This window comes from Pongo abelii, chromosome 17 (assembly GCF_028885655.2).
Source record: "Pongo abelii isolate AG06213 chromosome 17, NHGRI_mPonAbe1-v2.0_pri, whole genome shotgun sequence".
NCBI classification, from domain to species: domain Eukaryota; kingdom Metazoa; phylum Chordata; class Mammalia; order Primates; family Hominidae; genus Pongo; species Pongo abelii.
Window position 1 is genome coordinate 89,149,320 of NC_072002.2, and position 144,179 is coordinate 89,293,498.

The following is a 144,179-nucleotide window of genomic DNA, read 5'->3' on the forward strand; positions in this document are numbered from 1 at the left end:
ACACAACTACATGGAAATTGAACAACTTGCTCCTGAATGACTACTGGGTAAATAACAAAATTAAGGCGGAAATAAATAAGTTCTTTGAAGCCAGTGAGAACAAAGACACAATGTACCAGAATCTCTGGGACACAGCTAAAGCAGTGTTTAGAGGGAAATTTATAGCACTAGATGCCCACAGGAGAAAGCAGGAAACATCTAAAATTGACACCCTAACATCACAATTAAGAGAATAGAGAAGCAAGAGCAAACAAATTCAAAAGCTAGCAGAAGACAAGAAATAACTAAGACCAGAGCAGAACTGAAGGAGACAGAGACGTGAAAAACCCTTCAAAAAAAATAAATGAATCCAGGAGCTGGTTTTTTGAAAAGATTAACAAAATAGATAGACTGCTAGCCAGATTAATAAAGAAGAAAAGAGAGAAGAATAAAATAGACACAATAAAAAATGATAAAGGGGATATCACCACTGATCCCACAGAAATACAAACTACCATCAGAGAATACTATAAACACCTCTATGCAAATAAACTAGAAAATCTAGAAGAAACTGATAAATTTCTGGACACATACACCCTCCCAAGACTAAACCAAGAAGAAGTCGAATCCCTGAATAGACCAATAACAAGTTCTGAAATTGAGGCAGTAATTAATAGCCTACCAACCAAAAAAGCCCAGGACCAGATGGATTCACAGCCGAATTCTGTCAAAGGTACAAAGAGGAGCTGGTACCATTCCTTCTGAAACTATTCCATACTATAGAAAAAGAGAGACTCTTCACTAACTCATTTTATGAGGCCAGCATCATCCTGATATCAAAACCTGGCAGAGACACAACAAAAAAAAGAAAATTTCAGGCCAATATCCCTGATGAACATCGATGTGAAAATCTTCAATAAAATACTGGCAAACCAAATTCAGCAGCACATCAAAAAGCTTATCCACCATGATCAAGTGGGCTTCATCTCTGAGATGCAAGGCTGGTTCAACATATGCAAATCAATAAACGTAATCCAGCATATAAACAGAACCAATGACAAAAACCACATGATTATCTCAAGAGATGCAGAAAAGGCCTTTGACAAAATTCAACAACCCTTCATGTTAAAAACTCTCAATAAATTAGGTATTGATGGGACGTATCTCAAAATAATAAGAGCTATCTATGACAAACCCACAGCCAATATCATACTGAATGGACAAAAACTGGAAGCTTTCCCTTTGAAAACTGGCACAAGACAGGGATGCCCTCTCTCACCACTCCTATTCAACATAGTGTTGGAAGTTCTGGCCACAGCAATCAGACAGGAGAAGGAAATAAAGGGTATTCAATTAGGAAAAGAGGAAGTCAAATTGTCCCTGTTTACAGATGACATGATTGCATATCTAGAAAACCCCAACATCTCAGCCCAAAATCTCTTTAAGCTGATAGGCAACTTCAGCAAAGTCTCAGGATACAAAATCAATGTGCAAAAATCACAAGCATTCTTATACACCAATAACAGACAAACAGACAGCCAAATCATGAGTGAACTCCCATTCACAATTGCTTCAAAGAGAATCAAATACCTAGGAATCCAACTTACAAGGGACATGAAGGACCTCTTCAAGGAGAACTACAAACCACTGCTCAAGGAAATAAAAGAGGATACAAACAAATGGAAGAACATTCCATGTTCATGGTAGGAAGAATCAATATCGTGAAAATGGCCATACTGCCCAAGGTAATTTATAGATTCAGTGCCATCACCATCAAGCTACCAATGACTTTCTTCACAGAACTGGAAAAAACTACTTTAAAGTTCATATGGAACCAAAAAAGAGCCAGCATTGCCAAGTCAATCCTAAGCCAAAAGAACAAAGCTGGAGGCATCATGCTACCTGACTTCAAACTATACTACAAGGCTACAGTAACCAAAACAGCATGGTACTGCTACCAAAACAGAGATATAGACCAATGGAACAGAACGAGCCCTCAGAAATAAGGCCGCATATCTGCAACTATCTGATCTTTGACAAACCTGACAAAAACAAGCAATGGGGAAAGGATTCCCTATTTAATAAATGGTGCTGGGAAAACTGGCTAGCCATATGTAGAAAGCTGAAACTGGATCCCTTCCTTACACCTTATACAAAAATTAATTCAAGATGGACTAAAGACTTACATGTTAGACCTAAAACCATAAAAACCCTAGAAGAAAACCTAGGCAATACCATTCAGGACATAGGCATGGGCAAGGACTTCATGTCTAAAACACCAAAAGCAATGGCAACAAAAGCCAAAATTGACTAATGGGATCTAATTAAACTAAAGAGCTTCTGCACAGCAAAAGAAACTACCATCAGAGTGAACAGGCAACCTACAGAACGAGAGAAAATTTTTGCAATCTACTCATCTGACAAAGGGCTAATATCCAGAATCTACAAAGAACTCAAACAAATTTACAAGAAAAAAACAAACAACCCCATCAAAAAGTGGGTGAAGGATATGAACAGACACTTCTCAAAAGAAGACATTTATGCAGCCAAAAGACACATGAAAAAATGCTCATCATCAATGGCCATCAGATAAATGCAAATCAAAACCACAATGAGATATCATCTCACACCAGTCAGAATGGCAATCATTAAAAAGTCAGGAAACAACAGGTGCTGGAGAGGATGTGGAGAAATAGGAACACTTTTAAACTGTTGGTGGGACTGTAAACTAGTTCAACCATTGTGGAAGTCAATGTGGCGATTCCTCAGGGATCTAGAACTAGAAATACCATTTGACCCAGCAATCCCATTACTGGGTCTATACCCAAAGGATTATAAATCATGCTGCTATAAAGACACATGCACACATATGTTTACTGAGGCACTATTCACAATAGCAAAGACTTGGAACCAACCCAAATGTCCAACAATGACAGACTGGATTAAGAAAATATGGCACATATACTATGTGGAATACTATGCAGCCATAAAAAATGATGAGTTCATGTCCTTTGTAGGGACATGGATGAAGTTGGAAACCATCATTCTCAGCAAACTATCACAAGGTCAAAAAACTAACCACCACATGTTCTCACTCATAGGTGGGAATTGAACAATCAGAACACATGGACACAGGAAGGGGAACATCACACACCCGGGCCTGTTGTGGGGTAGGGGGAGTGGGGAGGGATAGCATTAGGAGATATACCTAATGTTAAATGATGAGTTAATGGGTGCAGCACACCAGCATGGCACATGTATACATATGTAACAAACCTGCACATTGTGCACATGTACCCTAAAACTTAAAGTATAATAAAAAATAAAAATAAAAAAGGGAAAACCTGAAGGTTTGAGGTATTTGAAGTGTGAAATCAATTAAACTGGACATGGTCACATATTTATTTAGAAAAAGAAATTATAGCAAACTATATAAAATATTGAGTCTTTTAATATAGTTTCCCAAAATTGTGCTCCGGAAATGGTGGGCATGAACCTTTCTGCCTGTTGTATAGAACTCAGAAATGCGTCATTGCCTCTGGCAACATACACCAAGTATTTATGGCATCTATGAAAGTGTCCTAACTAAAGAGTGCCAGTAGCCAGGTGTGGTGGCACACGCATATAATCCTAGCACTATGGAAGATCAAGCAAGAGCATCGCTTGAGCCCAGGAGTTCAAAACCATCCTGGACAACACAGGGAGGCCCCCATCTCTACAAAAAATAGAAAAATTAGCTTAATGTGGTGACATCCACCTGTAGTCTCAGCTACTCAGGAAGCTGACATGGGAAGATCACTTGACCTGAGGAGGTCGAGGCTGCAGTGAGCCATGATCGAACCACTGCACTATGACAGAACAAGACTCTGTCTCAAAAAAAAAAAAAGAGTGCCAGTAGATAAGGTATAGGCTATGTAAGCAGCATGCATGGACTGAAAAAATAAAGAATCATACTGGGATTACTGACAAAGTTAAAATGTTATACCCATATCAATAATATCTATGAGTAAAAGACTTTGTAACAAGAATATTAAAATATTTGGATTATTTAGGCAAAGAAGAGGAAAACACTGGGCCTTGTGAGAAAGCAGCCTGCCCATTCCACTTTCCCCTGGGCCCTCCTCAGCTCCGGGCCACCTTGCCTGGTGTCTTTTTGGCCTCTACCCAAAGCCCAACCCCAGCTCTTTTTCTCCAGTTCTCATCCTACTTGTATCTCCCTTTGTCTACATCTCTCCCGGCCCTGTGATTTATCTCCTACCTCCTCCTTTCCACACACTTGTTGAGGACTTGCTGTGCTTTGAGATCAACTGTTATGCTCAATACTTAAAAAATTGGCTCTATCGAATACTGAAAAGGAAGCTGCATTTTCCCCAAATGTTCTTCCCTCTTCTTTCCTCTCTTTTTTCTTATGCTTTTCCCCCTACCTGGATAACCTCAGTTTTACAAAACAAAAAACCCGTATTTCAAAGTGAGGTAGGAGGCACAACTTGACTCCAGAGGTGGAGCTTGGACACCAGACCAAATTGAGGACTAGCTAAAACAGGGAAGAAGCAGATGCACCTCTCCTAAGACACACCCACCAGTGTGGATGTCAGTTTACCATTGCCATAGCAACATGCAGAAGCCACTGCCCCTTTCCATGGCAACAACCTGGTGACCCAGATGTTACCCCCCTTTTTCTAGAAACGTCTGCACAATCTGCTCCTTAGTTTGCGTGTAATTTAAAGTGAGTATAAATACAGCTGCAGAAGAGCCTTTGAGAAGCTACTCTCAGCGCACCACCTGTGGGTAGCCCTGCTCTGCAGATGCAGTCATGGAGCAGTAACTGCCACCTCAATAAAGCTGTTTTCTTCTACCACCAGCTTACCCTTGAATTCTTTCCTAGCTGAAGCCAAGAACCCTCCTGGGTTAAGCCCCAAGTTGGGGCTTACCTGCCCTGCATCAAAGGCCCATGGAGACTCTTTCATTCCCTCCTCAGTCCTCATCCCCCTTCTTCCCTGCACAGAGCACAGAACTGGGACAGGGCGCACGTCATGGTCTGCTTCTCTGGTCGTCCATGTCTTCTCCTCTTGGAATCCAAAGTAGCCAGGGTGTTGCCTTGTGCTGAAGCAGCACAAAATAAATGCCTGCTGGCTTTCCTTCTTAGGGTTCCTGGCTATTGTTAGGGGAAGAACAGTTGTCTTGCCTGTGTTTTAGAATGAGTGGCATGAAGTGTGAGCAAGAGCCTGCTACTTAAGTGTAAAGTATCAGCTGCAGCTAATAGAGAATGCATACATCTAAAACCCAGAGCTCATTCTGAAATCTGAAACAAAGGGCTTACGTTCGTCTGCTACACGATCCTCTCACCATTTTCATGGGGAGACTAGAGCATTTAAAATAATTGAAGGTAATCCTAAGTATTCTGTCCGAAAAGCCATATTTAACTCCTGATACAGGAACAAGTTTCAAACCCATATTCACAATTAAGGGAACAATTTTCTCACATCCACAGATAGGGACAGGGGAGATTCTGCACACAGAAGTAATATTCTCTGTTGCTATTAGGTTTTTCATAAATCATAGTGATTAAAATGCATGGTTATACTTCCTAATTTAATAACACCCTTGAGGAATAAAAGTGATGGGAACATAAACCATGAGACTATAATGCATTGTCTGCCTCCAGAATAAAACTTTTAACATTTTCCTAGTGCCAGTATGGCAGGTTTTCCGTTTTTTGCCCCTCCATGAAACAAAGTTTTACCATCTGGGGACTCGGGACTTTTTTATACAATATAGCTTCGAGAATCTCTTTTTACAACAGTTATAGATGTACCATAATTATCTCCTTGTGAAAGAGAAGAGCAAACGCCTACAATTTCAGGTCAGGCATCACGCAGGTCTATTTCAGCTGTCCATGGAGCCCTTACTAAATAGATACATCAGCATAGTCATTTTACAGGGCTGCCACAGAAATGCATTTCTCCAGCATGGCCATTCATTCCACTTAAGCAAAACCAGTAATAGGGCAAATTCGCAATTTAGCTGCAAAACAGTGGCCAACAGAATCTTATTATGGAAAGAAAGTATCTTGTTCTGGGAAAATGGGTAGATGGGGTCTATAAATCTGTAAGCAAGCAGACAGCCACTTAGTATCTTATTCCAAGACAACAGCAATTCTTGCCCTAATAGTGCAAGGATCAGTGTGTATTGCACAAACACAAGAATCAGGGGCAATATAAGACTGCTGGGATGTAGGTTGTATGTAAATAAAACATTGAATCATTTTTATTGCTGGCTCCAGAGTCTAGTTACATCAGAATTTAATAGTAGAATTAATGTAACCATGAACTAAATTTCTCATTTTAAAATATTTTATTATAGCAACATTAATAAAATTACAAATAAAATGTACTTAGAATCTCATGACTTCAACAAATCAAACTGCATTTATTTGTCCATTATTACTTCTAGTCTCTTATTAAAATATCTAACTTTTGCTTAGCTTAAAGAATGCTGCAGTTAAGAAGTACTTGATATTTTAAATCAATACAGAATGTTTAGAATGTTTTAACCTTACTATTTTAACCTTGAGGATGTTAGGCTCTATTTATCAATAAAATATTTTTCTCAGAATTATAGCAAGATGAAATGCCATTAAAGCAACTTGATCGTTTGAGTAATTACCAAGACTGCGTAAGTGAACTGTTTTCAGTTTTTCCTTTTCATTGGGACCAGTTCTCATCCATGTAAATTTCATACTATAAATTTGGTTCATTGATTTTTTTTGATCCCTATCAAATTTTACCAATCACCATGTCTCCCCCTGAGCATTTTCTAAAATGACCATTATTTCTTCCCAGGCTAATGTTCTTATGTGAAGTTTTAACTACTCTCAGTTTTACTTTAGATTGGTTATTTCCACCAAGTCTAGTTTTTTTTTAAATAATGCACCCAACAAACATCATTGTGGCTAAAATGGCAGAGTTAAATACCCTGCTCTCTTTATATATACATCATATAATAAGACTTTCCTTTTGTTTTTCACAGAGTTGATTGTAGATGACTAAGATGTCCCTTACAGCCCTAACTGAGAAGATAGGGCACTGTCTGCTTAGATGCAACATAGATTGTTCCTCCAGCTTTTTTAGTTGATACTTTGAGGACCATCTCCTCTTTCCCTTTAAAAACAACTGAGATGAGGCCAGGCCGGGTTAGACTTATTCTATGAACCCCCAGTGGGGGGAAATAAGACCAATGAGTCATATTTTTCTGAAACTTACTTATGGGCAGGTGTCGCCTCTGGGCTGATTCAACTTGGAGAGGAATATTCCAGCAAGAGTTATCAAAGGAGTATGTTTCCTAAGAAAAGTGAGAGTCCTATTTCTAAAAAAGTAAAAGAATGGTTCCCAACTTGAGTGCCCGTCAGAGATGACGGAACATGGAAATACTGCCCATATTGTCTTCCTGAAGCTTCCTTACTTTGCTTTCCACATTTAGGGCATGATATAAGTAGGTCCACTTTTCTTTCTTCCAGATGGCTATACAATTGTCCTGGCATCATTATGAAAATGTCCATTCTTCCCCCCACTGCTCTGAGATGCCACCTTTGCCATAAAACAGCTGTCCTTATGTGTGCGTCTGTTTCTGAGCTCTGTGTTCCGCCCCATTTGTCTATTTACTCTTTTCTTGCACCAAAGGGCACTCTAATTTCCTGTGGTGTTACAGAAAGCCTTCCCATGTGATAGAGCAAGCCCTGTCACCTTCCACTTCTTCAAAGTGACTTGGTTATTCTCAGTTCTTTGTGTTAGTATATACCAGTTCCATTGATTTAAGACACAGTTCTTTCAAATGGCCTTATCCCTGTTAGGCAGAATAAGCTTCACTGCATGTGTTTATTTATGCTCTGCTAAACCCCTACGTGATGACCTTGTGTGTCAAATGTTCATAATCCATCACCCACCATCCAGCACCACAGGTGCACAGGTGGAGATATGGGACAACAGGCCGTGGGCTTTAGAATCAGGTCAATCCTAGCTTTCTCCAGGCCAGTCCTAGCTTTGTCCAGTACTAGATGTGCACCTCTGGGCATTTAACCTCTCTGCTCAGTTCCTCATTTTAAATGCCATTTTCATACCAACTGCCCATAGTGTTTTGGGAGGATTTTTAAAAATATAGGTGAAGCTTGTTGCATAATGCCTGGCACACAATAAGGTTCCAACTTTTAAAAATGAAAGCTACTATTATTATTTCATGGTGAATTTTTCACTTTCTCCTTTACCAAGATTAAGTCCGTGAGAAATCACAGGTGTTTCATCTTGCATCTCTGGGCACTTTTCTGAACCAAACACCTAAAGATGAACGTATTTCTTACAGCCATTTCACTAACTCAATCATGTGACTGTATGTCAAGCAGTAAACATACATTTTCCTTAGGAGCACCTCTCGGAGTTCATTGTTATCATCACCAGGAAGCCAGAAGGTAAAGTGAGGGGGTTGGCACAGGCCAGCTGTCCAGGCTGAGGCAGGAGAAAGAAGCTGAGGACCTGTGTGCCACACCCCATGTGACTCTAAAACCTGACAAATCCCCAATGTTTACACATTTCTCAGGGCATGCGCTCATCTCTGCACGTCATATTCAGGAACAAACTGACGCCCACAACGTCCTGCACAGCTGCAGTAATGGATGTGTGAGCACGCATCCTGCATCCCTGCTGGAGCCTGCAATGTTGTGCTGGTGGCAGGAGACCTGACATGGTCTGTGGCTGCACCTTTAACCTGCTTTGCCCACAGCCCAGCCTTTTCTTCTAAGCTCTTCCCCAGGAGCCCGGTGGACCTCCTCGGCTACAGTGGGCAAAGGAGAGCTGCCATTCAGCTGCTCACGAACATGCATTTCATGTCCCCATAGCAGCCCTCATTTCTTTGGGTGTCCTACGTACTCCCCTCCTTTCTTGCCTTGTGTTTAATTCCCAGAGCAGTGCTTAGTGAGCCTGCTTCGCAGCCCCAGGGGCTTCTGCAGCTCGAGATGGACCCGGCAGTGATCTGGCTCATATTCCCCATAGCTCACAGGAACCTCGCGTTATTCCTTGCAGCCACAGAAGATCACAAAATACTCCCTAGCCTGCAGGTAAATGCCATGATATTCCATGCACCAAAGGTTCACAGGTGCCTGAAACCATCCAATGTGTTAAAGGCACAACCTCTTTCCATTACAAGTATTGGGAAAACAGTTTCCATGGATTTTCCCATGAGAACATTTTGTTTCTGAAGAAGTTATGATCATTAGACTCAGGTGGATGTTAATGAAAATAAGAGACAACTATGGAGTTACATACAAAAGTCAACTTTCCAAAGGATGGTCAGATCTTTGACCTAATTTTGAATCAGACAAGATTTTGCATCTGGAGTTTACTTGAAATAAAAAACATGTCCTTTTTTCTACACTAGTGACAGGTATGCTTTCTTGTAACTCCACTTGTTTTCTTTGCCAACTGCATGATTAACAGTTTGCACCTGCTACTTTTCTTGAATTGATTCAGCTCAATGAGCCCTGCCTCGTGATTTTTTCTTTGTAGTCAAGATACCCCAGCACAATAATTCCTCTTGCTTTGCAAACAAAAACCTTTATCTCTGACAAAGGAGTATGATTAGTAAATGCTTTCTTTTCATGTGTCTGACAACTGCATTTCAACACACACAATATTAAGATGGTCAGTCCCCGCAAAAAGCTAGTATTTCTACCGGGTATAATCTGTGAACACTGATGACACACAGAACTTACATGATGTTAGCATATTTAATCCTTGAGAAATATCTCCCCTTCACCCACTGTGGATTCCTAAAGCCATTAAGTGGAGCAGAGCAAGGCAGCACCTGCAGCTGGTGGACTAAGCGCTCCTTAAGGCCCAGGTGGAGTGATTGGGGTGCCTGGTAGAGGAGGCAGAGCTTAGAAGGAGTGGCTGGAAACTGGTTTGTTATTGTATCGTTTTCACATTGCTATAAAGAATTACCTGAGACTGGGTAATTTATGAAGAAAAGAGGTGTAATTGACTCACAGTTCTGTAGGCTTCACAGGAAGCATGACTGGGAGGCCTCCCAGAAGATGAAGGGGAGGCAGGGACCTTCTTCACAGGGTGGCTGGAGAGAGAAAGCGAGGGGGTTAAGTGCCATACACTTTTAAACCATCCAATCTCGTGAGAACTCACTCACTATCACGAGAACAGCATGGGGGAAACTGGCCCCATGATCCAATCACCTCCCATCAGACCCTTCCCCAGACATATGGGGATTACAATTTGAAAGGAGATTTGTGTGGGGACACAAATCCAAACCGTATCAGTTTTTTTTAATGCTGTACCCATTTAATGCTTGACCCGATTTTGAGGATAGAGGCTGGTCAGTTCCCTTCCTGAGCAGTTAATTAAGTCCACACCCCAACCAGTTCCCTTATCAGGCTCTCATTGTCAATGTCCACTATGTGCCAGCCTTAATGGCTCCGGGGCCAGGTACCAGACAACTAGGATATGCCCACAGAATTATTCAAGTTAGCCAATCCACAGGGAGGCTGCGAGACCTAGCTAGTCTCCCTCCACACCCAGCTCACCATTAATAGGCTGCCCCTGCAATGCCTGCTTGCTGTTACCCTGTCCCCAGGGGCAATCCCGAAGCGGCCTTATCTGGCAGCCTTCTCTCATTTGGAGCTGTAAGTAACCACGAGTTCTGCCCATCATCCATCCCAATGCCAGGATGTTGTGGGCATGAAAAAGAATCTTTAATCCTAGAGGTCAGTGGCTGAGTGTGACATTTCTGAGCCTGAGTGGATGCGAGGGCTGCACAAACAGGAGTGGGCACCCTGAGGCATGAGGGGTGGGGGCCCTGGCATAGTGCGGAGGGTCTCCTTTTGCCTGAGCCTCTCATCACAATCTGTCAGAGCCCAGGAGAGGAAGCGAGGCATCTACAGGAGAGGTGTGATGGGAGATGGGATGGGATGCCCCGAGGAGGAAAGAGATTCAGGATGATGGGAGTCAGGTGGGCATGCGAGCGCCAAGCATCCAAAGAAGAAAACAAGAATGAACTTGTGGTGCTGGGTTGAAACTGAAGATATAGGGGTGAATTCATGTTTTTCAATATCTGCGGATGTATTAAGTTCGTGCATAAGTAATTGCGGTTTTCGCCATTAAAAGTAATGGCGAAAACCGCAATTACTTTTGCAACAACCTAAAAAAAGGATGTAAGTGAATGTGTAGCATACATATGAGGGGGAATACTTACATTCCTGATGCTGTTCTTGGAGAGGAACTGAAGCAGTGACACCTCAGTAGGAATGAGCATGCCTGGCACCCAGATCTTTGTTTCCAAATACTCTCCACCAGAAGGAAGGCACGCTCTTTGAAGAAAGGCTGATTCCAGGGCTGTGGCAGGGAAAGTACAGGATGAGTCTGAACCACCTTATTCCAGAAAGGAAGTGTCCAGCAAGTGATGGGGGACATATCACTAGCCAGGGCTTCTGCCAGACAGACCTGAGAAAATTTGAGCACAGAAATAAATAATAATGGTAACTGATTACAACCCAGTGAGAAAAAAAGAAAACCATGATTCTATACTGATAGAAACAAATAAATATGTTAAAAGTTTGCCAATGAATAGGACTAGTTACCTAGTCTCAAAGTACCTCCCACAAAATAATCATCACAAAGGTGGGAAAAGTAACTAGAGAAGATGCCAGACACCATTGTCATCCAGGGCCTGCAAACAGTTTGGTAAGGGGACAAATTGAAATCCTATGACCCCGATAGGACACAGTGAGAACACAGAACCACTTCTGCAATATTTCTGACAAAGATGCTGTATTAGTCCGTTCTCGTGCTGCCATGAAGAAATACCTGAGACTGGGCAATTTATAAAGAAAAGAGGTTTAATTGACTCACTGTTCTGTATGGCTGGAGAGGCCTCAGGAAACTTACATTCATGATGGAAGGGGAAGCAAACATGTCCTTCTTCACATGGCAGCAGCAAGGAGAGTGCAGAACGAAGTGGGGGAGAAGCCCCTTATAAAACCATCAGATCTCATGAGAACTCACTATCATGAGAATAGCATGGAGGTAACTGCCCCTGTGATTCAATTACCTCCCATCAGGTCCCTCCCACAACACGTGGGGATTATGGAAACTACAATTCAATATGAGATGTGGTGGGAGCACAGCCAAACAATATCAAATACACAACACCAGACAAGCTCATATTGAGGGACATTCTATTAAATAACTGGCCTGTGACATTCAAAAGTATCAAGGTCGTAATAGTCAAGAAGCCTGGTGAGCCATTCCAGAGTGAAGGGGAGGAGAGCCATAGGCCAACCAAACACAGCACCTGATCCTGAACTGGACCTTCTGCTATGAGGTCATTATTGGGACAACTGGGGAAAAGTGAATGGGGGCGGTCTAAGCATGAGATCATTGTAATCAGTTGTGTTGATTTCCTGATTGTAGTGGTTGTGATTATGTTATTAGGAGACTATCCTTGTTTGTAGGAAATATACATTAAAGTATTGAGAGGTGATGGGGCAACCTGTTAGCAACTTACTCTCAAATGATTCAGTTATTTAAAAAAAAGTTATTTGAACTGCACTTGTAACAGTTCTGTAAGTTTGAGAGTGCTTCAAAAGAAAAAAACTAAAAATAATTATCAAACTGAACCCCTTGATTTAAAAAATATATATATTGTCTTGTCATTTAGGAACCTGGAGAAAGACATTTTTAAGTGTCTCCCAAAGTAGATTTACCAGTTGTTTTCAAATTGCTAACGTTTGGAAAGCTCTGGTCACCTAAATACTATTAAGGTAAATTATTTTCCCCTAAGATCTTTTGCTTCACGTCCTGGTCCACTTCCCTTTCTCACACCCTTAATCATAGGAGGCCAAGAGCACACAAATGTTACTTCTGCTCAGATTCCCACCACCACCTCCCACCTGTTATCCCTGCCTTCACATCCTCCTGCTCCAATCCATCCTTTCCCATCTGTATGGAAACCACATCCAACCAATGACAGTTCGCTTAGGCCAAATGGAGGTGGAGTAGTTTAGAAACAAAATTTTCATTTATATTCTGATTTATATCTTCCTATTATTTGAATGTATTACCTTTGTATATGAAAACAAAGCAAAACATTTAAGAACTTCCGATCATGTAAAGAATCAAGTCCAACTCTATCTGGACATGCTGTTCCTTTCTCAGCATGGCCCAAGCTGTGGCAGGTTTACCTTCCCCAGGCTGTAACCACAGCAAGCCCCTCTCCACACCCTTTACGCGGGGGACTCCTGCGCAACCCTGGGCTCTTGTGAAATGGGAGAATTCTCCTGTGAAGAAACTGGCAGCCCTAAAGAACAGACGTCCTAATACTCATATTTGGAGGTCCCAGTACCAAACGCAGTGCAGGGCCCAATTACTCCAGTGTAGCCATCAGTTGACAAGTGGGTCCCCTCGGCAGACCTCCTGCACAAGTGGGTTCCCTCAGCTGACCTCCTGCTGCACTTCTGAGGGCCGCAGTCTTAAATATGAGCAGACAGCAGACACTCCAACAGGCAAGCCTGAGAGCAAGGCAAATAGACTGACAGAGACAGCCTGAATTCCACAAAACAAAGGGCATGGGAAGATGTGAAAACTTTTATTTTTTTATGTTAACTTTTTACTTTGAAACAATTTCAGGTTTACAAAACAGTTGCAAAAATATGACAAAGCTTTCCCATATGCCCTTCATTCAGACTCAACAAATGTTGACGTCACATTTTGATATTAAAGTCAGGAAATGAACACTGACATGCTATAAACTACAGCCCCTCTTCACATTTCACCTGTAGTTCCATAAGTACCATCTTCTGACCAGGATCCCATCTGAGATCACATGTTGCTTTCATCTGCCCCCTCCAGTCGAGGAGACATTGCCTTTTATGACCCTGACACTTTTAAAGGGGAATGTAGACTACAAGTACAAATATAAGTGCAGAGTTCCCTCCAACCTGTATTTGTCTGATGTTTCCCCATGTTACCATCCTTGTTATACATTTTTGATAAAATGCCACAAAGTGATAAGGTGTCTTTCTCATGGCATGATCAGGAGGCAAACATCTGCCCATTGCTGACGCTGCTAAGCACTGGTTAAGGTGCTGTCCTAGGCTCCTTCACTGTGAACTTCCTATTTTTTCCTTTGTAACTAATATTATTTTGTGGCAAAATCTTTGAGACTATGTCAATATCTCCTTTCTCATCACACTTTTACCCACATATTTTGGTATCTACTGAAGAGTCTTGCCTAAGACTATTGTTACTACTACGGTTTTGCCAAATGGTTAAGATAAAAACTGTATTGAAAACCGAAATCAATAACCTAGAGATGTGTGCAGAACCTGGCAAATTACAGCCTGAAGGCCAAATTCAGCTGCTGTTTTTATAAATAAAGTCTTTTTGGAACACAACCATGCCCATTTGTGTACCATCTAAAGCTGACTTCACACTACAATGGCACAGTTGAGGAGTTGCAGCAGACACCATATGGCCCACAAAGCCTCAATTATTATCTGGCCCTGTGCAGAAAAAGTTTGCCAACACCTGCTTTAGAGAAAATATTACATTTATAAAACAGACACAAATGCTTTAGAAGGAACTAGAAAAACAGAGTTCTTACAAAGTAAAACCCTGATCATCAAAATAAAAAATAAAATACAGAAATGAAGCAATATTCCATAAAGCAGAACAAAAGACTAAAAGACAGACGATAAGATGGAAAAGATAAGGCATTTGAGAGAATCAATCCAGAAAGAATCACAGTTAACAAAACCGAAAGACAGCAAAGAAACTACTGTCCGATTTTTTTAAAATCCAAGACTTAAGTACACAAGTTCATAGATAAAAATGACCCATAATGAATGCAAAAAACCTATTCCAAGGCACATCATCTTGAGATTTTAAGATACCAGGAGAGAAGAGTAAATCCTAAAAGCCTTCAGCGACTAGAGAAAGAGAGAAGACCACATACAGAGGAAGAAAAGGCAAAGTGGCATTAGATACAGCAACAATGATAACAACTGTCTTCAAAGTTCCCAGTGAAAACATTTTTCTTCCTACAGTTTGGTACCCAATTAAACTATCCATCAGATATTTTTCATAAATTCATAGATTCAAAATATATCTTCCGTGTCATCTTTCTTAGAAAGCCACAGGAGAACGTGTACCACTGAAAAAAAGGATATGAACCAGTAAAGAGGAAGACAGGATTCCATAAAATGGAGGATGCATGCAGGGAACCCCAGAATAACAGCTGCCCAGCATGGCTAGAGAACAAGCAGTTCGCAGCGAAAAGAGATGGATCTCCAGGGCTGAAGTATCCTGGGAGAAACAAAAAGTAGAATTCATAATCTGATATGTTTAAAATTATTTAGAAATATGGAGGCAAATATAAGAGACAGCTTTAAAAGCTGAATATTAATATCTCAGACATGCGTAAGTTACATTGGGACAGGGCTGTCCGCTAGCATCTTTCGGTTGTGTGTGGCATGCACACCTGTTTTGATGAGACTCTTAAAAGCACCAAGGCTTTATGAGCACTGCCTCCCCGCCTCACCCTTCCCCATTGCTGCCCAGTAAACCTCCCTTCCAGGGTGAACTCAGATGTCACCTGAGATGTAAGGGACTCCCAGAATCATTGGTCAGAATTGCTCCCTGCTTCCTTCGTGCTCCCATAGCTGCTGGTATATCCCGATAACAGTTTCCATTGGTTTGACAAATCGTTATTGAGTATCGATTATGGAGCACCTGGCATGCTCCTAGGTGCTGGAGACGAAGCAGTGAACCAGAAGTCGCCACTGTCCCTGCTCACAGGACTAGCAGTCTGGCAGGGAAGGCAGACGTTCATGTCCACGGAGCTCCACTGTGCCATCCCTGGAGGTCCTTGCTTCCCTCCTCCATCCAAACATCATTAAACAGGAGGTAGAGAACAGGGCTTCTTCCCCCGCTCTACTATGTTTCCAGTATTATCAGGACATCTAGTCCCTCACAATTTAACCCAGGGGGTTCAGGGGGATCTCCACGCATTTTCTCGTGGTTGTATTCCAACGCAGCTCTGTAAGCGGCACTTGGCATCCCTGGCCTCTCCTGACTCCTGGTCCTCATCTGGGCTCAGTGCTCAGGCCAGCGCCTCCTTCCTCCCCTGACGCTCACTCAGCTGGGGAAGACACTCCACATTCCCTCACTGGTGACGCCATGAAATAACACAGCCCAATGCTCACAACATCTGACCGCATTTCAAATTCCTCTCTTCCCAAGGACTTTGGCCCAAGGTCGTGGAGGACAGGAGGGTGGAGGACGGTGTCAGCAGCAGAAATCCTTTTACTCTCACGTTTTTTGGGGCAAGAACATAATATCTGTCCCCCATCTTCACTTGATTGCTGTCTTCAGGCTCTTTATTCTGCACTCTCGCATGCTCACTATCCTACACATACCTCCAAAGAGAAAGTGGCCAGGTCACTAAACAGGAGAAGAATGAAACACAGGGAGGGGGCACGTGCTCACGCACGCCTGAGAAGGAGGAACATGGCAGGACGTCGAAAACCACCTCGGAGGGGAACTTTCAAGTAGGGGATAAAAATATAATCAAAACAACCAACACAATCTAAAACAAATGTAGAACTAAATGCCCTAAAATAACATAGGCTTAGATACTTATCACCCCTATTTGAATCCTGATCATCTGTCAATTTTCTTAAAATATTTCTGCAGAGGAAGTTTCGATAACTCATTCGTCTCTATCCCTACTCACACAGAGCTGGTGTCCCCACTGGACTTGTACTGTGCCTTGCTCTTTTAAGTTATAACTTCCTTATGATTTCAGATATATCTTTCCTTGTGAATGAGGCCACTGGTCTATTTAACTTTATTAAATACCAATATGGCTGCTGACTGTCATGAATGTAGCACTTTCTAATTCTAGTGAATATAACGAAGTTTATATTAATAATTAAGTACATTTTCTCATTTGAGCTTCTTACCAATAAAGAAAAAGAAAAACCGTTATCTGTAAGAACACACCCCTACACACACACACACACACACACACACACAGAGTGATCACATGATCATTTGCTTAAGTAAAAGTTCTTAGATTTTTAACGAAGGGCAGAAAAGAAGTAAATACCTTTTTTTCTTTTTATATGAAGTTTCACTGTTATTTTTGTTTTTAAAATATAACTGAATCCTTCAAACATTAACTTAAAAATGACCCATAAATCATAATTTCTAATGTGAGATGAAAGGCATCGCACAGCACTCTGCAGATTTGCTTTATTTTAACTTTCAACACCAAGAACAAAGCCAGTCAAAAATAAACAACTAAATAACAACAATAATTTGCCACCTACTGCTAATACTCAGTCCCAAACCAATGGTTGATTTTTGCGATACTAAGGTAAAGGACCAGGTTGACAATAAGGTATTCTTCGGTTTCTCTGATCCACACCAGCTCCACGTGCACTCTTCCTTCCGCATCAACGTAGTCCACGTTGTATGTCTGTCCCAAGAAGCTAGGGCTGTCAGAGGGTGTGGCAGGCGATCTCATGCACACCGGGGAACTGAAACACCAAAAGGGTTTCCCATGTTCATCCAAAAGAGTTATGTCCATCATGGAACAACTCTGCAAAATAAACACAGATTGACAGGGATAAAAAGGCCAATCAGACCTGATTTTCACAGAAAATCGTGACTCTGTAAAACTCGCTAGAAATGCTGTGTGTGGCATCAAAATCCAGAATACTATCATTGGTTTTTCATGGCCTACTTCATAACCTAGACTATACTTGGGCTTTTATGTGTCTCATCACTTAATATTCATTCTCAAATATACACAGGAGCTCTCACAGGGCTCAGTTTAGGACTTAGCACTGGGAGCTCAGAGAAATGTGTCACAAATATTGTCCCTCTCCTCATGGAACTTAAAGTATAGTGGCTACAGATGTGACACAAATCACACCAACAACCAGTCAGTGCTTCCGAGCGTGAGGCGCCGCATCACCCTGAGAAGCAGTGTGGCTGTGTTCCTGGGTTTTCACTGCCACCGCTAGGCCATCCCCTCCCGTCTTCTGAGAAACCTCCTGCTTCTCTGAGGCTCTGAACTTCAGCTCTGCACCCCTGCTCCATGCCCGTCTCTGACATGTGCCAGCCTCCTGTCCGCCCACTCTCATTTCCAGAACTCTGGCACCAGCCCTGCTGTCTGCCTCTCCCTCTCACTCTCTCCCAAGTCTTCCAAGTCTCACTGTCATCCCAAGTGATCCCAACATCCGTGGGGACCCTGGTGGAGCCTCCAGTATCCTGGACTCTCAGCTCCTGAGCTGGTCAACTCCATGACCTCCTCCTTGACTTGACCTCAGTTATTCACTCTCACAGTCACATGGCCGACACATCACTTCCCGGAAGTGGTCCACTTTCACTACCAACGCCTCAGGCACCCTGTCTTCTAACTGCCACCCTTCGTCTTCCAGCTGACTCACTGGATGACTTCCACTACAACTGTACATCAGATTCACCCAGGGTTTTCACCCTGCAAGCCACGACCTATTAATGCATCATCCTGAAGTAAATTTAGCAGGAAACAACTGTTTGTCAAAATAAAATAAAATGAAAGAGAACACAGTCGGCATGCATTGCACATAGTAAGCATAAACATCATTTCATGAACGCTGTTTTCATTGCACATGAATGTGTGGTCTGTATATGCCCACACCGCAGTGGATATGTAAAAAGGCCTGAAGAGCACTGCCCATGGACCTAGCCCACCCACCAGCCAGCCCTTCCTTCTCCCGCCTCTTCCTTTCCACTTTAGATTTCACTGGCCTTTGCTGGAATAACACTCTTGCCAATGCACATACCTCCCTCACTCCCCTTGCATCACACCTTAGGTCCAGGTCCAGCAAAATCCCAGCCCCAGAGAGCGCAGTTATTTTCTATCTGTCTGGACCTGAGCACCAAGCACAGCAGAAGGGCTGCACAGAGCTGCTGGGTGCCCATGCAGCTGCACCATCCTCAGCACGGCCCTGGCTCTCTGGGTGGCTCCCTCTCTGCCTCATGGAACAATGCCTCATCCCCTCCCTCAGCCCTCTGCATCCTGCTAGGAGGGTGCTCTCTGCAGAGGACCTCGGCCTTCACATAGAGGGGAGAAGGATGTTTTCCTCAACTTCCCACTGCAGATCCACAGCCCAGCTCCTCTGTGCCCACCTCTCCTCACATGTGTTTCTCATCTGCTCCTCCCGGGTGTGGCCCAGTAACCTCCTGCTGCAGCGTAGCCCATCTCGCAAAGGCACGATGTCCCTCTCTCAAGTGACTACTTCTGTCCTCCCGTCAGCTTTTAGTCTTCAACACATTCAAGTAACTCCCATCTTAGAGAGGCAGAGAGGGAAACGGGCTTCCTGGGACCCGCAGGCCCCTGCTCTTTCCTCACTTCCCAGACAGCCCTCTCCAAAGAGCTGTCTCTGCTGGATTTGCCCATTAATACCCATTCACTCATCAAACCACTCTGGCCTGGTATCCCTTCTCCATCATCTGACCGAACATCTCTTGATAAGGCCACTAAATCTAGTGACCATCTGTCAGTCTGCTTCTCAGCAGTGTTTAGTTTTTCAAGAAAACAGTGAAGAGTAATTCTACCTCTTCACATGCATCCAGAACCCACAAGCCCTGCAGCTCTCTACCCGCTCCCATTGCTGAGGTTCCTACAGCTTGGTTCTAGGCCCTATTTTCACTCTATGTAATCTCTTCCCGTAAATGGAACTCATCTACATTCACATCCTAAGTTATCACCAACATGCCTGTGATTCCCAAAAGTTTATCTCCAGGCTGAACTTCTTTTCTAAGTTTAAGACCTAAATATTCAAGTGCGTACTCTACTTCTAGATCTTTCAACGGTCCCTCAAGTCCAGCAGAACTACACTCAAACTCAGGACCCTCCCGGCAAAGCTCTCCTGGTGCTCCTCGTCCCAGGGATTGGTGGAACCATCATCAGTCATCTGGCTGTGCATGCCTGAAATGTGGGCGTCATTCTAGGGGCCTCCCTCCTAGCCCTGATGAGCCAACCATCACCCAATCCCGTTAGTTCTTACCTCTCTTTCGAATTGCTTTAATTTTGTCCATCTCCATTGCCACTGCCCTAGTCCAAGTGCTATGGTCTGAATGTTTGTGTGCCCCAAAACCCATGTCTTAAAATCTGATCACCAATGTGACTGTTTAGGCGGTGCGGCCTCTGGGAGGTGATTAGGTCATGGAAGCAGAGCTCTCATGAATAGGACTGAGGTCCTTATAAAAGAGGCCCATAGAGCTGTCTCACTCCTTCCACCAGGTGAGGACACTGCTAGAAGGTGCCTCTAGGAACTAGGAAGAGGGCCCTCACCAGACACCCATCTGCTGGTGCTTTGACCTTGGTGCTTCCAGCCTCCAGAACAGTAAGAAGTAAGTTTCTATAGCTTAAAAGCCACCCAGCTGATGGTGATATGTGATAGCATGCCAAGCAGACTAGGAAACCAAGTGACTGCTCTTCCTTTAAGGAGGCAGCCATCTAACTGATCTCCCCACTCATTCGCCATATTCAGAAGACAAACCTTTACAAAACATGAGTCTGAGCATATCACTCTGAGACAACTTTCCATGGTTCTCAAGAAAGAACCAAATTCCTTCCGGCTACCATTAAGGCCTGACCTGGCCTCACCTGCCCATCCCACCTCATTGCACACAATGCCACCTCTTGCCATCTGTGCTCCAGCCACACTGACCCTTCACCCTTGAACACACCATGCCCCCAGCTGACAAAGAGCCACCCAGGTTCCCCTGCTGAGAGCTCCTCTTCCCATCTTCTCTTTGTCCATCTCAGCATTCAGTTCAAATACCAGTCCCTTGGGGAAGTTTCCCTGATACTCTCATCTCAACTGACCATGTACCCAATGGGCAGAAACACCAGTGTGTTGAATGCAGAACCTGATGCAACTGCAGTGCTGAAACCGACTCGGCCCGGCCACTGCAGGCAGAGATGGACACTAAGCACCAACAGGGCAGGACTTAGGCCAGCTTGGCTCAGCATCGTGCCCCTGGCCACCTGCATATGCACACAGTCACTGAAGCTCAGCTACTATGTGCTGAATGAATGAATGAGTGTGATAAAATGAGAGGGAGGTGGTAAGAGTAGTGATAGAGGTGCTGGTTGTTATTAAGCACTAAAGTAGGACAGCAGGAGCCCTAATGCATCAGGGGCAGCAAACACCAGGAAAGAAGAGATGGGTGAAGAAGCAGCCAGCATGAAAACACTCTAATCCCTGATGGGAGAGTGCACGCCAGAGCCTAAGGCCCCTCACATCAGATGAGCTACACAGTGAGACCACCCAGGAACCCCTCAGACACCTGACCTTGCTCCCTGATGCCTTTCCCAGGCAATCGGCTACAGTGGTCCTGGAACAGCAGTGACCAGCCCCACACAGCCTGTTCCACAGCACCCACTGCTTCCTGCATGACAGGGACCACCACACATAGAGCCTGGGCTGCGAGGAGGACACCAGAGTGGGGAGCAGGTGGGGAAGAAGAAAAAACACCCTATACTGCAGCCTCACTGAGGCTGAGAATGGGGGAGTCGAAGGCAATACTGAGGGCCAGCAGATGGCTCTGTCTTTGGCAGGCAGCCGGAGCCCTCCTGGAATGGCCATTACCACTGTGGCCATTTTAGAGAGAAGGCTCTGAGGCCTAAGCACCTCTGAGATAATGCAGCAGGTGGGACTGCATGCTGCACCCATCTTCCACACCCCACCACCCTGCACGACCTTAGCCACTGGGCTAGCAGTCACTTGACTGTGTTACTTACAACATCACCAAACCCACCAGCATAGAGATGGTGGTTAGATCCTATGGGAGGAAGAAAGTGGAGCCCTGGGTCCCATCACCTGCGAGAAGGTTGAGGAGGAGAAACCCTGACAAAAGTCAGGAGGGAGCAGCCGGTGGGGCACAAGGGCTCCTTGGTGAGAACACTGCTCACAGCCCTAAGCCGTCAGTGGGTGTCTCAGTCTTTCTGCTCTCCCACCCACTCTGGGGCCAGATCAAGAGCTGGGAGCTGACTCTCTTCTGAAGCCCTCCTAGTTCTCAAAGTCCAGCATTCTCCAATTCCCTCCTAACCTAAAACATGGCCTAGCACATGATAGGCACATCAAACTCTTTAACAACATCCACAGATACACCAAAATCCAAATTCTTTCCTGAGGGTTTCAAGGCCCCTCCTGACCTGCCCCAGCAGCCTTTCCAATGCCCCCCAGTCACTGTCCCTCCTTTCCCCGGGTGCTAGCCCACCCCAAGCAGGACAGCCAGCTAGGAAGAGGTCCGTCTCAGCACCAGCCGCAGTGGCACAGTGGGTCTCGCACCCCTCCCCGGGCCAGCTGCCCCTCACCTCTAGAACCTCGCTCCTTATTTCCCATCCTGTCCGAAGCATCTCTTTCTCCACTGGGTTCCTTCTCCAGAATAAATCACTCCCAACCTTCTGGAGGGGGATGCATGTCAGAACCTCCCATGAGCCTTCCTCCCACTGCCTCTTTCCTCTTTCTCCTCACAGAGCTTGTTTACAATCATCCTCTCCTAAATCAGTCCCTCTCACCCTGAACGTCCAGGAGGCACACATCTGAGCAGTCGGTAGACCTCACCCTCCTTGCAGGAGGAAGTCTCTCCTCACCTGCGCCCCCATGGACCAGTGAACTACGCCAGGCTCAAAACTCAGCGTCTGGAGAGAGGGCAGCACTCGCACATGTGGGACTGTCCTGTTCTTCCTGCAGTGTTTGGTTGTATCAGCACCAGCAGCCTTAATCACCCATGCAGCGGCAGTCCTTGTCAAGCAAAGTGGCCAGGGTGCCTTTCTCATGGGCCACCGCCACCTGCAACATGCTGACCCATGATGTGCCCATAGCAGGCTCTACTGAACTCAACTCTTCTGACATAAAACAGAACCACAGAACTACACTGAAATATCTAGTCTAAATAAAAATTGATGCCAATCTCCATAAAGATTTAGAAGTAACATTAAAATAACATCAAAAATGCCAAGGAGTGAAAGAAAAACATAAAAGAAACATACAGGAAAAGCCTCACCAAAAGAAAATCCATCCATCTGAAATTCTGATAGGCACTGGGAGGAGACACAGCAGGAGAGTATTTCACTTTGATTACTTGACTTATACCGAAGACTGCAGCAAGGTTACCTTGAGAGGGTAGCCTAGCTGTTTCAACATGACTTTGTAAAATAGCATGGTAACCACTTAACAGAGCAAGCGTCTTGCATGGATTCAGTACTAACACGTGGCCACTGAAAGCATCTTTAAATGAAGAGTTCTGGAGATTAGACAGTAGTGATGGTACAATGAGAAGGTATGTAAGCCACTGAAATATAGAAGTCAAGTGGTGAAGGTGGTAAATTTTATGTTTATTTTACCACAATTAAAATATAGCTCATTCATAATATCATTGTAATAATTATCAGTATCTTTTGACTTTTTTAAAAAAAGGAATAAAAAACTGACCTACTTATAATGTGATTTTTAAAGAATTTTAAAGTTTAATAATTTACCACATAAACTTATGATCTGTTGAGTTTTTGCTCCAGGAACTCAAGCTAAAGATACTTTCCACCTGAATTACCTCCACACCAGTAAGTGTTGGAGGTCACTCAACTCTGAGGTTGGAGGAAGACAGAGATTCTCATGGGAACAGCAAATCCCGAAGACATCAGATGTCCTTTCATGACCGCACATCACTTCAACACGACGCAACTAGGCAGCATCCTCCGTCATTATCGTTAATATTTTCTCACTTCTTTGTCCTTCCACCAGCATCGTATTTGGGTGACGTACTTTCTCAGTAGCCTATGCTCTGACACGCATCATAAACTATGTAATAGAAGCTCCTCACCAGAGGTTGGGTCTACAATTTCCAGAAGGAGCAGGGTTTTTATTTTACATTTTTTTAAAAGTCATATGTACCTAAGAAACTTTCTAAGCTTACGTCCATGATTTAAAAAAAAGTTTTTAACTCATTCCAAGCAATTTCTTAAAATACATGTTATCATTTCACTATTCTTAGGGTGATCAGATTCCTGGAGAGAAATACCTGAGCTGCACAGCAAATACAAGGCACATGACATCACTGATCTGACTTTTTTATTCTTTTGGGAATTCTGAGGACAGCTTAGTCTTAATACTGAACCCAAGAGCATAAAAGGCAAACAGAAAATAAACCACATCTACCCTCCAGGCCCAAGGGAGAAGGTACAAGCTTTTGAGCTATTTGCTATCTTTTCCCGAAGCCCATCTGAGAGAAGGAATTTATGAGGAAAACTGTCCAGGGACATGCAATCCATTCCCTACTTTAAAAACTCAAAATCCTGCTTTCAGATCAAGCTGTTTTTCTAAAAACCTGTGCACCTGAGTCACATTGGTTTAGCAACCGACAGAATCACTGCTTGGAGCTCATGTAAAGGTCCAGTTTTGAAGCTGTATCTTCAGCTTCTCTGAGAACTTCTATGAGAAATCTGTGAGTGCATCTGCTGCTAAGATGCTATTTAGGGTTGGTCCATTATGTAGCTTAGTCTGCCCTACATAAAGTCCCATTGGAGATTTTGTTTTTAATGATCAGAACTGGGATAAAGCTTTCTTTGTATAATTACTACACTTCCCTTTTTTCTCCCAATGAGAACTAAATGACTGCTCTCATCTTGCTCTGGACTACCAGAAAACACAGAATAAATTATTTTTAAAAATTACGCTGACCCTTTAAAAGACTGTCACATTCACATTCTGCCTTTCTTGATCCTCAAGGTCTATTTTGATGTGAATATTTTATCTTAGTACCTATTTTTATTATAGGCTTTATTGAAATCTGAAGAAAAAGAAAGAAGGTAGATCTGTTCTCTTACAGGCATGAAACAACACGGTGTGTGATAAACATAATTTTTACCAAAACTTAAACATTGCTATGAATAAATAGGATTTGTGAAACATCTCGTTGTATCAAATATCAAGCGGCTCAAGGGACAGTGCTTCATGATAACACCACTCTTGGTCCCGGTCGTCATCATTAATAGTTCTAACAAGGTGCCCATGCATAGCGCAGTATAAAGCCATGTTACAGGAGGCCCCCGCAGTCACAGGAGATTGATCCCACTGGTCCCTGGGACTATGAAAATCTTGTTCATCCCACAAAATAAAGATGAAGAGTGACAAGAACCAGGAGCAGCCATGGGTACAAGGACAGAAGAAAGCAAAACTGTGAGAACATCTTTCTCCTCTTCCTCCTCCTCCCTCATTCCCTGCCACTTCCCAACCACTAAATCAACTCTCCCACCCATGTAGCTAATCTTCTATTTAACAGTTCAAGGAAATCCCTATATTCTGGACTAAGAATTTATAACTGCAATAAGTTTTAAATTGGTACATGGATGATCAAGATGTTTTGAGTAGATGCTGCCTGCCTGGTCCAACCTTCAGTTACACTCTCTTTCCACAAAACAGAGGGGCTTTGAGGGAGTAGGGGGCTGTGATCAACAGTGTTCTGAAACACTGCTGCAGACTACCTGCCCCTCCAACTCCACCACACTCAGTGACAAATGAAAGGTACTCAATAAGCATCTCATGAGTGAATCCACTGGTTGTCAATGGCTAACAGAATGCGCACCAATCTTCAGAAACCAAAACAATAAATCCAGAACTATAAAAGAAACATCACACATATATGACTATATAATTTACATATATAAACAGACTTTTTATTATATAGAAATCAAGTTACTTGAAGAAAAGAAAACGGTTCTGTTTTTTACCTTTATACAGCCATCAAAAATATCAGTTTTCCACGAGAGGCCAACTTTTCCAATAAGAGGTAGGTGTTCTCTGTTATTTCTTAAATGTATAACAATGAGCTTCACGTGTCCATTTTCAATATTTCCTGAAAAGATACAAGATTGTTTCAATCACTGTCTTCCAATGCAAGACGACAAGCCAAGCACGTTCAGTCGGCAACTTTATGAGGATACCTCACCCTGGTAAGCCCTGGCCTCAGCAACAGGGGTAACATGGGCACAGCAATCCCAGCCTCTAGCTTGAGGCCAGAGTGATGCATCTGTGTCCCAGAGACAGAAACATTAACAAGTGCCCAGAAGGTGATGTCAAAGGTGAGTCAGGGGAAGCCGGCTGAGGTGAGCCTGAGCCACCTGTAACTGATGGAAAGGTGGTCGCTGAAGGCAGAAAGGGTTCTTCTGATGTGGGTAAGCCAACAGTGCTGGAAACCAATATCTAGAATTACATAGCTGAAGAAAGCAGGTGCAGAAATGGCAAAGAAACAAGGGGCTGGAGAGCAGGCGAACATGAAGAGGAGTGGAAGAAACTCATATGAAATAAACCAACACCTCTGCACACGCTTGTAACTGAGAGTCCGTGCACATGCCCACCTAGCTGGAGGCCAAACCCTGGCCCTCTGCTGCCAGCTCCAAGCCAGCTACTGGCAGCCTGGCCACACGGAGGAGCCCTCGCACCCACACAGCACACTAGCCCTGCTGCCCTAGGCCTCCTGTGGCAGGGAGAGCCGCGGCACCACTCGGTTTCACACAGACACAAGCTTCCTGGTTCTGTCTGAACACACCCTGAGAAGCGACCACCAGGCACAGCAACACAACTCATGCCCGAGAGTTCTCCAGAGAGGGAAGTCTGAACAAAGGGAAGGTGCAAGTCACAGGGCAAAGCAGACAGAAAAATCATGGAAAAGAGCAAGTGTTCTCCAGCCCTGGCCTGGTTATTTCACGAGACAAAATAAAACCAAAGCCAAGCTGCCTTGGGAACCAAAGCTCTGTTCTAGAAATGTTATACAGTGCTCTCCAACTTCAGTGTCACCAGAAGGTTAAAGCCCACGCTTTGCCTGGGGCCTCTTTTGTGACCCAGTAATATGCTTTAAGTGAGAGACGACACAGAGGCAGGGTTTCCAGCCCCGCAAACGGGAGCTCCTTGCCCAGATGCCACACTGCTGGTTTCTCCACGTCTTACTTCTGTTCCAAGGACAGAGGCAGCCCACATATTCCTCTCTACTGCTGAGTAATTAGCAAGAGCTGTGTAGCTTCCGTTCCACTCTCCCAAGGCGTAGGAAGAAATGCCAAATGACACGGACCCTTCCCAGGCAACAGCTCTGCTGTCACCTCATCACCTCGTCACCTCAGCAGGGCTTGACGGAAGCAGGAAGGAAGTGTATGAAAAGCGAGGCCTCAGTGGAGGCACAGTAATGACATTCTGAATGGACCAGATGTGACTCTGCTCTGCCCTGCACTACTGCAGCCGTGTGCAAAACCAAGGGAGGCCTCTGACTGGTGCAGCAAAGGCAGGCAGCCGACGGCGCCTACAGAAAACCAGGAGCTCATCTTCCACACAGCTTGTCCCCAGGACACGGCAGAAAATGCACTCCAAAGTACAGCAGCCAATAACGTCTCAATGGCAACTGTCCGAGCTAATAAACATCAAATCCCTGTAGGAAGCAGAGACTGTTATTTTGTTATTACCAGGTATTCTCCCACTTCAGAACAACTGTAACACTGTGGTGTCTCAAAAGGTCAGAGCTCTTTCCGCCAACCCTCTGTAACCACTTATAAGACAGAGAAAGGTTAAGCTCTTCCTACATTTAAACAGTCTGCACATGGAACAGATGTGTGAAAGTGTGTGTACATAAAATCGGTGTATTTTTGAGTACTTATTGTATACCAACCACTGAGTTAGACACTTAGTAGCTTAGAAGAATACTTTAACACCTTAAATAATAATATTAATTGGGTACTATAATTTTCTGAATTCATAGGTGATAAAACTGATGCAGAGAGGTTAACAGTAACTTGCCCAAGGTCAGATCCCTAGTCAATGGCAGAAACATGATCCAAACGCTGTTCTGTGTCCAGAGTCTATGTTACAATAGAGTAAGAAATATGCGAAATATATCACTAATTAATTATCTACTAGCCAATAATTTATAATGCAGATTCAGATTCTCATGTTTGTTTTCATACTACTCCCAAGAGAAAAGCCTATTTATAAATTAGCAAGCAGGATACACTGGGGAATCACTATGGCTTCCCAATACTTGAAGTAATGGCTCAGCCTATGAGTCCCACACTCAGCCTCTGCTCCCAGCCCTCCTTATAAGCAGGTCACTGGTGAGGCAGGCTCCTTCAATGAGACACATGTGTTCCTGCAAACCTGGAGTCGGAAATGAGCACTGAGAGGAGGAGCAGAACGGGAAGAGCCATCTGCTGGCAGAGGCAGTGGCAGGGGCCTGCGCCTCAGGCTGGCAGGGGCAGAGGTCCCGAGGCTGCTAATGGTTACTATACTGGTGATAGTTTCACAAGAGAAGCCACAGAGCATGGCTTTGCATCTATAAACACAGAGTGTGGCTCTCCTAGAGAGACTATGAGCAAGTATATCCTTTATTAAATTCCCTTGCTCCTTAAGTCATTCAGAATAAATTCTGTTCTTGGAGACTCTAATCTTAACTTACCAATACACAAGACCATCTGCAAAATTCAGCAAAATACAATTTGAGGCTCACCATCCTTGGTTTCCAGTGACACTGTGCCTGTAAGCATGGCCTTTAGACTCATAAAGACCTCATTCCAAACCCTGCTCAGCCATTTATTAACTATAGAACCATGGGCAAGTTCCGAACTCAGTAAAATACGGATACAAATAGCACTTGAAAAGGCTTTGTTAGGATGAATGGAACTGATAATATTAACATTACACAGTAGTTGATTATGTATGCCAAGCTAAGTGTGTCAAGTACCCTCTATGCTTTATCTCAATAATAATATTCTATCTAAAGACTGCCAAGTGCATTGTCAAACAGAATGTGGAGATGTGCCATGTTTGTAGACTGGAAGACCCAATATAGTGAAGACGTCCAATTACCCAAACTTATCTATTATAGTTTCACACAATCACGAGCATAATCCCAACAGGTACTTCAGAAAATGGTTTATAAATAATAAATACTTATATAAATAATAATATTGGCAAGATGATTCTAAACTCCTTATGAAAATGCTATGGACCTAAAATAGCCAAAACAATCTTGGAAAGGCAAAAAAAAAAAAAGTTGACTTCAAGACTTACTACAGAGCTACAGAAATCAAGACAGTGTGGGATTATTTATAAAGACAAACAGATTGGCTGGGCGCGGTGGCGCACACCTGTAATCCCAGCACTTTGGGAGGCCAGGGTAGGTGGATTACCTGAGGGCAGGAGTCCGAGACCAGCCTGGCCAACATGGTGAAACACCATCCTACTAAAAATACAAAAATTAGCCAGGTGTGGTGGCAGGCATCTGTAATCCCAGCTACTCAGGAGGCTGAGGTGGGAGAATCGCTTGAACCCAGGAGGCAGAAGTTGCAGTGAGCCGAAATCACACCACTGCACTCCAGTCTGGGCAACAGAGCGAGACTCCATCTCAAAACAACAAAAAAAAGACACACAGATCCATAAAATGGAATAGATTGGTTCAGAAATAGACTCACACTTTTACAAGCAATTGATTTTTGACAAAGTCATCAAAATGATTTGATGAGCAAAGAAAGTCTTTTCACAAATGGTACAAAAACAACTGGACATCCACACTGGGAAAGAACATCAACTTATCTTTTAATTTACACAAAACCAGTTAAGGACAGATAACAAACCGAAATGCAAAAGCTGAAACCATAACAATGGTAGGAAAAACAAAGAAGAATATCTTTATAACCTGGGATAGAAAAAGTTTTAAAACAGGAAAAAACAACCAGGAAATTTAAAATTGATTAGATTTCATCAAATGAGAAACACTAATTTGTAACACTTTCATAATAAGTCATCAGATGTACAAACCAAGAAAACATGTACTAACTAGTACTAATAAATATGCTATAATGAATTATCTACTCCGATTTTTCTAGGTAATTACCACTCAGAAAGGAGTATACTGTTTCTAATGCTTTACCTATTATAAATTCTTGGGGAGTATAATCTGAACTAGACACAGAAAAAAAATTAATATCAAGAAACTCGATAATATCAAGATGGAACAAAAGTCACCTATTTTTGGAATTACAACAATAAAAAGACGATAACATGATATATACAAAAATAACTGAAAAAAACTCAAAAACATTAAAGAAGAATTTCATAATGAGATCACCTGCACTTATCAGGTTCCACTGCTAAAGAGCTAAACAATCTCATACCTCTAAGGCCCATAACTTGTTTTTCATACCCTTGACATTTTCTATTGTGTCTTACAGAGTCAGCACTGAATAGTGTTTCGTTTTGTTTTTTTTTAGATGGAGTCTCGCTCTGTCGCCCAGGCTGGAGTGCAGCGGTGCAATCTCGGCTCACTGCAAGCTCCGCCTCCTGGGTTCACACCATTCCCCTGCCTCAGCCTCCCAAGTAGCTGGGACTACAGGCACCCGCCACCACACCCGGTTAATTTTTTGTATTTTTGGTAGAGACAGGGTTTCACCGTGTTAGCCAGAATGGTCTCGATCTCCTGACCTCATGATCCACCCACCTCGGCCTCCCAAAGTGCTGGGATTACAGGCGTGAGCCACCATGCCTGGCCAGCACTGAATAGTTTTTAATTGGCATTTTAATAGAAAGTATATTACAGAAAGTCTATAGGATATAGAGCAAATCTAACAAAATATGGAAACATAATAAGAATTTGTTCACAAAGGCAACACAAAAATAAGAATTAATAAATGGAGAAAGATGCAGGATCTACATAAAAGCATTTCTCCAGGGTACTAGAGGGAAACTTAAATACAAGCATATCTCAGACGTACTGCAGATTCAGTTCTAGACCACAGGAATAAAGCAAATATCACAAAAAAGCAAATCACATAAATTTTCTGGTTTCCCAGGGCATATAAAAGTTACGTTTATACTATACTCTTTTAAATGTGCAATAGCATTATGTCTAAAAAATAATGTACATATTTTAATTCAAAAATACTTTATTGCTAAAAAATGCTAATGACCATCTGAGCCTTCAGCAAAGCATTAACTTTTTGCTGGTGGAAGGTCTTGCCTCAGTGTTGATGGCTGATGACTGATCAGGATGGTGGTTGCTGAATGTGGCTGTGGCATTTTTTTAAACTTTTATTTTGGTTCAGGAGTGCATGTGGAGGTTTGTTATATAGGCAACCCATATGTTGCGGGGTTTGTAGAGATTATTTCATCACCCAGGTAATAAACATAGTACCCAACAGGTAGTTTTTGGATCCTCACCTTTCTCCAACCCTCCACCCTCAAGTAGGACCTGGTGGTATCTGTTGTTCCCTTCTTTGTGTTCATATGTACTCTATGTTTAGCTTTCACTTATAAGTGAGAACATACGGTATTTTGTTTTCTGTTCATTAGTTCACTTAAGATAATGGCGTCTAGCTCCATCTATGTTGGTGTAAAGGACATGGCTGCATAACATTGCATGGTGTACGTGTACCACATTTTATGCAGTCTACCACTGATGGGCATTTAAGTTGATTCTATCTCTTTGCTATTGTGAATAGTGCTGTAGTGAACAGATACATGCATGTGTCTTTATGGTAGAGTAACTTATAGTCCTTTGGGAACATACCCAATAATGGGACTGCTGGGTCAAATGGTAATTCTCTTTGCAGTTCTCTGAGAAATTGCCAAACTGCTTTCCACAATGGCTGAACTAATTTACATTCACACCAGCAGTGTATAAGTGTTCCCTTTTCTCCACAACCTTGTGAGCCTGTGTCATTTTTTTGAATTTTTAATAATAGCCATTCTGACTGGTATAAGATGGTATCTCACTGTGGTTTTGATTTGCACTTATCTAATGATTAGTGAGGTTGAGCATTTTATCATATGCTTGTTGGCAGCATGTATGTCTTCTTTTGAAAATTGTCTGTTCATGTCCTTTGCCTACTTTTTAATGGGTTTTTTTTTTGCTTGTAAATTTAAGTTCCTTACAGATGCTGGATATTAGACCTTTATCAAATGCACAGTTTGCAAATGTTTTCTCCCATTCGACAGGTGTCTGTTTACTTGGTTGATAGTTTCTTTTGCTGTGCAGAAGCTCTTTAGTTTAAGTAAGTCCCATTTGTCAATTTTTGTTTTTGTTGCAATTATTTTTGGTGTCTTCATCATGAAATCTTTGCCAGTCCTATGTTCAGAATGGTATTTATTAGGTTATCTTCCAGGGTTTTTATAGTTTTAGGTTTTACATTTAAGTCTTTAATACATCTCGCATTGATTTTTATATGTGGTGTAAGGAATTGGTCCAGCTTCAATCATCTGCATATGGCTAGCCAGTTATCCCTGCATCATTTATTGAATAGGAAGTCCTTTCCCCATTGCATGTTTTTGTCTCTTTGTTGAAGATCAGACGGTTGTAGGTGTGTGTGGCATTATTTCTGGGTACTCTATTCTGTCCCATTGGTCTATGTGTCTGTTTTTATGCAAGTACCACGCTGTTTTGGCTACTGTAGCCTTGTAATATAGTTTGAAGTCAGGAAATGTGATGCCTCCAGCTTTGTTCTTTTTGCTTAGGATTACCTGGACTATTTGGGCTCTTTTTTTGTTCCATATGAATTTTTAAATAGTTTTTATCTAATTCTGTGGAGAATGTCATTGGTAGTTTGATAAGAATAACATTGACTCCATAAATTACTTTAGGCAGTCTGGCTATTTTAACAATATTGATTCTTCCTATCCATCAGCATGAATGTTTTTCCATTTGTGTCATCTTGAATTTCACTGAGCAGTGTTTTGTAATTCTCACAGAATTATAAAATAGATCTCATAGAAGTCTTTCACCTCCCTGGTCAGCTGTATTCCTATTCATAGGTATTTTATTCTTTTTCTCTTAATTTAAGTTCGGGGATACACGTGCATGATGTACAGGTTTGTTACACAGGTAAATATGTGTCATGGTGGTTTGCTGCACCTATCAACCTATCACTTAGGTATTAAGCCCCACATGCCTTAGCTATTTATCCTGATGCTCTCTCTTTCCACACACACACCCCTCGACAGGCCCCAGTGTGTGCTGTTCCCCTAGGTATTTTATTCTTTTTGTGGCAATTGCAAATGTGAATGTGTTCTTGATTTGACTGTCAGCATGGATGTTGTTGGTGTACAGAAATGCTACTAATTTTTGTACATTAATTTTGTATCCTGAAACTTTGGTGAAGTTGTTTACCAGATCAAAGAGCTTTTGAGCAGAGACTATGGGGGGTTTTAGGCATATAATCATTTTGCCTGCAAACAGGGATAGTTTGACTTCCTATCTGGATGCCTTTATTTCTTTGTCTTGTCTGATTGCTCTAGCCAGGACTTCCGTACTATGTTGGAGTGGTGACAGAGGGCATCCTTGTCTTGTTCCAGTTTTCAAGGGGAATGCTTCCAGTTTTTGCCCATTCAGTATAATATTGGTTTTGAAATAGATAGCTGTTATTATTTTGAAGTATGTTCCTTCAATGCCTAGTTTGTTGAAGGTTTTTATCATGAAGTGATGTTGAATTTTATCAAAAGCTTTTTCTGCATCTATTGATAATCATATGGTTTTTATTTTTAGTTTTATTTATGTTATGAGTCACATTTATCGATTTGCATATGTTGAACCAACCTTGCATCCTGGAGATAAAACCTACTTGATCATGGTGGATTAGCTTTTTGATGTGCTGCTATATTCAGTTTGCTAGTATTTTGTTGAGGATTTTGGCATCTATGTTCATCAAGGATATTGGCCTGAAGTTTTCTTTTTAATTGTGTCTCTGACAGGTTTTGGTATCAGGATGATGCTGGCCTCACAGAATGACTTAGAGAGGAGTCCCTCCACCTCAATTTTTTGGAACAGTTTCCCTAGGAATAGTACCAGCTCTTCTTTATACAGCTGGTAGAATTTGGCTGTGAGTCCTTCTGGTCTGGGGCTTTCTTTTGGTTGGCAGGCTTTTTATTACTGATTCAATTTTTGAACTCATTACTGATCTGTTCAGGGATTCAATTTCTTCCTGGTTCAGTCTTGGGAGGGTGTATGTGCCCAGGAATTTATCCATTTCTTCTATGTTTTCTAGCTTTATGTGCACAGAGGTGTTCATAATAGTCTCAGGGTTTTTGTATTCCTCTAGGGTCAGTGGTAATGCCCCCTTTGTCATTTCTGATTGTATTTATTTGTATCTTCTCTATTTTTTATAACTCTAGCTAGGAGTCTGTCTTAATTTTTTCAAAAAAACAACTCCTGAATTCATTAATATTTTGTACAATTTTTCACGTCTCAATTTCCTTTAGTTCAGCTCTGATTTTGGTTATCTCTTGTCTTCTGCTAACTTTGGGGTTGATTTGCTCTTGGTTTTCTAGTTCCTCTAGTTGTGATGTTATATTGTTAATCTGAGATCTTTCTAACTTTTTGATGTGGGTGTTTAGTGCTATAAACTTCCTTCATAACACTGCCTTAGCTTTGTCACAGAGATTTTGATATATTGTATCTTTGTTCTCATTAGTTTCAAATAATTTCTTTATTTCTGCCTCAAACATTTCCCAAAAAGTCACTCAGGAGCAAGTTGTTTAATTTCCATGTAATTGTATGGTTTTGAGTTATTTTCTTAGTATTGATTTCTATTTTTATTGTGCTGTAGTCCAAGAGCATGGTTGGTATGATTTTAGTTTTCTTTATTTTCATTTGCTGATGATTGTTTTATGTCTGGTTGTGTGGTCGATTTTGGAGTATGCACCATGCACAGATGAGAAGAGTGTATATTCTGTTGTTTTGGGGTGAAGTGTTCTGTACATGGCTATTAGGTCCATTTTGTCAAGTGTCAAGTTCAGGTCCTGAATACCTTTGTTAGTTTTCTGCCTTGATGATCTAATACTGTTAGCAGGGTACTAAAGTCTCCCACTATTATTGTTTGGTTATCTAAGCCTCTTCATAGGTCTCTAAGAACTTGCTCTAACAACTTCATAGGTCTCTAAGAATCTGGGTGCTCCTGTGTTGGGTGCATACATATTTAGGACAGTTAGGTCTTCATGTTGAATTGAGCCCTTTATCATTATGTAATGCCCTTCTTTCTCAATTTTGATTTTTGTTGGTTTAAAGTGTTTCATCTGAAATTGGAATAGTAACCCCTGCTTTTTTTCTCTTTTCTGTTTGCTTGGTAGATTTTTCTCATTCTACATCCCTTAAGTCTATAGGTGTCACTGCATGTGAGATGAGTATCCTGAAGACAGCAAACCATTGGGTCTTGCTTCTCTAAATCCACTTGTCACTCTGTGCCTTTTAATTGGGCCATTTAGCCTGATTATATTCAAGATTTGTGTTGCTGTGTCTAGATTTGTTGCTGTCATCATGTTGTTAGCAGTTACTAGGTATATTTATTTGTGTGGTTGCTTTATGGTGTCACTGGTCCATGTACTTAGTGTGTTTTTGTAGTGGTCAGTAATAGTCTTTCATGTTTACAGCTACCTTGAGGACCTCTTGTAAGGCAGGTCTGGTGGTATCAAAATCTCTTAGCATTTGCTTGTCTGAAAAGGATCTTATTTCTCTTTCCCTTATGAAGCTTCATTTGGCTGGATATCAAATTCTTAGTTGAAAATTATTTTCTTTAAGAATGCTGACTAAAGGCCCCCATTCTTTTCTGTAGGGTTTCAGCTAAAAGATCCACTGTTAGTTTGATGAAGTTCCCTTTGTAGGTAACATGCCCCTTCCCCCAGCTGCCTTTAATGTTTTTTCTTTCATTTTGACCTTGGAGAATCTGATGACTACATGTCTTGGGGATGGTCTTCTTGTGTAGTGTTTCACAAGGGTTCTCTGCACTTCCTGAATTTGAATGTTGGCCTCTCTAGAGAGGTTGAGGGAATTTTCACAGACCTTATCATAAAATATGTTTTTCAGGTTGTTTGCTTTCCTCCATGTCTTTCAGGGATGCTGATGCATCGTAGATTTGGCCTCTTTAATCCCATATTTCTTGGAGATTTTTTTCATTCTTCTTCATTGTTTTTTCCTTATTTTTGTCTGACTGAGTTCTTTTGTAGAGCTGTTCTTTAAGCTCAGATTCTTTCCTCACGCTTGGTTGATTCTGTTGTTAATACTTGTGATTGTATTCTGAAATTCTTGAAGTGAGTTTTTCAGCTACATCAGCTCAGTTTGGTTCTTTCTTAAATGGCCATTTCATTTTCCATCTTCTGTATCATTTTATTGTAGTCCTTAGATTTCTTGGATTCGGTTTTGACATTCTTCTGAATGTTGATGATTTTTGTTCTTATCCATATTCTGAATAATATTTCTGTCATTTCAGTCATTTCAGCCTGGTTAAGAACCACTGTGGGGGAACTAGTGTGGTCGTTTGGAGGTAAGAAGACACTCTGGCTTCCTGAGTTGCCAGAGTTCTTACACTGGTTCTTTCTCATCTGTGTGGGCTGATGTTTCTTCAATCTTTGAAGTTGCCATCCTTTGGATAGGTGTATGTTTTTGCTTTTATCTTTGATGTCCCTGGGGGTTTGATTGTGACGTAAGGTAGACTGAGTCGACTGGTTTCATTTCTGGTAGATTTTGTGGGTGCCAACGCTCAGCTCAGCACCCCTAAGCTGCATGTTTTAACTCTGGAAGACTGATATCACAACCCCAGCTTTGTTCTTTGACCCCCCTGAGGATGGAAACCTGCTGTGTCAGAAGAGCCAAAGTGTTCCCAGAATGCTGGTCACAACACTCTGATGGGTGGTGCCAGATAAAGCATCATGTGGCGGCAGCAGGATCCATGCTTGTTTGCATGGCGAGCAGCAGCAGCACAGCAGGGTGCATGCTTGTCAGCTGGGACACGGGGCTGGTGGGCCCAGAGAAGAGGTTGGGGCAGAGAAGGGGGCAGGCTGCTAGGGTCCATACACACATTCACACCCACAGCTGTGTTGGGCACAGGGGCAGGGTGCTGGCAGGCGCAGAGCTGGCGACCTCCATGCATGTGTTCATACCAGCAGAAGTGGCAACACAGGGTTGGGGCAGGCCTGCTGTTGTCCATGTACATGTTTGTGCCAGCAATGCACATGGACAACAGCAACAGGCGGGTGGTGGGTGTGCTCATGCCAGCAGCAATAGCATGGTGGAGTACACATACACCCACATGCTGGAAAGAAAGGTAAGGCGAGGTTCACTCACACACGTGTGCCGGCAAAACAATGGGGTAGGGGGGTGGCTGCAGAGAAGTGTGTGCTAGCAAAGTGGCATAGCGTAGTCTGCAATGAGGAATGAATGCATGTGGCTGGTGTGTGTCAGCGAGGGCCACTCTGCTGGAGTTCTCTGATGGTCAGGTGTGGTCTGCCAGTGCAGGAGCTATGATGTGGGTCCAAGCCATGGCTGGGCTTCCAAGGCAGCACTGCAAGCAGGCACAGCCATGCCGGGGCCCTGGGAGAGGCCAGCAGACATAAGGGTGCTCAGGTGAGTCTGGCCTCATTTCATGGGCAAGATCACCCTGCTCCATTCAAGAAACCACTTTCCCTGCTCATCTGTAAGAAGCAACTCCTCATCCATTCAAGTTTTATCATGAGATTAAAGCAATTTAGTCACAGCAGGCCCCACTTCTAAGTGTAGTTCTCTTGCTATTTCCACCACATCTGCAGTTTCTTCCTTGAGTGAAGTCTTGAACCTCTCAAAGTCATCCATGAGGGTTAGAATCAACTTCTTCCAAACTCCTGTTAATGTTGATATTTTGACCTCCTCCCTTGAATCATGTGCATTCTTAATGGCATCTAGAATAGTAAATCCTTTCTGAAAGGTTTTCAATTGACTTTGCCCAGATCCATCACATAAATAACCATCTCTGGAAACTATAGACTTATAAAACTATAGACTTATAAAAAGACAAGAGAGAGACAAAAGAGAGACTATAGACTTATAAAATGTATTGCTTAAATAAGACTTAATGGATGAAATTACCCTTTATGGATTACAGAATGGACATTGTGTTAGCAGGCATGAAAACAACATTAATCTTTTTGGACATTTCCATCAGAGTTCTTGCATGACTAGATGTATTCTCAATGAGCAGTAATACCTTGAAAGAAATTGATATAGTCTAGATATGTATCTCTGCCAAAATTTCATGTTGAAATGTAATCTCCAGTGTTGGAGGTAGGGCCTGGTGGGAGCTGACTGTATTGGAGGGCAGATTTCTCATAAATGCTTTAGTGCCACCCTCTTGGTACTATTCTCATGATAGTGAGTGAATTCTTGCAAAATCTGGTTGTTTAAAAGTATGTGGCTTCTCCCCTCCTTTCTCTTGCTCCAGCTTTTGCCATGTGATGTGCCTACTCCCCACTTCGCCTTCCACCATGATTGTAAGCTTCCTGAGACCTCCTTAAAAGCTGATGCCATTCTGTATCCTGTACAGCCTACAGAACCTTGAGCCAATAAAATATCTTTTCTTTATAAATTACCTAATCCTGAGTATTTCTTTATAGCAATGTGAGAACAGACTAATACAGGAATCTTGCTTTCTGAGAAGTGGGTCTCAATAGTGGACTTACTCAGTAAACCATGCTATAAACAGATATGCTGTCATCTAGGCTGTGTTGTCCCATTTATACAGCAGAGACAAAGTAGATTTAGCAGCCTCCTTAAGATCCCTAGGATTTCAGAATGGTAAAAGAGGATTGGCTTGAACTTAAAGTAAACAGCTGCATTAGCCATGAACAAGAAAGTCAACCTGTCCTTCGAAGCCAGGCAGTGACTTCTCTTCCCTAGCTATGAAAGTCCTCGATAGCAGCTCCTTCCCATAGAAGATTGTCTCATCTAAATTGAGAATCTGTTGTTTGGTGTAGCCACCTTCATCAATGATCTTAACTAGATCTTCCGGAGAACTTGCTGCAACTTCCCCTCAGCACTTGCTGCTGTACCTTGCACTTTTATGCTGTGGGTATTTCTCGTTTTCTTAAACCTTATAATCCAACCTCTGCTAGCTTCAAACTTTTCTTCTGCAGCTTTCTACCTTTTATCAGCATTCACAGAATAAAAGGGAGTTAGGTCCTTGCTCTGGATTAGGTATTGGCTTAAGGGAATATTGTGGCCAGCTGGATCTTCCATTCGACAACTAAAACTTTCTTCATATCAGTCATAAGGCTGTTTTGATTTTTTATCATTTGTATGTTCACTGGAGTGGCACTTTAATTTCCTTCAAAAACTTTTCCTTTGTATTAATGACTTGGCTGTTTGGTGCAAGAGGCCTAGCTTTCAACCTCTCTTGGCTTTTAACATGCCTTCCTCACTAAACTTAATCACTTCTAGCTTTTGATGTAAAGTGAGAGACATGCAACTCTCCCTTTCACTTGAATGCTTAGAGGCCACTGTAGGATTATTAACTAGCCTAATTTCAACATTCTTTTTTACCAGGGAATAGAAAGGCCTGAGGAGAGGGAGAGGGACGGGTGAACAGCTGGCCAGTGGAGTAGTCAGAACACATACAACAGTTATCTATTAGGTTTGCCATCTTACATGGGCACTGTCTGAGGTGCCCCAAAACAGTTACGACAGTAACATCAAAGATCTCTGATCAGAAATCACCAGAACAGATATAATAATAATAATGAAAAAGTTTAAGACATTGGGAATTACCAAAATGTGACACAGAAATTCAAAGTGAGTACATGCTATTAGAAAACCGGCACCAATAGATGTGCTTCATGCAGAGGTGCCAAAAACTTTGAAGTTGTAAAAACTACAATATCTTAGACTTCCAGATCCAACATGGTAGCATAGAAGCAAGCTGGATTCACTTCCCTCAAGAGAAAACCAAAACAAATGCACAATGCTAAGATTATCACCAGAAATATTCCAGAACTCAAATACGAGAATGAGACAGTTCCTGAGGCCACAGAGAAGTGAAAGACCCCGAGCAGATGGTAACAGAATTGGATTTCACATCTGTGACACCCCTCCCCCCATTCTACCCATAACCAAGAGCGCAGAAAATTTCCCTGCAACTCATGGTCTCCACAATGCAAACCATGAGATTAAGGTGGACAACCAGCTTCCCCACTATCTTGGGTTCCCTGGCAGGAGACCTGTCCCTACTTTAAGCCATGGGAAGTACTGAGAGTGCCTGAAGAGAGAAATATCCTTGAGGACAGGCAAAGTCAAAGTGGAGACGTGAGACTATCATCCCCAGCCCTGGAAATGCAGCTCAGTAACTCAGACAAAGGAGATGCCAAATCACTGTGGCTGTTCGGTAGCACCACACTACAGGATGGATGTTCCACTGGTTCCTGGGCACAAACCCCTAGCCAGCCTTCTCACACTGCCAGGATATACTCTTTGGGGCCCCCTGCATCTGAGACAAGTAGTACTCCAATTAGTTACTACAGCCAAGGTGAAAATGGGCTTAAGGCACCACCTAGAGACAAAAAGGAGCCAGCAACTTGGCAGTAAATAATCTCTAAGCAAATACATCCCATAAAAAAACAAAAGAAGCCAGACAGAGAAGACTGGAATAAATAACTAATCATTCAATGGAAAGATATAGCCATATAGCCACAAGAAAGAAGAGCAAACAGGGAACCATAATCTCCCAAAGCAAAAAAAAAGAAAAAAAAAAACACAAAAAACAAACAACAACAAAAAACAGTAACTGACCCTAACAAGATGGCAATATGTGAGCTTTCTGACCAATAATTCAAAATGGTAGTTTTAAGGAAACTCAGTGATCTCCAAGATAACACAGAAAAGCAATTCAGGAATATAAACATGTTGATAAACCAGGAAAGCTGAGAAAAGACACAGACCCTCTGAAAGAAGCGGATTACTCCTGCAGGATACAGGACACACACCAAATACTGTGAGTACCCAAGCTATGGAAGTAGGAAAGGGGAATCACCCACCCCGAAAACACACCCTCATTGGAGAACCTGAAGGTCTAGATCACGGGAGAAGATTCACGGGTCCTTACCTGGAGCTGAGTCAATTTAGAGAGCCGAGTGAAATACTGGGGCAGAGGAAGCAGTGGGAAAATCCCTGTGGGCTCTCTGGATCCACAAGGAAGCCATTTCTGCCTTGCCTAGGAAGGATCCTTGGGGAGGGCTGCCAGAGGAACTGGGAAAAGACCAAAAGGGAAAGGAAACCTCCAGCTAAACTTTGTAACAACTCCAACTGAACGCAATGTCTCCTGGCCAGAACTTGGGGGAGGGTGTGATTCCGGTGTGCAGACTCCACAGGTTGGGAGGCACGAAAGCCCTCCTTGCTTTCACAGTTGAGAGGCAGGTAGGCTGGGGCAAGTTCTCAGCCCTGCACAGCCACTGCCTGGAAACAGACTTGGTGCTGTTGTGGGGGTGGGGGGTTGGGGGGATGGGGGGTACGGTGGAAGTGAGATCAGCCTTTTAAGTTGCATGGGAGCTGGGTGAGGCCTGTGACTGTTGGCTTTGCCCCGCTTCCCTGACAACCTGCATGACATAGCAGAGGCAGCCATAATCTTCCTGGGAACATAGCTCCATTGATGTGGGAGCCACACCTCCATCCCCCACAGCAGCCACAGCAAGACCCACCCAAGGAGAGTCTGAGCTCAGACACACCTAGCCCTGTCTCCACCTGATGGTCCTTCCCTGCCCACCCTGGTAGCTGAAGACAAAGGGCATATACTCTTGGGAGTTCTAGGGCCCCACCTACCGCCTGATCCTCCCTATACTACTACAGCTGATGCTCTCTTAAAAGCACAACATCCTGGCAGGAGGCCAACTAGCACAAAAATAGTGCAATAAACAAAATTACAACTAAGGACCCTTGCAGAGTCCACTTCACTCCCTTGCCACCTCCACTGGAACAGGAGCTGGTATCCATGGCTGAGAGACCTGCAGACAGTTCACATCACAGGACTCTGTGCAGACACCCCCTCCTCCCCCCAGTACCAGCCTGGAGCAGGTAGACCTACTAGATAGCTAGATCCAGAAGAGAGATAACAATCACTACAGCTTAGCCCTCAGGAAACCACATCCCTAGGAAAACAGGGAGAGTACTACATCAAGAGAACACCCCATGGGACAAAAGAATCTGAACAGCAGCCTTGAACCCTAGACCTTCCTTCTAACATAGCCTACCCAAATGAGAAAGAACCAGAAAAACAATTCTGGTAATATGACAAAACAAGGCTAATATCCCCCCAAAATCACACTAGCTTACCAGCAATAAATCCAAACCAAGAAGAAATCCTTGATTTACCTGAAAAGGAATCCAGAAGGTCAGTTATTAAGCTAATCAAGGAGGCACCAGAGAAAGGTAAAGTCCAATTTAAGGAAATCAAAAAAAGATACAAGAAATGAGGGGGGAAATCTTCAGTGAAATTGAGAGCATAAATAAAAAACAATCAAAACTTCAGGAAATAATGAGTACACTTAGAGAAATGCAAAATGCTCAGGAAAGTCTCAGCAATGGAATTGAACATGGCAGAAGAAAGAACTTCAGAGCTCAAAGACAAGGTTTTTAAATTAACCCAATCTAACAAAGACACAGAAAAAGAATAAGAAAAAATGAACAAAGCCTCCAAGAAGTTTGAAGTTATGTTAAATGACCAAACCTAAGAATAATTGGCATTCCTGGGGAAGAAGAGAAATCTAAAAGTTTGGAAAACATATTTGGGGGAATAATCGGGGAAACTTCACTGGCCTTGCTAGAGACCTAGACATCCAAATATAAGAAGCTCAAAGAACACCTGGGAAATTCATCGCAAAAAGATCACCATCTAGGCACACTGTCATCAGGTTATCTAAAGTTAAGACAAAGTAGGCCAGGCCCGGTGGCTCACACCTGTAATCCCAGCACTTTGGGAGGCTGAGGCGGGCAGATCACTTGAGGCCAGGAGTTCAAGACTAGCATGGCCAACATAGCAGAACCCCATCTATACTAAAAATACAAAAATTAGCTGGGTGTAGTGGCACATGCCTTTAGTCCCAGCTATTCAGGACGCTGAGGCAGGAGAATCACTTGAACCCAGGAGGTGAAGGTTGCACTGAGCCAAGATTATGCCAGTGCACTCCAGTATGGGCAAAGAGCGAGACTCCATCTCAAAGAAAAAAAAACAAAAGTTAAGACAAAGGAAAGAATCTTAATAGCTGTGAGGCAAAAGCACCAGGTAACCTATAAAAATCTATCAGATTAACAACAAATTTCTCGGCAGAAACTCTACAGGCTAGAAGGGATTGGGGCCCTATGTTAAGCCTCCTTAAACAAAACAACTATCAGCCAAACATTTTGTATCCAGCAAAACTAAGCTTCACAAATGAAAGAAAGATACAGTCTTCTTCAGATAAACTAACACTGAGAGAATTTGCCACTATCAAGCCAGCACTACAAGAACTGCCAAAAGGAGGGCTAAACCTTGAAACAAACCCTGGAAACACATAAAACAAAACCTCTAAAAGCATAAATCTCACAGGACCTATAAAACAAAAATACAATTAAAAAAAAAGGTATACAGGCAACAAATAGCACAATGAATGGAATAGCACCTTACATCCCAATACTAACATTGAATGTGGCCTAAATGCTCCATTTAAAAGATACAGAATGGCAGAATAGATAATTCATCAACCAACTATTTGCTGCTTTCAAGAAACTCACCTAACACATAAGGACTCACATAAACTTAAGGTAAAGGGGTGGGAAAATACATTCCATGCAAATGGACACCAACAGCGAGCAAGAGTAGCTATTCTTATATCATACAAAACAAACTATACAGCAACAGCAGTTTAAAAAGACAAAGGGGGACATTATGTAATGATAAAAGGCTTTGTCCAACAGGAAAATATCACAGTTCTAAATATATATGCACCTAACACTAGAGCTCCCAAATTTATAAAACAATTGCTACTAGACCTAAGAAATTAGACACACAGCAACACAATAACAGTGGGAAAGTTCAGTACTCCACTGACAGCTCTAGACAGGTCATCAAGACAGAAAGTCAACAAAGAAACAATGGATTTAAACTATACCCTGGAACAAATGGACATAACAGATATTTACAGAACATTCTACCCAGCAACCACAGAACATACATTCTATTCATCAGTGCATGGAACTTTCTCCAAGACAGGCCATATGATAGGCCACAAAACAAGTCTCAGTGAATTTAAGAAAACTGAAATTATATCAGGTACTCTCTCAGACTACAGTGGAATAAAACTGGAAATCAACTCCAAAAGGAACCTTCAAAACCACACAAATACACAGAAATTAAATAACCTGCTCCTGAGTGAGCCCTGGGTCAACAATGAAATCAAGACGGAAATTTAAAAATTATTTGAACTGAATGACAAAATGAGACAACCTATCAAACCTCTAGGATACAGCAAAAGTGGTGTTAAGAGGAAAGTTCATAGCCCTAAATCCCTACATCAAAAAGTCTGAAAAAGCACAAATAGACAATCTAAGGTCATACTTCAAGGAACTAGAGAAAAAAGAACAAACCAAACCCAAACTCAGCAGAATAAAGGAAATAACCAAGATTAGAGCAGAACTAAATGAAATTGAAACAAAAAAAAATACAAAAGATAAATGAAAGAAAATGGTGGTTCTTTGAAAAAATAAATAAAATTGATAGACCATTAGCAAGATTAATCGAGAGAAAATCCAAATAAAAACAATTAGAAATGAAATGGGAGATATTACAACTGACACCATAGAAATAGAAAAGATCATTCAAGGCTACTATGAACACCCTTATGCACATAAACTAGAAAACCTAGGCAAGATGGATAAATTCCTGGAAAGATACAACCCTCCTAGCTTACATCAGGAATTAGATACCCTGAACAGACCAGTAACAAGTAGTGAGATTGAAATGGTATTTTAAAAATTACCACCAACAAAAAAGTCCACGACCAGATGGATTCACAGCTGAATTCTATCAGACATTCAAAGAATTGGTACCAATCCTATTGACACTATTCCACAAGATAGAGAAAGCAAGAATCCTCCCCAGATCATTCTATGAAGCCAGTATCACCCTCATACTAAAACCAGGACAGGACATAACCAAAAAAGAAAACTAAAGACCAATAGCCCTGATGAACACAGATGCAAAAATCCTTAACGAAATACTAACTAACTGAATCCAACAACATATCAAAAAGATAATCCACCATGATCAAGTGGATTTCATACCAGGGATGCAAGGATGGTTTTACATAATGCAAGCCAATAAATGTGATACACCACATAAACAGAATTACAAACAAAAATCACATGATCATCTCAATAGATGCTGTAAAAGCATTTGACAAAATGCAGCATTGCTTTATGATTAGAGCTCTCAGCAAAATCGGCATACAAAGGACACACCTCAATGTAATAAAAGCCTACAAGGAAAACTACAAAACACCGCTGAAAGAAATCATAGATGACACAAATAAATGAAAACACATCCCATGCTCATGGATGGGTAGAATTGATATTGTGAAAATGACCATATTGCCAAAAGCAATCTACAAATTCAATACAATTCCCATCAAAATACCACCATAATTCTTCACATAACTAGAAAAAACAATCCTAAAATTCATATGGAAACAAAAAAGAGCCCGCATAGCCAAAGCAAGACTAAGCAAAAAGAACAAATCTGGTGGCAACACATTAACCTGATTTCAAACTATACTATAAGGCCATAGTCACCAAAACAGCATGAAACTGGTATAAAAACAGGCACATAGACCAGTGGAACAGAATAGAGAATCCAGAAACAAACCCAAATACTTACAGTCAATTGATCTTGAACAAAGCAAACAAAAACATACAGTGGGGAAAGGACACCCTATTCAACAAATGTGCTGGGATAATTGGCAAGTCACATGTAGGAGAACGAAACTGGATCCGCATCTCCTGCCTTATACAAAAATCAACTCAAGATGAATCAAAGACTTAAACCTAAGGCGTGAAACTATAAAAACTCTAGAAGATAACATTGGAAAACCCCTTCTAGACATTGGCTTAGTCAAGGATTTCATGATCAAGAACCCAAAAGGAAATGCAATAAAAATAAAGATAAATAGCTGGGACTTAATTAAACTAAGAGCTTTTTCAAGGCAAAAGAACAGTTAGTAAACAGACAACCTACAGAGTGGGAGAAAATCTTCACCATCTACACATCTGACAAAGGACTAACATCCAGAATCTACAAAAATTCAAACAAATTAGCAAGAAAAAAACAGTCCCATCAAAAAGTGGGCTAAGGATATGAATAGACAATTCTCAAAAGAAGATATACAAATGGCCAACAAACACAAAAAAAATGCTCAGCATCACTAATGATCAGGGTAGTGCAAATCAAAACCACAATGCGATAACACCTTACTCCTGCAAGAATGGCCATAACCAAAAAATCAAAACATAACAGATGTTGGCATGGATGTGGCACAAAGGGAAAACTCCTATACTGCTGAAGGGAATGTAAACTAGTACAACCACTATGGAAAATAGTGTGGAGACTCCTTAAAGAACTAAAAGGAACTACCATTTGATCCAGCAATTCCACTACTGGGTATCTAACCAGAAGAAAATAAGTCATTATACAAAAAAGATACTTGCTCATGCATTTTTATAGCAGCACAGTTCACAACTGCAAAAATGTGGAACCCACCCAAATGCCCAGCAATCAACAAATGGATAAAGAAACTGTGGTGTATATGTATACAATGGAATACTACTCAGCATAAAAAGGGATGAATCAATGGCATTTGCAGCAACCTGGATGGGACTGGAGACTATTATTCTAAGTGAAGTAACTCAGGAATGGAAAACCAAACATCATATGTTTTCACTCATAAGTGGGAACTAAGCTATGAGGATGCAAGGGCATAATGACACAATGGACTTTGGGGACTCAAGGGGAAAGGGTGGAAAGGGGGTGAGGGATAAAAGACTACAAATTGGGTTCATTGTATACTGCTGAGGAGATGGGTGCACCAAAATTTCACAAATCACCACTAAATAACTTACTCATGTAACCAGATACCACCTGTTCCCCCAAAAACCTGTGGAAATAAAATTTTTTTAAAAAAGAAAAGCAATTCAGAAATGTATCAGAGAAATTTAGCAAACAGATTGAAATAATTATAAAAAGTAAAACAGAAATCTTGGAACTAATGAATACATTTGCTGAACTGAAAAATTCATAGGAGGCTCTCAAAAACAGAATGGATCAAGCAAAGGAAAGTATCAGTGAGGTAGAAGGCAGGCCTTTTGAAAATACCTAGTGAGAGGAAAAAAGAAAAAAGAATGAAAAGGAATGAAGACTGCCTACAAGATATAGAAAATTACCTCAAAAGGCCAAGTCTAATAACTATTGGTGTTCGATTGAAAGTTGAGCAAGAACAAGTAGTAGAAACCTTACTCAAATAAATAATAACAGAAAACTTTCCAAAACTTGAGAAAGATATATCCAGGTACAAGAATACTAGACAACACCAAACAGATTTGACTCAAATAAGTCTACTCCAGGACATATAATAATCAAATACTCAAAGGTCAAGCACAAAGAGAGGATCCTAAAAGCAGCAAGAGAAAAGAAGCAAATAACATAAAAGAGCACAAATTCATCTGGCAATAGATTTCTCAATAGAAAGCATACAGGCCAGGAGGGAGTGAAATGACATTTCCAAAGTGCTGAAATAAAAAGAAAACTGCCATCCAAGAATATTGTATCTGGAAAATCTATCTTTCAAATATGAAGGACAGATAAAGTATCTCCCACACAAACAAAAGCTGAGATAATTCACCAACACCAGACCTATCTTATAAGAAATGCTAAAAGGAGTTATTCAGTCTGGAAGAAATAAATACTAATATGTGAAAAGAAAACATTGGAAGATAGAAAACCTACTGGTAAAATTAAGCACAAAACTCAGAATATTCTAACACTGTACCTGTGGTGTGCAATCCATTCATAACTCTACTATGAGCCCAAAAGACAAATCTATCAGCAATAATAACTACAGCAATGTGTTAGGAGATAGGTAATATAAAAATATGTAAACTGAGACAACTAAAGGTCAAAACATAAGGTGAGGAGTGGTAATTAAAGTATGTAATTTTTTTCTCATTTCTTTATTTGTGTCTATTCTTTTCTTTGTGTTCTAAGTTTTCATCTCTTTAAAATAACTTGTTATATCTATAAGATGTTTTTATAAGCCTCATGGTACAAGAATGAAAAAACCTATTAATAGATTAACTAAAAATAAAAAGCAACAAATTAAAATATTCTACCAGATAATATAACAACAAAAAAAGATAGGAAGAAAAGGACAGAAGAGTTACAAAACAACCAGAAAACAAGCAACAAAGTGGCAGTAATAAGTGTTTCCTTATCAGTAACAACACTGAATGTAAATTGACTCAAGTCTCCAATTAAAAGGCAGAGTGGCTGAATGGATAAAGAAATAGAACCTAACTATATGCTGCCTACAAGAGACCTACTTCACCTATGAAGACACACGTTTACTGAAATGAAAGGGTTAAAAAAAGATATTCCATACAACTGCAAACCAAAAAAGAAAAAGTGTAGCTGTGCTTCTACCAGATAAAATAAACTACAAATCAGGGTAAAATAGACAGTAATAATGGAGAAAGAAGGTCACTAAATAATGATAAAGGGGTCAATTTGGCAAAAGGATACAACAATTATAAATATCTGTGCATCTAACAGCAGAGCTCCCAATTATATAAATCAAATATTAATAGATCTAAGGGAAGGGACAGGATACAATACAATAATAGTAGAGTGCTTTAACATGTCTGCACCATCCCATGTCCACTGCAGCACTATTCACAATAACCAAAATATGGAATTAATCTAAGTGTAAATCAATGGCTGAATGAATAAAGAAAATGTGAAATATATACAAAATTAAATATTATTCAGCCACTAAAAAGAATGAAATCCTGTCATCTGCAGCAACATGGATGAAACTGGAGGTAATTAAGTAAAATAATCTAAGAACAAGAAAACAAATATTGCACGTTCTCACTTACATGTGGGAGCTTAAAATGTGTATCTCATGAAGACAGAGAGTAGACTAGTTATTACTGGAGGCAAGGAAGGACAGAGATGAGGAGAAGTTAATGGGTACAAATACATAGTTTGACAGAAGAGATAAAACCTAGTGTTAGACAGACCAGTAGAGTGACTAGAGTTTATGATTGCCTATTATATATTTCAAAATAGTTAGAATTAAATAATTCAAATGTATCTAACATAAAAACCCTTAAAATGGTGAACATCACAAGTATATTATTTGATCTGCAAAAGTTATATAAATGTATTATCACATGTATCCTAAAAATATGTACATCTATTAGGCATCAATTTAAAAAAATTATTTCCCAAAAGATTTTTTTTTTTGAGATGGAGTCTTGCCCTGTCACCCAGGCTGGAGTGCAGTTGTATGATCTTGGCTCACTGTAACCTCTGCCTCCCGGGTTCAAATGATTCTCCTGCCTCAGCCTCCTGAGTAGCTGGCATTACACAGGTGTGTGCCACCATATCCAGCTTATTTTTTTGTGTGTGTATTTTTAGGAGAGGTAGGGTTTCAGCATGTTGGTCAAGCTGGTCTCAAACTCCTGACCTCGTGATCTGCCCACCTCAGCCTCCCAAAGTGCTGGGATTACAGGCATGAGCCACTGCGCCTGGCCCCCAAAATATTTTTGTAAATGCAATATGTGTGAAGCATAATAAAACAAAGAACAATAAAGCAAGGAGGTATGTCTGTAGTTGGAGGGATAGATGAAAATTCCAAATAAAAATACATCCATTCCAAATTAATACAGATTTAATATGAATCTGCTCAAAATACAAAGAAGATATTTTAAAATCTGGCCAGGCGAATATTAAAAACATCTAAAAGCATAAATGGATAAAAATAATCAAGAAATCTTTGATAAAGTTCATTAGTAAGAAATTTTATATTGGGAACATATTTTCATGACAAAATGAACAAGAAAAGCTTGAAGTATCTTCTTGCGCGGTAGAGATAAAAGAAGGTGCACTTATTCTTAACAGACAAGAATAATCCTAAGAGGCAAGGGTACAGGAATCTGTAGGCTATGTGTAATTTTTATGTTAATCAAAAGGAAGCATAGGTTGAAAAAGGAGAAATAATCTAAAGAAAATATAGCTGAGTATTCGCCTTTTATTCAAAAGTAGAACTTACCATATTTACAAAAATTTGAAAGATGCAACATTAATTATTGACATGCAATTAAAAACCTCTGAGATTCAAAACAATATATACAAAATTAGAAGGCAAAAGATAAAATGGGAAAAGATTTTCAACAAATATAATGCATATAAATCTTATAAACATTTAAAACAATGGAACCAATTGAACATGAATAATGAATATTCAATTAGAAAAGAAATATGATAATGAACAACAATAACAGCACCAAGCACATTTGAAGCATTCTTTAGTACCTCATAAGGTAGATACTAATGTTTTCCTTATTTTGCAAGCAAGGACACTGTGGTAATTGACTAAAGTTACACACATAGTAAGAGGTGGTATTGAAGTCAGATCCTAAGAAGATTCCCCTTAAACAGCCTGCAATATGGTTGCTATAAAAACCATAAACCTCTGTGATAGTCAATTTTTAAAATAGTCAACCTAACATTCAGGCATATGCAAATTTAAAACAATCAGATGTCCTTTTCACCTCTCAAATCAATAGATATTTTTCAAAATAATGGTCATGATAACAGTGCTATAATCATGTAAAGTGGATACTAAATGTCCAACATTAGGAGAATGGATCAATAAATCATAAAAAACCCAAACAATGAAATATTATACAAATTTTTAAGAACTATTTAGTGGCATTTGAAAAACACTCACAATGTAATTTAAAAGGAAAAAGAATGTAATATTGTTCACATAATGTTGTCTAAGGATATAAAGAGAGCTATATATGTGAAAATGAACCAAAATATAAACAATAGTTTTCCTGAATAATTATTTGCTTCTTTATAATTTCTACATATTCTGAATTTTCAAATCGCATAATCAAAAAGATAATTGTTTTTTTTTTATTTCACTTTCAATTGACAATAACTAAAGATATTTATGGGGTACACAGTGATATTCTGAAAAAAAAAAAAAACAGGAAATTCTGTCATTTGTAATAATATGGATGAATCTAGAAGACATTATGTTCAGTGAAATAACCAAAGAACAGAGAAACAAATACTGCATGATCCCACTTATATGTGGAATTTCAAAAGCTGAAGTCAAAGAAGACATTAGTTTTTTTTTAAAGTATTTTAATAGCAACTCAGATAAAAAGTAAAATATGACTGGTTTCCAGCCCATTTTTAAAAACGTTGGAAGTCACCACTCCATCCTAACAAGTAAAAATCAAGTCTTGTTAGATCTATAAGAAAAGTGAAGTCACAGGGCAAACCACCGTCCCAAAATTGGAGAGACATACAGAAGAATACAGAGAGTCGTAGCTCTATTGAGCCAAAACCTCCATAGGAACCAGTATTAAAAAAAGGGAAACCTGAGCTGTAAATGATAAGCTGCTAGAGACTCAGTGTGAGCAAGTCTGAGAGTTTAAAAACTTCAGGGGGACCCAGTCAAGGGGTGTGGGCACACTTATGTGAGTTTTACCTCTAGGAGCTTCACCTGGTTCTCACAGTGAGTATCAGAAAAATATTTCTCTATTCCCCTGGAAAAGGGAGGGGAAAGTAAATACCAAAATATACCAGAGCATTCTGTGCCACTTAACAAGGCTTTTCCTCAAGAGAAACTAACTAGAGAATATCCTACTAGGGGAATTATCAGAGCCTAACCTACCTGAAGGAAGAGAAACACTAAACCGCAGCTCCCTCCCTCCAGCCATTCTGGAGATTGTAAAGTGGGAGACTGAGAAGCACCTGTGAAGTTCACAATCTGGGGTCACAGGCTCACTCAAAGACTGAGATCTAACCAAAGGACTAGAGAATGCTTACCACACACACACACCTTACCACCACATTACTATTTTTTGTGGTTCCTTTTACTCAGGACATCATGTCCAGCTATCAAGAAAAAATTACAAGGCATACTAAAAAGCAAAACACACAGTATGAAGAGACAGAGCAAGCATCAGAACCAGACTCAGCTGTGGCAGGGATGTTAGAATTATCAGACTGGGAATTTAAAACAACTATGATTAACAGACTAAGGACTGTAAGAGATAAAAAAAATTTTTTTTAAAAAGACAGCACACAAGAATAGGTAAGCAATGTAAACAGAAAAGTGGAAACTCTAAGAGAGAACCAAAATAAATGCCAGAGATTAAAAACCCGGTAACAGAGATGAAGAATACCTTTGTGGGGCTTATTAGTAGGCTAGAGCTGAGTAAATAATTTCTGAACTTAAGGATATTTTAATATAAACCTCTAAAATTGAAAAGCAAAGAGAAAAAAAAAAGATGAAAAAAAACCCAGAACAGAATATCCAATAACTACAAGAAAATCACAAAAGGTGCAATTTACATGCAATGGAAATACCATAATGAGAAGAGAAGGAAACGGAAGAAATACTTGAAACAGTTAATGACTGAAGATGTCCCCAAGTTAAAAGTCAGACATCAAACCATAGATACAGGAAGCTCAGAGAACACCAAACAGGATAAATGCTCCCCAAAACTACACCTAGGTGTATAATCTTCAAACTACAAAAAATAAAAAATGTTAAGATCCTGAAAGAAACCAGAGGAAAAGAACACATTACCTATACAGGAGCAAAGATAAGAATTACATCTGACTTTTCCTCAGAAACCAGGCAAGCAAGAAGAGAATAGAGCAAAACATTTGAAGTATTAAGTGTTGAGAGAAAAAATCCACCAATGAAGAATTCTCTACCCTGCAAAATTATCTATCAAAAGTGCAAGGGAAATAAAGGCTTTCTTAGAAAAACAAATATTGAAGGAATTTGTTGCCACTAGACCTGCCTTGTAAAAGAAGTTCTTCAAAGAAAAGGAAAATGATCATCTGACAAACGGCCAATATCCAGAATCTACAAAGAACTTAAACAAATTTACAAGAAAAAAATAACCCCATCAAAAAATGGGTGAAGGATATGAACAGACACTTCTCAAAACAAGACATTTATACAGCCAACAGACACATGAAAAAATGCTCATCACTGGTCATCAGATAAATGCAAACCAAAACCATAATGAGACACCATCTCACGCCAGTTAGAATGGTGATCATTAAAAAGTCAGGAAACAACAGATGCTTGAGAAGATATGGAGAAACAGATATGCTTTTACACTATTGGTGGGAGTGTAAGTTAGTGCAACCATTGTGGAAGTCAGTGTGGCAATTCCTCAAGGATCTAGAACTAGAAATACCACTTGACCCAGCGATCCCATTACTGGGTATATACCCAAAGGATTATAAATCATGCTACTATAAAGACACATGCACACATACATTTATTGCGGCACTATTCACAATAGCAAAGACTTGGAACTAACCCAAATGTCCATCAATCATAGACTGGATTAAGAAAATGTGGCACATATACACCATGGAATACTATGCAGCCATAAAAAAGGATGAGTTCATGTCCTTTGCAGGGACATGAATGAAGCTGGAAACTATCATTCTCAACAAACTATCACAAGGACAGAAAACCAAACACCGCATGTTCTCACTCATAGGTGGGAGTTGAACAATGAGAACACATGGACGCAGGGCAGGGAACATCACACACCAGGGTCTGTCAGGGGATGGGGGGCTGGGGGAGGGATAGCATTAGGAGAAATACCTAATGTAGATGACAAGTTGATGAATGCAGCAAACCAACATGGCACATGTATACCTATGTAACAAACCTGCATGTTGTGCACATGTACCCTAGAACTTAAAGCATAATAATTTTAAAAAAAAGGAAAATGATAAAGGTCAGAAACTTAGATCTACATAAAGAAATAAAGAGCACTGAAGGAATAAGTGAAAAAATAAAAGCTTTCACTTCCTTATTCATAATTGACCTAACAGATAACAGTTTGCCCAAAACAGTAGTAGTAATAATATATTCTAATACATATACATATGTGTGCATATATATATATATATATGTATATGTATAACTGAAATGAGAAACAGCAATACAAAGATTGGGAGGGAGGAATTTGGATTATTTTGTTATTATAAGGTATTTGCACTACCCGTGAAGTGGCAGAATGTTATTTGAAAGTGAAACTGGATTTGTGGTAAATATGGTAAATTGTAAGGCAACCACTATATAAGTTTAAAAAGAAGTATAAGTGATATGCTAAGAAAGAAGACAAAATGGAATCATATAAAATGCTCAATTAAAACTACAAAATGCAGAAAAAGCATAGAATACATAAACAGGAATAAAGAACAAAAGTAACAAATAGAAAACAATAACAAATATGGTATATATCTCTCCAACTGTACTGATAATAACTTTAAACACCAGTGGTCTAAATATACCAATTAAGAGACAGAGATTCTCAGAGTTGGTAGAAAAAAAAACAAGACCTAACTATATATTGCCTAAGAGAAACTCACTTTAAATGTAAAGATACATACAAATTAAGTGGAAGGAAAAAAATATACCATGCTAACACCAATCAAAAGAAAACATAAGTAGCTATCTGTCAGACAGAGCATACTTCAGAGCAAGGAAACTTACCAGGTATAAAGAGGGGCCATCACATACTGATAAAGAGATCAATTTTCCAAAATGCCATAACAATTCTTAATGTGTATGTGATTAACAACAGAACATCAAAATATCTGCAGCAAAAACTAATAGAACAGCAAAGAGAAATAAACTAATCCACTATTATAGTTGGAGACATCAACACCTCTCTATCAGAAATTGACAGATCCAGCAGGCAGAAAATCAGTAAGGACATAAGTGAACTCAACAATGTCATAAATCAACTGGGTATGGTATAATGGATATTTATAGACTACATCATACAACAAGAGCAGAATGCACATTCTTCTCAAGCTCACATGGAACATTTACAAAGATAGACCACATTATGGGCCATAAAACCATAAAACACACCTTGGCCAAGTGCGGTGGCTCGCACCTACAATCCCAGCACTTGGGAGGCCTAGGCAGGCACATCACCTGAGGCTCTGTCTCCAAAAAAAAAAAAAAAAAAAAAAGAAAGAAAAACAAACATAAAACACACCTTAACAAATTTACAAGACTGGAAATCATACAATGTCTGCAAACTGATACAATTAAACTAGATATCAGTAACAGAAAGTTAGCTGGAAAATTCCAAAGTACTTGGAGACTGAATAACAGATTTCTAAATAACACATGGGTCAAAAAAGAAATCCCAAGAAACAATTTAAAATGTTTTGAAGTAAATGAGAATGAAAACACAACAAATTTTGTGGGAGGCAGTAAAAGCAGTGCTTAAATGGAAATTTATGGCATTAAATTCATATATTAGAAAAGAAGAAAGATCTGAAATCAACAATCTAAGCTTTCACACCTTAAGAAACTAGAAAAACGTTAGCAAATTAAATCCAAACTAAGAAGAAAAAAAAGAAATAATAAAAATTAAAGCAATAATCAGTAAAATTAAAAACAGAAGATCAATGCAGAAAAATCTATGAAACCAAAGCTGGTTTTTTGGAAATAACAATAAAAGCAATAAGCATCTAGCAAGGTAAACTAAGAAAAAACAAGAGAATACAAATTGTTAATATCAGAAATGAAAAATGGGAATATCATTGTAGCTCCCATGGATATTAAAAAGATAATAGGAGAATACTATGAACAAAGCAATGCCCACACATTTGATAATCTAGATGAAATGGACCAATTCTTTGAAAGACACCATCTGCCAAAATTCACACAAGAAGAAATAGATAATCTGAACAGGCCTATAGCTATGAAAGAATTGAATCAATAATTAATAACCTTGTAAAACAGAAAATACCAGGCCCAAATGGGTTCACTGGTAAATTCTACCAAATATTTAAGGAAGAAATAATATCAATTCTCTAAAATCTCTTTCAAAAGATAGAAGCAAAGGGAATACTTGCTAACTCATTCTATAAGGCCAGCTTTGCTCTAATTTCAAAACCAAAAACATTGCAAGAAAAGAAAACTACAGACAAGTATCTCTCATGAATAAAGATGCAACAATCCTCAACAAAATATTGGCAAGTCAAATTCAACAATGTAGAAAAATAATTATATATTATGATCAAGTAGAATTTCTCCAAGGTCATCACAGCTGGTTCAACATTGAAAATCAATTAATGTAATCCATCACACAACAGGCTTAAGAAGAAAAATCACATGATCATAACAATACATACAGAAACAGCATTCAACAAAATCCAGGAAAAAACAGGAATACAGGGGAACTTTCTCAACTTAATAAAGAATAGCTATATCAACCCTGTAGTTAACATTGTGCTTTATGGTGAGAAACTCGAAACTTTCTCATTAAGATCAGGAACAGAGCAAGGATGACTCCTCTCGTCAGTGCTTTTCCACATCATCCTGAAAGTCCTAGCTAATGCAATAAGACAAGAAAAGGAAATAGAAGGTATCCTGATTGGGAAGGAAGAAATAAAACTCTTTGTTCAGAGATGACATGACCGTCTTGGTAGAAAATCCGAAAGAATCTAAAAGAATGGCCAAAATCCAGGACACTGACAACACCAAATGCTGGTAAGACTGTGGAGCAACAGTAACTTTCATTTATGGCTGGTAGCAATGCAAAATATTACAGTCACTTTGGAAGACAGTTTGGCCAGTTCTTACAAAATTAAACGTACTCGTACCACATGATCCAGCAACCACACTCCTTGGTATTTACTGAAAGGAGTTAAAAACTTCTGTCCATAAAAACCTGCAAATGGATGCTTATAGCAGCTTTATGCATAATTGCTAAAACTTGGAAGAAATCAAGATGTCTTTCAGTAGATGAATAAACTGTGGTACATCCAGACAATGTGATATTATTCAGCACTAAAAAGAAATGAACTATCAAGCCATGAAAAGACATGGAGAAAACAAAAATGCTTATTACTAACCAAGAGATGCTGGTCTGAAAAGGTTAATACTGTATGATTCCAACCATATGATATTCTAAAAAAGGAAAAAGTATGGAGACAGCAAAAAGGCTAGTGGTTGACAGGAATTAGGGAGGAGGGAAGGATGAATAGGTGAAGCTCAGAGGATTTTAGGGTAGTGAAACTGCTCTGTATACTACTATAATAGTGAATACAGACCATTAATATTTGTCCAAACTCATTAAATGTATAACACCAAGAGTAAACCCTGCCATAAACTATGGTAGGACCTTGGGTGATTATGATATGCCAACATTGTCCACTCTAGTGCGGGATATTAATAATGGGAGAGGTTATGGTTTTGTGGGGCAGAAGCTATATGGGAAATCTCTGTACCTTCCTCCCAGTTTTGCTGTGAACCTAAAACTGCTCTAAAAAGTACAGTCTATTTTTAGAAAAACTCAAATGATAGAAGCAGCATACTTTGTTATTTAAGATTTACCTCCCTTAGATTCTTTAGTATTCCTCTTCCTCTCAATACTGACAAAAATACTACAACATACTGCACCATGCAAAACATTTTTCCTTCAGCTTCTGAAAATTGGTAATCATTAGCCTGATACAAAGATCAAATAAATATACATTTCTTCATACTTTGCATTGCTGATCAGGCCCTTTGGCAAGCTCTATTTACACTTCAAAGACACAACTGGACTATTTCCTGTCTTCTCTTTCACAGGGTGGCACCATCACCTCATCAAAGTGCTCGTGGACAGCTATGCTGAAAATAGTTCAAACAGCAGGCCTCATACTGTCAATTCTTAGGAAGAACTGCTTGCCAGCCTGGCCCTTGGATGTGGTCTAGGCATTTGGATTTCAGAAGTGTTCTCACCCACCATTCCCTAACCAGTAAGGGTGGTCCCTGTACCTAAACAATTTGTACAGTGTGGTTAATGCTGAACATCCTCTTTGCTTCTGAGAGTCAGGAATTCTGCTAGTGCCAGGCAGAGACTGCCTATGTGACAAGCCCACAGTAAAAACTCTGGGTGCTGAGTCTCTAATGAGCTCTTATTAGAGCTGTCTAATGATAGACAACATTTCACACGTCTGGTCACAACTCATTCTTGGAGGAATTAAGAGCACTTTGTGTTGGCTCTATGGGGAAGGACTCTTAGCTTGCACTGGTTTCCTGCAGACTTCACCCCATGCCCTTTTTATCTTTGCTGACTTTGTTCTGTATCCTTTCACTGTCATAAATCTTAGCCAATAATGCAACTATATCCTGAGTCCTGGGAGTCCTCCTAGTGAATCACTGAAATTAGGGAGCCAATGTCATCTATTTACATTTCCAAAAGAATAGAAAACAAAAGGTATACAGAAAAACCCACAGGCACTGTTATAAGCTCACCTTAAGTTTTCATTTACAAATTGCTCTTTCAGTATTTCCTTCACTATTTACCCACATTCCCTCTTTCCTCTCATAAATCCAATTCAGATAGCAAAATATTTCTTCATCTAAACTTCTTTTTAGCTTAATTTTAGTGGCAATACACAAAGAAGCAGGTAACGATATGTGCAAGTCTAGGGATCATACATTTTTCTTTGAAAAGAAATTAGATCCTTTTTAAAATTTTCAACACAGCCATGACTTGACAAAGTGGCAGAACACATAAAAATACAAAGAAAGGACACCTCCCAGTTCCTTGGAGGAGGAGTATGACAAAGTTCCAAGGAGAAGCAGTCAAATAAACCCATAAGGAAAAAATGAAAGGACATGGATCCTTTTCATTCACTATCAGGTAGTGCTGAAAGGTCAAAAAGCCTTTCCCTAGACACAGCTTCTTACTGAGGAAGAATAATGTCTAGAAGTATGAGCGATATTTTATGGAATTAGAGGACCTAGGGTCCTCCTAACCACGCCAAAATAGAACACCCTCAGATCTGAAAGGACAACAGAGGAAGAAAAGTACAGCAAGACTTAGTGTCCACTGGCCTGGGAGCTGAGCCCGCTGCAGACATGTCAGAACTCAAAGCTAAGAGACACAAGCTGTTGCCTCAAAATGGATGACTGCAGCACTGGCTAAGCTGGGAGATGTTGCTGGTCAGCCAATGAGGTGACACTTATTTCTGAGCATTTACCACTGAGTCACTTTGGAAATACCCCTCCCACTCTGTGACTTGAGAACCTAATCCCAGGCACCAAGAGTTAGCTGGGTTCTTCTGGTTTGTTTTTAGTAACAGACATTGAAAAAAAATCAAAGGACCTTGTACCAAAGTTCATGGCACAGAGTTAAGAAAATAGAACTAAGGGATATTTTGTTCAGAAAAAATATCGTGACCAAGAGGTAGACGACATCAAATTGCCAGAACTCACTCTGAATACTTCATTGGGATTGTTCTGCCTGAAAACAAACACAAATCCTTTGATTATTTGCATTCCCTACATATTCAATTCTAGAGATCCTTTCAGCCAGCATAAGGCAAATTATTCTACACAATGCATTCTATACTTTCTAAAGAAATACATATATATCTTTTAAAGGATGAAGATATACACTGATATGTAGATATACCATAATGTATAATGTATAATCAAAATAGCTACTCATTACTTTTTCTATGAGTCTAAGATTTATTAAAATATGAATAAAGGGTTTATGTATACAAAAATAATTTGACAGAAAAATCTGGATCTGCAAAAGATGTGAAAGATGTTTTGCTCCACTCCCCTGGGTATCTATTTCTTTAATGATACTGTACTTTCTCGGTCACTGTAGTTTCAGAGTGGTTAACATCTGCTAAGCCAGCCCCCTCTCAATCCGTTTTCAAAACTTAAGACCTGGATGGTGATCACACAGGTGTTTTCTTTACAATTATCTGTCTTATGCATTTCTCTGTGTGTCATTTCACAATACAAAGATGTTTAATTACCAAAAAAAAAGGAAAAGCAAGGGAACAATTAACACAACAAACAGAATGGTGGTTCCCTCTGGCAGGAAAAGAAGCAGATGAGAGCAGGTTGGGGACATGCAGGCAGCTTCAAAGTTTGTGGTACTGGTCTATTTCTAAACTGTGGTGGCTACATGATTTTTTATTGTATTGTTTTTCTGTAGCCTGTATACATAGAAAAGATTATACTTTCTCATTAAAAATCTGAAACAAAATTTCTCAGCCATTTCATATGCATATGTGCATTTCCAAAGTGATTTTAGACTCTACTTTGCAAGTTTGATAATAAATTTCTATTGGGGTTTTTAATAGGATTGCAATGACTTGGTGGACTTAATTGGAGCATCCATAAAATCCCTTATTCAAAAATAGAATTCTGGAAATGTCCATACAGAATGACCAAATTCTGGCTCTATTAATAAATTATGTCATAGTTGAAGTTTTATCCTTTCCACTCAACCCTACTATCCCGGCCTGGACCCTCCCAGTAACCTGTCTGGACACTGCAACTGGTCACTTCATCCCCACCCCAGCTCCTCCTGGTGTGCCCTTCCTCAGAACCTTCCAGAAATCCCTCATGCCACCCCTCCCCACTCATGCTTGTGCCTGGATTCCCAAGCCTCTCTCTGTCCCTAACCCTATCAGGCAGGGATCACATGGAGGCAGAGCTTCCCTCTGTGTGGCCCATCTCCTGCATTCAGTAACTGTTTGTTAATGGATGAACCCCAAACGACCCAGCCTCTCATCCCTTTACTTCCTGCAGCTCCCTACAACCTGCCTGGTTAGTGTCAAACCAGGCTTCACAGGTCTCTCGGAGGATGAAGAGAGCAGAGAGCCACCTACATTCCAGAGACATGATGACAGAACATTTTATCCTTGATAGGGAGAAAGTCTTTTTTAAAAAATGGGGGCAAAGTGATTTATCCCCAAATGCAATGACATAGCTGAAATTTACTAAATATACCACATGGTACCACAAGAGAGTTTCTCAAAAACTACAGAGGACATTCTATTTGTATAATACTTTTAAAAATGTTACAAAGACACTCTGATGGCAACAGCGCCCTCTGCTGACTCCTAGTAGTGCAACCATGGGAAGTAGAAATATATTTGAGTCCACCTTGGAAATCCTACTTTGTCATCTTTTTATTGGGGGGAAAATCATACAAGGCGAATTATTCCTAACTCAGTTTCCCATTCTACTTCATTTAACTTAACCTCTTATGCGTTATAACAATCATATAACCATCAAGGGATTTATTAACGTTAACACAAAATTGGCTTAAATGTTACTCCAGCAAGTCAGTAGCCTACTCTGACCACACTTACAGTGCCAAAACTTTGGAAATACACTGACAGTCACACACACAAGAAGATACACTCTAAAAGCACATCATTTAAAAGGCAAAAATATACAGGAAGTATATTACAGGAAGCAGGATGTACCCAGCTCTGGAGTCGCGCGGGCCTGAGTGCAGACTGTGCCACCTACTAGCTTTACAGAACAGAGACCTGACTCTCTACCACCTTCTGATTCCTCATCAATAACATGGGGAGGTAAAAGTACCCACAGCTCAGGCTTGCTGTGAAGAGGAAGTGAAATACTTAACACAAAACATTTAGCAGAAACCTATAATGAGTGCTCATAAATTTTCCCTATTATTATCATATTCATCATTATTAAGGGCATATTTTAAGTATGAGGAATGCAATATAAAAATTAATCAACGTTATGCTGTATTTGTTTGCAATAATGAATGGCGAGTCCTCTTCTCTGAAGTTCTAGATATTCCTGAGACACACCCAGCACCTAACAAGCCCTAACTCCTCAAGAATAGAGTGATGGGATAATTCTACATGTGTATGGATTCCAACATACATAGTTCTACATATATATTTCTTTCTTTTTTGAGACAGGGTCTTGCTCTGTTGCCCAGGCTGGAGTGTAGGGTCACAATCATGTCTCACTGCACCCTGGAACTCTCGATCCTCCCTCCCTCAGCCTCTCAAGTAGCTGAGACTACAGGTGCATGTAATCATGCCCAGCTAATTTTTGTATTTTTTTGTAGAGACAGGGTTTCACCATGATGCCCAGGCTGGTCTGGAACTTCTGGGCTGAAGTGATCTGCCTGCCTCAGCCTTTCAAATTGCTAGGTACAAACATGAGCCACCACACCACATCACATAAAGGTAGACCAGGGTGTGGTGGCTCATGCTTGTAATCCCGGCACTTTGAGATTCATAATGTTAATAATGTTAATATTCCCCTTGATGATTTTATGACCTGTGTATATACACAAATATATGTGTATATACACGTATATACACGTGTATATACGTGTATATACACACACACGTTGTATAAACATCAAGGGGTCTATTAACATTATACACACAGAGAGAGAGAGAGAGAAAGACAAAGAAAAATGATTTTTTAATGGCAAATAATGTTATAAATGAATAAATTCTGTATAAAGACTGTACAGGAGTTCTCTGTACAATGTAAAATTATTGCAAAGTGAACATTTTTAAAACTGAAAGTAATATAATAGTGTCTTGAAAGCAATTTTTATAGAATAGTTGGTATTCTGCAAAAACTATGTCTTATAAGCCATCTCAGATGAGAAACGGCACAAGTTCCTGATGTTTGCCTTGTAATGAGAGGATGACATAGACACCAAGTACCTAAACACAAATTTCATTTTTATTTGTGTAGCCAAGTAACCTGCCATAGATACAAAATAGAAAGTACTCTGCCAGACGTTGAATTTGTGAGGCTTTTTCTTTCCAGAGAGAAGTATGCAGTCACGTACTTTAGAAGGGGAACTCTGATGCCCTTCCTCTGGGTTGTAAGCGAAAACGAATCAAGGCAGTGGGGGAAGACCAGCAGTGGCAGCTCTGGAACAGCACAATGGCCTAGGAACTAGGCCCCACCAGCCTCCTGGGGCCTCCCCAGACCCTGGGAGGCGGGATGAGGGCAGGGCTTCCCACTCCTGGTGGAGAGGCTCAGGCCCTCGCTGTCGCCTTGCTTTGGTCCCACAAGGAGGGCCAGCCTGCAGCTCTGCTCTGCAGCATCCTGAAGCTGCATCTTTTCCTCTAGAGGCAAGAGAGAACTGCAAGAGCTTTGGCCAAAAAGATCCTGGCCAATGCGGCTGAGCATCCTTTAGCTAAAGAAACAGAAAGAACTTTAAGGTAACAGGCCCAGAAGAGTCTATCTAAGAGCCCCTCAACTGCATGGCCTTTGGGAGCCACCCATTCTCTTTGTGGTATTTATGTGTAAGCCTACTATGTGCCAAGACAGTCCTGAACAAAATAAACCAAAATACTGCCTTGTGGAAGTTACTTCTCTTAAACACATAAACTACCTAAATAAGTAAACTCAGTGTGACAGATAGTGCTATGGAGGAAAATTGAGGCAGGCAGGTGAGAAATGGGGAGAGTGAGGGCTTCTAGGTGTAGCAAAGTGGGTAAAGCCTCACTGAGAAGCTGTCAGTGAATCAGGCTCAGAGAGACATGACCCCCAGGACCCATGCTGAGATCTGGGGCAGTAACGCTGCAGGCAGGAGGGGTACACCAAGAATGTGAGGCCAGAGAAAGCCTGATACAGTCAAGGAACAGAGAGGAACTCACTAAAGCTGCAGCAGAGCTAGAGTGGGGAGGACAGAAAAGGATAAGGCCAGAGAGGGGATGGCAGCAGTGTGGACTGAGGTGGGGGAGGCAGAGTGGGGACACACAGGGCTCTGTAATGGTTCACAAGGTTTCAAGGGGAAGGAGAGCTCTGAGGAGCAGCTATGGCTGGGACCAGCCAGCCATCTCACCTCATCTCTGTGGAAATCGCATCTTGTTCCCCCATTTCCCAGGCCAGCTGCTCACAGTGGTGGCACCAGGTCAGGCTAGATGCCCAATTCAACACTCCATCAGGGTTGCAGCCATGGAGAGCAGAGCCTCAGTTCTCTGCTAATACTGGCATAGAAGGCACAGCATTTCTACCCTTGGTGTGCATTAGGGCACACTGGGAGTACCCTCAACAATGTACACAGTGTGTACTTAGTCAAAGGGATATCATAGTCTCCAGTGTTGATGAATATAACAGAGCTTTAAAATACACATGGCAAAAACTGATAAAACAGCAAAAAAGTACACAAATTCACTGTTAGAGTTGGAGATTTCAACACCTCTCTCTAATTGATAAAACAAGTAGGCAAAAAAATATCAACTCTCTCAACTGATATTACCTAATTAATATTTTAGAACACTCTATTCAACAACAGCAGAACAAATTCTTCTCAAGTACACATGGAACATATACCAAAATAGATCGTATTCTGGAACATACAACAAATTTCAGACACATTTTAAAAATTCAAGTCATACAAAGCACATTTCCTGACCACAACTGAGTTAAATTAGAACTCAGTAACAGAAAGATCTCCAGAAAATCCTCAAATATTTGGAAACTAGATTACACATTTCTATCTAACCCATATATCAAAGAAGAAATAAAAGGGAAATTGGAAAGTATTTTAAAGTGAATAAAAATGAAATAAAACAGACTTTGTGGGATGCCACTAAAGCAATACTTAGGTGGAAGTTCATAGCACCAAATGTCTCAATATGATAATATGAAAGTTCTCAAATCAGTTATTTCCACTTCTCCCTTTAGAAACTAGAAAAAGAGCAAATTACAACATAAGCAGAAAAAAAGTAGAAAGAATAGAAATCAACACGCAAATCAATGAAATGCAAAACAAAATAATACAGAAAAAAAGTCAATAAAACCGAAAGTTAGGTCTCTGAGAGGATGAATAAAATTGATAAACTTCCAGCCACACTGATCAGGAAAAAAAAAAAAATACAGGAATTACCAATATCAGGAATCATGTCATGTCACTAGACTCTATAGACATGAAAAAGATAATAAGGGACTATTACGAAGAACTTTATGCCAATAAATTCAGCAACTTAGATAAAATGGACAAATTCCTTAAAAGACAAAAAATACCAAAGCTCACTCAAGAAGAAATGAATAACCTAAATATCTCCATTTCTTTGAAAGAAAAGGAAACTGTAGTTAAAAGTCTTCTCATAAAGAAAGGTCCAGGCTTGGATGAATTCTACCAAACAAGGAAGAAATACTACCAATTCTATGCAAAATCCTCCAAAAAAATCCAAGAGGAAAGAATACTTCCCAACTCATTCGATGAGACCAAAACCTCACAAAGAAATCACAAAACAGCTGGAAGATAAAATGAAAGAGAAGTAACAAGAATTAAATACTTCATAAATATCTTAATAAGAAATGTGCAAAACTAGTATGAAGAAAATTCTGAAACACTCCTAAAAGACATAAAAGTATTTGTAAACAAACTGAAAGACATTCCACATTCTTGGATGGAACAATTCAACAACAAAGATGTTAATATACCTGAGGTTAATATGTGGAATTGTATAATTCTGATAAAAATGTCAACAAACACAAGAAAACCTAGCAATCTTCCTGAGCCAAAAAGCAAGGAAGACTCAAAGACAAACGGGATATCTACAGGACACAGAAGCAGCCCGAAGCAGATCCCACTGACCAAGTAACTTCAAAAAGAAATATCTATAACTGACTATAAATTATTGAATAAATAAATATCCAAGAGTCCAAAGTGACATTAAACAAGGGTGGGGGCGAGGAGGAAAGAAGAAGAGCTCACATTTCTTCCACCACAGGAGATGACTAGGGCATCAGTGAAACCGTGCTCCAGCGTTAAAGAAGCTAATGACTAACAGAAATGCTTCAGTTTGCAAGATGGCAGATAAGAGGCAACTTACTAAAATGATAAAACACCCTCCACTTGTAAGATAAAACTGGCTGAAATCAGTCGGAACCAATATGGCCAACTGGAGTTTTCACAGATGGAGCTTTCTGACATCACAGCCTGAATTCCCACCACATGTTTCATATTAACTCCTCCTGAATTTGCAAGTGACCCATGAGGGCATGGAGAGGTAACAGCACCATGCCTGAGGACTTTCCAGACCTCCCTTTCCTTCCACCAATCACCTACTAATCCCAGAATCTACTCCCTAAACCTTTTCTAATAAAATTACTGCATTAAAGCCAGCATGAGGAGACAGATTTGAGCTGGACTCCTGTCTCCTTATTAGTGGGCCAGCCATAAAAAGCTTTTCTTTTCTCAAAAACCTGGTGTCACAGTATTGGGTTCCAGCACATCAGGCAGCAAGCCCCTTTTGCTCTGTAACATCAATTTCTTTATCTGAAAATTGGCAGTTAAAAGGAAAGAATTAAGCATTTGCTCTGCCTTTATAGAAGTTCACCCAGGTGATAAGAGAAAGTTCTTTACAAAAGCTCAGTTGATAAATACAGAAATGGTGACCTAATTGGAAAATCAACATTTTTAAACAAAATATTTGATTTAGGCAAAGATCATTAATGGGTGTCAAGTCCACTCGATGAAAGACTTTGGAGGACCAGGATATTTGGAAAAGAATACTTTTAATAATGAAGATATCTAGTGGTCACCATCTTAACCAGATGATAAAACCTGGCATTACTAATAATGGGCAACCTGACATTATATACCTCTCAATATAATGCAAAATGAAGTACATAACTTCCCTTTTAAAATATTTTTACCAGAAATGTTAAACTTGAATCTAAGCAAGTCCTTACATGAAACTCCAAGTTTACAGGCTACAGAAGAATGAAACCAAAAGGAAATAATCAGGTAAGTTAGAATGGGGCATTCTCCACTCCCTCGTTTTTCCTGCTTGGCATAAGCCCCCTCCTTTCCTCTGTCTGCCCCAGCCTCTGTCCTGGCTTTGGTAGGTGTGGCAAACAGTGATGCAGTATGTAGAGGAGAAAGGCTGGTTTCTCTTGACTAATCCTGGAGCGGCACGGGCCCTGCTGGCAAATTTACCACATTCCTTTGAGAAAGAAGGGAAAAAGTCTGGGGAAAGCAGAGAGCATGGAAAAATAATAAAGAAGCATCAGTAGAGAAGATGAGTAGGGGCTACCCCCAGGAGGTGGCATTGAGAGTGATGGTGGTGAAGGAGACAGAGCCAGTGCTGAAGAGACTCAGTCCAGTGAGGACCTTCACAAGCCCTGGGATGACACACGGGTCTGGGAGGATACTGCTGCCAAAAGATTATAAAGTGACCAGCGAGGGCAATTCTTAACTTGGACATCAAAATTGGTTCCCTCAGCTCAACCTTTAATTTCATAATGAAATAAAAACTAAATTAATTTCACCTTTCTTGGTGAAGAGATTGCGAAATGTACCACATAGGAAGAAAACCCCACCGCTGTGCAGATCAACATGGAGTTGGTAGCCGTGCAATCCATACTCGGGGCTATCATCCAGAAAGGCGCTATGTGGAGGCAGTTCATAGGGGCTGAAAAGCAAAACAAAAGAAACATACAAATTTGTCAACGCCAGGGATAAAATTCTTGGTTTGAAAATACTTTTTAAAAAATTACCATCCATATCAAAGCACTACCTCCTACAAATAAAACTCCATAGGATTCCCTATAATCTTCAATACCATGAAGTTAAAAGACTGCTCAGTGTTCCTTTTACCAACTTCTATAAAAACAGGCAATGATGTGAGTTCTGTAGGCAGCCACAGCCCAGCACGGGTGCACATGTTTCTGCAGCTGATCCCAGGATGGCCACTCTACAAAGGCCACTCTGCTCTCCGCGTTGTTCTCAGTGTCCAGGGGACAAAAGTGCTCAGCAGGAAAAGGCACTGAACACCGATCTGCAGGACAAACACCCAGGTAGACCCAAAGCCAAGGCAAAGTTTTATTCAACAAGAAAAACATGACTACATAAGGTGACAAACTCAAAAACACTCAGGAGCTTCTCAGGTAATAAAAATAAAAAATAAAATAAAATAAAAAAAAAACAATGAGTAAGGGAGTCTAAGTCCACAGGAAAAGGGTGAGGGCTGTAGTGAAATGGGAAGCCTGTGCCCCACCTAAAGACACTCAAATTCATTAAAAGACACACACTGTCCAGACCAGACAGAATCATCCGCAGGCCAGGTTCAGCCCAAGGGCCACGAGTCTCCATGCCTTACAAGATGTGAAAATTCACATAAGAGCAAGAACATGAAGGACAGTAGTGGCATCTTGAAGTAATCAAGCTATCCTACCCATATAAATAACATCCTACTAGGTACAAATTCCTTAACCCAGAATAAATAAAGCCAAATATGTACTCGTGAATAATCCAATTATTTTAGCGACAGCTAATTGTGCCTGTTTGTTTGTGTTTACTGATTAAAAACAGAATATCTCTGCAGCTATTCTCAGGATATTAAGATGGCATCAACTTCTAATACTTTATATTTACTATACAAAAATTCAACACACCCACATATAAATACATACATAGTGGCCGAGCCTAATGTGCTCCTCTCCACAAGGTGATGAAAATGAAGATTTGCCATAACAAAAGCCAGTTCTTCCTCCTTCTGAAAAGTTAATTAAGAAGAATACATATTTCAACCAGAATGTTTAAATTTTTCACAAGGTCGTTGCGAAGATCACAGCACATTCATCTTGCAGATACAGGCACTTTCTTACAAACATAAGATCACCACAGTGCTAATGCATTATTACTGCTAATATGTTATTACTACCTAATAAGACTCATATTTCATATTGGCAGCAAGACCACAATTCACTCAAATATGCAGAGCACACAGGACCAAAAGAACTCACAGCCTAGAGCTTGTGAAATATCAAAAGATATATATGATAGTTGTGAAACTATGCAGTTAGTTCCAGGCTGTTTCAAATTCCTTTCAAAGACTTTCACAGATACCAGATTAATTCTACAAATACTGAACTTTACTGACACAATGTTCCTCTTCCAAGTAACTGCTTGATTTGGCCAACGTGGTGGGAATGATTAGATTCAACTTCTTCACTTGTCCATCAGGTTGAATAGCAGAAAATGAGACTATTTGGGGACTGACCTCCATTTCTTCCCAGATTCACGGCTGACACTGATGGGCACAGGTGACCCCGAATGGTAAATCTGAAGGTGCCACTCTCCAGTAGCCATGCAGAGGACAATCGAAGCCACCAGAGTGCTCACAACTCTGCACCCGACAAAGCTGGATGCATGCAAGTCACGGAATGCAGAGCAGGCAAGCTGCGGTCTCACCCACAAGCCATCTTCACACAGAAAGGGGAGGACGGAAAGAAAAACTGACGGCCACAGTCGGCTAAGGAAAAGGGATAAGAGGATGGTGTTGTCTGAAGCTAGGGTCTTAATTCCGTCTAGTCATTGTAAACTAATGCATAATGCCAACTCAGAATCAGATTTGTGAACTACTATCTTAAAATATCAGCCAGACCTGGTGAAACGAGAAATCTTATGCAGAGAGAAAGGATAACATCGTAGACAGCTGACCCTGAAGAGCAGATTTCACTCAATGCCGCACCTACAGGATCAGAAACAGGCTTGGGAGACGAGCGTGCTGAACACATAGTAAGGGAAACGTTGTCAGAGAAAGAGCATGAAAGGAAGAGAAGAAGGAACATGGACTGATTGGAAGTGGGAAAGCCACATGACATTAAAGGAATAACATGAAGGAAAACATGAAGGCAGGAAGAGGTTGTTGTCTATGATAGCAGAGCAGCAGAACAACAGATAGCATAGTTGTCTATGATAGCAGAACAGCAGAGCAGCCTCAGTGGAACAGAGAGGGCCATGTTAGCTTGAAAAAATGAAGTTGGTGAGATGGTAAAACGGATTGCAGTTAGTGAAAAGCCTTAAAGGATTTTACATTTGAAGTCACACATAATGGTAAGTAAATGTGGTATTGTGATGGGGAAATGACACAGTACATACAGGGACTCAAGTCTTACCTTCCACACTCCCACCAGGAGGCCAGGGTGCAGGCAGAAGATCCGAATGAGTCTGTCACAGCCAATCATGGTAGATACAGTCAAATGACTCAGATCGTACTTTGCAATTAAAGAATGCCATCGGAGTCTTTGAACGTTATGCCAAGGAAAGGAGAGAGAGAAGTGAGCTTTCCTGTCTATAGTGTTGTCAGTTCTCTGTAGTGTATCACAAATGTGTTTGAAGAGTATGTTAATGATGTGCTTAAACTAAATGGCACGTTGGCAGCGTGGGGACACAAATGAATAAAAGGCAAATGGATACATTCAGATTTCCAACCCAACTACGTTTTTCTTCTCCCGTGTCTTGCTCTTACTGTCAACTCAATGACCCAGCCAGGAGGAAGTCGAAGGACCAGGAAAGTGATGAAGTGGCAGCATTGTCTCCTGTTCTATTCCCTCCAAATCCAGCACAATACAATCTAAAGTAGACTCTCAATGTGTATTCCTAGTCAAGTGAGTGAAACGACACAGAAGCAAAGATACACTATTTCAAGTGACATAAGAACGGGTGGTCTCAGGAGGTGGCTGGAAAGCAGATGGGCCTTTTACAGTTATTATCAAGGATAACTCAGAGATAGTGAAAGTTGACACATCAGAAATAAACTTAAACTAAATCACCAGTGTTTTCATAAAGGAGACACTAACACCGAATTAGACTGAAATCCCTAAGGAGCTGGGGCCACATCTCATTCAACAGTTGGTGCCCAGCACCTCAGGCACAAGCCAGCAGGCAATAGGAATTCAAAGGTATATTAAATAAGTAAGTTAAAAAGGACACCAGCTGCAGTCCTGCTTCAAAGTGGAAGGGACTGTGAAGCATCAAAACCAGATCCGCAGCTACCACATGACCCTAGTCCCATGTTCAACTCTTCAAAATAACTTCCTGTGCAGAGAACCACAACTGGGTAAGGAGAGACGGTCGGTGACCGTGTGTGATATAGAAATTAGAAACAAACCCAGCATATGCAGAATACACTTGGAGGAGGATAAATGCAGGGTCAGGAACCTCACTATGGAGTCAGAGAAACCTGAGGTAAAACCTTAGCTTCAACCTACAGTGACTTTGCGACTATCACAGGCTGGTTCTTTGTGTATGAAATCACCAGCCTGCTGAGTGGGGATGAGAGCACAGGGCATGGGGCAGGTGCTCAATAAATAGCAGTCCCTGCTAGTATCATTAATGTGGATAGAGGAGGCTGGGTGGGGATGTGAGAAACCTTCTTCTCTGAAAATCTGGCTGTAGAGGTACTTATTAAATAGACTCTGAGAACGTGCTGAGTCCTCATGTGCTTGGCCTTACAGCCACAGACACAGAAACTAAGGCTGACATTTCCCCAGCAGTTCTCACAAATTTAGGGTGGGACAGCACAAGCTGAGGAGCAGAAAATGCTGGCAAGCAAGAAAATTTGGAGTCTGACTAGAAAGGTATAAATTACAGGGAAATCCAGATTACATCAATAAGGCTTTCACTGTTGTTGAAAAACTTCTCATAGAGGAAACAAAAAAGACCCAAATAAAAATCACAAAGGCTCTTCTTGGCTGTCACACAGATGCATACAAGGATTTATATTCCTGCACGATGAAAGCATTCACTTACAAACTTGCAATAAAAGTGCCGATCAAAACAAATTCCTAAAAAACACTTTTAGTTTTGTTTATCACAGTTATCAAAGGCTGGCTGAAGTCCATTGAAGTTTCATGGAAATAAATTATATCAAATGAATTTTCCCAATGAATTCTAGCATTTGGCACTATGTAGTATCTATTACTTCTGACCCTGATGATCATTTCAGGGAAATACTGTCTTTAACAGAGCTTTATAATTCAACATTATCCATTTAACTTAATTCTTCAGGATCATTTGAATTAATGTTAGCCATTTTGTCCTAATATCTGTAAGTAACTTTTCATGCTATGCCAAGTAACATATTGTTTAGCAAAACTAGTACAGTTTGTGGACGTATTCTCCAAACGTAATTTTGAAATGCATAAAGCCTAATTACTACATTAGAAAAAGCTGGCTTCCTTCATGATCCCGTATGAAATTTCAAAGACTTATCCAAATAAAAGTACCATTTTTTAAAAGGTAACTGTTTCCAAAGTATCTTCAGTAATATATCTAGGAAAAATAATTCATTTTTCATCATAACATTAAGAATATTTTTAGAGTACAATAAAACCTGGATTTGCCAGCACCAAGAGGTCTGAATAGTCTTACATTCAGAGCATGGGAAGAGAGCTCAGTAATCACTAAAACAATGCTCAAAGAGCAGGCGCCATGGAGAGGAGCCAAAAACAAGGTCCCCAGTTACAGAGCTGCAACAACAACAAAAAAAAGTGTCTGTATCCAGGGAAACCATGAAAGAACCCTGTCCCTCCATAGAGATGGCAGGCACTAATGTCAGATATCACAGTATCCTCCATAGCAAGGACAGACAGGAGAGAAACCAATGGGTGGAACTGCAGCATGCAAGGATGGTAAGAAAACGACATGGTAAACACTCCTGAAAAGTCAAAGAATACTGAGACAGTGAAGGAGATGGGAGGGCAGGAAACCAACGCAGGAGAAGGCAGGTATTACCTTTATATTTGCAATATATCTTATATAAAGCTATGTTAGCTTGCTCCAGAGATGAGGATGCTATGCATGCCATAATCCAGCTTTTAGGAGGAAGCAATCAATGATGAAAAAGACAGCCTGAGAGAGCTGCTCAGAAGGCAGATGCCAGCCTCACAGTGAGTATGGACTCCGTGCAAAGCCACCTGACAGCAGAATAGTAAAGGGCTCACTAAGCATTACACATGTGCTGCACACTTAGCTGATCTACGCATTTTATAGTGATATCTTTTGATCCATCTTCTTCACTGCAGTCATATATGCTAAATACTACGCCAGTATAACGATCATTCCATTTCATAGAGGAGAGAATGGAGACACAGAAAGAGTAAGTTACTTGCACAAGATCACGTATCTAGTAAGTTCAACAGAAGGCAGACAAAATAACTCATAATTATGACTTGGTTTCCTCATATTTAGACTATGATTAGTATACCACTTACTAAAGAAGGAAGATATCATATATCTTTCTGTTAAGATGGTTAAAATGAAAAACCTCAAAGGTTAGCCATCAATCATCCAGGAAATTTTGTTAACTAGAACATCATTCTTTACCATTAAAGACAACCAAGATACGAGGACTTAAATTTAGACCTAATCAGAAATGTGATAAAATGAACTCTTTTCCTCTTCTACATTAATGCAGAATGTACATTTAATATGTGACAAAATTAAAAAACGCTGCTTATTTAATTACAAAAGTAATGCCAACTAATATTTACATATAAGATGCTCTCACTCAACAGTTCTGCTGATTGGTACTTACCTATGTTTGGTGGGAGTTTTATACCAGTCTGTAAAAACTGGTGTCATGCCACATAAATCTAAGGTTGACAATGATGCTAGGCACGGCCATTTTTTGCCATACCATATAACAGTAACTGATGTGTCATTTATGGAAAGATCAGCATGCTCCATGATATATTCTTTTCCATTTTTTTCTTTGAGTATAATTGCCCAACCTAAACCAAATATTCTGGAGAAAGAAAAAAAAACTAACAATGTTTGCCTCATTGAAAAAAAAAATGCTAAAGGCAATTTCACATATCTTCTCTAAAGCATCTAGTTCCTTAAAAGCCAAAGTCAAAATTCTCAAAACATGGCCCAGTATAATTTTCATTTCAACAACAGTACTCTCTTTAGACTTTTTCTCCTCACCTAACACCCACTGAACATCCATGATTTTCCAGGTACTGGCAACATATAAATAAGACAAAGGTTCTGCCCAGAAAAGAGACCTTGAACATTTTTACTGTACTATAGCAAATAAGTAGGTTACTTCTGCTTTTCATTAAAACTTTAGGCTATTTACTAGTTATCCCTCTGTCTCCGCAGGAAATTGGTTCTAGGAACCCCATGATACCAAAATCTGTGGAAGTTCAAGTCCCTTATATAAATGGCATAGTATCTGCATATAACCTACGCTCCTCCTCCCATATTCTTTAAATCATCTTGAGATTACTTATAATACCTAATACAATGTAAATGCTGTGCAAACTGTTGTTATTATGTATAATGTACTGGTTTTATTTGTATTCTTTTTTATACTGTTATTATTGTTTCAGGTTCCCCCCCATCAATACTTCTGATCTGCAGTTGGTTGAATCAGCAGATGCAGAAGGCTATGCCGAATAGGAAAATGGTACATATTTTATAGATGCACAAAACACACAAAAATACTAGAGACAGTCCCACACAATCTAAACTGCACATATGTCCTATGTATATGATACTTTGAGCTGATGCCATCATTCTCTTTTGGAACACACTGCGTACCTGAGGGCCTCTTTGGTCTTAACTGGAAGGCCTGTGTAAGGGTTGACAGGTTTGAGAATGTCAGCTAGTGCGGCTTTTACAGATGCTATTTGTTTTGTGATATATTCTTTCTTCCAATAACCAGCTTCTTTATCCTGAACTGAAAGAAAGCTCATAGACATAGCTATCTTCTCTACTGAATTAACTTTCCAATTTGATCTTGTAGGTGAAAAAGCAGTTGAGTAGATTCCAATCCAAATAAAACTGGAGGGAAAAGAGGAAATATGTTAACTAAGAGACACTGTCACCTACCTTAGTCATAATATATCAAATTAGAGATGCATAATATTTTCAAATAATCCAATTCCATGAATAAGCCAAGCTGAATATTTACAGTTGAACGTTCATCTGTTAAAGTGAATTGCAGTTTGAGATTTAGTGTTTTAAATTCAACACCACCAAAAACACATTTTAAAAAAAGGAAAAGCCCATTTCCCAGGGTCAGGTCTCAAGTGAGTAATCTCATGTTATTTAGGATCATCCAAACCACTGCCCTCTTATATCAGTAATGGAATAGGAAATATATTATTTAAATATAACAGAAAGTATATGTAGTATGATTCTTGTTTTTAAATATATACATGCTTTTAAAAAGATCAGAAAAGATGTATGTACAATATGAAGAAATTTCAATAGGGAACAATGGAATTATACATTCTTTTTGCTATTTTTAAACTTTCAACAAGGGATAGGCTTTCACAAAGAGAAAAAAAGTGAAGGTTTTTAATGGTAACAACTAAACAATAGTTAATATTTTTTCAACACTTACTATGTGTCAGGCAACGTTTAACCACTTTATGTATTATACATGACTTATTTATTCCTCACAAAGAAACCAGGAGGTGCTGGTATTCCTGTCCCCACTGCATAGATGCTGTAACTGAGGCTCAGATGCAAGGTGAGCTGGCCCAGGTCTGTGCACTCAAGTGCATAGTGAAGCTTGGATCTGAACCAGAGCTCACACTCTTATCACCTGGGTTTCACTGCCGCTTCAGTCACAAAGAAATGGGTCAAAGAAACTGAATACGCTCCCCAAATTCAGACAGCCAATAAGCCTCAATGTTGGAATTCCAACTCAGCTCTGACTCAAAGTCTGTTCCTTCCACTCATCTCTACTAAGAGGCCGAGAGAAGCCCCACGAGTGGTGGCAGTGAGCTGGCCTGAGGGCTCCTCCCTCTCAGCCAGTACTCTCCACAAGGAAAGAGAAGGAAGACACAGGGAAAACTGAGGCAGTGGTTAAAATCAATTCCTTATCTGAAAGGCAAACTTTGCATTTTAAACATTAATGATTTGCTCATTTATGTCTCCACATTACTACTCAGAGCAGCATGGGATGAAGCAGTCAACTGCCTGGAGGCTGCAAGGAAAAAGTGATTCCCCCACAGAGCGGTGGTCCTGAACTGCAGCAGGACCCCTGGGGATAACTGGGTGCTCTGGGGAGGCAGAGCTATTTCCTTAACCACAGCAGAAAAGGACCATTTCTCAAACACGTGACTTCGGAACGCCACCTCCTTGACTCAGACATTGCATGGACTTCCCAACAAATGCAAGCTCACATACAGTCAGACCCTGGTTGAATTCTCTTCCTAGTGTGGGTTTCTCAAGTCATTTCTCACTCTGCAAAATCACTTCATGCCTAGCTTTTATATTAAAGTGTTTGTGTTTTCAATTCAGAAATTTCTAGACTTTCCTATGTAAGTGGACAGATGCAATGCGATGATGAGCTGAGTACATTTAAGTAAAGCTGAAACTGTTTCACGAAAATCCTTTGAATAGACACTTTTAAAACTCCCTTTGCATAAAAGCTTGCTTGTGTTTTCTTCACATTTATTTTACTCAGCATCTCATTCTGTGTAAGTATTCCTTTAGCAGGACCTTTATGGAGCCTTGAAGTCCTCACATCAGCACTATCTAAACAACCTCTGATACTATTTTTACATGCGTTAGTATGTAAAAACTGCAAAAACAAACACTGCCGCAGAGATGGGAATCATAGCATAAACTCCACATGCAGTTAGTAACAATAACCACACCTAACATTCGTATGATGAACTATGTTCACACACATGATCATATATTACTTACCGTAAGTGAACCTAAGTAAAAACATTTTATATTGCAGATGGTTCCCCTTGATTTTTTATAATATACAAATGTTAAGGTTCAGATACCTTTCACAGTCTCCAAAACCCAAACACATTTACTTCTTGATCCCCAAATGCTCCATCCTGTTAGAAGGCCCAGTCAGATTCGAGGAAAAGGGCATATTTATCCAATAGCTCTACCAACAGGCTCAGGGAAACGCAAACAAGTTGTTTAGAAAATGGCCAATTTAATGTTCAGATAGTGTTTGCCAGAGTACATGGCAAATAAAACCCCCTTGTGATAAACCAGATGCCACCTCATCCACACATCCCTGTTATTCCCACACAGAGACAGGGCTCACACAGAAGGGAGTAGCCTCCGCTGCTGGGATGGGGCACTGGGGAGCCCCCTGCCCTTCAAGCGTGTCTGCCCGTAAGTCATCAGTGTAACTCGCTACACTATGTATGCTTGCCCTCTCTTCAGAAGCAACGCTTAGAATATACTGTACACTTTTCAAAAACACATATTGATTACTTGTTCAATTATCACACATCCTTTTCTGTAGTCTGACTTCATGATCAGACGTTGACTTTAGGAGTCAGACAATGACTCTTTAGGTCCTTTAGCAGGACCTAAAAAGTGCAATTCAACTTAGCACAATTAAATATGTCCTTTGAAAAAGAAAAGAAATGTGAGTGCAATTTCATCAGTAGCTCATATTTCCAAAGGGCAACTTCCAAGAAAGTGAGGAGGGCACACAAGTAATACTAAAAGTATGCAAAAAACATCACTAGGGCCATGCTCCACATCTGATTCCAGGCCTGGTTTCTTCACCATGCAGGTGAAGTGGAGAGAGGAGACAGTAAAGAAACTAAGAAATATACAATTTATCAGCTTATCTGAAGAGTCTGAGTTCTACCCTTAAATAAAGTGGGAACCCTCCAGAATGCTAGTTTTAGACATTTGGTTGACTCCTTCCTTGAAAAATGCCTCGCTGAGCTTTCTTTTAGTGACCACCTTCATCTCTTATTAGATCATTGTCTTAGTCTCTTTGTGTTGCTACAAAGGAATACTTGAGGCTGGGTAATCTGTAAAGGAAAGAGGTTTATTTGGCTCATAGTTCTGCAGGCTATACAAGGAGCACAACACCAGCATCTGCCTCTGGTGAAGCCTCAGGAAACTTCTACATGTGGCAGAAAACCAAGGCGAGCCAACTGTGCAGAGATCACATGGCAGAGAGAGAGAAATAGAGTGAGCGAGCAAGAGAGAAGGAAGGGAGGTCTGCCAGGCTTTTTTAAACAACCAGCTCTAGAGCAAGAACTACAAGGAAGGCACCAAGCCATTCAGGAGGGATCTGTTCCCATGACCCAAATGACTCCCATTAGGTCTCACTTCCAACACTGGGGATCAAATTTCAACATGAGGCTTGGGGAAACAAATCTCAACTACGTAAACTACGACAATCATTAAGGAAGGGAAACGTAGAAATTGCTCTAATTCATTCTATAACTACCATGAAGAACATTATTAGTTCATTCATTGATGTGTGTGTGTGTGTGTGTGTGTGTGTGTGTGTGTGTGTGTGTGTGCGCGCGCGCGCATGTATTGACATAGACATATATTCTTCCATATAGGAAACATCTCTTCAAATTAAAAGAAAAACCACCCTTTCCAACTAGGGAACAGTGTATGTCCTCTTCAGAGTATGACAATGGTTGAGGACAGCTTTAATGAGATCTTGCAGTGGCGATCTCAGCTCACTGCAAGCTCCGCCTTCCGGGTTCACGCCACTCTCCGGCCTCAGCCTCCTAAGTAGCTGGGACTACAGGTGCCCGCCACCAAAGCCCGGCTAATTTTTTGTATTTTTAGTAGAGACGGGGTTTCACTGTGTTCGCCAGGATGGTCTCGATCTCCTGACCTCGTGATCCACCCGCCTCGGCCTCCTAAAGTGCTGGGATTACAGGCATGAGCCACTGCACCTGGCTGGAGAATTTTTAAAATACAGATTTCAGAGCACTAAATTATAACCTCTAGAAATGCAGACTAGGGATGAACATGTTTTAAACTTTCCCAGGTGGTTCATATGTAGTCCTCTCTGGATGGCATTTGAGAACCACTGTACTGAATGACATTCTTGTCCACCATGTTTCAGGGTTAACTAATACGACAGCCCTCCTTCTGCCATTCTCCGTCTCCTTACCTAGCAAACAAAACCATCAGTTAAAACCGGCATTCCCTCTCATCTTGCTGATCTCCCCAGCTGACATGTAGGTTCCATGTAGGAAAGACATTTATCTGATCTTTTGATGCTAAATGAGAGAGGGGCCTAAAAAGCCAAGATGTTCTGTTGTAAGCCATGAAATCCTCACTGAAAGGAGGATTCCACCATCTCTCCCTCCAAGATACAATTCTGAGATGCAGGCTAAGATTATAGTGACAAACAGAAGCAGAGGTTTCTCCCCTTCCTTCCTAGATCCACCCCCTGCAAGCCCAGATGACCACAGGTGAACCCCTCTCTTTTGGCTCCCTTCTTCCAAGGGTACAGCCTCCAGGAGAGGACAGTCTTGGCCTCTCTCTATCCATTTCGCTCTCCCCACAGAGTAAGTTAACTTGATTGGCATGTTTGGGAAGAGAAGCTAAGTACACCTAACTTAGCCTCTTCCTTCTCTTTCTTTAGGATCTGCTTGGCCATCAGCAGAGAGCACTCATACTGCTCTGCGAACGCAGGGCCAGGGTCAAAGCCAGCAGGTCCCTGCAGTGCTGCTTGAGACTCTGTGGTTAGGTCTGATTCTGTGGGGAATACAGCCAAGACTTCCTGGCAACAGACCTGAAGCTGCATTATCTAACAGCTGCAGCAATAATAAGTTTGATTTTTTTGTTCCATGCAAAGTATATTCCTTTAAGCATATAAATGCAAATATTTGAAAATTTCATAGTTAAAGCATTTGACATTTCCACTTGTGTGTAAAAATACTCTTGAATTCTCTTAAATTCTTAAAAATGGTTAAAAAGTTACTAGTTTTCCTGACTTCCATCAAACTGTCATCAAAACATAACAGAGACTTGGATTTCTGCTTACTTGTCATTGGCTAGATGATAAAAGCGCCTGCTCACACATCCAGTACACAGAAGGCTCACAGCATCCAAGTAGGAAAATATCTTCAGCAAGATTTCTGAAGGCATTCTACAAAAACAGAAAAAGAAAAAAAAAATCACCAGAGTGGACCAGGGCTTAATCTGCAGATTACCCAGAAAACAACTGGCTGCTCATCTGTAAACAGAAGGCCATAGACAGACCCCTCCTGTACAAGAGGCAAACTGTACCCTCATCTTCAATTCTTTTCTTTATTGAAATTTTCTGGTTATTCTAATTCTCATGACATAAACCATAAATAGAGCCAAGGGTTGGAAGAGCTAACTTCCTCAGCATTTTAATCACGTTCATACACTGTGAATCAACAGCCAGGATTTCAATGTCCCCCATGAAACTGTGTATTTTTTTTTTATTATTTTTGTAGAGATAGGGTCTTGCTCTGTTACTCAGGCTAGAGTGCAGTGGCATGATCAGGGCTCACTGCAGCCCGGAACTCCTGGGCTCCAGCCATTCTCCCGCCTCAGCCTCCCCAGCAGCTGGACTACAGGTGCACGCCGCCAAGCCGGGCTAATTTTTTGTATTTTTTGTGCAATTTCACCATGTTGCCCATCAAACCTGGCCTAAACTAGGTATGTTTCTTTAGTGAGATAAAAAGAGAATCAGAGAACATATTCTTAGGTATTAATAAGAAAAACACAGAATCCCTTTCCCCAAAAAAGTAAGTATAATGGGAAATAGCAGCTTATTCCCACCTCACCCACATCGATCCCAGGCGCCACCTTCTCAGCACCCTTGGGCTTTTGACTGCTTCCTCTGGGGCTTCAAGGAGACACCAAGGGCCATAAGTTTTTTCTGAAGTGTCTGTTTTATTTGTATGCCTAAATATGATAGTGAGATATAGTCTCAATATTCCACCTATTTCTACGATCTCAGAATTCTATAAAACACAGTAATAATCTGAAAGTGACTAGAAAGTATCACTAGTGTCAAGAAGTCAGGAGTGCGCCTCTATGAATCTTCAGCAAAAGGGCAAGTGACAACAGAGCTACCACAGATTGTATCAAGGGTCGGTGGGGGGAGTTCTAGGGATAAAGGAGTCAGGGGAGAAATCTTTTGTCCAATTTAAAAGGGCTTGCCCATACTGTCTACTTGTGATTGTCATGATTTTAAATTTGTTTATTTTTCAAGAAAATCAGGTTACTGGGTGTTTCACAGGAAAAAAATCAGTCCTATAATTCCGATAATACTGAGAAGGAATAAAGTATATCCTCAGAAAAAAGACAGTTAACGCCATTCCTGTTGGATGTGTATCATCATGTATATGTCCCCACTGCTCAAAGCTCCAGCTATAGTTAACCAGAGACATTCTGAGAGTTTAAACAAAAAGCTTTGCTTAAGCCTTAATTAAATCAGTCCCCAAAATAAACCCCTCCCATTCAGAGTCAATAAATTAGATCCTTTCAATGAGAAAAAGTCTCTAATGCTAGAGGCAGCAAAGTTGCAAGAAAACATGTTTTTGTGACCACTTGGATTATTCATTGCATATAATTTTTATATTTTAACTATTTCACAAAACTTCATATCTATTATTTTTTAAATCAGTACGCTTAAAAAAAAAAACAGAGCTGGGCTTAAAGACATTTCAGAAAAGTATCCAGCAACTACCAGAATTATTTAACTGGAATAAAATCCCATTCAAGACAGGCATTCAGCAGGTTTTTACCTTCCTCCCCACTGGACTAACCTAATGAAAAGGGGGTACTCTCTGTGTCCTTCTAGCAAAAGGAGAAAATCTCTACTTTATAGTTAAGACAGTGGAGATTGAATACTGTTTTTATTATTATTATTATACTTTAAGTTTTAGGGTACATGTGCACAATGTGCAGGTTAGTTACATATGTATACATGTGCCATGCTGGTGTGCTGCACCCATTAACTCACCGTTTAGCATTAGGTATATCTCCTAATGCTATCCCTCCCCCCTCTCCCCACCCCACAACAGTCCCGAGTGTGATGTTCCCCTTCCTGTGTCCATGTGTTCTCATTGTTCAATTCCCATCTATGAGTAAGAATATGCAGTGTTTGGTTTTTTGTCCTTGTGATAGTTTACTGAGAATGATGATTTCCAATTTCATCCATGTCCCTACAAAGGACATGAACTCATCATTTTTTATGGCTGCATAGTATTCCATTGTGTATATGTGCCACATTTTCTTAATCCAGTCTATCATTGTTGGACATTTGGGTTGGTTCCAAGTCTTTGCTATTGTGAACAGTGCCGCAATAAACATACGTGTGCATGCGTCTTTATAGCAGCATGATTTATAGTCCTTTGGGTATATACCCAGTAATGGGATGGCTGGGTCAAATGGTATTTCTAGTTCTAGATCCCTGAGGAATCGCCACACTGACTTCCACAATGGTTGAACTAGTTTACAGTCCCACCAACAGTTTAAAAGTGTTCCTATTTCTCCACATCCTCTCCAGCACCTGTTGTTTCCTGACTTTTTAATGATTGCCATTCTAACTGGTGTGAGATGGTATTTCATTGTGGTTTTGATTTGCATTTCTCTGATGGCCATTGATGATGAGCATCTTTTCATGTCTTTTGGCTGCATAAATGTCTTCTTTTGAGAAGTGTCTGTTCATATCCTTCGCCCACTTTTTGATGGGGTTGTTTTTTTGTTCAAACAATTTCTTCTAACCTGGTACAATCAATGTTATACCCATATTGGATTACTTTCTGTTGGATTCTAGTTATTTCACTTTGTGTGGGGTAAGGAGACAGGATGATAGGGACGTAAGGGAAAGGGGAGGTGAGAGGCAGGACCATTAAAGAAGTTCAAAATGTAGAACAAAGAAACTGCTTTAAACCAACAAGCTTCCTGGAGAATGTTAATTTGTGCGTGTTCATTTTCAGTACTGTGGGAATTCAAATGTGAGCATGTCCTTGTCCCTGCTTCATATTGTGGATCTATTCCAATATTCCTGCTTTCCTCACTTTCTTCTCCCTGTTCCGATGGAGAACACTCACTTCCTCCCATCAAAGCACCTGTGCTCTAGGTCCCCACGGTTTCTGCACAAAGACCTCAGCCTCTGGTTCCTGCCTCCCTCTTCCGCACTGTTCATAGGAGCCTCTGAATCACCCCGAATCTCTCATCTGAAACTGCACTCTTCCTTTGCTTCTCCCCACCCCAATCTCTCTGGAGCCGCCACCTAATTTCTAGGCTCCCTCGCACTGCCAAGCTCTGGGAAAGAACAAAAGAAACAGAACACTTGTCTACACCTGTTGCCTCCACCTCCAAAGCCCCCTAATTTTTGCTTTCTACATTTCAGTGTGGAATAGAACACATGCAAATATGAAAATGAGTGGCCAGCCCCTTCCTTTGCATTCACCTGCAACAGCTCTGAGGGGGCACCATGCCCTGCTGCCTCCTCCCCCCGCCTCCCCAGACCGCAGGTCACTGACTGCTCTTGTGTTGCAGGCTCTCTCCTCTTCTGCTTCACACACAGCCTCTCCTCAATGTCTTGGACCTCAGGGCTCTTCCCTGCCTGCTTGGTTGGTTCTCACTGCCCCAGGTCCTCCAAGCTTGCTCCTGAGTCGCCTTTGCCTTCCCTTCCCCACCCTTTCCCTAAGCCACCTCACCCAGCTCCATGACTGCTGACCCCGCCAGGCCTCATCCTGAGCCAGACTGACACATCCATCATCCATCTGGCATCCTCCTTTGCACCCATCCCAGGCATCTCAGCTGTAACTGGTCCAAAGTCATCATCATGGCCCTCTCTTCTGCCCTGACCCCACCTCTCTTCCATCTCAGTCAACAGCACCTCAACCTGTGCTACTGCTTCAGCCAACAGCTCTGGATTTCTACTTGCCTGTTTCCCCCTCACACCTACATTAATTTATGAACGAATCATGTCAGCTATGCCTCCAACTATGTCTCCCACTTGCCTGTGTCTCTCCATCTTCCCTACTTCTAGAGAAGAGAGGTAAACAAATAAACAAGATAATTTGGGAAATTACATGACATCCACACTCCTCCCCAGAGCCCGGTAGCCCCACCTGATGGGCTCCCCCACCCCCACACTGTTCCTGCAGCATCTGGAGCCCCCACCAACACACCTCTGGTCTCCCCTCGCTGGCAAGCTCCTCTCAAAGCTCCTGAATCTCAATGTTCAGTTCTCATCTTAAATGCACCTCCTCAAATAAGTCTTTCCTTACCATGCCACCCCATTATTCTGGATTTGGGGATCCATTTGTTTTCTCGACAACAGGCATCCCAACTTACTGTATTTTAAATCTGCCTCCCCGACTAATCATCAGCTTCATGAGAACATGTGAGTGGCTCACCATTTCTGTCCCAGCACCAAGAACAGTATCTGCTACAGAGTAGGTCCTCAAATATTTAATGGATGGACTAACCAAATGAATATTTGCTTTATTTCTCATATCAGATGACTGTAAAACAGCCTATTCCCAGAGCATAGGGTTTTAAGCTGAAATTAATGTCCTTAATTATCCTTTTTGGCTTTTCTTTTTTAAAATACACTGAAATGTGTATATAGATATGTACACTGTTAGCTGAGCAGGCTATGATACAGTATTAAAAGCCCAGAACTTGAAATCAGGCAACTTATATCTGAATCACACAGTTCTGCAATATGCAGACTACGTGGGCCTAGCTTCCTGCAGTGTAAAATGTCTCTCTGTGATCATCTCAAGCTTTCAGGCTCCCCACGAGGCTTAGCATATAATCGGTGTTCCATAAATGTTACTACAGTACAAATCTATGGACTTCTGAGCATCAATTACACATAATAATTTTTTAAAGCTTCTGTGGATCTTGGTGCTGAGGGTCACAGTACAGAATCTTGCCATGGCAAATGGGCTCCCAGATATTGAAAGCTGAGAAATGAACAGAGCTCTTGAGCTTTCAGGAAAACACACTTTAATCTTCTTTCTCCTTTTTCAAGGGTCTTTATCAACTCAAAAGTGAATATTTTTGAAGAACATTTTAATAAAAGGAAAATTCAATTTACTTGTCACTTCTTGAAGTTTCGCTTCATAAAGTTCATCTCATAAAGATAGTGGTGACAGGCCCATGACTCATCAAACGCTCCATGCTGTACTGTCTTCCTACACAATCCTATTCTTAGCAAGCTCAAAATAGCAACTTGGTATATACAGCATCATAACTTTCTCTAATAACCCCATGCCTAGAGGCCCCCAAAAGTGATAGTCTACTTCTGCTACTTACCCATCCAGGAACCCAGAACAGCAGGAGAAAGAGCTCTCCCAGTGCTGTCCACCTCTGGCATGGCACCTCAGGGCAGCAGAGCCTGCAGAAAGCTTGACCCCTGGCCCCTTTCTGAAAGTAAATGTGGGAAATTCAAATTATGTGATTATCAAATGAGGTGAATTATCTATTCCCTTCTACAAAATTCCAAAGGATTCATAAACTCCAAAGATTACTCATGGAAAAACTTAATTTCTGCAAAGAAAAAAAGGAAGGGAGGAAGAAAAGATGATAAGGAAGGAAGAAAGGGAGGGAGAAGGAAGGAAGAGACAGTGCAACCTTTAGTGTCCTGCTAAGGAAACGTGAAGACTGTACTTACTCTGATGTGCTTTCACCCTAAGGTTTAGCAATATACACTCTCACTATAGGCTTTCAACATGTCAAAGAGGTGCTATCAAATACATTTAATGGAAACAAAAAGGATAAAGTTAGTGTATTGATTGGCCAATTTGGATATAACAGAAACCATTAAAGTTTTTTTTAAAAAACTTACAATTAGTGAACTAGAACTGTCAACATAAAACATAATCTACAACTTTTCTGATCTTTGAGGGTTCCAACTCTAGCTTTTGCAGTCACAGACAAACTACCAAATACTCATCCACAAACTTTTACATTTTAACCTCTCCCATTCAATGCAATATATTTTCACTGGCCATCTTTTTATTTTAGTGGTACAGAAAACAGTAGTGCATCTTAGAATGAATGGTTTTTTAGATTCAATGAAATAGCATGTAATATTTTTATGCAGTGAGTCTTTTCAGAGGTTCCTAAAATAAATTTTATTAAGATCAGTCCTCAAAACCAGTAGTACTCAACAGCACCTTGAGGGAATCTGAAACACCAGAAAATCATACAGCTCACAGCCTCCATGTCTAGGCAGCAGCACACCCAGAGAGCCATGAGTGGTTACACCATGTCTCTAGGAAAGGTTTGGAAGCTTCTGCTTTAAGCAATATACAACACACAGGTGTTGGATATTGGCGCACCTCCTTCCTGATGTGCTATTTAAGAAGTGGCTAAATCCTAGAGAGCACATTATGTATACGCTCAGTTCACCAACATCATTGCTTCGAATATGTACTTTGTGCACTGACAGTTTAACCACCCTCAGTTTTTCATACCAGGCCAATTCCCCAGATATAGTTGAAAGAACATTCACAAAGGAGGGCAACAATTGGGAGCAAAAAAAACAGGTGCCTTAAGAACTTGGAAAAAAAAGTAATTAACCAACCCCCCTGAAAGCTGAAGTATGAAATCCACACACAACCGGTCTTAACAGAGGATGGCCCTCAACTCTGAGCACAACCTATTAGATGACACAAGTGGTGAAAAAGGAGTCCTTGCCCTAGGCATCAGCTGGCCAGGTGACAGTGTACCCTGGAGCCTACCGCAAGACAGCATCATGATATGCAGTACGCACTCAAATCACCCACTGGCGCCTGGCTGTCCTGCTCCCCAGGCACAATTCCTCACATGCTTCCGAGCAGCTACAGAGTAAATTCGTCTTCCCTTTGTGAATTTTTCTCTAGAACAAAGCACAGTAGCTGGTACAGGGTAGGCCCTCCACAAATATTAGTGATCAGCTGCTCCACTGGCATCTCAACAAAGAAGTTCCATAAGGTAAACTTTTCCAGATCCTGTAAGAGTAAAAATGCACTGAGGAAAAAAAATGCTGGCTCCACATGCCTTTCCATCCCAGCTCAGTAAAAGGTGCTTAATGTACTTTTGGTCTTACATGACTTTCTAGCCAATGGTTTTCAATCTGTGCTCTGCAGGGCAGCAAGACAGGGAGAAAGGACAGGAAGAAATGCTCATTTGGAAATTTTTGCAATACCCTCTCCTCCTTTAATCAGATAATTCTACCTGTGTTATATATTTTTGTACTTCTGTTAGAAATTTTGTTTAAACACTGATTTCCACAGGAAAAAAGCTTAGGCTCCATTAACATGGCCCTAACATAGTAATCATAAGTAAAATATCATTTCCTAATTGCATTCGTTTCCTAAGACTGCCTTCACAAACTGGGTGACTCAGAACAACAGAAATGTATTATGTCTTAGTAGCCAGATGTCCAAAACCCAAGTTGTCAAAAGGGCCACGCTCCCTCTGAAGGCTCTAGGGAGGATCATTCCTTTTTCTGGTGGTTGCCAGAAATCCTTGGTGTCCCTTAGTTTGTGTCAGCATAATTCTAATCTCTGCCTCCATCTTCACAGAGCAATCTTCCCTCTGGGCATATCTGTCTCTGTACCTTTTCTTATAAGGATATCATTCATATTGCACTTAGGACCCTTCCTCATCCAGTATGACTTCATCTTAACTAATTATACCTGCAGAGACCCTATATCTAAATAAAGTCACATCCTCGGCTTCCAGATGGACATAAATAACTTTAGAAGGTATAATATGCTTTGTTTACTGTCAGTAGTCAACACAGTAGACAAAATTTGTAATACATTCTAAAATTATTTAAAAGCATGACTTATTTTTAAATGGTTATTATTCTTATAAAGTCTGTATTGACTTATATTACATATTCAAAGATAAAATATCTACAATTGATAAAGGATTCTAACACTTAAGCTTCGAATACAGGAAATTTCTATCACTCCTTCATCAAACAGTAACAATTCCTATCAGGAGCTCCAAACCTGTAACCCTTAAGCCCATGGGAGTGTGGGGGTTGGCTGTACCTAGAATCTGAGTCCATACATACCCTAAGCATCATATGATTATATATATATATATACACTTTAAACATAAATATTATTGTAGTTCATCAAATATAATTGTATTTAAGATATTAAATAAATATCTTACTGAATCAGTAACAGCTTTTTGTCATTATGTATTTCCTCAATAAGATGCCAGAAAAATAAAAACTGTTACCTCAGGCCTTTCCAAGAGAACCAAAGAAAAGTAAATTCATCTGATGGATCAGTTTTAATCTAGCAATTGGCAAATACCAAATAAATGATGATGATTCATGCTGGCTATGTTACAAAGAAACAGGCATCCTCATTTACTGCCCATAAGACAAGATACAGTGGTACAAACGTTATGGAAAGCCAAATCTGATATTGGAAACCAGGATCCTTAAAAAGCACATATGCTCTTTTAAGCCAGGAATTCCACTTCTAGAAATGTGCACAGATAGTTCACTCAAGAATGTCCATCTCAGAGTTGTCTGCACTGGGGGAAAAAAAATACTAACAACAGTATAGGGATTGGTTAAATTGCATGGCCTCCATAGAGTTAACAATGTTTGGTCAATTAAAATATAGATTTTCAACCCAGGTTAAGTGTTTGAATTAGAAACAGGTCCCTGATGTCCTCCAGGTGTCTATATGGCTTGCTCCCTCACTTTCTTCAGCCATTTACTACAATGTCACCATCTCACTGAGACTTTCTTTGGCTATTATATTTAAACTGCAATCCAGTCCCCTCTCCCACACACACATGCACTTTGTGCCCTTTCTCTGTTTTTCTCCTTAGCACACATCGCCATCCAACACTATACATTTTACCTGTCTGTCTTGCTTACTATCGCTGGAACGACATGGGCAGTTATACTGCATGGGTTTATTCACTGCTGATTGTTCAGCACCCACAATATGCCTGGCATGCGAGCAGCATTCAATAAATATCACTGAATCACTAACAGTATAACTGAGAAAGCAGGTTATATCAGTATATACTATTAGGTTGGTGCAAAAGTAATTGCGGCTTTTGCCATTACTTTCAGTAACAAAAACCACAATTACTTTTGCACCAACCTAATATATAAACTTATTTTTGTATTTCTCTAAGAGGAAAAGTAAATATATGCATACAAACAAAAGAGGTCTAGAGAGACCAAGGTTTAACAGTTAATAGATCTGATCCATAGGATTACAAAATTTGTTGGTGATGGTCTTTTTAAATGGGGAGGATTTAGGGGGCATAACTCCATGTATGTTCTAATTTTTCTTAGCATATTGAATCTGTAATAAGTTGGGGGGTGCAGGTATTGTTTAATTTCAAACCTAAGAGTCACATGCAAAAGAAGGCCAGGGAATCACAGTTTGACAGCACAATCCTTGAGACTGGAGCAGTGGTTCTCAAAGGCATTCCTAGCAACAGAACCCTTGCAAAGAAACTGAAACCAGGTCCCCCGAAATCTGGGGGTACAGTCTGCAGCAAACTCAAAACTTCTTAGAAGTCTCCCAATTGATCTTAAAAATTAAAGCAAATACTGCATTCTACTAAATAATTTATCTGTCTTTGTCCTATCATAAAAATGTATTATATTATTTACCAGTTAAATTATTTAACATTTTCCCAAAGCCTTTGTGTTGATTTTGCAGACAAAGATGCTCTATGTATTCCCTACCCACTACAACTACTCGTTTGAGAAGCACAGTGCCAGGGTGCTTAGATGTTTCAAGAATACCTACTGGCTTAATTCACCACCAAGTTCTTACTGAAAACCTTAAGTGGTGTGTCCCGAATTTATGAAAGATTACTGTGAAAACGTCAATGAAATAAAGTCACCTGTTCTGTAAACATATATGCATATAAAATATATGTAAATAAAATGATCTTAGTAAGTTCCTCAAAGTCATGCTGTAAGTCTCCCCACTCAAAGATAGTTTTAAATAACGATTAAGCAAATAAATCCTGTTTGGTACTAGTTATTTTTTTTTTAAGCACCAAATGCTTTTCCCTAATCTGAAACCCTAATTCAGTAACGAATGGATATACCTCTATCTTTGGCTAAAACATTTAACAAGGCTTAGTTAGTTCAATTCTACAAATACCTCTTAATCACATACTCTGCACAAGGTAATGTGTAAGTGCTTTAAGACATTTCATCCTTTATTTAATTGGAATATGAAGGCTATTTTATTACAAACATGTTTTCACACTTTTAAAACGGCAAAACTTATTTCTTGCTGTTTTGTTTTTTCACAATTAAAATGGATCTCATAGAGTCCCTCATTTCAGTTTACAAGGCTAAGGCTCTAACAAGGCAACTAAAGGGACTTAAGGTCCCAAGCTAGAAGCAAAGACAGTCTCTGAGACTCCCCATCTCCTTAATGTCCTGTCAGAGCTCTCTTTACCATGTCTTACATGAGATCATACATCTCATCAGTGTACCTTTTAACACTATTGGAAACACATTTCTATTTATCCATAAAATAAACCAACTGCACTTTTTTTTTTTTTTTGAGACAGAGTCTGGCTCTGTCGCCCAGGCTGGAGTGCAGTGGCGCGATCTCGGCTCACTGCAAGCTCCGCCTCCCGGGTTCATGCCATTCTCCTGCCTCAGCCTCCTGAGTAGCTGGGACTACAGGCGCCCGCCATCACGCCGGGCTAATTTTTTTTATTTTTAGTAGAGACGGAGTTTCACAGTGTTAGCCAGGATGGTCTCGATCTCCTCACCTCGTGATCCGCCCGCCTCCGCCTCCCAAAGTGCTGGGATTACAGGCTTGAGCCACCGTGCCCGGCCCCAATTGCACATTTTTAAGGTCCACATAATTAAAAAATCAGCAAGTTCTATTTATGTTTTTATGCGGATCTATACGTCTACAAGGTTAAGTGTAGACATACACTGATACATTTAGCAAGATAAATTTAGTTTGAAAACACTTTTTTTCAAGTGACAGGTTTTTGTCTGATAGCTTTGAGTAAATCCAATATTTTAAAAACCTAATGACTGTGCTTCATTTTAAATATCTGGCAAATCAAATAAATTACAGCAGGTACAAATTAAGCCAACTTAATACGCTTTCTGCTACACTTCTTACAGTTTGTGATATTTATACATATTCACATTTTGTGTTAAAAAGGGAAAGCTGATTCCTTAACAACATCTAATTTTCCACAGCGAGACATTAAAATAACCACCCGCTTTGACCACAGTCAATCATTCTATTTTTAGCAGCGGACTTTTCTTTACCAAAAATAATGCACACATTTCCAAATCAGCTTGAAATGCAGGTTCCCATGCCAGGCATAATGACAGGCCCTCTAATTATATCAATCCAGGAAGTTCACTCAACTTACAAAGGATAAAAGATTCATCATATTAAAATCATTCTGCTTCCCCCTAATAGAGCACTATGTAAAAACTAATTTTAGTAATAGCAGCAAATTGATTAAAAGTTCAAGTTTCCTACTGAAATTCCTGCTTTTTCTCCTACATAAAAGAATTTTTGCAGGCATTGTCACCATTCTTTTTGTGACAAGGCTTGTGGTATGTCTAGCATTATAGGTATTCAATTAAGAACTATTATCATAGCACTAAGCAACAGGGCTGGGCTTCTGCAAACAGGTAAATGGAAGTAATGGAGACCTAGAGAGGACACAGGACATAGTTCTGCAGATTCGCGGCGCGGGGGGAACAAGTAGTTCAACTAATATGTAAGACTCCCTTTGTGTGCTTAAACGTAGACCACTGGTTTATTAGAAGGCAAAATATGGATGACTTTCCATATTTATAAATCAAGGAGTCTTACAAGCAGAAAGATAATCCTCAAGAATGTAAACCATTCTTGGCATTATCCCTCCATCTGTAAACTAACTGCAGTGATGGCTACACAGCTAGGGAACAGCTCACGATATAATGAGAGGGATTTCATAAGGTACCATTATGCATGCTGACACTTCTGATGCACTGGATCATTTTACTTCTTCAAGCTGAAGATGCTTCTGGAAAGCAGATGCAGCCTCCTGCTCCTTTCCTAAGTCTTCAAAATTGCCTTCTCTCTCACTGTAGGAGAGGACCATGCTTCAGTTCCAGGAAACCCCAAGAGAAATGGAGAGACGAGCCTCTATGGAGCAGAACAAGAATACCACAGGCTCCTGCATTTAGACAGGAAGACAGGCAGAATGGGACTAGGAGCTGAGCAAGACCTGACGATGCAGATGGCAACTTAGCCTTGACGTTGGAGGTGCAGAAAGTGCTGCCCCCCACCCGCCAGACCAACCTGCCTGCCAGAGGTATCTGCTTGGGGAATGAGGGTGTAAATTGATAAGGTTTTGATGAACAGACTCTACTTCCCTAAGTTGTAACGTCATGAAAAACAAGAAGGGAGATTCTTGGTTACAGAAGAGCGAAAATACAAAGGCAGGGGCGGAGCACACGTGAATTTAGGGCACGCATCCCGGAGAAGCGACCTCTTGGACCTGCACCTGTCCTAGCAGGTGCGCGCATCCCCGGCCACAGGCGCCCCGAGAAAAAAATATTTCCCCGAGAGGCTACTCTATTTGTGTCATAACTCAGGGTACCCCACGTTGCAGGGTAGAAAGGATTTCCTCCGGTCGTTCTTCCAGACCCTTCTCACGTTGAAGACGGCCGCGGGCATTGCGCCAAGCTGGACGAATAAAATACACGGTGAAGAGAGCGCGGTCGCGCAGTGAGGGGCTTCCCGCCAGCGGACCCCACCCGCAGGCCCCACAGTCACCTGAACCCAAAGGCCCTGGCGCGCCCCCGGGCCGCGCCACCACCCCTGCTGGGCCCCCGCAGCGTCTGGAGGCCGAGCCAGTGCTGCTGCAAGATCCGACCGCGTCCAGTCGCCATGGAGACAAGGAGTCCACCACAGGACCGCGCCAAGGCTGAAACGAAGAGCGCACGCGCCGCGCCACGCCCGCACGCCGCCACACCCCTTATGCGCATGCGCGGGTGGGCAAAACTAAGGATACCTTGGCGTGTGCGCAGACGGCACCGCGCCAGACCCCCCCCGCTCACAAAGCGGGCTTCTAGAAACTTCCGAGCCCCGGCTTCCTTCCCCACCCCTAACATTCTGCTGCCAAGGGCGCCAAGCCAAGTTCGCGGCTTAGCCATTTAGGAAACTGGTGCCTGCTTTGCAGTGGCCTCGTTCATCCCCACTTGCTGACTATTGTCCAGTTTTTCTGAAAACACAGTGAAACGCAAAAACTAAATCATTTGCCCACGCGGAATGGCAAGACCACAGTCAGAGGGGGTATTTCCCACCGTGCACAGTCCTCTCTATAAGGATCAGGAGAACACGTAGATTGTAACTGCTAATTTGGCTTTTGCCAGTCCCGCCTGAACCACGTAGGGTCGGTGGTACCAATTCCCCCACCAACGCCCCACTTTCCCGCCGCTCTAAGGACGCGCGGCGTCTGCGCAGGCGCTGGGCGCGCGGAGGCGTCTGGGGGCGCGGAGGCGTCTGGGGGCGCGGAGGCGTCTGGGAGCGCGGGAAGGAACTGCGCCGTGCTCTGGCCGCCTTGAATTCTGGGAGATGTAGTCTCTTTTGCGCGCATCATTGCTGCATCCCAGTAAGAGCGAGGTTTTCAAACTACTATTCCCAGGAAGACGGGGGGTTTCCCAGGTGACTTTGCGAAGGCATGGCGGGTACACTGTGAATGTCAGCCCAGAAGGTAATCAGAGCATGTTAATTCAAATAGAAAGAAGACAGAAGGGAAGGTAGACATCAGGTTCTCCCTGGAGACTTTTCGTTTTCATTTACGCTGCGGAAACTGACGTTTTTGCCTAACACGCCATGTAATGTAAACGTATAGGCTTGAGTACGTGTCCGGCCGCATGTGTAGTGAACCCTAAAGCTTTCCTAATTGTAGTTAGCATCGTCCCTAAGCGGAACGATTTTCTGTGAACATGATTTGTACTTTTCTACGAGCCGTACAGTATACGGAGAAGCTGCACAGGTCCTTGGCAAAGCGATTGCTTTTGCCACACATCGTGCTTAACAAAGCGTGCTTGAAGACTGAGCCCAGTTTGAGATGTAGGCTTCAATATCAAAAGAAAACGGTGCTACCTAGATGTATTCTTGGAGTCACCCAGAAAACCATTTGGACGCAGGGACCGAGCCCCGGAAAAGCAAAGGAGGATAGCAGCAAACAAGTGTCTGTGCACAGGAGTCAGAGAGGGGGAACCGCCGTCCCAACATCACAAAAAGGTAAAAAGGAGTACTTTAATGATTGGTCTTTCAACAGACATGACAAGAGCTGCCAATGCCCTTTTACACCAAGTTCACTGCTAAAGATGAAAAAGCAATTCACATGAATTTTTAAATATAAAACGTAATTTAGAACTAGAACATATAGACCTACAGTTTTCTTCACAGATTGGAACTCAGATTTGAAAGTTGATCTTGAATTTGATATAACTTTTTTTCATTATGTTTGGGAAATTTTTCTCAAGTTGTATTGGCTCTGTTACATATAATAAAGAGTAATTGGATAGAATAAAAAGAGAGAGAGAGAGATTATTGACTCATAACCGGTAGGGAAAACTTTCACATGTTACCTGCAATAATAGAAAAACATATAAAATAGGGAGGATGGAATGTAATTTGTCAGGGAAAGTCACAGATATATTCACAGATATTTTAAGATTTTTTTTTAATTTCTTCATTTCGCATGTGATTTGTAGGAAAAAAAAGACAAAGCAATTTAGACCCCCATGATTATACCACACGAAGATGACTATTTTTAACATTTTGCACTTTCATACACATACCTTTTAATAATTTTTAACCCAAAAAATTGATATTCTACCAATTGTTTTAGAATCTGCTGTTTTAGAATCATATTCTACCAATTGTTGTAGAATCTGCTGACTATGCCAAAAACCTAGTTTTTCATTCATAGTAGTTCGCACGAAGGAACAACCTGTATGCAGAGGTGAAAGGCATAAAAGTGGCAAACAGCATGTGTGTCAGGTCATCTGGCTCAGGCAACAGTGCTCCTGCTTGCACTGCACACCAGGCCTGCTTAGGGACCCCTTCCCTCATCTGCACCCCATTCAGAGGTGGCAGTCCTCCTTGTTGCTGAGTGAATGGATGGGAGCAACATTCCCAAATATGGAATATGCTGCATCCAGAATTCAAAGAGTCCTATGAAGCATTGTGGTAGGAGGTATAGGGTACAACAGTTGTCTTTTACTTGGGAGGGCATGACCTGGCACGCCCCAGTGTAGCCCCACAAGGTCGGCTCATGTGTTGATGAGCCTCTGCATCTTTGTTGGACCCACCTCTCACACTTGGCAGCTTGTCTGACCAAGCCTTCTAACACACTTGCCACTTGTTACTTATGGGCTCTAACATGATGGCATAAATATAGTAGACAAATGTGATATTCTGCTGAGTGTCCAGAACAGCATTATTCAAATAAAACTTTTTGCATAGAAATGTCCTCTATCTGTGCTGTCCATTTGGGTAGTTCCTGGCCACTTGTAGCTATTTTGAGCACTTGAAATGTTGCTAAAATATGTGACTGAAGAACTGAATTGATTTAATTTTAATTAATTTAAAATTGAACTGAAATAGCCATGAGTGGTGAGTGGCTACTGTATTAGACAGCCCAGGTCCAGAAGGTTTCAGTCCCTTAAGACTGTTATGACAGAGGGTGAGAGAATTAGCAAATCCTGGGCAGGATCATAAACATACACTGTTATTATCTGTTTCATGTTACTACAGACTACTCCTGCTGCTGCTTCTGAATAGAAGGCATTCTTCAAATCAATGGCCAATACCATGAGATTGTGTTAATGCATTCCCCTGTAAAGTTACCATATGTGGTATTACATGTGTACCCCGGCTGCCACTTGGTTGAGTTTGCAGTTAACCACTGTCATTCTCCAGCACCTATTTGTGTTTTGTAAAGGAAGACTGGTAAATTACAAGGGACTGTGATGGGGATCACCATGCCTGTATCTAAGGTCTCTAAGAATACTCTGCCATTCCCCATAGATGTGATATCATTTTTAATTTATTATCTTGGTCACTGAAATGGCAGTTTCAGAGGCTTCTATTTGACTTTTCCCACTGTGATAGCTCTTAACCCACTTCCAAAGGAACTAAAGTGGGAGTTATTGTTGCCAGTTACTCAGTACATCCCCTTGATTTATACATTTGGAAATCACAGAAATTATTACCAGGTAAGTCCCTGGACCCACCTGTGACCTTCTTACATCCCGGTGATGGGGGGCCGTCAGGGGGTCATCTTGACTCTTTGGGTCCTTAGGTATCACTGTCAGCACAGACTATGTCCAAGCTGATAACTATAGGTCCTTTTGGTGAAGGACGGGGGGGAGTCAGTTACATACGCTTTCCTTCAGTAAATGGGTTCCAGGTCTGAAAACTGGTTCAGGTCCAGAAACTGGGGCAATGTTCAGGACTTTGCATTAGAGCAGCTGCCTTCAGCCTCAGGAATCATCTGTAGTTAATTTCTCATGACTATGTAATTCAGAAGTAGCCTTGTCTGCTGCCCTTGTGTCTTCCCCTTGGGAACACTGTGTTCTAGTCATCAACTCTGTTGCTTTCTGTAGTTCAGACACTCCCGACTGCCACTCCAGCCTTGCCATTAGTTATGATGGTTGCACTCACCTTGGCTTGTGTTTAACACCCCAGCCTGGTCTCTGCTTCAGAATTCTTTCATCTCCGTTTCTGTCAGGGCATCCTGCTCTATAAAGATGTAACTGTGGCTTCCTTGTGGCTTTGGTACACAGTGTCCTCCTGTCCCTCCTAAGAAAATAGTCTATATCTATGGTAGCATCCCCATTCTTGGAGGCTGTTGAGCCTTTCCTCCAGTTTGCCATGGCTGTTCTGTCACTTTTACTTAATGTGGACCATCACTGTCTCGAAGTTTCCAGGAGCAGACCTAGCCAGCTGCATATCAGTTCCCAGAGTGCTTGCCTGGTTGCTAAATTCATCACAGGAGCATGCCCCATGCTGATCAACTCTCAGCCAGTTTTGTGTTCTGTGCCCTTGACACACCACCCTTAAGAAGCAGTGGTGTCTGTGTTCCCCCACCCCGGCGGGGGGGGCCTCCAGCTCCTTCCGAGTATTGTTCCTTCTCATCCTTCTCATGCCCAGTTGTGTTGTAACTTGGCCAGGAGGGGAGGTGGAGAGCCCTCCTGAGGGCAGCACGTATCTTGCTAGGCAGAAGCCCCCACCCACCCCTCGCCCAGTTTCCAAGATGGAGGAAGTGCCAACCTTTACCAGACACTGAGCTGCTGCTTCAGGGCTAGAGGGGTCAGGAGAATCGGGATTCAAGATTTTTTACAACATTGACCTCAAGGGCCCCCTACCCAGCTTTAGGTTCCCTTTCCTCCCAAATCAGGACCCTGGCCTTGATGTGGGAGGTCTCATGGACTTGAAATGCCAAACTCCCTGAATCCCTTACGCTCCAGACCTGACCCACGCATTTTCTATCCTCTGGGTGCAATTTGAGTCTTGTTCTGCCGGGAAGGAGGTTCCTGCCCTTGGCACTCACCTTCATTGGTGATTAGTTACACACATCATCTCACCATCCCTCTCCATGGCCCCAGCCACAGCCATCTGATATAAGTCCTTAAAATTACTGACTCCTCCTAAACTCCCAGAATAACACATCAGCCAGTACATTCCCTTCCGCCAGCGTTCCATCCCAGGTCCCCATTGGTTGAGAGCTGCATCAGCTGCACTGCAGCTCTATGACAGGTGCTGTCAGTACCCCCCTACCACCAGGGACAGGGTCCTCATTGCCAGTCAGTGGCCAGCGAGCCAGCTCCAAAATCCAAATTGAGAGCTGCTTACCACTCCCGGTAGCACCCGTTGTAGGTTGGCTTCCCAGGGAAGTCGGATTTGCGTAAGGTTTATCAGGGAGTGCTCTCAGAATACATCTTGAGGGATGAGGGAAGCAGGACTGGGCAGAGGGAGAGGCCGAAGTGCATTTGCAGTTGGGGCCTCAGCTGCTGCTCTGGGGACCTCTGGAGCTGAGCTGGCCAGTCACTGTCCTTCTACCTAATGTGGGGGCTGAGTCTTATGCTTCTGCATCAACCAGGCATTGAGTATGGGCTGGTCCAGGGAAGTGCCGTGACCTAAGTGAGGAAGCTCTCTTATGATGGAATGCCCAGAGAGGAGCTCAGCTGACAACTGTCCGCTACCAGTGCTCCCTGCAGCTGGGAGCCCCATACCACAGCACCCCCTACAGGAGGGGTGGAGAATTGCAGAAGCAAATAAATGGCATGAGGGTTTTTTGTATAAAAGTATAAGGTCTGATAGGGTTGAGAAAGTTAGACAGTGAGCAGCTTCCATTAGAGACAGCTATAAAGTAACAAACAGAAGTTTTTTAAGTGTGTAGAATATGGAGAATATTTAGCACAGGGCTTTATATATAACAGATATATAGGAGCTGTTGTTTATCAAATAAATGGAAAAGACCTGTCAGATACCCTAAGCAAGGCAGGAATGAATTGTTGGAAGGGACAGTCAGAAATCCAGGGTGTTGGGGCCAATGACCTGGTTTGGGTAACAAGGACAAATAAGGATACTTAATACAACTAATTATTTGTTATTGGGTTCTCAACCTGGGAGTTGACACATAACTGGCAGGTAATATTTATTGAAATGTATTTTGTGACACTGAGAGTGGAATGAGATGTCGTCATTGTAGGCCCCAACTCCTGAACCTTGGAAGGGAAATTGGATTTGTGACAATTGTTTGAGTCAGTCCCATGAATTACACAGCTTTTGGCAGATGAGGTCTTTTTATTATTTGAATAATGTCTTCTAAGTTGGGAACCTTGCTGAAAACTTCAAGGATTGTGATATGCTAAAGACTGCTTTTAAATAAGCATTGTATTAGCTAAATACTTCTTTTAAACAATGTTGTTCATAAACGTAATAGAAGCTTTTTATACAGAAGAGAAAATAACAGCAACATCTGATAAAATTTTCTTCCAAAAGTTTTTTTCTTAAAAATTTTTTAAAGATTTATATTTCAGAAGTCTGAATTGCTAATGTGGTGAATAAATTAGTCTATAAACATAATGCCAGGAGGTGACTCACTTTCTCAGCATCAGTGAAAAGCATCGTCATAATTGTAATGTTAAGGTAGTGTAATTGTAATGTTATAGCTCTTTGCATATATATGAAGATACACATAGTAGATATACAGTAGCTGTTGGTAAGTGAAAAAATAGAAAGACTCATCTGATATACTAAGCAAGGCAGGAATGAAATGTTGGGAGGGACAATCGGGAATCTAGGGTGATTGGGGTAATAGGGACAAATAAGTGTACTTGTATATGTATTTCTGTATAATACAAATACATTTATTTATAGCTATACATACGTATATACTCTGTCCCCTGATGCTGTCTTTTTTTTTTTTTGGACGGAGTCTCGCTCCTTCGCCCAGGCGGTAGTGCAGTGGCGCTATCTCAATAGTTCACTGCAAGCTCCGCCGCCCGGGTTCAGGCCATTCTCCTGCCTCAGCCTCTCGAGTAGCTGGGACTAGAGGCGCCCGCCACTGCGCCCGGCTAATTTTTTGTATTTTTTGTAGAGACGGGGTTTCACCGTGTTCGCCAGGATGGTCTCGATCTCCTGACCTCGTGATCCTCCTCCCAAAGTGCTGGGATTACAGGCGTGAGCCACCGCGCCTGGCCCCCTGACACTGTCTTGATTGAGTTTCTCTAGCTCTCAGAGTGTCTGTTTAACCCATATGCACATATTTTATTAGTGTGGGAAAACAAACTGGTCTGTGCGTGTTCTTCATTTTCTAAGTTTAATTCATAAATCTTTCTGGCCAACCAAATTCCTACTCTGAACACAGTTCTGTTTTTATGCACCAGTCAGTGTGGGGTGGGACTGGCATTCGAGCTAGTTACTGACTGTTAAGAGTTGACACCCATTTTGGTCCATTCAGTCCCTTACCTATTTGGTTGACAAAAGCCAGCACTCTTCCTAATCTGGGAGTGTTGCCTAACCTATGGCAGTTGTGGACTGGATCACTTGTTAAAAGGATTTCTTCATCCTAAATTAAAACATAGATTCCCAAGCCCTGCTCTGAGAATTCTGCTGAGGCGCTGACACACAAGGAGTTTTCAAAACAGCTGCCCCTGAACACAGGCAGACCACTTACTTTGATCTGGAGGCTGCTTTTCTCTCGCAAGAAGCGCAAAAGCAGCAGACAAGCATGCCTGCTCCCAGCTGGCACACGTAACCCGTTGGTGTTTTCTCTTTACAGTGAAAGAAGCTGGAAGAGATTTTACCTATTTAATAGTGGTGCTTTTTGGAATCAGCATTACAGGTTGCAAAAAACAGCAAGTATAAGCTCTTGAATATTTTTTAAGCTGGCCTTTTTATGTTGCCCTTGCTTTGCTTCATCTTTGTTTTGTGTGATTTCAGGTGGCTTGTTTTACACGATTTTCAAAGAACTTTTTTCTTCATCCAGTCCTAGCAAGATATATGGGAGAGCCTTAGAAAAATGCAGATCACATCCTGAGGTTAGTTCTCAAGACTGAGTTACATGAACTCTGACAAGGGGGAGAAAATGTCTGGGAGGAGGAAGTGGGCAGAATTCAAGAACCAGTTCTCACGCTAGTGAAATTCGCGTGATAATACATAATGGTCGAGTCATCATTACATTATTAGGTCTTTGTTCTTTAAGAGAACCCAAAACTCAGTGTACAGATGTTTTCATGCTAATTGTACAAGACAGTCATTTTGCTGGTTGTTCATAGATATTAAATTCTTAGAATACACCAAAATATCAAACTCATGGTAAGTTTCTAGTCTTTTTAAAGCCTGATGCATGATCTCATGGTCGTAATGTCATTGCTGACACTTACCGAACATGTGTCTGTGCAAGCACTCTGCCTAAGGGTCTCAGTGCATCATCTTTATTCAGTCTCACAAAAACCATTTGTGTTCGGCACTACTTTGTCTTCAGTTTGCAGAAGGGGAGACTGACACTTAAAGAGATTAAGTAACTTCACCAGGATCACTGAGCTAGTAAGTGGGGGAGCCGGAATCTGAATCCAAACAAATCCAAAATTTGCTTCCAAATCTAAGCTCTTAAGCACAGTCTGCCTCTACCTTCCCTGGGAAGAGTGGACATGGGGAAGCTGCCTTGGTTCTTTGAAGGACCCTGTCAAGAAGGAAGGCTTTAGATGTGGCCTTCCAGTCACACATAGCCAGTGTGGCCTGGGAAGTGTCAGATTTCTTACTCCCCGATGCAAACCTTCAGCACTGAAAATATTACTCATTGAAATACACCTTCATTCACCTTGAAAGATAACAGCAGGTAATTGTCTGCCATTATCATCATAAATATTAGGGCCGTTCTTCACACAGACCAAGGAGTGATGTTATAGCTCGCATTTGCAGCCCCTGAAGAGGAGAAAGATTTGAATCCACAGCGTGTTCAGTATAGAACCCGGTGCTGATCTTCCCTGGTGCCCTGGCTCTGAATGTTCCACCAGTTTTTCTAATCATGTCAGGGTGGAAACCTCAGAAGCTAACAATCTCTGGCATCTTTACTTTTAAATCCACTGATTTCTCTTCATTGAGCTCTGGACAGCCAGTGGTAACCATGGAGAAAGAGGCAGGGAGGGTAAAGTATCTCAGAGGTGAAAAGCAGGAAATAAGGAAGGTTCCCATAATAGTTATTGGGAATCCAAATTTTATCTGACAAGAAACATTCTTTACAGACTCTGGAAATACCTGTGGGTGGTAACCTTATTAAATGTTAGGACGCATCTCTGGAAAGAGATGAAGAGTTGCTGTTTTATTCACAAACTCAGCCTTTCATAGATTTTTTCAGCATTTTGAACAAAAAACTCCACAGAATATATGAAAGTGGGATATTATTAAAGTCATAACTTCATTTGCTGCCTGAAAAAGCTCTACAAATAATAATTAAAGTTTAACAATTTTGTCAACATTTTTTAAGGGGTACGCTTCTCTTTGCTGGGTACTGTGTCTGCTTGAAAAACAGAAAATCTTGATGGATGTTGATATTTATATGTTTAATAGATTAAAGTAAATTGTTCTATTTGTTTGTGCTATGCAATTCTGAAATATCATCTTACATATTACTTCTTTTTATCCTGGAAAATGTGATACTGAAGATACTCCACAAACAGACAAAATAAGATAAATTTCATAGAGTTGAGGGTCAAACTTTTTTAGTTTAATATCAAATTTATATTTTTTAGAGGGTTCCACAGTATTTGCGTTTTGAATTCAATAAAAACTACATTTCTACTTCATGTGGATTTTCTCATTAGAAATAGTAGATTCATACCTGTAGCTGTGATTTATTTTAAATGTCATTATCTGTTTTCTTTTTCCTCACTGTGTTTAGTAACTTTAAAAATTTTTTGATCTCATAGTCTTAGTATTAGATGCTATTAATTAATTACATTTCATTAAAAATGTTCATACATTTTATCTTCAAACCATAAGGGGTTAGTAGAGAAACATCTGAACTCCACGTTGTTATGTTTGTTTTCTGTAAGGGGAGCAGGAACTGCGTCATGTCAACCTACATTGCTCTGAAACTACAAGTCACACCATAAAGCTACCTATTTTAATCTTCGCATGAAATATTTGTTTAAATTATTTATGGGATGATTTTTGTATAATAACCCTTTTTTCAGTTTTCTTACTGGAGTGGTCATTTTTTTATTTGTTTGTTTGTTTGTTTGTTTTGAGATGGAGTCTCACTCTGTCACCCAGGCTGGAGTGCAGTGGCACGATCTTGGCTCACTGCAGCCTCTGTCCACTGGGTTCAAGCGATTCTCCTGCCTCAGCTTCCTGAGTAGCTGGGACTACAGATGCGCACCACCACGCCCAGCTGATTTTTGTATTTTTTAGTAGAGACGGGGTTTCACCTAGTTGACCAGGCTAGTCTTGAACTCCTGACGTTGTGATCCACCCGTCTCGGCCTCCCAAATTGCTGGGATTACAGGCGTGAGCCAGAAGTGGTCATTTTTGGAAAGGTCCTAAGCTTACTGATTATTTTTTCCTAAAATCATTTGGTTTGTTAACAATTATTTCTTTAGGAAGCTTAAAAAAAAACACAAAATAAAGCACTGTCCTTGTTCTGCAGGTGATCGGTGTCTTTGGTGAGTCTATTAAAGGCTATGGGGAGGTGACAAGGCGGGGTCGCCGGCAGCATGTCAGGTACTGTGGCTTGAATTCAGAGGAAGCTCTGGGGAGATTTTTAAATGAAAGGAACTTAGACTGATCTTTCATTTTCTTGACAGTTTCACTGAATATATAAAAGATGGGCTGAAACACACGCGTGTGAAATTCTACATTGAGGGCTCTGAGCCAGGCAAGCAAGGAACGGTGTATGCGGAAGTGAAAGAGGTGTGGGAATCATGGGACGTGGGGTCAGAGGTTCTGCGCGTGGTGTTATTTAAGTTCTGGAAAGGAAAATAATACCTGGAAACACTACATTTTTTTCAGAACCCAGGAAGTGGTGAATATGATTTTCGATATATATTTGTAGAAATTGAATCTTATCCTAGAAGAACTATTATCATTGAAGATAATCGATCCCAAGATGATTAAAATAATCAAGCAAGCAGGTTTCTGATGGATGTTGAATGGCGTGGACTCGCTACTCCGTTCTTCACAGCTGCCTTCCAGAATGTGTTCAAAAGAAAGACAAGAAGGAGTGTATGGTTTATAAAGTGAATCTAATACAGTATTTGTTGCATTTAAACAAACTAGACATTTTCTTATGGAAAAATTATGAAATACGCATATTTCATGTTCTCCCATTGACTCAATCATGACAGTATTTCTGCTTTAACACCATCTTTCATGATTAGAAATGTTTGTTATTGAAAATGTTATACCATGTAAATAAAGGAAATAGATTTTAGTATTGTATTCATTTTATATTATAGAACTGCATAATGTCTGCAGAATAAAATTAAAACTAACAAATATGTCATTAGTAGCTGCCCTCCACATACTTTGGAATCTGACTTGAGATAAACATGTGAAAATGGTTGAGGGCCATAGGGAACCAGATGGTAAATACATTCTTCAAAATTGTGTGAGTTTTAGGAATCTGTCTCATATTTCCCACTTCATGAATTAAGGGCCTTGTACATAGCGGGAAAAGTACACACTCCCAAGTTGGGTAGACCTGAGCACCCACCCCACCTTTTCTAGCAGGTGTGTGGTCAAGCGTCCTTGTTGTGTGGGTTGTTAGGATGGCAGTGTGATGAGAGGTACAAGCCTGGACCATAGAAGGCAGCCATGAAGTGCCCTCCTCCCCTTTAGAACTTACTTGCACTGATACTTCTGACTGCCAAAAGAGCATGGGAGTGAATGAGAGACATTCAAATACGCGTGTGAGGCCCCCTTATAAAAAAAGAAAAAAAAAAGGAATTCTATTTTATTTAAAATATTTGCTGGGGATTTGGAAAAAAGTGACCTTCACTTACAAAATCCCGATTCCATATCTATTTAAGTGCTATGTGCATTGGGAGGGGTCTAGAACCATGTTTATCTGTGGTGGCTTCAGTGTGAGGTATCCCCTCTGATGTGTTTGTTCCTTCTCCCTTAGAACTGTCTGTACAGGAATTTCTGATGTGTTCTTGAAATTTTGGGATATTCAAGATAGAGAGACCTCCAGGCAATCTATCTCCCCTGTTTACTTTATCTCCCTGCTTAATTTAGTTTCTTGGTTTGACTGCTTGTTTTAGATGTTTTTAATTATAAAAATTTCCAACATTTAAGGAGTATAGAAAATATCATAGCAGACACTCTTGTCTCCCTGACGTAACACACTTTGAATGAGGCCTTAACTTAGGCTTTCTCTCCTAATCGTTTTTTCCTTTGCTATAGAATGTTCAGTTTCAGTATTCACTGAAATGTCAACATTTAACAGGCTGAGAAGTTCCACTTCCTATCCTAAACTCAAAAAAGCAGCCCCGCTATTCAAAGGACCTGCTCAAACTATAGCTTGCTGAAGAAGCCCGGCATCTGAGCTCAGGTGGGGATTTAGCCACCCTCCATGGCCCTGTCATTTGGCTTAAGACTGTGTGCTTTTTCTATATTCATTTTTATGCACCTGCCATTTTACGATATGCTCATGCCCCTTTAAGATCTGAGCTTTTGGCCAGGCGCAGTGGCTCACGCCTATAATACCAGCACTTTGGGAGGCCGAGGCAGGTGGATCACTGGAGGTCAGGAGTTCAAGACCAGCCTGGCCAACATGGTGAAACCCTGTCTACTAAAAATACAAAAAAAAAAAAAAAGCCAGGCACGTTGACGCACTCCTGTAATCTCATCTACTCAGGAGACAGGAGAATCGCTTGAACCCAGGAGGCAGAGGTTGCAGTGAGCCGAGATCATGCCACTGCACTCCAGCCTGAGTGACGGAGTGAGACTTTGTCTCCAAAAAAAAAAAAAAAACAGATCTGAGCTTTTATAATTAGAAATAAAACTAAATTACTTTTTCAAAAGGAAAAATCTCTGTACCAGTGAGAGATTCTTCTGTATAGCCACAGGAAAGTGTGATGTGTAACTCTCTAGATCTCTGTTTTCATTCCCTCTGACGTACCCTACTAAATGTTAAAATTTCTCTTTTTTAAGACCCTCTTTAATCCGCTTTGATTGTGGTGTCTCTGTCCATGGGCTTACTCCCACTTTTTCTCTGAATTCTAGGGCACTTATCTGACTCTGCCTGGTATTCCCTTCTGTCATATTTGTGAATTTGCAAGTGCTCTGGTCATTTTCCTCCAAGGCCTCTGTCACACCTGGACACCTGATCAGTGAACTCTTTTCACAACTAACTCTAGAGCAGACTCTCCTGTCACTGTTTGCTCTTCCTCCTTAGTGAAGAAATTATATGCAAGGCAAGAGTTTATCAGAAGTTCTGCTTTTAGCCCAGTGAGATTTCCAGCCTAACTACCTTGCAAGCTCCCTTCGTAACTATTGTTGATCGATGCTAGTAATACTTTATCCATTTATTTCCATTTGGTAAGCCGCTACAATATTACTTCTGTTTCTCTTATTCTCATCTAGAGACAGTTCCCCAATTCCTAATTCATAGATTTCCACTCAGAGTTACACTTACTATTTATTTTATATAGTACCACTCATGTGTTCCATCTGTTAGATTTCATGCAGTATGTTGATTAAGGGTATGCTATATGTCAGACTAGAGTCATCTAGTGCCACTGAAATGCTTGGGGGCAGGGTGTGGAGTGCAGGGGCCAGGTGTATCGTGTGACAGAGTTAAGGTTTTGATCCCGTAGGCCCTGAAGAGCATCACAGGAATCTGAGTGGGAATTAAGCTGCTGTATCTGTATTTAGAAGTGGTAGTTGTGTGCAGGGTGGCTTGCATTTGGCAGAGGCCAGGTAGAGGTTACCATAATAGTTGAGATGAGAGAGGATAAAGCTAGAGAGGAGGTGGTACATTTGAGAAATGTGTGAGGCTGGGGGAAGGACAGGACCTTGTGACCAAGTGCATGTGGGAAGTCACACACGGGGAGGAGTTGAGAATAACTCAGGCCTCTGACTATGTTAAAATCCAGTCACACAGGGGGAGGAGTCAAGAATAACTCAGGGCTCTGACTATGTTAAAATCCAGAGTCACACAGCGGGAGGAATCAAGAATAACTCAGGCCTCTATGTTAAAATCCAGAGTCACACGGCGGGAGCAGTCGAGAATAACTCAGGCCTCTGATCTGTTAAAATCCAGGAGAGGAATGGGTCATGAGCAGAAAACAGTCAGTTCTACAATGAGCTCAAGGTGCATCAGTCAGCCAGGTGAAGGCCTAGAAGCAACAGGCTTCTCAAGTCTGGCACTCAGGGTGCTGTCTGAACTGGACGAGATTAGGAGTGGCCTGCAGAGAGGAAGCAGCTGGAGCCGAGGGGGCAATGGCATTGCCCGGGAGGAGCATGCTGGCCAGTTGAGGCAAGCTTGCCGTGTGTTGGGGTCATCTGGCCAGCGACATCTTGCAATCCCCTCTTTCCCTATAATGGTTAGCAGATTCTGAGGAAAGGATTTTATTTTTCTGTTTTGAGTCGTAAATTGGTTTGATTTATATTTTTGTTAAAGATGAAGGAAATGGGGAACGTGCTAAAGGAAGGGAGGCCATAGAGGAGAGTTTGGAAACCCATGGAAGATCAAAGAGAACAGTGGAGTAAGGTCTTGGCAGGTTCAACTCAGAGCAGAGCTGACCAGAGGCAGGAGAGCAGCTCAGGCAGAGGAGTTTGTGGAAAGATGATGCATTGGCAGCTGAGCCCAGCTGGTCAGCCTCCATGTGTTGTCAGCTGAGTGGCAAGGAAGGGTGGCATTGGGACTTAAAGAGAAAGATGAAAGCTTGGAAGAAGCCACGAAGGAGAAGAGAGGAAACTGACTAGGGAACAGTGGCCAGTGTGAGACACCGCAGAAAGCGGGTGATGATGCTGGTCTGCACAGCTGTGCCGTCCACTCACACAGGGCTCACAGTTGTAGGAATGGGTGAGGCAGGCCGCTGGACTAATTTGTGGTGAGCCTGCTGGGTTACTCTGAGCTGACCTGTTTCTTTGAAGAATGCACACCTTTACGGAAGATCGAGGTAGAGGTACTTCCCCAGCCAGGTATCTGCACTTCCTAGAAAGCTCCAGTAATCAGAGCAGCAAGGCATTCATGCATCGCTAGACAATTAAGGCAATGGAAGAAACAGAACAAAATAGAGACCCCAGAACAGACTTACACATTTGTGGAAACTAGTTCTGTGTCAGAGGTTACATTACAGTGCAATGGAAAGGGTACAGTATTCAACAAATAGTGCGAAGACAGTCGTATATCCATGTGGGAGAAAATGAAATTAAATCTCTACCCCACACCACATAAGAATCAATTCCAGGAAAATTAAAACCTTTACATTTGCAAAACTAGACAGGAGAATATCCTTATGACATTTTGGAAAGGATTTCTTAAATAAGACACAAGATTAGAAACCATAAAGAAAAAGTTTGATTTTAAAATCAAGAACTTTATCAGAAAAAAAAAAAAAGCCACGAAAGAGAAAACTTCAAAGAACACAAAGCTAAGAAAGCATCACTTTTCAGATACACAAAGGACCCCCCAAAAAAGGAGGAAAAAGCTGCCCTAACAGGCAAAAGACCATTTCAGTAAAGAGGAAAACATGAAGCGGATACATTTCCAAAAATACTTTCAATCTCACTAAAATCAAGAAAATGCAGAATGGGTTACTCGTTTTCAGCTGCCAGATTGTAAGAAACTTTTAATGAATAAAACGATGAATAGAGCAGAGGGAACTCTCATCCCCTGCTGGTGAGATGTATATTCACGGAACCACCTGGCTGGCCAACTTGGCATTATTTAGAAAAGTTGAAACTGCAGATTCTCCGTAACACAGAATTTCCTCCCCTGGGTGTTCACTGTAGAAAATTCTTGCCCATGTCCCTGGAGCCAAGTATAAGATATGTAAGAACAAAAACTGGCAAGTTTTGACAAAAGATTGGTGGAAAAAAATTGTGATACACAATTTCAGTTACCATGGGACCGTGCAAATTGAGGCGATAGTTCTGACTTGCATGAGTTCCGCAGATGTGCAAAGCAGGAACTCCCTTTGTTTCGACAAGCAAGGGAAAAGGAACTAACAGCTGCATTTGCCAGCACCAATGAATCTAACAAACACTTCGAGCAAAAAAGGCGAACTGCAAAATTAAATATGTATTCTGACATAATTTATATAGAGTTCAGAAACACGGAGCTAAATAAATACTTTTTGGAGATACATACGTATGTGTGAAAACCCTGTAAAGAAATGCAAGGGAAAGGTAAGCCGAGGTTTCAGGAGACTGTTGTTTCTGGTGAGGAGGAAGGAGGATGAGATTGAATTTCCCAGGGGTTCATCTTAGACAAATTCTTACACAGTATGGTGGATTGCTGGGTGTTCATTCTGTTACTATATACCTTTCACTGCAGGTGGGTGAGTTACCCAGAAGGTCACAAAACTTAAGTTTTGGGGCCCCTCACTTTCACAGACTCCAAAGCCCAGTACTTAATTTTGTGTTGATAGTGATTTCCTTTCTTATGGAAGACTCCAAAACCTATCTAACCCTTGGGCCCTGAAAACTTGGATCCACACCTGTGTACAAGTTATACCTTATACACACCAAGTATTTCATAAATTTTTAGCATGGAAACATTCCACTGCTTGCCCTCCCAGGCTTGTGTTCCAGACCTGAGTGTATCCTTCAGCCTGCTCACAGCCTTAGGTTTTATTAACCTCGTTACATGAAACTCCTGTCTTCCCAAACTCCATGCATTAATACATAGATCTGTGAAAATCCTGCTTTCTGTTCTTTTTCCCCACTATAGTATCATGACATTTATTTCTTTCACTCATGTTTTTCTTTCTATATCCTAACTTGTCTCTAACCTCACAATTTTGGCTACACGTTTTTTCCTCCATTCTCCTTGAATTGGTTCTTAGTCCACTTGCTACTCCCATTCCCCCTGCCCTGTCTTTGGTGCTCACAGCTGCTGTCAGCTAGGAAATTAAGAGTCATCTCCAAAATCACCTTCTATCCCAAATCGCTCCTCCGTGTCTGTCCTCCTCGCTGCACAGCAGCTGATTATGCCCTGATGCTCCCCACGTCCTTCAGTGATCGCCAGCGGTCCTGAGAAAGCTGAATCCGGTTCGCAAAGTCCTGACTGAAAAGTCAGGCTCCACCGTTCTGCCGGTCCTCCCACCAAGGTCCAGCTTCTGGACAGGCAACCGTCCCTGGGCTCCCTCCTTTATACCCTTACTTTAAGAAGTTCTAGTAATGGGTTGTTTGAAGACTGTTGTGTCTGTTTTGCTAGTAGACATTCCCAGCTACGTGGAATTTTCTTTTCTTTTCTTTTCTTTTGACATGGAGTCTTGCTCTGTCGCCCAGGCTAGAGTGCAGTGGCGCAATCTCTGCTCACTGCAAGCTCTACCTCCCGGGTTCATGTCATTCTCCTGCCTCAGCCTCCCAAGTAGCTGGACCACAGGCACCTGCCACCACACCCAGCTAATTTTTTTGTATTTTTAGTAGAGACGGGGTTTCACCGTGTTCGCCAGGATGGTCTCGATCTCCTGACCTCGTGATCTGCCCGCCTCAGCCTCCCAAAGTGCTGGGATTACAGGCATGAGCCACTGCACCTGGCTGGAACCTGCTGGGCAGGTTCAGTCTCCATGTGACAAGTCCTGCCGTCACCTCAGCTTCCACACACCCAGCGCTGCACTTGCCATCCCCCTACAACGAGCTCCAGCTCCCCCAGGTTCTTACTGATTTCCATAGCATACAGTCACCATCCACTCCTTCCCTCCCCAGGCTTAAGATCCTGGATTGTTCTTTAAATCCTCTGTATTTTTAAACATGTATTGCCAATTAATCATTGACTTCTATGATGATTCTTTCAAAATTTCTCTAATTTCCATCCCTTCCTCTGCCATAATGCTAGTCTAAGTACTCTAAATATGCATGACAAAAATTCGCCTCCTTTTATGAGACAAAACAGAAAGTGTCCTTTTCATCCTCCTGTCCCCTCTACAGAAAGTGGCCTTCTCTTCCTAGGAATCAGATATCAGATCAGGCACAAAGATTTCTGTGACCTGGTTGAAGACCATAGTGCCTACCACTGATTGGATGGGAGCCTTGTCTTCTGAGATCCAGCATGCAGGGATCCTCTATGTTCAGTGTTAGCATCCTCAGTCTTTTGCCTTCCAGACCTTCTCAGAAAAATCCAGGCCCTTTTCTGCCCTTGAAGTGAGGGGTGGAGCCGCAAGTCTGATAGGTCTGGAGGAGCCGGGGGCAGCCAGCCTCTGCCTGCTGGAGGGGAGGACAGGCCCAAGGCCAGACAGAGGTCGCTGGCCCTGAAAGAGCAGAGCAGAGGCCCGAAGGGGTGGCTGCTACGCTGTCACCATTGCCCTCACCCTGGCTGTGGTTAGGAGGGGTGAGCAGCTGCTGGGACACAGGAGATGCTGACAGAGAGACAGACAAAAAGGAACTGACAAGGTGAGCCTGAGGCACGAGGAGCAGCTCCTGTCTTTCTGCCACTGCCTAGAGAAGTGTGAGTGTTGCCATGAGATCAGGGTGCCAAGCTAGACCCAAAGCAGAAACAGGCAGTGCTCACCTCAGCTCCAGCTATGAGATCAACAAGCTTAAGAATAAAGTCATGAGCAGCGGGGCTGGAGGCCGCCCGAGCCCCTGCAATTCACCCCTGTTACAGCAAGGTTGCCTTTCCATACTCCCTAACCAGGCTCTTTTGAAAGATTGTTTTTTCATCTTATTAGAAACTGCACAAAAGAACCATGAGCCAAATGGAATAGTCTTCACACTTACAACTCATTTCTCTACTCAGTAATAATTAATACAGTATGAGCTCATTTTAAACAAGTCTCATAATTTGTTATCGAATTAACAAGTACTGATTGAGCAGGTACCTGGAGAACCGCAGCACTCAATGCTGCCTGCATGAGGAAGCAGCTGGCACTCTTCCGTTGAAGCCCTACGGTTGAAATGAACTTTCTAGTTAAACATGAGATAAGGAGTTTCTCTAGGTTTTATTTATTTATTTAACAAACTCTCATGTAACCCTCACAACATGCCAGTCATTGTTCCAAGCACCACACAAATATCAGCTGGTTTCACATTCCTGACAACAAGCTACTGCTGGCAGTTCATCTGTACCTACGAAGTAACTGATGCACAGGCTGGTCACAGAGCCAGGAAGCGGGAAGCTGGGTTGCACCTAAGCAGAATGTCACTGTCACTGTGCAGTGGCACCCAAGATGATTTGTTTCCCAGAATGCCTTTTGTTCAGAACGTAACTAGGGAGAGTGAATGGTAATGACTCTCCCTAATGTGAGATGAGGAAGAAGAGCAAAGCAGGCTGAAAGCTGGGGGACAGTGACGCCGAGGGCCGAGGAGAGGAAGAGGAGCCTGCACAGGAGAGAAGGGACAGGTGGAAGACAGGGATGGACAGGTGAGATGCACAGATAGTAGACAGCTGGATGGATGGACAGGCCGGAAAGGAAGAAGGAAGAAGTAAGGACAGAACCACGGAAAGAAGAGATGGGAAAGCTAAGGGTAGCAGAGGCTGACGCCCCCTGTTACAGACTGAACTATGTCTCCCTCTGGCCTCCAAAACCCCTATGATGAAGCCTCCCAACCCCAGCACCTCGGAATGTAGTTGAATTTGAGGATAGGGCTTTTAAAGGGGTGATTAAGTTACAATGAGGGTGGAGGGACTTCATCCAATTTGATTTGTCCTTATAATGAGAGGAAATCTGGGCACACAGAGACACCAGGGAGGCATTTGCACAGAGGAAAGAGCATGTGAGGACACTGCAAGAAGGTGGACATCTGCAAGCCGAGGAGAGATCTCAGGAGAAACCCACCCTGCTGACACCTTGATCTTGGACCTTCAGCCTCCAGGACCATAGGGAAATAAACGTCTGTTGTTTAATCCCCCGAGCCAGTGGTATTCTGTTACGGCAGCCAACTTTAAGAAGTTGTAAGTGATTGTAACAACGTGACTTCCAGCCATGCATTGTAAGAAACCCTGTGGCATCCCATCCTGCCCTGCCCTATGACTGTCAGTCTTGTTCATATTTGCCAGCCACATGGTGTAAAAGGTGTCTCTTTGTGGTCTTGACTGCCATTCACTAATCATTAATGAACATTTTTATATGGTTTATGTGTTCCTTCTTCTGGACAAATGCCTGTTCATGTCTTTTGCATGTGCTTTTATTGGTATTTTTCTATTTTCTTTGTGTTTGTTTGTTTGTTTTTGTCTTTTTGAGACCAAGTCTCACTCTGTTGCCCAGGCTGGAGGTGCAGCGGCGTGATCTGGGCTCACTACAACCTCCTCATCCCAGGCTCAAGCGATTCTCCTGCCTCTGCCTCTGCCTCCCAGGTAGCTGGGATTACGGGTGCCCACTACCACTCCCTGATAATTTTTGTATTTTTAGTAGAGACAGGGTTTCACCATGTTAGCCAGGCTGGTCTCAAACTCCTGACCTCAAGTGATCCACCCGCCTCGGCCTCCCAAAGTGTTGGAATTACAGGCATGAGCCACCGTGCCTGGCTTCTATTTTCTTATTAATTTGTAAGAGGGTTTTTATATATTTGATAGTAATATTCCATTGGTTGTGTGCATAAAAGACTATCTCCAAGTTTTAAACTTGCTATTTTGCTTTATATATGGTATCTTTGGATGATCAAATGTTTTTAATGTTAATAAAGTCAAGATCAAGTGTATCTTTTCTTTTAAAGTAAAAAGGTACTGTGTCTTATATAGGTACTCTTTCTCAAGTTTTTGTGTAAGGAGTCTAAACCGAGATTGAAAGGATATTCAGCTCCATTTTCTATTAACCATTTTAAGTTTTGTTTTTGATATTAAGTCCTTGATTCATCTGGAGTTGATTATTTTTATTTTAAGAGTATGAAGTAGTGATCCAAGTTTATGTTTTCCGTATGGATGGCCATGCATTCCAGCTCCATTTACTAAACTGACAGCTACGTCTGTCATACACCAAAATCCCATATGTGTACAGGTCTATTTTAGGGCTCTCTTTCATTCTATTGGTTAATTTTTGCTAATACCAATACTGCACTAATCCATTTACTACATAGCTTCATAGTAGATACTGATACCCGGTAAGAGAAAGCCACTCTCCCTACTCTTCTTATTCAGAAATACTCTAACTAATGTTAGCTCTTTACTTTAACATAATATTTAGCATTATTTTCATCAACATTCATGGAAAGCCCTTTTGAGATTTTCTATGGTCTCCCCATTTAATTTATTAAAAAATTTGGGAAGTAATATGTCTATAGGAATGATAATCAAATTTTCTAAAAATTATCTGTAATATAACAAATGGCAGGGCAAGTAAAACTTCACCCTCACCCTCCATGCTGGAGTCTATTTAAAAGGATCACAATAGTGCCACAGTGCAGGACTGTGAGGGCTGAGAGTCCCATATTTGTGTCCACTCTGAGTGCATGTTCTGGTTCAAATCCTTGGTTGTTCCTTCCATTTGGAGCTCATCAGATCAACCCTGCTTAAACACCCACCCTCGGCCCCCGACCCTCAGATGAGACATTATCCTGAGTCAGCCCCTGTGTTAGACCCTTCTGGTGTTGCTATAAACAACACACACTGGGGCCTATCATGGAGGGTGGGAGAAGGGAGAGGATCAGGAAAAATAACTAATGGGTACTAGCATAATCCCTGAGTGATGAAATAATCTGTAAAACAAACCCCCGTGACACAAGTTTACCTGTGTAACAAACCTGCACATGTACCCCTGAACTGAAAACAAAAGTAAAAAAAAAAGAAGAGAAATACTTAAGACTGGGTAATTTATAAAGAAAAGGAGTTTAATTGGCTCGTGGTTCTGCAGGCTTTATAGGAAGCATGGTGCCAGCATCTGCTCGGCTTCTGGGAAGGCCTCAGGGAGCTTTTACTCACGGTGGAAGATGTGGGGGCAGCCACTGTATCACATGATGGGAGCAGGAACAAGAGGAGGACGGGAGGTGCCACACACTTTTAAACAACCAGAACTCACTATCACAAGGACAGCACCAAGCCATGAGGTATCCACCCTCGTGACCCAAACACCTCCCACCAGACCCCACTTCCAACTCTGGGGATTATATTTCAGCATGAAATTTGGGGGACAAATATCCAAACCACATTAGTCTCCAACTCTCCCACTGCCACAGGCTTCCCCAGACCCACCCTGCTTCACTTCTTCCCAGCATCCCCTTTGTCTTGCTCCATGTCGCTCCGGGGACCCCACTTTGCAGACCTGCCTGACTTTGACCTGGCACCTTCTTAGGTTGCCCTTAAGTTGACTGATAAAACCTTTTCCAGAAGCCAGCCCTGTCATCCAGCCTCTCCCCAAGGGTCAAGAGCAAGAACACTGCCAAGTGTGTCTGCCCTCACTCCTCATAGGTAATGAAAATAAGGCGTCCATGGTTATCTTAGACTAGTCAGACGCTACGTCTGGGTTGGAGAGGACAGCAGCTTCCCTGAGGAGGGATGCCTGAAGAGCACTGAGGACCTAGTGACCAGGAAGAAGCTGGGAACAGGTGGGAAATGGGCATGTCTGTTCTCTGCGGCTGCCATAACACATTTCTACAAACTGGGTGGCTTAAGACAACAGAAATGTGTTATCTCACAGCTCTGGAAGTTACAAGTCCAAAAACCGAAGTATCAGCAGGATCCTGCTCCCAAGGGAGGCTCCAGGGGAGGGTCCTTTCTTGCCTCTTCGAGCATGTGGTGACTCCAAGCGTTCCGAGGCTTGTGGCCGCATCACCCCAGTCTCTGCCTCCATCTTCGCATCATAATCTCCTCCACACTTGTCTTCTCTTCTGTGTGTCTGTCTTACAAAAATACATGCCCTTGAATTTAGGGCCCGCCCATATAACCCAGGACGAATGCATCCTCTCAAGATCCTTAACTTAAGCACATATTTTATCATAGAAGATAATATCTGCAGGTTCCAGGATTGAAATGTGGACCCACCTTGTGGGAGACCACCCCTCAGGAGGCGACTAAAAGCATCTGCTACAGCAGTGTGTGGCCCGAGGTCATCTTACCATACATGGCCTGGAACCAGGGATGTCTGATTTTCAAATCCTGAGTGTTTACACATTACCTAATGTTGCCTTTCATGTTTTTGTTTTTTGTTTGTTTGTTTGTTCCTCCCTGCATTTCAGTTTCCCCACCTCTTAAATGAGGACAACAATACCTACTTCTTAGGGATTTTGTAAGGACCATATGAGGCCTTGGGGAAGGGGCTTCAGCAGTCGCTGGCACATGGTTACCCCGCAACTGTCAGTATGTTTCTTGCCTTCCTTTTACACTCTACATAGAGAAGGCATCATTTTAACTCCTGTACCTCCAGTTACTACAGTATCTGGATGTTAATAAGTTCTCAGAAAAAAAAAAGTGTTAAATCTAAACCTTATAAGTATCTATAGTTCTAATACCCAAGCAATGCGTTATTCAAAAAGTGACTGAGAAAGCTACCAAATTCCTGGTGTGCCGGCCATGAGAGATAGAAGGCTGCAAAAATTATGGATGTGTCCCATTGCATACAAAAGTGGTCTTGCATTAGCAACATAAATCTAATGCCTCTAGAAGACTGAATCACCATGAGGAGCAGGGTTGGCAGGAGAAACACATATGCTGCTCTTCAGGGTGTGGAATAAGGCAGCAAAAAAAAAAAAAAAAAAATGGTTATGGAACAATCACCTTGTAAGACCACTTACTTTATAATATGACAAAACAAAAATGCCAAAAAGGAAGGATATTCTGATCAAATAGTTACTAGAACCACAGTAAATGCTTTGATGGGTGTCTATTGATTTGACCTTACAGATTTTGCTCATGTTTAGAAGAGAATGTTTTCATGATAACACATTTATTCGACTGCAGCGAAGGTGGTGCAGCCATTTACATGAGAAGCTCCTACATAGCTTGGAGTCACCACTTGCTTTCAATCATTTGCATTAGATATTCTGCACTTATCTGTTGACCTTCCAGAGTGGCATCTTGGCCCCACCTTGCTTCTCACTGTGTGGAATACGATGCTACCAACAGTTGGCTGTATGTAGCTCGGAAGAAAGGTACTCCCCAAATTTCCCCAAGACTCCTCCAAAGGCACTCTTCCCCTTTTACCACCGATATCCTATTTCCAGATTTCTCATCCAACCTAGGAAAAGATTAGTCTGTGCTTTTCTGGTTTATAATCATAATACCGACATCTCCTAAAAATTATAAAGTGTCCCTCTCTGTCCTCTTTTTCTACACTCTCTGCTTTTTCTCAAATTTCTGATGAACACGGAATTTGTTTAAAAACAGTTAAAGGAATGGTGAGTACAGCATAAGATGTTTAACAGGTTTTATTTTACATGCTTATTACCTTGAGATCTGAGTAATCGATAAAAAGGGGGGGAAAGCATACCAAAATTAAAGCTTAGCTGAAAAGGTCAGATTCATCGCATGGACAATCCTGACTTCATTCCTTGCAGGTGGTGTCAGTGGCTGCATTTATTGCTGACAGTCATGATTATTTGATGGGTATTATAACATCATGGGAGGGCGGCAAGACAAATGGGGAGAAGGACAAAATGATTTGGTCAATGATGATACTTAGTCCAAACACGAGTCACATTTATGAGAACTTATTGTTCACATCCACTGACTATTCTGGCCACCTGAGAATGGACATGGAAATGTTCATTTATTTAAGCAAAGTTGTCAGCATTGTTTCAAAGACATGTAAATGCTATCAACAAATAAATGCCAAGTGAGGCGAATGGCTTACTGCCCGTAGGGAAGCCTCTAAAGGAATATGTCTTGATTTCTAGATGAACCCAACAGAACCGCTTGTCTCTGGCAAGATGATGAAAATTACCTATACTTTTCCTGGAAGCCACTGGCTGCTCTGTGTTAAAAGCTGCGAATACTGCTGTCAATTTTATTTAGGAATAATTCAGATAAAAGACATAAACTTATTAAGCTAAATATCATCAGCATTGATATCAATTTGTATTTAGCCTATAGATACAAGAAATGAGATAAAAATATGCTTCAAGTAGTTGCAAATAATGTAATTGAATCTTCATAGGCTCATTATTTTTCATATCAAAGGATTACAAAAGTGTTCATTTTTACTCTATCAAAGGTGACTGCATCATTATTTGTTATTAATATGGATTTATTTCATTTTTAATGTATTTCATCCAGGAATGCCAATGCATTCACTAAGACCAATGCAGAAGTTTCTCATCCATGCCAACATCGCCTGCCACAGCTCTGCGAGGCTCTCCTTATGGTAGCACAGGGGAGATCTGGCTGAGGGAACGAGCCAACTTCTTGGCTGGATTGTATCCAGTCTTTGAAGTGTTCTTGACTTGGCCCCTGTGGATGCAACTCTGAGGACATTTTTCAAGTGGGCAGCTTGCATTTATCCTGTGCGAAGGGTACCTGCAGACTTCTAGAGTCTCAACAAGAGAATTGAGGTTTCAGTGTATAGAGAGCTCTGATCAGCAGTTAAACGACACAAAACGCTTCAAAATCCAGGTGACTCCACACAGAAGCTCATGTCCCAAGGAAACAGCAGGATGCAGCTTCCGGCTAACTCTCATTGGAAGCCCATCAAGCCTCAGTGTCCCCAAGTTATAACCCTTGTTTGTGCCCCTTCTCTTTTCTTTTTTTATTTTTTGAGATGGAGTTTCACTCTTATTGCTCAGGCTGGAGTGCAATGGTGCAATCTCAGCTCACTGCAACCTCTGCTTCTCGAGTTCAAGCAATTCTCCTGCCTCAGTCTCCCGAGTAGCTGGGATTGATTACAAGCACCCATCACCACACCCAGCAATTTTTTTGTATTTTTAGTAGAGACGGGGTTTCACCATGTTGGCCAGGCTGGTCTTGAACTCCTGACCTCAGGTGATACATCTGTCTCGGCCTCCCAAGGTACTGGGATTACAGGTGTGAGCCACCATGCCTGGCCGTTTGTGCCCTTTCTTTCCTGCTTCTCTGTCTCTGATGTCCCTCTCTCCTCTCTCTGCTGTACCCCCTCCTCCTCTGTTTCCTCATCTCCATACTCTCTCAGATTGTAATAAAGACTATAATAAAGACTAGTGCCTTAAACAGGCCCTAAACACAACCATGTCGACAGGTGTTTATGTTCCTTTTTCTCGGTTTAAAATCAGGCAAAGTGAACATTTTAGGCGCCACCGGATCAGTAGAGGTGAGGAGGAGTCTTGTGGATTGGGAGAAGCATAAAGTGAGAAAGGTGCCCTTTCCTCAGGTCAGCTCTGGACAACAGAGAGCTCCCCACCCCGCCGATCTTTCTAATATTAATACCAGGACCGCATCTCATTCTCAGACCAGCTCCTCATATTTTCACTTTCTTGTTTGCAGTGAACGGGTCCAGAGACTCAATCAACTTTTCTTCTCTTGAGCAATACAGCTTTCGCAACTGAGCATTTGGGCTCAGAATTCAGACAGCTTTAGCTGTGTCAAGTCCCAATTCTCCCACTGCGACAGGTCATTTACTTTACTTCTCCGTAAATTGCCTAGTTCCTTGTCTATAAATGGGAAAATGATAGTGCTGATCTTGTAATTCTTTCTGAGAATTAATTGTATGTAAAGTTCTAAGAAAGACTGGAGGGAAGGAAAGGGTGCAATCTATTCCTCAGGAAAAGTGCTAACTCCGTAGTGTAGATCTTCCCACCGCACCTGCGCACGCTGCACACGCAGGAAGATGCTGCGAGCAAGAGGAGGATCTCACCGGGCAAATCACAACGATCTCACCTGGCTCTGTGGCGAGCTCCCATGGGGGAAACAAAAATATCCACAAAACAGGACAACATGCCAAAAACAAGGCGAGTGCTGAGATCAGAGAAGAGGGAGCTATTCATTCTAAGGGCAGGACTGGGGAAGGCTTCAGGTGTTTCTATGCTCGGGGGCCCAGAAAGGGGCTCTAAGACACCACTGCACCTTGTAGGGAAGCAGTGAGGATGGACGAGGAGGGTCCCGCCTGGCCACCACCTCCTGCATCCTGAGGAGAGGGTCAGAACCCGCTCAAGGGAAAGCCTGGCAATGCCAGCCCTCCTTACCTCGTGGCCAAGTCTGCTTCCCGCTCGGCTCTCTCAGCCCTGTCCCCCTCCCTGGTTCCTCCTCCCTTCCTCACCCAGTCCTCCCAGTCCTCCCAGCTGCACTCACTACGCTATTTCTCTCAGCAGCTGGCTTGGGCTCCAGTCTCTGGAGGGTGCTTTCATCTCTCTCCTCCGCCAGCTTTGTGGTCCCAAGGATGCTCCTCTAGGTAACACCGCCAGCCTCACCTCCCTGCCTGTAACTCCACCCTGCCTGAAACCGGCTTCCTGCCTCCTTTTCCTCATGGAGGGCTCCCACTGGGGTGCCACAGCCTTGGGTGCGGGGCGGGGGTGGTGAGGAAACGCTGAGTGTGACAAATACTTGATCCTTTGCTGAGGAGATTGGGTTTCCTTCCCTGAGTGATGGGTAGCCATTGAAAGTTTTTTGTTGTTTTTTTTTTTGAGACGGAGTCTCGCTCTGTCGCCCAGGCTGGAGTGCAGTGGCGCGATCTCGGCTCACTGCAAGCTCTGCCTCCCGGGTTCACGCCATTCTCCTGCCTCAGCCTCCCGAGTAGCTGGGACTACAGGCGCCCGCCACCACGCCTGGCTAATTTTTGTATTTTTAGTAGAAACGGGGTTTCACCATGTTAGCCAGGATGGTCTCGATCTCCTGACCTTGTGATCCACCCGCCTCGGCCTCCCAAAGTGCTGGGATTATAGGAGTGAGCCACTGCGCCCGGCCGCCATTGAAAGTTTTTAAGAAATTGACTTGTGTTCAAGATCACTCTGTCAGCCAAGTAAAAACTGGATTTATTTTTTCTTTAATTTTTTTTTTTTTTTTTTTTGAGACCGAGTCTCACTCTGTCGCCCAGTCTAGAGCACAGTGGCGCCATCTCGGCTCACTGCAACCTCTGCCTCCTGGGTTCAAGCGATTCTCCTGCCTCAGTCTCCTGAGTAGCTGGGATTACAGGCGCCCACCACCACATCTGGCTAATTTTTGTATTTTTAGTAGAGATGGGGTTTCACCATGTTGGTCAGGCTGGTCTTGAACTCCTGACCTCGTGATACACCTGCCTCGGCCTCCCAAAGTGCTGGGATTATAGGCGTGAGCCACTGCACCCGGCAAAAACTGGATTTAAAAGGTGAGAAGTTAAAAAGAGAGGAGCTAGCTCAAAGAGGAAGCCCTCGGCCTGAGAGGTGACGGAAGCTTAGCGGTCAGGCTGCGGAAGTGAATGGGGATATGAGGCAGAAGCAGGTTTGGGAGATGTTAGTAAGTAGGATGCGGAGGATTGGAAACCGACCAGATGTACATGGAGAAGAAAAATTAGCCAACGATGGCCCTGTGGTAATATTTTCCAAAATTTGCTCCATGGATTTTATCAGACTTTCTATTTTTAAGAAAGAATTTTATGATAAAATAATTTTTAAAAATATGAAATGACACTTTAACTTTTAAGTTAAAAATCTTCTTGACTGCAGGATGTCTAAGTTCATTGAAAAAACAACTTATAAGTCAATATCTAAGTGGGGAGTTAGGATGAAGACGTTCTCAAAGTTATTTGAAGAAAGAACCTCCTCCCAAAGATACACACACACACACACACACACACACAGAGATACAAAAACAGAGAATGTTTATTCACACCTCAAGAAGCAAGGAACACCGTTTGGAAAGTGCTGCCTTAATGCATACAACTTTATATGTGAGGAGAATGATGGCATCAAAGTGGTAATAGAAGCCGGTAACACAGAAACAGGGGCGGGTGTGGGGAGTAAAATTACAAGTTCAGTTTTGGAATCTGAAACACCTCTCACACACAGACCACTGGCGTTCAGCAGCAAGCTTAGAACTCAGAAGAGAGAACAGGAATGGAGACATCCAATTCGGGGCTTTTTAGCATAGAATTAATACTTTTGATACTTTATTTATTTATTGTCTTTTTTTTTCTTTGAGACAAAATCTCACTCTATTGCCCAGGCTGCAGTGCAGAGGTGCAATCTCGGCTGACTGCAACCTCCGCCTCCCAGGTTTAAGCAATTATCCTGCCTCAGCCTCCCAAGTAGCTGGGACTACAGGTGTGCACCACCATGCCCGGCTAATTTCCGTATTATTAATAGAAATGGAGTTTCACTATGTTGACCAGGCTGGTCTTGAACTCCTGGCCTCAAGTGATCCACCCGCCTTGGCCTCCCAAAGTGCTGGGATTACAAGCGTAATCCACCGTGCCAGGCCGGAATTGATACTTTAAAGACAAAAAACTAGAGGCCCGGAAGGAGAGCGTCAATCAAAAATGGGGAGAAAAAACAATTCTTGAAGACACTGTGGCCAAAGTTAATTCCAAATTTGATGAAAAGAAACAACCCAGAAATCCAAGAAGCTCAGTGAGGTATACAAACAAAGAAAACAACACCTAGGCATGTCAGGGTCCAATTGATGAAAACCAAAATAAAGAAGTCGTAAAACAGAAAAAAACTGTCACGTTAAGGGAACAAACAGAAGTCATGTGCAGTGACAGAAGTTGTAACATTGTTTGCTTTGTGGGCTGGGAGAACTAAATGGAGGAGGGGGACATCCGTGGGGTTGTACAAATACACACAGCTGTCACAACTCAAGGCCATATATCTAAGATCTGGGTGTTCTGTAATAATGCCTCAGTTTAAAGGAAAATGTGGAAGCAGGTGGAGAAAGGGCAGGAAAGTGGGAGTGTGCAATGTGGACAGAGCCATGGAGGCAAAGGACAGGGGCTGCCTCCAGCATCAGCAGCTGTGGAGTCAGCAGAAACCAGCCCCTCCACTCAAGGGACAAGAGGATCCACATCTTAGCTTGTTAGCATCTTAGGTGGGTCTCAAATGTCTTGTGATGAGAATCATCCGCCCCAGGTCGCCTGAGTCAGGACTTCTGCAGGTGCAGCCTGGACATCCCAGGTAATTTTAAAGCTTCCCAGGTAATTTGATGTGCAGTAGGCATCAAAAACCTCTAATCCCAATCAGTGACACAGAGGGTACATCCTGGCCGATCTGATCCTCAGAAGCACTTTAGAGCTTCCTAAAACTGCATTTCAGGAGGCCCGGGGCAGGGTCTGTGTTTGTCTCCTGCAGCTGCCAAAACGACCAACCACAACCTGGCTTACAAGAAGAGGTTTATTGCTCGCGGCTCTGCAGCACAAAAGTCTGAGAGCAAGGTGTCCGCAGGGCGGCGCTCGCTCTGCAGGTTCTAGGGAAGAGTCCCTCCTGCCTCTCCAGCTTCAGGTGCCTCCCTGCAATCTCTGCCTCCCTCCGTCGCTGCAGAGCCTTCTTCTCTCTGGGTGTCTCTCCATCACCTCTCTTCTAAGGACAACTGTCATTGGATTTAAGGTCCACCCAGATAGTCCAGGATGACCCATCTCAAGATCGTCCACTTAATTACATCTCAAAAGACCCTTTCCAAATAAGGTCACATTCACAGGGTCCGGATACTAGGACATGGACATATGGGGAGGGAGCACCCTTTAATCCATGACAGGGCCCAAGAGTTTATCATTTTTAGTGAATTCCTCGAGTCACACGGTGATTGGGAACAGCTGGCCTGGAGGACACCTCCACGCTCGGATCTCATGACTTCAGCCACCACTTTTTTCTCCGAGGGTTTCCTGCTGCTGGTCCCGGCTCTCTAATTCTGCTGTCCTTTTTCTGGGGACAAGGGCCTTTGTAAGGATTCAGTAAACATGCAGCGGTGAGAATGGGAAAGATGCCTCGCAGGGCTGCCAGCGAGCAACTCCTTCTCCAGAGCCCCCGCTGCATGGCCGCTCTCCCTCGCAGCCTCACCTCTCAGGGGGTGTGCCCATCTGTTCACATGACATCTGTGGTAATTTAATAAACGTGGGCACACAGACGGCAGCTCCGCTTTGGGAAGACATTTAACCTGCTGCAGAGGTAAATTATTTGACTCTACCCAGTGAGAGCAAAGAAAGATGTCTTTAATGCAGCTTCTGCTGGGCTCCGTGTGTGCCCGAGGACAGTGGCCAGTGAAGGTGACAGCAAAGTTTCCACACTCCCTCCAGCTCAGCCTCTGCTGTGCTCTGAGTGTGGAAAAGCCATTGCGAGCTAAGTGCTGAGAATAGAGTGGGCTGTAACTAACAAAGTACTACAAATAACCTTGCCATTGGCAGAGCCATTTCTTTTTTTCCTCCTGAAAACCATAAAGGCAGAGATGATGATATTCACGAGTATAGTGCTCTGTGATATCTGATGAGACATTAGGAGCCTTGGTTAGGAGGAACCGAAGGGGTTCATCAGTCTGTTACAGCTACAATCACCGCCTGCTCAAGGTTGAAAGTGCAGATAATTTCCTGTTCAAAATATAATTTGGGTCTCTGTTCACCTTAATGCCCCTTACAGAGGCTGCTATGAACTCCTTTTGACATCATTGCCCAAGAGAAATCTCAGATGTGATTTTTCTGCTTACCTGAAATGGGCTTTGGAACACTCTTTGGTTCTTTACAGAAATTATGACATGAAGAAGTGTTCATAGGAAGTCAGAGTTCATTACAATTTATAGGAGACCAGCCTTCAAATTTGAACATATTTTCAGAACGAAAAGGAAGACTGAATTGTTTAGTGTACTTAAAGGGTTTAGCTTAATTAGAGTCTGTCTTTGGGTCAAAATCATTTCCATGGCAAAAAGGAAATAAATTCCTAGCTCTGAAGCATTTTTTAAGTATCTCATTCAAATACCTTGTTTGAAATTATGTTGAGCAGAACTATTTGGGCAAGTAGTAAAGCTACTCTGTATGTCTGTTTTAAAACCTTGTCTTAGAGTTTTACTATGTTTTAAAAGTTGTGATCCGGATTTATCACTGAAGGGAGAAATCGTTTCTTTATGCTATGAAATATTTTCTCATACAGTGTACTCTGCATATAACTTTTATTATCATTATCAGCCCACCCACCTTTATTCATTATTATGATTTTCCTCGTCAGAGTCCTTTCTCATCTTTCCCTCTGATTGCTTCCCATGTGAGAGAACATCAGCTACCCCGTCTCTGAAGCACGGCTCAGCCAGAGGCCAGACGGCTCCGACCTCACTTCATTGCCCAGGGTGCTGGACATGAGACCATGAGGGCTAAGCTGACCAGGAGGCGGAGGGAAGAAGGTGTCACCTCCGCGCAGCTTTTCTTCTAGGCATGGTTGCAGGAACGTTGTAGAAATTATTAGGTAACCTACATTTCCACTCTATAGGGAAAGAAGTCTTCTGAGAAATCTTTTTTTTTTTTTTTTTTTTTTGAGACAGGGTCTTGCTCTGCAGTGGCGTGATCTCGGCTCATTGCAAGCTCTGCTTCCTGGGTTCATGCCATTCTCCTGCCTTAGCCTCCCAAGTAGCTGGGACTACAGGCACCTGCCACCATGCCTGGCTAATTTTTTTTGTATTTTTTTTTTTTTTTAGTAGAGACGGGGCTTCACCGTGTTAGCCAGGATGGTCTCGATCTCCTGACCTCATAATCCACCCACCTCAGCCTCCCAAAGTGCTGGGATTACAGGCGTGAGCCACTGTGCCCGGCCTGAGAAATCTTCACAGTACTTTGAAAGTCACAATAGTATTCTACTATGATTTGAAAATGTTTTCAGTTGTTATAGTTAAGTAGTTAGGGGCATAGCTACAGGGCTAGATGGACCCAGGAATGAAATGCTCGTTCTGCCACTGACTTTGTTGAGGGACGTGGACAATTTTGCTCAGCCTCTCTGAGTATCAGTTTATCTCTCAGTGATACAGAGACTGAGAGTCAGAGGCAAACACTCATCCCCAGCCCAGCATGATCTCTGGAATATTCAAGGCTCAATAAACATGAGCTGTGGCGCTGTCACCCAGCCCTTGCTCTAAAGTAACCATTCACATTCACTAAGAATGCACTTTAAGAATTAAATGCCACATTTTTCTACACAGTGGAAATGTGTGACAACAAGAATTCAATGTTATTTTTCAGGGAGAGCCTAACACACGTGACCCACACCATGTCAAAATGCAAGAGAGTAATGTAAAAATGAGAAATTGGGGAGAATCTCAGCACCACCAAAGCAGCATTTAACTGCTTTTTAAGAAAAAGCAGGCCCTTTGTTTCCCTTCTATTTTATTAAACACCACTAAAAAAACCTATCTTCCTTTCTTATTATTTACCCTCTATAATTGACCTTCCTACTAGTTAGTGATAGCCATTTGTCTTCATTTTTAAATACTTTAAGAGTAGCAAAAATTTAAATTATTTTTAACTGAAGCTAGGAACAATATAATCATTTATAAGCATACATTCTTTAGTAACTCTGAGCTATCTTCATAATTTACCCAAAAAGAATCTACCTTAAGAAGGAAGTCTCCTCATGATTTCCTTTCTCAATCAGGCCAATATAGGGCCCCCTGTTTCTCTTTCATTGCCGTAAATTCTCAAGTGGCCCCATCATACATGACACTAAGAAGCTTAGCCCGGACAGTTGCAAGAGTGAAAGATGCCTCTGACACAGTGGAGGAGCTGGGACGTGGGCTTGGCTGGTGAGGCCGGAGGGACAGAGTGAACACAAGTTTGCATTAGACATGCTGGATTCCAGGGTCAGGTGTGCCGGCATGTGGGACCGGCGGCTGACAATACTGGGTTCTGCGCAGTTCAGGACTGGAGACAGAACTGTGCGTCATTCAGACACGTACTTGGAGTATCCAGTGCTGGAAGCCATGAGAAAGGGCATGACTCAGGGTGTGACACTGGGTCGAGAGCAACAGTCTGACAGACACCCTAATCCAGCACAGGCCACGGACATCGGGCATCAGAGACAAGCCTCCACATAGACACTGCCGTGAGTCAAATCTTGTCCCCCCAAATTCAAGTTCTCCTGGAATCTCAGAATGTGACCTTAATTGGAAATAGGGTCTTTGCAGATGTAATCAAGGTAAGGCTAGAGAGGAGATCATACTGCACTGGAGGGGCCCGAAATCCAACAGGAGCATCCTTACAAGAGACAGAAAAGGACACACGGATGAAAGATAGCCACGTGAAGATGAAGGCGGAGACTGGAGCAATGCTGCCACAAGCCAGGGGCACCAAGGGTGCCTGGAGCCACAGAAACTGGAAAGAGCCGAGGAAGGATCCCCCAGCCTGCAGCCTCCAGACGGAAGCATTCTGCCAACCTCTTGATTTTGCACTTCTTGCCTCCAGAACTGTGGGAGAATAAATGTCTACCATGTTAAGCCGCCCAGTTCCCAATCAAGTGTTACAGCAACCACAGTCAACTAACACAGGAACCAAAACACGAGTGGCATTGGGCAGTGACAGGAAAGCAGTGGCTTCTGCTTCAGAGGCATCCAGAATTGAAGAACAAAGGGGGCGTTCCTGGAGACCGTAAGGGGCACGTTCATGGAGCAGAGGAAGCGGCGTCATGAGGGATGGTGGGCGGAAGTCCACACCAGCAGGAAGATCACCTTCTCAACAAGTTAGGCAACCAACAGGAGGAACCAGAAGGGACAGACCCCAGGAGTGTTTGGGAGAGTCAAGAAAAGGATTTTAAGGTAGCAAGACCTTGTTATACTTGAAGGCAGCAAAAAAGTCACACATACTTGCCCTAAGAATTGTAAAACTCATAGAATTGTCAGTTAAGATGGCTACATCCTTGGAGCAAAGATCAGTTGACACTTCTCTACTGTACCATAAATTTTGTTATGTTATTAAACCAAAGCTGTCTTCTTACTGTGCCTCACGTGGTCAGCCCTCTCTGCATGACTGTTTTCTAATCTCCTTATTCTAAGGACACCCATCAGATTAGATTAGGGCACATCCTAATGATCTCATTTTTCCTTAATTTCTTCTTTAAGGCATTATCTGTAAATACAGCCACATTGTGAGGTACTAGAGGGGAGAACTTCAACATTCAACATATAAATTTCACAGAGGAAGCCGAATTCGGCTCATCAAGTAAGAGAATGTCCTCGTTTGTAGGAAGTACACACTCAAGGATGTGGAAGTAACGTGGCATCATATCAGCAGTTTATGTAGGAAAAAAGGGTTTTTATACTGCACTTGCAATTTTCCTGTAAGTTGGAAATTGTTTTAAAAAAATTTTTTTAAAAAAAGCAATCCGTGTGGGGCATTTAAAATGTGTCTTACTGGGTAGGTGAGTCGACCACATTTAATTAAAGGCTGTGGCAGCCCTGTGAAATCTCAGCTCTGAATGTATTCAAGCTCTTTCTCTCGATCTTTGTCCATGGCAAGCGTTCCACTCAGCATGGCATTCCTCCCGTGATCCATTCTCAAATGTTGGCATGAATTCTTAATATTCTGAAAGAAAATGATCCTGGAAAGTATAAAATATTTACACCCTGCTGTCTGTTCTGCCTCGCTTGAGGAAAATTCTCATCTGTACACAAATGTTCTTCAGATTTGAGACCAGATGGCAGAGAGTCATAAAAAGACTGAAAAATTAGAAGGCGGGAAGTGGAGCGTGATGCCCATCAGAGAGCGGCCGTTCCCTGTGGGGCCAGCGTCTTTACGCTCTTCAGATGAAGGGTTTGCACCAACGAGGCAGTCTCAGTCTATCAGGCTCTGTCCATTCCTCTTCTTAATTTCATATAAATCTCCTTTCTGTCCCCTGCACATGACCGATGCCCGGGGAAAATGCCTCATTGCAAAAGCTATCTTCCGGTGGGGCCACTGAACAGGGGTGGATGGCTGTCACAGCACTGATGCCCCTGCAGGGAGGCTGACCTCATGAGGAGGTCTGCGAGCCTCCATCACCGCCTTCTTCGCGGGCTCTGGGCTAGGACTGCCCGCAGCCTCAGTTGAAGGCCTTCTGTCTCTCACTTTCCTCGGTCCATCTGACCTAATCTTGCCACTGTGATCATCACAGGCAAAGGCGTCAGGAGACCCCGCCAGCACACAGCAGCTGCTCTTGGGGCCTCCTGGGTTCACCTGGGGCAGCGGTCCCAAGCACGCGGGCCAGGTGATGCCCTTCAATCCCGAGCCAGATGCCTTCCTGCTCTTCAACATCACCGGTCAGTCGCCAAGGCCCTCCATGTGAGCTCCTCCAGAAGCGGACGCTTAGGGCTATTGGGGAGGTGATCCCAGCAAATGCCAGGAAGGGCTGGGAAGCCAGACAGGAAAGGAGAGGAAGGCAACCCAGGGTGAGAAAGCAGGGGCGGCCTCCTGGGCTGCTGAGCCTCAGCTCGGGGCCACGGGAAGACACCCCGGCACCTGCTTCTGAGCCGTCCTCCCCAGGGCCAGGCTGGGCTGTCCAGAGGGCAGCCTCGCGGGGGCTCCACGGGACCCTCCAGCCCTGGGGCCTGGGTCAGCGGCTGCTCTACGTGAGGGTTAGAGCTGCTCTACGTGAGGGAGCTTTCTCCCAGGAAAGATTTGCTCCTAAGCTTAGTTCAGCTGCACTCACGCCTCAACCTGTGCCTGATTCACCTCTCATTACAATTAATATGATAACTTAGAAAGGTTTTCTCCCAGGAGACGGTCTGCACAGATGACTTTCTGCTTAAGACAATCAGCTGGTCCATCAACCAGGAGGCTCAACTGGTGCCTCTGTGCTGCGTCCTCCTGAGTGCCCAGGTTTGTGAGGCTGTGCCTCCCCCTGCACCAGCTCCCTCCATCTCTCCCCCTCCTCTCCCCTGCCTCTCCCTGCATCTTCCCGACATGTCCTCCGCCACTCCTCTCCCTCTCCCCATCCTCTCCCCTCCTCTCCTCCACCTCTCCCCTACTCTCCCCCACCTGTCCCCTCCTCTCCCCCACCTCTCTCCTCTTCTCCCCTACCTCTCCCCTCCTCTCCCCAACCTGTCCCCAACCTCTTCCCTTCTCTCCCCACCTCTCCCTTCCTTTCCCTGACCTCTCCCCTCCTCTCCACTCCTCCTCCCACCTCCCCTCCACTTCTCTTCTCCTCTCCTGGACCTGCCCCCACCTCTTCCCTTCTCTCCCCACCTCTTCCCCACCTGTCCCCTCTTCTCCACTCCACGTGCCCAGCAGCCCTTCCTGTTCTACACACAGATCCTCCTTTCACTGGGCAATTCAATCCCTTCTACTCCCTGGTCTCATCTTACACAGAGGAAACAAGAGCATATCTGTGCTTCATAATACACATGAACTTAAAAGAATAAACCCCACACATGTGTGCACTAACATTCCTCTACTTATTAACACCAATAAAAATTAGGCATGCCCTAATACATTCACATTCCTTTTTGGCACATTTGAGATTAGCTTTTCTTTCCCGAGCATCCTTACAAATTCACAGTTCTGCAAATACTGACCTTACCTGAACTAAAGTTGTCATTTTCTTTTTAAGCTTGTTACTGCAATGAGACCATCAGAAGTTTCTTTATGCCAGTTCCTTTGTCGTGATATCATTGAGAGGCCCAACATATGGGATGCATTCCCTCCAAGAGCACTGTCTGGAGGGGTGGAGAATGATGCTGGAGAGAATCATGACTCAGGCAGTGGGAGCACACAGGACCCGGAGAGGCAGTGCCATCATTCTCCTTAGGCCACATTTCCCAAGGAAATCAGGGAAAAACATTTTTTTAAAGCTCATAATGTCACATTATGTTAATTAAAGTTAATTAAAATGGAAATGAAGTATTTTAATTTAAACAATTTAATTCAAATGTTTAAAATTTCTATTTTATTTCCACTACAACCTATCTGCTTTAATTTTCAAACCTGTCTTCAAACTGTAATTATGCCTCTTTCTCTTTAATAAGTTCCACCTTACTCATTAACCATCTTTCTGTCACAGTTTATTGAGAGTTCCATTTAAGAAGCCCATAGTGTATGCATTTGGGAAATTCAGATCTTCAAAGTACAGGAGCTTAGAATGTGATCTAGAAGGCACAAGCCAGTGGGTAGGGAGGTTTTGGGGGGCTAGGACCTTTCCATTTCCCTACATTATTACTGTGCCCACACCACTTAAAGAAAGGTTCCAGGCTCACCCCTAAAGCTGCCATCTGACTTAATAAGGTCAGTCTACAAGGTATTGTTTGTCTTAACAGTAATTTAGCAAGGTCCTTTTCTTTGGTTTCCAGAAAGCCAATGTAGTAGGTTTCACTGCTCATGTTTTTTAATGAAGGGAAATGGCTTTAAGTTTTTGTAAGTCTTTGGTAACAATGGGCTAAATTTCACCAGCAGTATTTCGGAAGACCTTCTTAATTTGCCTCATTACTCTTTAGCACATACCTATGAGCCTTGATTCTTAGAAGAATAAGAAAAAAACGCTCTTCTGGGGTGTTGACAGCTGGCAGACTTGAAAAGGGCCATTTACTTTCCTTTATTTACCTGTTTTATTCACTGTTCTTCTCTAAAGAAATACAAATGTGCCAATTAGGGAGAAAATACAAATGTGCCAGTTAGGGAGAAAAGATTTGCAACACAGGACGATTCCTCTATTCACCAAAGATTCATCTCAGTTACTTTTCAAAAGCAAGACCCTTAACTACATTTAATTATAATTTATATATTCTAGAACAATATTCAATAACCATACAGAGGCATTAATCATACAGAGGTATTAATTTTTAAAGTTTCAATAACACAAAAGGTGGAAAATGCAGGTTTGACTGGTATCCCAGGTGGTACATTGAGTAGCTGCCATCTTACCTTTGCCAAATGCATTGGAAAACTCTCCAAGGGTCTCAAAGAGGGGCTGTAGTTTAGGGCCCCTTTCAGGCCCATGAGAACCTGGGTGGGGTGGGAAAGGTGAAAAACGCATGCCTTCCTGTGTGGGACAGTAAATGTAGGTAATCTGGAATTTTTGAGATTTGGCCTTGGGCACCTAGTGAAGCAGCGTCATTGTCTGGGGTAAATACCAGAAGTTCACTGTCTCACACCAAGGGAATCAAGGATGTGGACAGACAAGAAGTGAGTTTAAAGAGCAGAGGTTTAATAGGTGAAAGAAGGAGAAAGAGAAGAGCTCTCTCTCTTGCAGAGAGAGAGGGGCTCCCAAGTGGGACTTCTGGTCTGCGGCAAAGTGCACGGGGGTTTTATAGACTGATAGACTGTCTTGAAGAGGCGGTGTCTGATTTACATAGGACCCAAAAATTGGTTGGACTAGGTGTGCTATTTACATAGTGTGCAAAGAAGCTGGCCACCCCACCTTAATTTTTATTATGCAGATGTGTTCTCTATCTGGCTGGCACCATGTTGTCTGTTCCTTATTGTACACGTGGTTGACAAAGAAGAAGGAAGATGGGGCCTTCGTGTTGAACATACCTGCCCCCCAGATAGACTTTTCCTATTGGCATAGCTGCCAGCATTCACCCGTGCAAGCTTCCAGCTTGCTTCTCTATGTCTGCAGCTCGATTTTAGAGGCTGCTCTTTGGTAGAAAAGAAATGATTTGGGGGCTGCTTTTCATTAAAAAGAAAACCTTACCAAGGACACTTCTACCCTCACTATCTGCCTAAATCATTTCTTTTTAACTCCTATATCACTAGGGCTGCTTTGAAATACTGGAAGGATCATGAGCTCATCCTGGGACTGGGAGGGAAACTGAAATGGCAGGAAATACGAAAAAGTTTGGAAACTTTGAGTGAGGCTTGGGCAAGACTGTGTTTCCACAGCAGATTGATGTCTGGGTTCTGATTAAATACTTTTAAAATCCCCTAAGATTCTTCCAGGCAGCCGAATGGTGATTCTACTGATTCTACCATTCTACTAGAATGGTGATTCTAACTGATTCTACAGCAATAAGCAACATATGTTGAACATTTAATACGGGTCAGCTGTTATGCTGACTTGCTTTTTATGCATCATCTCATACAATATTTTTAAAAACAGGTGATGTCAGCACCATTATCACTTTACTTTACAGATGGAAAAATCAAGGCACCCAATGGGAAAGCAGCCCATGCAAGGTCCTGGAGCAGTGATTTTAGAACACAGCCCAGGCTGTGGCTGTACCATGGGGGCCAGAACCCAACCTCGTCACTTTCACAATGGATACAAATGTTAAGTAAGCCAAGGTGCTGACCATGCTGTTGAGATCTGCTGCATCTCTGCTGGACTTTTTTCCAGTTACTCCATCAATGTTTGAGAGAGGAATTTTTTTATATATATATATATTTTTTTATTATACTTTAAGTTCTAGGGTACATGGGCACAACGTGCAGGTTTGTTACATACGTATACATGTGCCATGTTGGTGTGCTGCACTCATTAACTCGTCATTTACATTACGTATATCTCCTACTGCTAAAACCTCTAATCATGACGGTGGTAGTGTCTACCTCTTTCTTTAATTCTGTCATTTTTGCCTCATGGATTTTGAAGCTCTGTCATGGAGCACATATACATTTATGATTGCTATGTCTTCCTGCTGAATTGATCCTTTCCTCATTATGAAGTGTCCTTATTTGTCTCTCATGATTCGTTTCGTTTTGAAATGGACTTTATCTTACATTAATGAAAGATTCTCCCTGGGGCCTGAAAGCTTGAAGGGATGAGTGGTTCCTCCCTTCTCAGGCCCAGTCCCAAGGTGCAAGGCCACTTGCATCAGCAGCATGCGTCAGCAAGATAGAAGCAGGAAGAGAGCCAGCCGGAAGACACCTACCCTGGCCGGAAGACACCTACCCCAGCCAGAAGACACGTATCCCTGAAGATCGAGAAAGAGGCTGTTCAGATACTATGTAGCAGTCACGTCAGACTGGGACACTTCCTGTTTACAGAGGACTATAAACCCCCCTGTCCCATCTTCACTTGCGGCTGACACCATTTTAGGCCTTAGCCCGCCTGCACTCAGGTGCTCATTAAAACAGCATGTTGCTCCACACCGCCTCCTGTTGTCTGCTGGCGCGCTCTTACGGTTCGAACCGATACAAGAACCTTTCAGTTAATGCATCCACTCCAGCCTTCCTATTTGCCTCCTCTGTTTTTAATTCCTGTGTTTCCCCTTTCCTGCCTCTTTTGGCTTATTTTGATTGTTTTAGAGAATTTACTCAAGGCTGTTAACGGTGAGTCATGAAACAGATGCATGATTCTCTACAGGTGGGAGTTGCAATTGGCACAAGCTTCAAGGTGGAGAGTCTCATTACATATTAAGGGTGTCAAAACTTTTAACGACGTGCTTGTCCTTTATCCCAGCTGTGCCACCTCTGCACATTTATGTTTTTTCAAAAAATCAGGCCAGGTGAGGTGGCTCATATCTGTAACCCCAACACTTTGGGAGGCCAAGGCGGCAGGATCCCTTGAGCCCAGGAGTTAGAGGCTACAGTGAGCCATGATCTCACCATTGCACTCCAACCTGGGTGACAAAGTGAGACCTCATTTCTTAAGTAAATAAGTAAATAGATAGAATAATTGGTGGCCATCCCCACCCAGGCCCCAGACTTACTTTACTTCTGCCAGAGTTGACAACAGTACTCTTCCCACATCCTCACCTCCCGGCCTCCCTCCCTCTCTCCTCCTTGCCACTTTGTCTCTTTCCCTCTGTTCCTCATCTTACTGTCTCATTGATGTAAAATTCACATTACACATTTTAAATTAATCTTAACCCTTAGAATTCCACACATTTTTTAAAAAGTTTTAGAATAAGTGATACATTCTTTGTCTTCAAACTATTTCATTATGAAATCTTAAGGCATACAAAAATATTATCATAAACACCCATGTGCCCATCATCTAGCTTAAATAAAATTATTCCTGAGTCCCTGCTCTTCCTGACCCACTCTATTTAGGTGTTTGTTTTTGTTGGTTTGTTTTTGACAGGGTCTCACTCTGTCACTCAGGCTGGAGTACGGTGGCTCAATCACAGCTCGCTGCAGCCTCGACCTCCTGACTCAAACAGTCCTCCTGCCTCCATCTCCCAAGTAGCTGGGACTACTGATGAACCACCAAATTCGGCTAATTTTTTTTAAAAAAGTTTTTGTAGAGATGGGGTCTCACTCTCTTGCCTAGGCTGATTTTGAACTCCTGGCCTTAAGCTAGCCTCCTGCCTTGGCCTCCCAAATTGCTGGAATTACAGGCATGAGCCACTGTGCCTGGCCCCATTCAGTTTTCTTTCCTTACCATTCCTGTCCCCATACTGCTCTTTTTAAGGTCACCAGCACCCTCTGTGTAGTGAAATCCAGTTATCACGTATCTGCCAGTGTTATACTTGATCTACTAGTGGTGACAGAGGCTGGTGACAACTTCTTGAGATGCCATCTGCTCTTGGCCTCCAGGGTGCTACGCTCATGGCCCCCTTCTACCTCTCTGCTGTCCTTCTTCATCACCCTGGCTGCTATATTCTCTTCTCTCTGAACTTTAAAGGCTGGAAAACCTCATGCCTTGGCCCAAAGCCCTTTCTCTTCTTTGTCTACACTGTCTCCTTAGTTGATCTGTTTTGGTCCCATGTCTTTTAATAACATCAATATATGACTTACCTTCAGCACTGAGACTGTCTTTAGCAGCAGATTATATGACATCTCTGCTTGGATATCTAATGGGCATCTTCAATTTTTGTACATGCAAAGCAAAACATTGAATTTCTCTCACTCAGAAAATTCCCTCCTCCAGCCTTCCCCACCTTGATAAGTGGTACCACCATCCTCCCTGTTTCTACTTCAGATCTAACATTTCCACAAGTTTTACCAGCTATACCTTCCAAATATCTTCCCTTCTCATTATCTCTGTTACAGGAAAGGGGTCCCAATCCAGACCCCAAGAGAGGGTTCTTGGATCTCGCTCAAGAAATGATTCAGGGCGAGTCCGTAGTGCAAAGTGAAAGCAAGTTTATTAAGTAAGTAAAGGAATGAAAGAATGGCTACTCCATAGAGCAGCCCCGAGGGCTGCTGGTTGCCCATTTTTATGGTTATTTTCTGGTGATATGCTAAACAAGGGGTGGATTATTCATGCCTCCCCCTTTTAGACCATATAGGGTAACTGCCTGACGTTGCCATGGCATTTGTAAACTGTCACGGTGCTGGTGAGAGTGTAGCAGTGAGGACAACCGGAGGTCACTCTTGTTGCCATTTTGGTTTTGGTGGATTTTAGCCAGCTTCTTTACTGCAAGTTGTTTTATCAGCAAGGTCTTTATGATTTGTATTTTGTGCTGACCTCCTGTCTCATCCTGTGACTTAGAATGCCCTAACCATCTGGGAATGCAGCCCAGTAGGTTTCAGCCTCATTTTACCCAGCTCCTATTCAAGATGGAGTTGCTCTGGTTCACATACCTCTGACATCTCCACTGCGACCTCTCTGGGCCAAATCACCAACACCCTTTGCCTGCAGCAAGAGGGCACCTCTGGTCCTGCCTGCCTGGTCTGGCCTCTCTATCTGTTCTCCACACGGCATTGGAAGGGAAGCTTTTAAAGTGTAAATTAGACCATCATTCCCCGATTTAAAACCATGAAGTCAGACAGAAGCTACTAAACAAATCACAATCCGCCTGCCCCTCTGCTGCACCTCCGGCAAAGATTTAAAATTCCTGGACAGACTCCCCTGGGTAATGACTCAGAGGAAGAGTGAAGCATCCTAATTACCAGCCCAGCTACTTGTCCAAGAGCCTCCTTTGCAAATTCACAGTTTGCCTCCTTATCTTCTGTGAGGAGTCCCTAATTGGTTCTTGTTAGTTAAAAATTAAGTTGCAATTCTGATTTGTGATGCAGCCTCTGGCAAGTCAAGCATTTTGTTTCATGTTCTACTGAATTCTCTGCAATATGTTATTTTCTACGATTCAACCTACTTCTGAGTATGCAACAAAACAGTATTTCCTACAAAACAAGAGTTACCTTTAAGGGTTACTCTCAGGTTCAAACAGTCATTATTTGTTGAGCTTAAGAAGTCGAAAATTTTTAGTATGGTTAGAATTGAATCTATAAACTTCAACCATTTTCCAGTGATTCCCAAAATATAAACAACTTGCTTATTTTCCTTTTGAGTATGTTATTACCCTGCTCAGAAATATGCTGTGGTACCAAATTGCCTCTCAAAGTCAATTTGCAACACTTTAACTCATACTTCTAATGTTCTCTAATGCCTTCTCCCTGCATAATTGTGTATTTCCCACAACACTCTGTCTCAGAGTCAGCTACGATCCAGCCAGCACATTCATGCTGCCTTCTCCACCCCAGAATACCAGGCCTCCAGCCAGACTGATCACCCTCTTTGTATTTTAAACATAAAACTCATTCCAACTTTCAAATCTATGTTTCAAAAAGTGCCTTCCCTGGATGATCTCTCCTCTCAGGACTCTTCTGATTGCTCCAGCAACCATGTTAGCAGGTATACCTGCAAAAATGCTTTGTCTCTGTGTCTCTGTGTCTCTGTCACACACACACACGGACACACACGCAAACATGCACACACACACACATCTCCAACATCTAAGACAAACACACATGTTCTACTCCAAAGAGAGAATTGTAAATCATCCAAAACTGGGATCATGGTAGGGGTGGATATAATGCTTCTATTTCCAAGATCATAGCATTATTGATGTAGAAATAATTATGAAGTCATCATTCTATGCTATTTAACTCATCATCATAACAGAAGAAGGAGCAACATAAATACCAACCAGAGCTTTTCCACTAATTTAGATTCTCAATCTGCAACCGCAGGGCCCTATGAGATGTGCTATTAATGTCTCCCTCTGTCTGAGGAGGAAGCTGAGATTCAGAGAACTGGTGGAGCGGCTGTTCCAGGTCACTCAGCAAGTAGCCCAGGTTTGCTGACCCTCCCTGTCCGTGCTCTTCCTTACCCTCGATGGATGGCTCTTTTTCTTTTTTTTTTTTTTTTGAGATGGAGTCTCACACTGCCACCCAGGCTGGAGTGCAATGGGGCGATCTCGGCTAACTGCAACCTCCACCTCCCGCATTCATGCAATTCTCCTGCCTCAGCCTCCTGGGTAGCTGGAATTACAGGCACACACCACCACACCCGGCTACTTTTTTGTATTTTTAGTAGAGATGAGGTTTCACTATGTTGGCCAGACTGGTCTCGAACTCCTGACCTGGTGATGCACCTGCCTTGGCCTTCCAAAGTGCTGGGATTATAGGCATGAGCCACCGCACCTGGCGATGGATGGCTCAATTTTAAAAACATATAGTTGCAATTCTAACAATCAAAATCATGGAAAACATTTCACAATCAGAGAAGGCTAAGAGGCTAAACACCAACATCCTCAAAAAATGGTGAAAATAACTAATAATAAAAGCCATAAGGAAGTAAAACTCTTTCTAGCGATGCCATAGACTAAAATTTCCTTCCTTCATTCCACGAACTTTGAGTTCCTACTTTGCACCAGGCTTTGAGTTAAGCCCAGGGGATACAAAGACGAGAGAGAGTCAGTCTCTATGATGGAGGAAACGGCACATTACAGTGAGGGCAACATTTGAGCACCTGGCAGTTACCACCGAGTGTGAAACATTCCCCAGGGTGGGTAGGGGAGTAAACACAGACGGGGTGCTGACAGCCAAACTGCGTGTGCAAGGAGCCGGAGCAATGTGGGTGGCAGGAAGGGGACATTTCAGGTGGGAGGTGCGGCCTGTCCAAAGGCCAATGGAAGGGAGCTGGAGCCAGGCACGCAGTGCAGTGGCACAGGCTGCAGGGCGTGTGGCCGCCCCCATGTACGCTCAGGCGCCATACCTGGATGCACCATGCCTCTTAGGTGCCACCTTGTCATTATGACAATTTTTAACATTACTATTAGCATTTTGTTAACCCCAAAGACGGCATTTTAAAATATTTATAACAATTTTCTGGCAGATAGCAGTAAAAGGTGTTGTTTTAACAAAAAATTAATGTATTATGACAACTTTCTGATGATAGAAATAAAGCATATTATTCTACAAGGATTGATATACAATATATACATATAGAGAGACAGAGAAAAGTTCTGCTTCAAGTCACAAAAGATAACTTTGGCAAATCAAAAGATTTGATCAGCAAAATATTTTAATGATAATCAAAATGTTTTATTGATATAATAAGATCTAAAATAGCCCATGTTTCTAAACAAGAGCTGCTATTCTAGGTGATGTACTGATCTGCAAACATTTTAAAATGTAAAAAGGAACCCCCGGCCGGGCACAGTAGCTCATACCTGTAATCCCAGCACTTTGGGAGGCTGAGGCACACGGATCACCTGAGGTCAGGAGCTCGAGACCAGCCTGGCCAACATATAGTGAAACCCCATCTCCACTAAAAAATACAAAAATTAGCTGGGCCTGGTGGCACACACCTGAAATCCCAGCTACTTCGGAAGCTGAGGCAGGAGAATCGCTTGAACCTGGGAGGCAGAGGTTGCAGTGAGCCAAGATCGTGCCACTGCACTCCAGCCTGGGCAACAGAGCAAGACTCTGTCTCTCAAAAATAAAAATAAAAATAAATAAATAAAAAGGAACTCCTATTGCTATTAGATCACTTGATAAAGTTAATGTTTGCCATTGTATTCCTTATGGGTATTTACCAGAATGGTATTGTTGAGATGACAATTTAAGCCTTCTATTTCTTTCACTGTGACATTTATTATTACTGTGCAATAATATATTTGTTTGCCATGATAACTCACAATGTAAGAATTGCATATAAATAAGTTTTATATATTACATAATAATGCATAAATGTAGCAATTGTTTATAGTTATATAATTTTCATCAGAGTGATAGATGCTGCTAAAATTTAGATGCTTCTTGCCTATTTTTATGTCACTATTTCTAAGACAAAATACTTCTCAGATGTCAGAAAATAAAACTTAGAATCAGGAAATTTAAAAAAACTGAAATCTATGAGAGAAGAAAATGAGGGAAAAATGTATTATAGAATAAATTCTTGGAGGTAAATAAAACGTCAGAAAAAGGGAACAGACTTAAAGCTCCTAGGTTTCCGTGGAATGTCGCAGTCACCACACCAGGGACACGCAGTGTTGAGTTTACTCCCATCTACCTCCTTGTCAGCTGCAATTTCACAAGTTGCATGCAATACTGGAAAAGGTGCTATTATCATAGACTTCAAAGTGTACGGACTACTATTATTTTGATTTTAACAGGCACATAAAATAAATCGAAGGCTTTATTTTCTTTAGCTTTTCACAAGAAAAAACCATTAACACACGGGGATAGCAAAAGCAAAGCAACAGCTGTTCATTCAATGCATATTCTATATTCACATCAGGCATAGTATTCTATGCCAAATTAGTATGTAATAAATATGAAAAAAGTAGAGGGTAGCATTTTAAAAGCTATTTTTCAGCAACATCAAATCTCCTACTGCCTTGGCTGGCATGTAAAGAATATAGGAGAATCTAGGACAAGGATTCTCCAACTGAGCACAGCAAACAGCATTAGTGTGCAGAGGTTACTCCAAGAGGCACAGAGACAAGGAAGGTCACACTCACTACTGTCCCCTCCACCACCACCCCCCACCACCCCCGCTCCATCATCCTCCCTCCACCACCCCTCTTCCATCACCCCCACTCTGCCACCCCCCTTCCATCACCCCCACTCTCCTTCCATCACCCCTGCCATCCACCCCCCTCCACCATCCCCCCCTCCACGTGGATGGCTTCCATCAGCAGTTTCTCTCCTTCTTCAGGAGGCATTCCGTGCAAAGGCAAGCACGAAGGCTTCCTTTCTCCTTCTTGACTGTACCCCTCCTTGCCCCTTGCTTTTTTCTTTGGATTGTTATTGGAGATTGCTCCATGGAAGCCATCCCATTCCCGTCACCAGCTGCCTCATGGTGCTTTGTCTGAACACATATCCTAGTCCCTATCAGAGGTCTTTGCCAGCCTTCTGCGGTTTGAACGAAGTTATATTGGTTGTTTCAGCTTTGATTTCTCTGCAAACGGTGAGGCTGCCTGCTGTGCCCAGGCTCTGTTCCCAATGCCACCCACCAGCAGCTGCTTCCTCCAGGCCCTGGCCCTCTTGCTCCACTGGCTACTACCTAATCCTTAGTGTGGACTCAGGAGTCCTCGAGAGGAGGAGGCAGCACCACTGTCCTCTGTTCTGCCACCTTAGCACTGAAAATCCCTGGGGACTTTTTAAAGACAACATGTCCTCCCCTGCCTCTTCATCATAGTTGAAAACCTCTCACCTAAAGTCAGAATCATTTTGAGGAAAAAAAGAAATATTATAGTAAGAGGAAATAATAATGTTCTTCACATTCCTTAATGAATTTTTTCACTGTAGATGGGCAAAGACTTGGAAAATCTTTTCTTTCAGAAAGATTTGGACGTGGCATAGAAATATTAACATCGGGGGAGTGGCTGGGACTGCCAAGGGAGGTGGTAGAACGAGAAGAGGAAAAGATCAAAAAGAGAAGGAATCAAGGTGTCCACAGGGCTGAGAAACTCTGCAGGCTCTCGGGAAAGATCTGTTTCCTTGCTCATTTGGGTTACAGGTGAATTCAGTTCCTCAAAGTTGTAGGACTGAGGTCACTGGATATTCCTCTGGCTCTTTTACTATCTTTGTTTTCTGTATCTGAAGGAATAGCTGATAGCAAACACCGTCTCCATGGCAGGGAATCTGTATTTCTGCCCAACAATGGGAGCTCATCAGGTGGGTGTGACCTGGAAGCGATGTCCTGTGGGACAAGGTCTAGTGAAGCCCATGACCCTTCCCACACCTGCAGATGAAAGGAGCAAAACCAGACAGAGGCACAAAGAACAGAAAAACACACACAGAATGCAGTAAGAGAGAAAGAAGGGTATACATCTCAAGAATATCATTTTCCAGAGAAGTGCTGCACCATCCCACATGCCAGGGATCTGTACTGTGGCAAATTAGGAATGAAAATAGACAGTCCTCTGTGACTAGAATAAAAGTTCTACTTCAGGGACACACCCATCGCATGAACACAACCAGTCCCCAGAGTTTCAGAGACATGGCTTGAAATTCAGTAAGGCATCATGTAGAGAGTGCTGGACGGCACCTGGCAGGGGATGGGTTGAAGACGGTGGTGAATGTTCTTGCACACCAAGGAAGGGGCTCAGATTTTACTCTCTGGGAGACAGAGGAGTTGTTAACAGAGGAAATACACGATCAGATTTATTTTAGGAAGGTCATTAATCCTCACAGTGGAATCCATCATCTGTTACAGACCAAGAGCTCCCAACTTTGAGACCTTTAGGTGACCTAATAATGCAACCTTCACCCTCATTTCTGATGAGCATGTAACGTGATATTCTAAAGAGTTTCAGTTTTATGGAGCACCACATGAGTTATTAAAGGTTACTAAAACCAAGAATTTAGAAACTAAAAACAGAACAGTGCTAGTGTATACCGAGTTCTTATTTCAGGAAGCTAATAATAAATTTGGGTTGGCAACTCTCCTATTTTTATAAGAATAAATTCAAATATTGGAATACCCATACCCTCAGGAAAACTACTTTGATGACAACTCATACTTTTGTATTGCAATGAATATATTTATTGCTTCATATCTTCCTTTTTTATTATGAAGTATAGTTATTTAATATTTTTCTTCTCTTTTATCAGTTTAGTCATTTGATGCAGGGTAGGTGAGCCTAAAGTTGGGGCTTACCCCGGGAGGGTTCTAGGCTTCACCCAGGAAAGAATTCAAGGGCAAGCCAGTGGTGTCAGACAGCAACTTTTACTGAAGTGGCCGTGCACAGCAGCAGCAGAGGTCCTGCTTCTTGCAGAGCAGGGCGACCCCATAGGCGTGGTTTCCAGAGCAGCAGCTCAGGGGCAGGCCTGCAGTCACATTTATACCCACTTTTAATTATATGCAAATTAAGGAGCAGATTACACAGAAATTTCTAGAAAAAGGGTGGCAACTTTCCAGTTGTTGGCTCATTGCCATGGAAAGGGGTGGTAACTTCTGGCTGTTGCATGACAATGTCAAATTGACATGGCACACCAGTGGGAGTGTCTTATGGAGAGCTGTTTCCACCCCATCTCTGTCTTAGTCAGTCCTCAATTTGGTTGGATGTCTAAGCCCCACCTCCAGGGTTGAGTCCTGCCTCCCACCTCAAGTTGTTAATTATTTGTAACCCTTTTCATTAGGGTTATTATAACCCTAAATTAGTGCTGATGTCGATTTTTAGCAGGAGCACTCAATGTATAATGCATTCTACTTTGGATGTATTGAGATACCTCTGGAATATTGAGATGGAAATGCTGAATTAAGAACAATATGTAGGTTGGACAAAGACTTGGAAAATCTTTTCTTTCAAAAAGATTTGGAAGTGGCATAGAAATATTAACATCTGGGGAGTGGCTGGGACTGCTAAGGGAGATGTAGAATGAGAAGAGGAGAAGATCAGAAAGGAAAGGAATCAAGGTGTCCACAGGGCTGAGAAACTCTCTGCATGCTCTTGGGAAGGATCTGTTTCCTTGCTCATTTGGGTTACAGGCAAATTCAGTTCCCCAAGATTGTAGGACTGAGGTCACTGCCTTCTCACTGGTTGTCATCTGGGGCCATTCCCAGCTTCCAGAGGCTGCCACACTCCTGGGCTCATGGTCTCCTTCCTCCATCTTCAAAGCCAACAGCAGTGGGTTGAGTCTTTCACACTGAGAATCCCTCCTCCTCCTTTCATCTCATCTGCCTGACCCAGCCAGGAACGACTATGTGCTTCTAAGGATTCACAATGATGATGAGATAAGGTACGAACTTTGCCAAGAATCAGGTTCTTGAGTAAGCAACAGCAGCATCTGTTTCAAAATCCAGCTCCCCCAGCTACAGAGGCTGGGCTCTGACCCACACAGAAGCACTGCTCTCTCTCTCTCTCTCTTTTTCCCCCAACAGGGTCTTGCTCTGTCGCCTGGGTTGGAGTATAGTGGTGCCATCTCGACTCACTGATGCCTCGGCCTCCCAGGCTCAAGCCCTCCTCCCACCTCAGCCTCCCAAGTAGCTGGACTACAAGTACGTGCCGCCACGCCCAGCTTTTTTTTTTTTTTTTTCGTAGAGACGGGGTCTCACTCTGTTGCCCAGACTGGTCTTAAACTCCTGGTATCAAGTAATCCTCCCACTCCGGCTTCCCAAAGTCCTGGGATCACAGATGTGAGCAACAATGCCTGGCCAATGCTGCTCTCTTAACAAGCTCATTTTGGGCAAAGAGAAAACAGTGCCATGCCAGACCACAGTGGAGACTGGGGCAAAGGAAAAGCCAGTATCTCTGATCCTGTCTTTACTGGAAGTGTTGACATTTTGTTAATCCTGGATATTCTGCATGGATTTTGATTTTTAAAAATATTTCTTTAAAGTATTATTTATCCAGGCCAGGTGGCAGTGGCTCACGCCTGTAATCCCAGCATTTTGGGAGGCCAAAGCAGGTGGATCATTTGAGGTCAGGGGTTCGAGACTAGCCTGGCCAACATGGTGAAACCCTGTCTCTGCTAAGAATACAAAAATTAACCAGGTGGTGGTGTGCGCCTGTCATCCCAGCTACTTGGGAGGCTGAGTCAGGAGAATTGTTTGAGCTCAGGAGACAGGGGTTGCAGTGAGCCAAGATTGCGTCACTGCACTCCAGCCTGGGCAACAGAGAAAGACTCTGTCTCAAAAAAATATATATATATATACGTGTGTGTGTGTGTGTGTGTGAGTATAATTTATCTTGATGACTGAGTTTTTGTCACCTTCTTTAAATTGGGTGCCCAAAGTGAGTCCTCCTCTTGCCTCCCCCAGTCCCAGGGCCCTGAGAGAAAATAACCCATTGCTGACGAATCCAGGTATACAACTTTCCCAAATCCAGATTTATATGCTGCTTAGAATAGCAAAATCATTCCACCATACCAAAAATGGGGAATGGAACCAAAAATGTTCATAGTATTCTGAAACATACAGAGTTCTACATCTTGTCTTTGCATCTTCCATTGATCCAAAGGAGAGATGAGTAATGAAGATAAAGAAGACAGAACTGATTCTATTCCTTCCTGCCATGTGTTTAACTTTTCAGTACATGGCAGCAAACATGCTCAGAATGTTAGATTAATGCATTTCATCAAAAGAGGGAGCCCTAACCTTCATTTGCTCGCACCTGAGGCTTTGGCTCTTTTGTTTGTTTTTG

At 42.0% G+C, this 144,179-nt stretch overlaps 2 protein-coding genes across 6 annotated transcripts; one reads left to right on the forward strand and one right to left on the reverse strand.

Annotated features, from left to right (window-relative positions):
* Positions 1-17,274: 17,274 nt before the first annotated feature.
* FBXO15 (F-box protein 15) lies at positions 17,275-92,502 on the reverse strand. Of its 4 annotated transcripts, none has more exons than XM_054538091.2 (10): positions 91,494-92,502; positions 84,825-84,935; positions 79,552-79,656; positions 74,349-74,591; positions 73,339-73,548; positions 69,917-70,043; positions 68,429-68,511; positions 67,286-67,428; positions 25,828-25,952; positions 17,275-17,637 (listed from the first exon to the last, which is right to left on the reverse strand). In XM_054538091.2, the coding sequence occupies exons 3-10, from the start codon at positions 79,653-79,655 to the stop codon at positions 17,368-17,370; spliced, it is 1,305 nt and encodes a 434-aa protein (XP_054394066.2). In that variant the 5' UTR covers position 79,656; positions 84,825-84,935; positions 91,494-92,502; the 3' UTR covers positions 17,275-17,367. The 4 variants fall into 4 exon arrangements, with proteins under 4 accessions (XP_054394066.2, XP_002828355.4, XP_054394064.2 ...); XM_002828309.5 differs by having other exon boundaries at positions 92,312-92,501; XM_054538089.2 differs by lacking the exon at positions 73,339-73,548 and having other exon boundaries at positions 92,312-92,471.
* Positions 92,503-93,135: 633 nt separating this feature from the next.
* Positions 93,136-103,560, forward strand: TIMM21 (translocase of inner mitochondrial membrane 21). 2 transcript variants are annotated; one of them, XM_024235725.3, is made up of 6 exons: positions 93,136-93,787; positions 99,843-99,905; positions 100,004-100,101; positions 102,711-102,784; positions 102,868-102,973; positions 103,073-103,560. In XM_024235725.3, the coding sequence occupies exons 1-6, from the start codon at positions 93,487-93,489 to the stop codon at positions 103,175-103,177; spliced, it is 747 nt and encodes a 248-aa protein (XP_024091493.1). In that variant the 5' UTR covers positions 93,136-93,486; the 3' UTR covers positions 103,178-103,560.
* Positions 103,561-144,179: the final 40,619 nt, after the last annotated feature.

What these genes read in the sequence shown, in the direction of transcription:
- TIMM21 (XM_024235725.3), top strand. Translation starts at nt 93,487, where the DNA reads ATGATTTGTACTTTTCTACGAGCCGTACAGTATACGGAGAAGCTGCAC. An exon ending in GGTCGCCGGCAGCATGTCAG is followed by an intron (nt 102,785 to 102,867) that starts GTACTGTGGCTT and finishes TTTTCTTGACAG; the next exon opens with TTTCACTGAATATATAAAAG. An exon ending in TGTATGCGGAAGTGAAAGAG is followed by an intron (nt 102,974 to 103,072) that starts GTGTGGGAATCA and finishes CATTTTTTTCAG; the next exon opens with AACCCAGGAAGTGGTGAATA.
- FBXO15 (XM_002828309.5), bottom strand. Translation starts at nt 92,427, where the DNA reads ATGGCGACTGGACGCGGTCGGATCTTGCAGCAGCACTGGCTCGGCCTC. An exon ending in AAAACTCCCACCAAACATAG is followed by an intron (nt 70,044 to 73,338) that starts GTAAGTACCAAT and finishes TAACGTTCAAAG; the next exon opens with ACTCCGATGGCATTCTTTAA. An exon ending in TCCTGGTGGGAGTGTGGAAG is followed by an intron (nt 68,512 to 69,916) that starts GTAAGACTTGAG and finishes TTAACTTTTCAG; the next exon opens with AAGGAGGAAGAACTGGCTTT.